Consider the following 144058-nt stretch of genomic DNA (forward strand, 5'->3'; position numbering starts at 1 on the left):
CTCAAAATGTTAATCCCAAAGAAAACCAAAGCTGATGTGGCAAATTGGTTGGTTAGCCACAGTTGCTGTGCAACTTCTGAGATCAATCAGTGGCTACTGCTCCCGAGGTCAGTGAGAGGAGCCTGCAGAATCCACCGAGAGATGCCAGTTGATGGGGTCAAGCTCCCTAGTGCTCCCAGGCTGCTGGACCAATTTTCCAGCCTTGTTCTTCATTTTGTCAACTAGGCCCTGGAGCAGTACTGCCTGTGCCCAGATTTAGTCTCCCGTAACCTCAGGGAAATGACTCATTCATCTTCTGCCAACCGCTGTTGGACAGAAAACACGTATCTTCACATGAAGGAGCAACAATTTGCAAACGTGGTGTGTACCTTAAATTAAATTTCTAGCAAACACATCACTGAAAGGATAAGGTCTACAGAGATGCAATTTTCCTCTATCACAACCTTCTTCATTCTCAGAGAGCAGTTTATCTCATTTTAGCCACAGCAATATCCAACTTTTCTATTGTGGCCTTTGTTTTACATTTGTTTTCTTGTTCCCCTACTCTAGCCCTGCCCCATCCATTTGCTGTCCCTTCCCTAAATCAAGGTAACAGTTTTCATTAATGGTTACCCAAATCTCTGACTTTTACAGGAGGCGAAGTTTCTGTCTGTCTTATACCATTTCCATGAAGGTTAAAAAGATCTTACAGTCGGTTCCCGCTAGATCTCATACACGGTAAGCTGTGCTTTCCTTCCCTAAAAGACTCAGAAGGAAAGTCTCCCTGAGACATGCTCCATCATATTTTTGACCTCTTCCTTCATTTCTGCCACAAAGGTGATGCTCATGGCTCATCTTGTACGCATCCTACCCTAGCTCTGGAACCAGTCATTTCTCCAAGGACTCCACTTCTTTTTAGTAGGGAATAGTATTAAGAGCAAGAGTAGGCTCTAGGTCATGATCATTGCTACTTGGGTGTCTGTGCTTATAGGCCTTTTCTCTGGACAAAACTAGGAAATATATTCATGTACATACTCATCTGCTAAAGTTGAAGCTCAGTACTTTGGCCACCTGAGGCGAAGAGCTGGCTAACTGGAAAAGACCTTGATGCTGGGACAGACTGAAGGCAAAAGGAGAAGAGGGCGGCAGAGATTGAAATGAGTCATGTCACCGACTCAGTGGACATGAATTTGAGCAAACTCCTAGAGATAGCGAAGGATAGAGAAGCCTGGGTCGCTGCAGTCCACAGGGCAGCAAAAAGATGGACATGACTTAGCAACTGAATAACAGCAATCATTTTTTTGGTTTGCTTTCAGTTTTAGCACCGTGTTCCCTTTCTTGTTGATTTTACTTTTTGCTCATGTAACAGAAGTCAACACTAGACAAAAAGGTATTCTCTATTCTGTATTCCTTCGACCTTATCCCCGTTACTCCCAACTCCTTGGAGGCAACTCACTTTATTTTTTCAGCTCTCCAAGTTTCTTTTTGGGTAGGTTGGTAGATGTATGTATGTTTTCTTATTTTTCCCTTTGGCATAATAGGTAGGCTCTACATAGGCTCTTTTGCAGTTTGGCTTTTTCACTTAAGAATGTCTCTTGGAAATCACTCTGTATCAGTTCATAGAAATCTTCCTGTTCCTTCTTTGCAGTTAAGAAGTGCTCATCATGAAGAATTAGCATAGCTTTTTTAACCAATCACTTATGTTCAGATATTCAGCTTCCAATATTTTGCAACTGCAAATAACACTACAATAAATAACCTTGTGCACAAAAATTTCTTTTGGATTATTGGAGTTGTATCTTCAGGGTTAATGCCCAGACGTGAGATTGGCATGTCGAAGTGTAAATGCGAATGAAATTTGTTGGATATTGCCGCGTTCTTCTCCATAGGGGTTATACCATTTTGCATTCCCAGTGAGGATGCAATGTAGGAGAGTGCCTGAGTTCCCCCACATACTTGCCAACAGAGTGTAATCGTCAGCTTTTGATTTTTTGCCAACCTGATGGGTGAGAAATGGTGTCTCAGTGTTGTTTTAGTTTGCATTTCTCTTATTATGAGTAAAGCCAAACTTTTTTTATATGTTTAAGGTCCATAATTTGATCATTCTTTTTGGTGAATAGTCTGTGGATGTTTTTGCCAATTTAGTAACAGGATTTTAAACATTTAAAAGTTGTTTATTTGGCAGAAATAGCTTTTAAAATGATTTATGCTACCCTAGAGAAGAATTCCAAAGTACCTGGCTGTGGATAAACTATGGATTCTGCCCTCCAGGAATTTACAGTCTGTAAGCTGAACACCATTACAGTGGATATGAGCATAAGCTGTGGACCCAGATTGCCTGTCTTTAAACGCCAGTCCTGCCACTTAGGCAAGTTTTTAATCTCTTAGTGCCTCAGTTTCTCCAGTTGTAAGATGAAAGTAACATTAGCATTTATTTCTTAAGATTATTGTTAGGATTAAATGACTTAGCATATGTAAAGTACTTTGAGCAGGAAACATTCCATAAATGTTGGCTCTCTTGAGTCAAGAAAATCCTCTCAGTACGTTGATTTGATCCCATAAGAATCTTGTTATATAGTTAGTTATAAAAAATGAAGACCTGGAAGTGTAGAAACATTAGGTGATTCAGTAGATAGAATCGGAATTGTAACCCATTCATTAATTTATTTATTCATTTATTCTCAGCTATTTTTTGAGACCCTACTGGGCACTGGCTTAGGTACTGGAGATATAGTCTGAACAAGATAGATCTTTGGGATCCTGAATGCTCACTTTTTTGTGATGGAAGAGGCCTGTGTAGGGTGTGGAAAGAAAACCCAAGGAAACCAGTTTTGTGTTTTGGCCACACCGTGTGGCATGTGGAATCTTAGTTCTCCAACCAGGGGTCAAACCCGAAGCCCCTTTATTGGAAACATGGAGTCTTAACCACGGGACTTCTAGGGTAGTCCCCAAGGAAACCAATTTTGTTTGTCTTGTTCGTCAGTAGTCTGTTCAGCACACACAACAGTGTCAAAATTCGTTTGTTTAAATGAAAGAATGAAGGAAGAAATGACAAAGTAGTGAAAAATGAGGCTGGATGCATAGGTAGGGCCCAGATCACGAAAAGCCTTGTCAACTCTTTTGAAGAGTTTGGACTTCATCCTGAGCACAGAAATCACGTGAAATAGATTTGCATCTAAGAAAACTCAAGTCGGTCTGTGTGGAGGATCTACACAGGGGGAGAACAACAGGGAGGTTGTTATAATCAGTCCAGCGCAAGATGATGAGGTCCAAATCAAGAGGGAAGCTGAGGGGATGGAGAGGAGATGAGCTGGAAGTCAGAGCTGGCATCACCCGGACTTGCTGGGTTGTAGAGGGAAGAAGAAGGCTGCAGCATCGCTGAGATTTCACTGTGAGAAACTGAAAACAGGAACTTCCCTGGCGGTCCAGTGGTTAACACTCTGTGTTTCCAGAGCAGAGGGCATGTTTGATCCCTGGTCGGGAAATTAAGATCCTGCATGCTTCTTGGCACAGCCAAAAAAAAGAGAAAGAAATTGAAAGGGGATGACTGATGGGGAAAATGGAGACTGGCTTAAAAAAAATGATTTATTTACTTATTTGTAGCTGCACTGGGTCTTCATTGTTGCCCTCAGGCTTTTCTTAGCTGTGGCGAGCAGGGGCGACTCTGTAGCTGTGGTGCAATGGGCTTCTCACCGTGGGGGCTTTTCTTTTTGTGGAGCATGGGCTCTTGGTGCAGGGGCTTCAGTGGTTGTGGCTAATCGGCTTAGTTGCCCCACTGCATGTGGGATCTTCCCAGACCAGGGATTGAACCGGTGTCCTCTGCACTGCAAGGCGAATTCCCAACCATTGGTCCCCCAGGGAGGCCCAAGGATGGCCTTCTAAACTTATGGATTTGAGGTGACCATGGGACAGTGCTCGATTTCTTGACTATACTTTCTTTTGGCTTCTTTACACTCCTTGGAGTCAGGAGACTGAGATCTGTGAAAAGACCTGGATGAGACAGCGATTTGGACACCTGGACACATGCCTTTACCATAGAGAAGGAATTTCTAATGAAGCTGGTGATAAGGGCAAAGATCCGAAAGAACAGAAACCATGTTTCACAGAAGCCTCCACAGGCAGATATTTATTTTTAAAAGTGACCCGAACTTTCTCTAGGATATCACTGGATCCCCACAAGAAGGTGCATCAGTTAGGAAAGGACCTGCTACCATACATTTTCTGATTACAGCCCTTTCTGGTTGACCCTATAAGGGGCTAGGAACAGAAGGGCAAGGGTATGCACAGTTAAGAAGATAGGAGGTGGGTCTCAAGTAGAAGGAAGCTATGACAAACAAAGCAGAGGATGGTCTCTAGATGGGAAACGGTATGAGAGACTTGTGCGAAGAAAGGTCAAAAGGAAAAGCAGGCCACCAGCAATAGCTCAGGAATGGAGGGAAAGCGAGGGAAGGAGGGGGAGACTAGCACTGGGGGAGGAGGTGGGGGATAAAAAAAGAGAGAAGGAAAGGAGTCTGAAACATTTGCGGTGCACGAAGTCAACGATTATGGAGAAGAAACGTAAAGGGAATTGGGTTACTGAATTGGGAAGGAGGAACCTGGTTCTCTGGAGAGTCCTGCGATTACACAGCGCTCGGGGGGTGTGGTCCTGAGTTTAAGGCGATGGGAGTGCGAGAGGGTTGCGGTAGGGGCGCCGCCCAATTTCTCCCCAAAGTGGAAGCCTAGGAAAACCGAGCGGCAGGCAAGCAGGCTACCAGGGAGGAGGCGGAGCGAGGGCGCCGAGGGGCGGGACGAGGGAGGGCGTCGGGAGGAGGAGGAGCAGGCTAAGGGCGGCGCTAGGACCTGCCGGCTCCCCGCCGGCTCCCGGGAGGTTGATAAAGCGGCGGCGGCGTTTGACGTCAGTGGGGAGTTAATTTTAAATCGGTACAAGATGGCGGAGGGGGACGAGGTAACGCGAAGCCAAGAACCGCACCAAGGGCTGCGGCGCCGGCGGCGGACCAGCGACTCAAACACCGGGGTTAACCACGTCTCGTCCACGACCCTCCTAGGTACGGGCCGGCAGGGTGGAGGCCGCAAGGCCCGCGCAGAGAGAGGGCGCGGGCCGCTCGGGCTCGCGGGCACCGGCCGCAGGCGGCGGGGTCGTCGTCCGCGGCTGGCTCCGCTCTCCTCCCGCCGCCGCGTCTGGCCGCCAGGCCTAGCCCCCGCCGCGCCCCGAGCTCCCGCGGCGCGCGGCCTGAAAAGGGCGGCCCTGGGGCCGCGGCTCCCGCAGCTGTCGGGTGAACGGGCGGCGCGCGCGTCTGCGTCCGACCCGGCCCCCCTGCCCGCCCGCCGCCGCCGCCGCCGCCGCGTGGCTGTCGCGGTGTCCGCCCCAACCTGAGGGGGCGGCCTTGAGCAGGGGCTGCAGACCCGGGGCGAGGGGAGGTCGGCGGCGGCGGCGCGGCTCTGTCCTCGGGAGCTCCGGACCCGCCGGGCGACCTGTCACCCGCCGGCACTCGCTGCCCTGTGTCTCGCGCGCGGAGAGGGAGGAAGGGTTAACCAGGTCGTGATGGGCCCGGCGGTGGAGGAGGACGCGCAGCGCGCGGGAGGAGCAGACACCTCGCTGCCAGGTCGGGAGGTTCTCCAGACACCCTTCCAAGAGGGAACCGCAGTCCGCAGGCCAGGGCTGTGTCCCGGGGCTTGGGTTCCGGGGCCCCGCAGTTCCCGAACCCATTCCTGCGGGTGGTGCGTGGCTAGCATGCAAGTTCCGATTTAATTGTCAAAACTGGGCTTTTGAGCTGTTTACTTAGTACTGAGACCATAGTGAGGCCCAGTCGGGCTGAAAGTGTCGGTGGTGTGAAGTCACCTGATCCTTCGCTCCCCGGTTTTGCTGAATGTGAGCGCCTACTGTACCGGTAAAGGAGCGCCCCTGCCCCTTGGAAGACGCACTGGCTTTAGCAGCGGAGTGTTGTGTGTCTCTCTTACTCCTAACACCCTATTTTTAGGAGTTTAGCATTTGATCTTTCACTGTGGTGTGAATTGAACGCCTGAAATCTTGATTGAGAATTTTGATGGTACTTAAAGGCATGTTTTTCCAAGGCTTAAAATTAGTAAAAGCTTGAGCTTAGGTAAGTGTGGTCGTGACATAGATAAGAGTTTATTAAGTATATTAAGTATGAACTGTGTTTTTCAAATTTCTCTCCACAGTTTGATAAAGGTTTTGTGAGGTAAAATGTAAACCATTTTGATGAAAAACTCCCTTTAATAGAAAAGTTTATGTGAAATATATTTTATCATTCACGTTAGCCCTTGAACGTGTTGAACGTATGTCAGCGGTAAGGACAAACTGGAAGTTTTAAGGGACAGGGAACAGGAAATAAAGTTGATTTTATTATTGCTTGCCAACCAAAGCACTTGACAGAGCTGTTTACACAGAAAAAAATGCCACCAGAGAAGAGAGGTATGCCTTAAGTCTATTCTGGTTGGAATTCTCAAGTCGTTAGTTGTTCTGGAATGCCGATGGATTGGTTAATTTAGCTCTTTTGCACCTGGGAATGTGTGTGCACGTGTTTGTTATACCGTTTTAGATGTAGTTTCAAAGCGTTTTATGTGCTTGCCTTATTAGGAGAAACATTGCTTTATGACTCACAGTTATGAACATCGTTTTTAGGCTATGGCATATTGAGAAGAGATGCTATTCTTAAGACTTGATATATCGGGGTCATCATTTATTAAATGCTCTGTCTGCTGCTCACAGGGTTTTGTCTTTTGTGTGCGTTTGTGTAGTCCTTCACTTGAAAGCCAGTTCTATCAAATGACTGCCCAAAATAGTCCCTCTCCCAGCTAATTTTCTCTGAGTCACCCATTACCACATTAAAAACTAAGTAAGTTGGCTGAGATTTGTGCAAACAGGCTCTGAATGAGTAGGTACTCATCTGGTGATTTCGGCTGTAGAAACTCTGTCTCCCTCTGCTTTCTGGATAAAGTTGAAGAGTTGGGGTGAGTCGTGCTGCTCTTGTAGTTCAGTCTTGGGAAGATGCTTTGTGTCTCTTTAGTGTTTATTCTTTTTAGGATTGTAAGACCTTTATAAAAGACCTAGGAGCTCTTCCATTGACTTTGTAGGATGATAAGAATCTGTGGACGTGATTAAATATATTTAGTAAAGTGTTTTGAAATCCTTCAGATTTTTTATTTGGGGAAGAAGGAGCTGCATTATAGTAAAGAGGCACTTATTAAAGGGCAAATAAACCAGGAGTTAAAATGAGATTCAGGCCTTAAGTGGAATGCACCTGTTTTCAGATTCATTTTTAGTGTGCCTCTCTGTTTTAACTTTAGGGTAGGGTTTTGGAATACTCACAAGTGAAAGTAAGTTTCTTGAAATTTTTAGACCGTTTGCAAAATTGTGCCTTTTCCATTTATCTGCTATTAAGCAGCTACTAAGAGTATACCTGGAGGACTGTCACCTAGTTTGATGCTGGCGTTCAAGACATATTTAAAATTGTGAGACCTAGTAGTAATTCTTATGTTGTTTATGCTTACTTGGAAGACCTTTTTGATACACAATTGTAAGTAAAGCTGTTTGGCAGTCTGTCAAAGGGCCAGAAATGTATGGGGTGGGAATAGAAGTTAGACTTTTTATAATAGTGACTTATAGCTTTACAGAAGTTTTTCTCTATAGACTGGGTGCAGGGAAACAGCTTTAAAAAAAATATTTTTTAAAGTGTGATGGTATTCTGCTGTCTAGCCATTTTAGGGTTGTATTGTTTACTCTTTTGAGCATTATTTAACTTTAGGAAGATAGATGTGAATATAGAATAACCAAACTTGATTCTCCAATTCATTGCTAATAAAAGTTTCTTGCTATCCTTTACTCTTCTTTATCACCCATAATACAGAAGACCTATTGAGGGCTTTCTCCATAGCTTTGAAAGTGGATATCCAGAAAAAAAGACCAACCTGAGGATACAGTGTCAGTAGGATAATACTTGATACTTTATAAAGCACTTAAAACATCATGCTTTGATTTTGTTCTTAAAACTTTCCTCTGGAGGAATTATGTTATTGCCACTGAAGGGAGTGATTGAGACTGGTCTGCAGTCACAGAAGTGACTCAGAGGTGCTCTTTCTGCTCCTCACCAGACTTGGAGGCGGGTAGGGGCCTCTTCTCATTCAGATTGTCACATATCATAGTTCTGACTGGGTAAAATTTTGTTGAATGAAGTCTGAAATCATACTAATGAGAAGATGGGGCAGGTAAAAAGTAAAGGTAGGGCAAATCACTTAAGTGGAGTGGGAAATTTTAAAGTAGGAAGGGAAAAAGTGGATCTTGTAGAAAGAAGAATTAATAAAGTAGACCTTGGGGTTAGTCTTCTGGCCAGTACAAGTAGAATCTAGGGGATTCCCTTGCTAAAGTACCAGTTTAGTAAAGTTATTTGTACAACTTGTATTTCTATGATTGGCATCAAAATAAATAGTAAATAATAACTTGGTGAAATGTGTAACTGATGAAGGATAATCTAGCCTTTCTAGCAGGTTTTACCTTTTTATTGTATAATACTGATTGTGGGGGCAATGCTTCTTTAACCGTGTCGCTCAGTCGTGTCCGACTCTTTGCGACCCCATGGACTGTAGCTTACCAGGCTCCTCCGTCCGTCCTTGGGATTTTCCAGGCAAGAATCCTTCTCCAGGAGATCTTCCCAACCCAGGGATTGAACCCAGGTCTCCCGCACTATAGGCAGATGCTTTACCGTCTGAGCCACCAGGGAAGTCCAGTGGGAAAAAAAAAATGAGGAATCAAAAGCTGAGTGACTTCATTTAAACTCTTGGCTTGAAACCCCTCACATGCGGTACTGATAATCATCCCGAAAGGGCTGCTGTGGGAAACAAATGAGGGGAAGGTACAAGTGTTTCATGAATTAGAAAGCTGTGTGTAAGGTATAGTGATGTGTAGGTGAGAATATGCCAGTTGAAATACTTGTTCTGTTATATTAAGTTTCTTTCAATTTTTTCCCCCTGTAATGTGGACAGTTTAGTGTGGTCAAGAGTGGTGGGTGAATTTTTAACTTTTATCTATAAAATGCTGATAATGTGTTCATGATATGGGTTATTAAACATGATTAAGTGCTTAACTCAGTATCAAACATTCTATTTGGTGGTACTTACTACTATAATGTGTGATTATTTAAGATTAGACTTTGAACTAAACATTTAATTTTTAAAAGAGGTGATTTGAAAAGTCTTCGTTCAGTTTTTATCAGATAAAAATAAACATTCATATTTCTCAGCTACCTTTATTTTAATAAACTTGAATTTTAGAGAATCATTTAATCATGTGGCAAATAATCTTCTGAAGTTGAGGATTCAATATGAATCATGACAGTTTTCAAGTAGAAAACATTGGCTTTTTAAATAGTAAAGATGCAAAATCTAATTTATGTCTGTATGGCACAAGAATGCCTGAAACAGCGATTGACTTGAAGCCACACTAATCATGAATCCCATAAAAAGCTTTTTTTCCCCCTTTCTGTAGTCGTCATTCATGGAAGAGTCTTGGATAGTGATAAGAATGTGCTTATTTTAACTCAAGACTTAATTTTGAATTTTGAGTACTGTAAACTTCCATGGCCTTCTGAATGGATTAACGTTTTTTCCTTCCTGAAGGAAATATCTACCCTAGCAAGCTGGTAGATCTTTTTTTTTTGATTACTAAGTAGATAATCTGTGGAGGCACTTTAGAAACTTTAAAGCCTCCTATAACGAAACTCTGTAAAGGGGTGAAATTGGCACCCCTATGGGAAAGCCCATAGCTTTGACTAGATGGACCTGTGTTGGCAAGGTGATGCTAAGTGATCACTGACTGTCTAGGTTTGTCATAGCTTTTCTTCCAAGGAGCAAGTGCCTTTTAATTTCCTGGCTGCAGTCACGTTCCGCAATGATTCTGGAGCCCAAGAAAATAAAGTCTGTCACTGTTTCCACATCTGTTTAGTCTTCCTTTTGATTATGGAGTTATTTCTTACTGAGTAATGCTGGCCAAACATCTTTCTAGATAAATCTTGACTTACAGGGTAAGGTCTTAAAAGTAGATTTCAGGGTTCAAATGGCCTGCACAGTTTCAAAATTGAAGACCACATCAGCATATCCATTCAGAAAGGTTATACCCATTTCTTGTCTCTATTTGTTCACAAGTGAATGTTGTTAATTAAAAATAAATACCAACACATGGGAAAAATGGGGATCCCACTGTTTGTTTCATTTGCATTTCTTTGATTACAGTTGATATTGAAATTTTAACATGCTAATTGAATGTGAATTTTTTTAGTTGCATTTTTTGTATATAAGAAATTCTTTTTCGTGTTTGCTTTTTGACTTTGTGGATTTTTTTGGGAAATAACTATATTAAAAAAAATACTTAAAATGGTTCCATATGAGTTCTTTCCTTAAATTGGCATCTCTGATGGCATGTCTGAACTTAATAACTTAGTGCTAGTCTCTTGAATATTTAGGTATGCACACCTGGAGGTTTTTCCCTTCTTTTTTGTTTTGAATTCTTTGTGAGATATTGATTGTTTGTTCCTATCTCTTTTTAATACCAAAGTATGAGCATCTGCTTCCCTGATAGCTCAGTTGGTAAAGAATCAGCCTGCAATGCAGGAGACCCGGTTTGATTCCTGGGTTGGGAAGATCCTCTGGAGAAAGGATGGGCTACCCATTCTAGTATTCTTGGGCTTCCCTTGTGGCTCAGCTGGTAAAGAATCCACCTGCAATATGGGAGACCTGGGTTCAGTCTTTGGTTTGGGAAGATCCCCTGGAGAAGGAAAAGGCTACCCACTCCAGTATTCTGGCCTGGAGAATTCCCTGAACTATAGTCCATGGGGTTGCAAAGAGTTGGACATGACGGAGTGACTTTCACTCACATGGGCCTCTGCTTCAGTGCCTAGTAGGGTGGTAGAAGCCTCCAAACTTAGGAGCTGGATTCAGATCACTATTGTTTTCAAGCTTTGGCCTCCTTAACAACAACAACAACAACAACAACAAAAAAAAACCCCTACTTTAGAAATTTAAGGTTCGAGATAATATTTTTCAAAGCTCCTGACATCTATTGAGTGTACAGGGTTACTCTTCAGTATAAAGGAGAGCCTGAAGGGGCTACGGCTAGTTTTTTCTTTTGGGGGTAAAGAGGTAGAGTAGGACAGTCAGGTAGAGGGCCATCCTTGGACAGAGAACTAGCTTTTTTCTCCCCTTGATGTTATGTTACTATATTGACACCTACCTTATAAAAAGGCTTTCTGTTTCTTGTGGTGAATACCTATGTAGAAAAGTGTAGAACAGATCACTCGTCTAAGCTTTCATGTAGTTGGGAGATCAGATAGACCTTATGCATATTTGTGAGTTAAGTTTATCACTAGGTTTCTAATTTCAGAAGTAGAAATTAGTGTGTTAATATTGTTAAGGAAGACTTGGGGGAAGTTGGTTTATCAGTCCTTGAAGTCCTTAGCAGAGTTGTAGGATTTGCCACTTGTTTGAAGACAGATAGGCATATGTTGGGAAGCTTTAGCTAAAGTACTTGCTCCTGCTTTCTGAGAATTCTTCTAAAAAGGATGCTTGAAATATTTAAAAGCAATTAGAAGCAACTGAAAGATCAAATTTGTTAGAGCATGTTTAATAAAAAAGGACATGAGTTTTTCTGTAGCCAAGTACAGCAAACAGTTGATTTAAATAACTGAATAACTGCTAGAAAAACTGTCTGAATAGCCCCCTCAGGTGTACCTAAAAACTGTAAAGATGTGTGCTCCCTGCCTCTATTTTTGATTATGTATGTATTTCCCTGCTGTAAGAAATCTTGATACTTACTCTAAAATTGCCAAAGTTAGAGAAAGAACAAAGGAGAGGATAGTGCGAACCTTTGACACTCTTACCCTGTTTTTTTTTTTTTTTTTTTCAAATTAATCACATTTTATCTAGTTGGAAAGATGGTTATTTGTCCCTTTTTGGCCCTATTTCCTTTTTACCCCTGCTTTTAGTAGGATTTTGCCTGCACTGAGCCAGGGTTGGGATTTGAGTATATTCTTTGCTTTCCTTTCTTTAAACTGCTGCTGTAATAAGTCATCTGAGGTTGAGAGTTGGAGCCAAGTGGAATGTAGTGTCTTGTTTCCAGAGACTTGACAGATACCTGTCTGAGATTTGTCATGAAAAGCCTATTTAAGCTTGAATGTATTTTTTTTAATAACTTCTTTGCTAGGTTGTTACCCCAAATTTCAGTAGCTCTTCTATGAGTTTAATATCTTTTGTCTTAGTGTGGAGTTAGTTTGGAGGCCTTCAAAGTGAATGATTAAACCATTTGCCTAAATTGAGGCAGCATCCTCTGGTTCTGTTGGATTCCTGATTGCTGTATTAAAAAATCTTGGAGTCACTGTACCAACAGTACTTTTGGAAATGGAAATTTAGTGCTTTGTCGCTTTGTAAAGGCTTACAGAGAAGAGAATGTCCCTTAAAAAAATATGGAATAATTTGGTATTATCTGTTGCCTTCTCTAAAGAAGGATGTTGACACTAGCTAGCTCTTGCATGCATCACTTTCTATTTTTACTGTCACCTCTTGACTTTGAGTGTTTCACCTTATACTCAGGCTCCTTCATTTGCCTTATGTCTGATTTCCCTGTTTTTAGACTCTTATTATTATACTTCTTACTCACTCATCACTTTCAATTTATCTGTGCAGCACAGCTTTGATCCTATCACTCTGCTTCAGAATTTTCCCTGGCTCTCCTCAGGCTAATGCGTAGCATTTTTAAACTTTCTTTATTCTTTTTTTAAAAAAAATTTATTTGGTGGCACTGGGTCTTAGTTGTGGAACATGGGATCTTCCATTTTTGTTAGAGCATGCAGTATCTTTAGTTGCTGCATGTGAGACCTAGTTCTGACCAGGGATTGAATCCAGACCCTCTACACTGGAGTGCATCTTAGCCACTGGACCACCAGAGAAGTCTAGCTTAAATTAAGGTTAGCTTAATCTGATTCTCATGACTTAAGAGAAATGCAGCCTTCTCCAGGGTATCTTCATTGATAACCCTGGTTTAAATATTCCCGTATTATCTCTTTCTCATCATACTGTCACTTGATACTTGTTTGTGTCAGAACTTTGAGAGTAAGGACTTTTAGTAGCAAACTCTACTTCTCTAGTGTCTAGCAGTAGTGCCTTGCTCTCTGATGATTAGTCTGAAGTAGTTATGTTGAGAGAATCTTCATGACACATCACTGAGCATTGTTGGAATCAGTGAATATGAAACAGTAAGTTGGATATTTGTTTACATATACCTATATATGAATATCTTACCAAAGATGGGAAGGTATAATTTTATTGCATCTTATGTTTTTAAAGTCTTCAATTAAAACCTGTCCTTCTAGAAGTTTTATGAAGAAAAAATTTTGTCCCTAATGGGGGACTGTATAAATGATTTGTTAACTATAAATGATTAAGTTTTGACAAGGAAATTTTTGAAAAAATAAAGAGAAAGACTGCTGTATGCTAAGATTTGTTATAAAAATGAGAAATAAACTTTTTTGCTTTTAAACTGTATTTTTGGTAACTTTTTTTTATAACTATAAAGATCTTGAGCACATAAGAATTCACTTCTGAGCATGTTCAACAAACATGCTCATTTGGCATAGTTGGAGAATGATGGATCTGACAGTTACAACAACTGGGTGTACATTGTTGTCTGACCACTTCAAAATGTTAGATTTTGTTTACATTAAGCAAACCTCAGTGTCGTCTTTCATACAGATAAGAAAACTCTTAGCTGCTTTTGAGGATTATATAGTTATTAGCATAGAGTAGGCATTCTAAGTGTTTTCCCTCTTCTAAAGTAAAAGGTACCACATCTAAAATCATTTCATACGGTAAATTATTTCAAGGAATGAGAAAATTCTTAATAATATCTCTTTTCCCAGATACCCAGTTCTTTCAGTTCTGTGTTCAAATGTCTCCTCATTAGAGGAGGCTTGCCTGACTGTTCTTTTATAAAATGGCACCCCCTGTTTTCATCTCCCTTACCTGGCTTTATTTTTCTCTATTGCACTGGCTTCCCTGGTGGCTCAGCTGGTAAAGCATCCGCCTGCAATGCGGGAGACCTGGGTTCTGTCCCTGGGTCAGGAAGATCCCCTGGAGAAGGGAATGGCAACCCACTCCAGTATTCTTGCCTGGAGGATTCCATGGACAGAGGAGGCTGGTGGGCTGCAGTCCTTGGGGTCTCAAAGATTCAGACACGACTGAGTGATTAACATTTTTCACCTCACACATTTGGATCTTATGCACTAATTTTAATTCTCTTTCATAGTTTATTTATCAGCAGATATTTAGGTTCCAGATTTTTTTTTTTTTTGCAGTTAGAGACAATCCTCCATTGAAAAGGAACCATGTCTCTTCTGTGCATTTGGATAATAATTCCTCTGGCACGTAAATAACTTATCTAAATTGAAAAAGCTTCAATACTGTTTACTCAAATTCTCTAAAATAGTGTACCACACAACAAAAGTGTGTCTTCCCATTCTTTTTTTTTTTTTTTAAGGTACAAAAGATGCAGGCCCCTTGGGGTGACTTGGGTGAGATTTTCTGTAAGACTTTCCTTTAGGAAAGTTCTTTCCTGCTGAGGACTTTTAAGTTGCAGAACCTAAATAGAATTTTTCTGAATTTCTTTCTGTCTTGTTGCTTAGAGCCTCCCAAGCCATTATTTATTCTAGCATTTCTTAACTAGTCAACAAAATTCACTTCATAAACTGCCACCTTTTTCGAAATAATCTAATTTAATTTCAGTTGAAAATTTGCTAATCTTAAGGTATATGCACGTATATTTAAATGTATGCTTTAAGAGCTGGTTATTATTTGATGATAAACTTTGAGAGAAATATTTTATGATCTATTTTACATTTTTCTTCTATTTAGATAAATGCATAAAAAGCATTTTTATTCTTCAGTGTTTTTTTTTTAATAGATTCAGATTTTATTGTTTGCTCAGTGTGGGGAATAATTTAAATCCTCCATATTGAGGAAAATCAGCTTTGTTTTATATAAACTTAAAAGCCAACCAAAGTCAAATCATGTTTGATAACATGAACAGTTTTAAATTAGAAGTGAGTATATAACGAACAGTTTTAAATCAGAAGCCAATACTTTGGCCACCTGATGTGAAGAGCTGACTCATTGGAAAAGACCCTGATGCTGGGAAAGACTGAAGGCAGGAGGAGAAGGGGACGACAGGATGCAGTGGCTGGACGGCATTGCCGACTTGATGGACGTGAGTTTGAGTGAGCTCTGGGAGTTGGTGATGGACAGGGAAGCCCGGCGTGCTGCAGTCCATGGGGCGGCAGAGTCAGACATGACTGAACAACATTTTTGTCTCCCAGAGAAATAACTTTTAGTTACTTTGTCTTTTATTAACACTGTTTGGGCATACTAAATTTATCTTTTTTAAATGCTATTTTTAAAACAGCAGTGGCAATAAGAAAATATCCTTCATTCTTGAAAATATTTTTAGTATAGTCTTATTGTTTAGTTGCTAGGTTGTGTCCAACTCTTTTGCGACCCCATGGACAGGCTCCTCTGCCCATGGCATTTCCCAGGCAAGAATACTGAAGTGGGTTGTTCAGTATTCTTTAAATGGAAACAGCAAAGATTCTATGTCATAACTGCCGGTTACTGTGGAAACAGTAGATTACAAGTGGGAAATAATGTTTGAGTCTTATAGGAAAACATTTTTTTATCTCATGATTTGAGAGTAATGAAGAAAGGAAATATGAACTACTGTATATGCTCTTTAAAAGTATTTTTAAAGCTTAGTGATTTAGGATGGTCTTGTTGGTCAGATGGGCAAAGCTGATGAGGGAAAGTATCTGATGTATGACGTTACTGGAAGGTCTCTTGGAGTTTTTAAAGTTTTCATTTTTACCATTTGCATCATAGTTCCAGTTTTATGAGAAATTTAACTGTAAGTTATTAATAACAGTATTTTATAGGAGCAAATTGTTAAACTCTTTTTTGTGGTACCTCTTTGTCTAATAGCTACTTCTCTTCTTAAAAAAGTTTGTTTTGAAGTCCAAGTTTATGTCTTTGTCAGTATGCTTATTCTGGGCTGCATCTGTTTGGGCAGGGAAAGGGAAGCCTGCTAATTAAAAGCTCACCAGGTGATTGATGATGGCTCCAGACCAATACTTTTCAACCCTAGCTGTATTTCATATTAACAAATTAGAAAAATTTTTATATTTTGGAAGTATGAGTGTCTATGTACACTGCCTCTTTTCGCTTTATACGGCATCCAGAGTAGCTCAACTAGAGTGGTTAGCAGTCTCCCAGGAAAATGGAGGATTATAGCATAGCTTGAAACCTGTTTTCCTTTACTGAAAACTTTAGCACCATGGGAAACTACATGAAATAAAATAAAATGAATGGTCTTTACTTTCTAAATACCTGTACAATACCATGATCATCAGTACTCTGTTCAGAGGACCATCAGTGTTGGCATCACAACATTATCATGTTGGGAGTTAGAAATGCTGTTTTAGCCTCCCATCCCAGATTGTCTGAATCAGAATGTTCATTTTGAGAAGAGCCAGGTGATTCATATGCATTTAAAAAGTTTGAGAAACACTAATGTAGAGGAAATAACACTAAATAAAACCACAGTCAGGTCTCCCTCCACACGGTGGTCCAATCATGTGTTTTTCTTGTCTTAAAAATGAATGAGTTTGGCTGCATAATCTCTAAAGCCCCTGTGAGTGATATATTAGATTTAATTTTAAATATGGAGGCTAATTTTTAAGCATCTGTACTAGAACTTGAATGCCCTAAAATTTATTGACATTCTGGGGAGTGTGTTCATATATTCCCTTTATGCGTAAACACCTTGTAAGGAGTTTAAAAATGTCCCCCTCTCCAATTTAGAAAGCTGTTTCTTGAGTTCTTTTAAAAAAATATTTATTGTTTAACCACGATATCTTGGTGTGATGAGGACTCACAGGAATTGATTCACAAAGGAGTGAATTTGTCACTATTGGAGATACTCAGGATTACCTTTTTTGTTTTAATCTTTCATGGCACCATCCTGCCCCTCCCAGTCACTAAAATGCTGTGGAAGCAGCAGAAAGATTGAGAAGTACAGTCTGAGAGACCTTTTCTCACTTGTAATAGCTCTGCTCTATATTTCTATCTTTTGTACTTAGGTCTACTTCATTTCCTAATAAAGCCTCTTTAGCCTCACCACATAAAAAACTTACAATTATGGGAAATTTCATATGTACAGAAGAGAACAACGTTGGAAACCTGTGTATATACATCTCCAAGATTAAATGATTATCAATACAATGGCCACTTTCTTTTATCTATTTTCCGTACCCAGCCTCCCTACCAGATTACTTTGAAGCAAATAACAGATTATATGAATGTTCTGTGTCTTTAAAAGAGTAAAGGTTTTTAAAGAAACAGCCTTGGTACTGTTACCGTGATAGAAAAATAATTCTTTAATACCAAATATCCAGAGTTTGGATCTCCCTGATCACTTCAGGTTTGTTGTAGTTGCTTTGCTTCAACAAGGCCCTGCATTTGGTTGATACGGCTCTTGAGTCTCCTCTTTTTCCCGCTTTGTTTTTTCAATTTTTTGTCCAGGTTTGCTTGCAGTGAAATTTCCTATATTCTTGTTTCCTGACTCCATCTCTGTGGTGGTAGTGAATGTGTCTCTGTTCTTTCCCGTAGTTAGATCTAGAGGCTTGATCAGTTTGATGTTTTTATTTTAAAAATTTTCCTCAAACACACTGTCTTTGGTGGTATCTTTTGGTTTCTGATACCTCACAGTTCAGTTCAGTTCAGTTCAGTCTCTTTGTATCCAACTCTTTGCAACCTCAAGGACTGCAGCCAGGCTTCCTTGTCCATCACCAATTCCTGGAGTTGACTCAGACTCATGTTCATTGAGTCAGTGATGCCATCCAACCATCTCATCCTCTGTTGTCCCCTTCTCCTCCCGCCTTCAGCCTTTCCCAGCATCAGGGTCTTTTCCAGTGAGTCAGTTCTTCACATCAAGTGACCAAAGTATTGAAGCTTCAGCTTCAGCATCAGTCCTTCCAATGAGTGTTTAGGACTGATTTTCTTTAGGATTGACTGGTTGGATCTCCTTGCAGTCCAAGGGACTCTCTCAAGAGTCTTCTCCAACACCACAGTTCAAAAGCATCAATTCTTCAGTGCTCAGCTTTCTTTGCAGTCCAGGTCTCACATCCATACATGACCACTGAAAAAACTATAACTTTGACTAGATGGAACTTTGTTGGCAAAGTGATGTCTCCACTTTTTAATATGCAGTCTAGGCTGGTCATAGCTTTTCTTCCAAGGAGCAAGCGTCTTTTAATTTCATGGCTGCAGTCACCATCTGCAGTGATTTTGGAGCCCCCCCAAAATAAAGTCTGTCATTGTTTCCATTGTTTCCCCATCTATTTACCATGAAGTGATGGGACTAGATGCCATGATCTTCGTTTTCTGAATGTTGAGTTTTAAGCCAACTTTTTCACTCTCTTCTTTGACTTTCATCAAGAGACTCTTTAGTTCTTCTCTGCTTTCTGCCATAAGGGTGATGTTATCTGCATATCCTGGCAATCTTGATTCCAGCTTGTGCTTCATCTAACCCGGCATTTCCCATGATGTCCATGAAACTTTTGATTGTCTCTTTGTGATGTTGCTGCTGCTGCTAAGGTACTTCAGTCGTGTCGACTCTCTGCGACCCCATAGACAGTAGCCCACCAGGCTCCACAGTCCCTGGGTTTCTCCAGGCAAGAACACGGGAGTGGGGTGCCATTTCCTTCTCCAATGCACAGAGGAGAAAAGTCAAAGAGAAGCAGCTCAGTCGTGTCTGACTCTTCATGACCCCATGGACTGCAGCCTACCAGGCTCCTCCGTCCATGGGATTTTCCAGACAAGACTACTGGAATGGGGTGCCCTTGCCTTCTCCGCTTTGTGATGTTAAGGGTGGGTTAATCTATCCATTGTAATCTGTCCCCTTTGCTTTTCACTCAGTCGTTTTAGCAGTCTTCCTGCATTGCTGCCTTTTGAAGTCCTCATTTCTAGGGAATGAAGACTACCTGGACTTTCTTTAAGACCTTACTACTAAATTGTTTCCTGGATAAGCAGTCTTAAGTCAGATCATTAGTTCCTATAAGTGTGTTTTATTTCCAATTGAGTTTTGTTTTAGGGAATCTTTCTATATCATGCTTGATCTTGAAAATGAAAAGAAAATTGGACAAAAATTTTTCAGGCATAATGATTAAGAATATAAACTAGACACGTAACATATAAATAAATGAATGTATTATTACTTAGTAATGATCATATGGCTTCCCTGATGACTCAGTGGTAAAGAATCCACCTGCCAGTACTGGAGACTTACGTCCCATTCCTGGGTTGGGAAGATCCCCTGGAGAAGGAAATGACAACCCAAGTCCAGTATTCTGGGCTGGAAAATCCCATGGACAGAGGAGCCTGGTGGGCTGCAGTCCGTGGAGTCGCAAAAGAGTCAGACAGGACTTAGCAACTAAACAATGATTATATATTTACTGCTAATGCAACCTTTTAAGGAGTATTTTTTCTTAAACTAGGTTGGCTGAATTATTAGATGGACCAGGGGTCGAACCCATGCCTTCTGCAGTGGAAGCAAGGAGTCCTAACCACCAAACTGCCAGGGAATTCCCTATAACCAACCTCTTCTTAAGAGCAAGATAAAGTGCAAGTCAGGAGTCCTTCATTCCTTGGTAGAATTTGCTTTAGCAAGTTAAGTCTGCATTATTACAAAGATCTTATAATTATTTCCAAAATTAATATTAAGATAGTTTAATATTTTTCTTGGTGATTCTTTAAAACTTTGAATAGCAAATGTCTCCAGTGATTACTTGCTTTTTCCACTTTGAAAGTGCTTTCTAGCTGAACTATTTTGAGTGAGATTCTGACAATTAGGTCAGATTTGCCTTGAAACTATGCATTGTTGTATCTTTCTTGGCTTTCCTTATGCACTCACTTCCTGAAAATTTTTGGTTGTTGATGTTAGTGATTCAGTTAGTTAATTCTTTCTTAAATTCCAGCTAACATTATGGGAAAATTCTTCAGTCCATCTGTAATGGCACTTAACATTGCCATTGAATTTTCAGTGCCAGTTTTCTTCCTAAACCTCTCAAACCGTTTGGTTCAGAGTTTTGTGGATTTGCTGATACATAATACTCTATCAGGTTTTCCCGCATTGATAATCAGCCTGTCCATTTTAACAGAAAGACTGGTGACTATATTGACCTACAGATCTCTGCGGCTTTCAGTTATATTTTCTTGTCTTTCACAACTGTATTTTGTTGAACATGATAGTTTGAACCTGGAGGATAACTCGTACTCTTTGATATATCACTTCGGTAGATTTAAATGCCATCCTTTATTTCTAGAGTGACAATTTTTTTACTTAAGAATTTTTTTTTGGTGATTTATATATATATATTTTTTGAGATCATAGTTAAAGCAAAAAAGTACCAGAGTTTGAAGAAAATATGCAAAAAGTAGAGAGCAGAGTATGTATTTGTGTTGAGCACCGAATCCAGATTTTTTTCTGGATTATTAACCTCAGCTCATTAGCCAATGATCCTTAATTTTGAGTTGTTCACAGTGTTTATAGTTATAAATTTGAATTTTGACCCCGATTGTGGTAATATTAATTGTAATAAAGGTCATGGAAGCAGAGGAGGGTTATTGAAAATCCATTTCTTTCTGAGGCTTTGTCTATATGTCTGTAAGAGAGGCAGCAATGGGACTTTAACCAGTTCTGTTGTCTGTTGTGTGTTTATAGCCAGTTCCAGCTTTTTAACCCCATTCAGCTGAGAGAACCACAGTTATTCTAATGGAAAAAAACACGGTTTGCTTTATAATGTTAAATTGAAACAAAACATTCTTGACTGAGCATTCTGTAAGAAGTAAATCATTGATATATTATGCGAGCAACTGTATATCAACTAAATCTTTTCAATTAGTTTTCAGCGTTAAATTATGTGTTGTATACAAGGTACCCCTCTGTGCTCTAAAATATGCAAGCAGCACATGATTTTTTTTGAATTTAAAAAACTATCTGCAAAATATACTGTTTAAGCATTTAATAATTTGCTACTGTTGAATTAAGGGACTTCCCTGGTAGCTCAATGGTAAAGAATCCACCTGCCAAGCAGGAGACGTGGGTTCAATCCCTGGGTCTTGAAGATCCCCTGGAGAGGAAATGACAACCCAATCTGTATTCTTGCCTGGGAAATCTCATGGACAGAGGAGCCTGGTGGGCTACAGTTATGTGGTCGCAAAAGTCAGACACGACTTAGCGACTAAACATAGAATTAAAGTAACTTCTGGGTTACAGTTTATGACTATGTGTTTTCTTAAAGCTGCCTAGATTATGAATAGACAGTCATACAAGAGGAAACAAATATGCATAGAAAAATGATCAGCCTCAGTCAAGGATATGCGTATTAAAGCAAAATGGATACTGTGACTAAAGAAATGAGTTTTAAATTTTCATTTTAGTTTATGTTTTAAAAACAATTTTGTCAGTATAGGTTTACATATGAATGGGAAATGATTGTTTGGTATTTGATTCAGTTATTGGAAAACTTATGTTGGGAACACCTTGTGTATGTAGATCTTATCTATTTGTAAATTTTATGAAATCTAAGTGATCATGTATTTTTGATAAGCATCTGTGTCTGAGTTGAAAGGTGCTATAAGTGTAAAATACACAGTGAATTTCAAAGACAGTGAAAGAGAAATGTAAATAACCTTAATTTTAAAACATTGATTTTGAGTCAAAATGAGAATATGTGTGTTGCATAAATTAAAATTATTTGCTGCTTTTTTACTCTTTAATGTGACTAAAGAAAACTAAAAATTACCTATGTGACTCATCTCTCGTGTGGACGGGCCTGTCCTATATTGGTCATTTTTTGTCTCCATCTAGTAGTTACTGAGACAGGGTTGTTATCTCCAAATATGAATATGCATTTGTCTGTTTTTCTCTTTAATCCATGTAGTTTAAGTCTCTTATTTAGGGTTATTATGTTTTTCTGATGGTGATCCATTTTATATCTAGAAACACTTTTAGTCTTGACATCTACTTTGACATTCTTACAGCTGCACTGTTTTTCTTATGGTTATTTGTATATGTATCTTTTTTCCTGCCTTTTACTCTCAACCTTTCTCTTGATTGGAGAAGGAAATGGCAACCCACTCCAGAACTCTTACCTGGAAAATTCCATGGACAGAGGAGCCTGGGAGGCTGCAGTCCATGGGGTCGCAAAGAGTTGGACACGACTGAGCGACTTCACTTTCTCTTGATAAAAGTGAAAGAGGAGAGTGAAAAAGTTGGCTTAAAACTCAACATTCAGAAAACGAAGATCATGGCATCTGGTTCCATCACTTCGTGGGAAATAGATGAGGAAACAGTGGAAACAGTGTCAGACTTTATTTTTTGGGGCTCCAAAATCCCTGCTGATGGTGACTGCAGCCATGAAATTAAAAGACGCTTACTGCTTGGAAGAAAAGTTATGACCAACCTAGATAGCATATTCAAAAGCAGAGACATTACTTTGCCAACTAAGGTCCGTCTAGTCAAGGCTATGGTTTTTGCAGTGGTCATGTATGGATGTGAGAGTTGGACTGTGAAGAAGGCTGAGCGCCGAAGAATCAATGCTTTTGAACTGTGGTGTTGGAGAGTCCCTTGGACTGCAAGGAGATCAACCCTGGGATTTCTTTGGGAGGAATGATGCTAAAGGTGAAACTCCAATACTTTGACCACCTCATGCGAAGAGTTGACTCACTGAAAAAGACTCTGATGCTGGGAGGGATTGGGGGCAGGAGGAGAAGGGGACGACAGAGGATGAGATGGCTGGATGGCATCACCGACTCGATGGACGTGAGTCTGAGTTAACTCCGGGAGTTGGTGATGGACAGGGAGGCCTGGCGTGCTGCGATTCATGGGGTTACAAAGAGTCAACTGAGCGACTGAACTGAACTGATCACTGCTTTTATATTAAAAGAGCTGCTTCTTAACACAGTATACAGCTTTGCTTTTATTACCCAGTGTGACAGTCTCTTGTGTTTTCATTGGAATGTTTATTAACTTTTAATGTAATTATTTCACTGGATTTACGTTTGCCATCTTGCTGTTTGTTTTCCATTTGATCCTTTTGTCATTTGTTCTTATTTTTTCTTTGGGCTAATTGGATATTTTTTAGTGTTTCATTTTGGTTCCTTACTGTCTTTTTTAGCTTATACTTTACTTTTTTAGTCCTTGTGCTAGAGCCAATAGTATGCATCTGTAATGTATCAAAGTCCATTTGGAATCAGTGTTTTTATCGCTTTCCACTTCAGAATCTTAATAACCTTAGAGTGTAATTTATTTGTCCCCACGTATTTGTCGTAATTTTAAAAAATCTTCTACATACTTTATAAACCCCGCATTGCAGTCTATATTTTTGTTCTAAATGATCAATTATCTTTTAAGGACGTTACTTGGGGGAAACAACCAGTTTTTAATTTTTGTATCCATTTATTTGCTACTTTGGATACTATAGGAGGGAGTGAGGAGGCTTTCCATCTGGTATAATTTCTTTTCAGCTTGAAGAATGAAGAACATCATTTAGCATCTCATGTGATGCATATCTTCTGGTGACAAATTTGTGTAGCTTTTTTGCTCATTGTCTGTATATTAGTTTCATTTTTTGATAATAGTTTCTCAATATAGAAGTCTCAATTGGCATTTTTTTTTAAAATTTAAACACTCTAAAGATATTATTTTGTTGTCTTCTGGCTTCCATTGCTTCTGATGAAAAGTAGTCATTTGAATTATTCCCTTTACCGTCTGGTGGCTTAGATGCTAAAGAATCCTGTGGAAGACCTGGGTTCCATCCCTGGGTTGGAAAGATTCCCTGGAGAAGAGAATGGCTGCCCACTCCAGTATTCTGGCCTGGAGATTTCCATGGGTTGTATAGGCCATGGGGTCTCGAAGAGTCGGACACCGTTCAGTGACTTTTCACTTTCTTCACCACATCACTTCTTTAAAAATTTTCCCTTTAATTTATCTTTGGTTTTTAGCACTCTGACTGATGTGGTTTTCTTTTTGTGTTTACCCTATTTGAGGTTTGCTTGTTGGATATATGTCTCTGACACCAAATTTAGTAACATTTGACTCAGTTCAGTTCAGTCACTCAATCATGTATGACTCTTTGCGACCCCATGGACTGCAGCATGCCAGTCTTCCCTGTCCACCAACTCCCCAAGCTTGCTCAAACTCATGTCCATCCAGTCGGTGATGCCATCCAACCATCTCACCCTTTGTCATCCCCTTCTCCTCCTGCCTTCAGTCTTTCCTAGCATCAGGATCTTTTCTAAGGAGTCAGTTCTTTCTCATCAGGTGGCCAGAGTCTGTCCAGTGAATATTTCATTTTAATTATTGTACTTTTCAGCTCTAGAATATTCGTTTCCTATTCATCTGTTTATTGGCTGAAACTCCCTAACTATTCACTTATTAAGAGCTTATTGAACATATTTGTAATGTCTTCTTTAAAGCTTTTGTTGAACATCTGGGCCACTGCAGGATTGTTTTCTGCAACTGCTTTTTTTTTTTTTCCTTTTACTGTGGGCCACATTTTCTTCTCTGCATTTCTGATGATTTCTGATCATGTTCTTTAATTATATGTGTGCATTCTGGAGATTCTGGATTCTGTTGTCTAATTTGTGTTGGTGGCTCAGACGGTAAAGCGTCTGTCTACAATGTGGGAGACTTGGGTTCGATCCCTGGGTCGGGAAGATTCCCTGGAGAAGAAAATGGCAACCCACTCCAGTATTCTTGCCTGGAAAATCCCATGGATGGCGGAGCTTGGTGCAGGCCACTGTTCGTGGGGTCGCAAAGAGCCAGGCACGACTGAGCGACTTCACTCACTTCAAAGTTCAGTTACTAATTGCTCTTGACCTTTTATAGGCTTGACTTTGTATCTTTTTAGTATGACTCTGTAGAAAGCTTAGAGGAAATCCTCCTAACCTGGGGATAGTAAATCTCCAAAGTGTCTCCTCTCTTTTCAGGTCTTAGTGTTAGGCTTTGTTTGGGTGGATCTTAAGTAGACCTTAAAATAGATAAGCATGGGCTTTGAATCTAAGATACGGTCTTCCTGGTGTTTTAGCTTGCTGCCTGAGGTGCTCTGCCCACCACAGTGGCTGGGCCAAAATGTCCCAGTGTCCCGGTTCAGTTTGACTTCTGGTATCTCTGTTCCTCTTACAACGCTGTGGTTGCTGCTTTTTGGTGAGCCTTGTGCAGCGTGTTCTCCTGTGCCTGTGAAGCTTGTCGCCCTTGGCCTGGGACTTCCGGGCTCTGCCTCTGCATTGGTGGTGTTCGGTCCCAGTCATGTTGGGCTCGTTGCGGCCCTGTGGACTGCAGGATCTCTGCCCTTCGCCATCTCCTGTTTGCTCTGACTCATGTCCATTGAGTTGGTGATGCCATCCAACCATCTGTTCTCTGCCATCCCCTTCTCCTGCTTTCTGCCTTTCCCAGCATCAGGGTCTTTTCTAATGGCTCTTCACATCAGGTGGCCCAAGTACTGGAGCTTCAGCTTCAGCATCAGTCCTTCCAATGAATACTTCTGCACGGTTCCTTTTTCTCTGTCCTGTCTCACAGCTTCCCACCCCACTGCCTGTAGTAGTCCTGAGCTCAGATCTTTGCCTGTGCTTTGGTTCGCCACTCTAGGTTTAGGAAATCGTTCCTAGGCAGAGAGTGGCGGGGGTGGGGGGTGGGGGTGTGTGTGTGTGTGTGTCTGTGTGTGTGTGTGTGTGTGTCTGTGTGTGTGTGTGTGTGTGGTGTCACCATGGGTGGGGGGGTGTGTGTGTGATCTTTTCCCAAGGATTCTTCTCTCTGCTCAGCGCTTGAAAAAAGATGCCGTGTATATTTAGTTTAGTTTTATAGTTTGTGACGGAGGGCCAGTCTGGTAGCAATTATTCTAATGACTGAAAGAAGCAGCCTCCAATGTTGTTTCTGTCTCCCACCGCAACTCCCAAGTGAGCCTGTGTTTTTAAAAACAAAGCAAAACAGAATTGGGGGAGATTTGTACTACTTTGTGATCTGCCTTTTTCCTGGTGATTTTATACCAGTCTTAAAGATATCTTTAATTTCTTAAACGTGTATATGTGTTTTAAAGCTGCATAATATGTCAATATGTAGTTAAAATATTGGGGCATTTTCCAGTTTTGAGACATTCAGCATTAATTTTTACTACCATAAATAACACTGATAAACCAACTTGTATATCTTTGTTAGCATCTTTATTTATTTTCTTGTAATAAATATCTAAAATAGGTTTGCCATGATATAACCTCTTTAAAGCTTTTAAAATATGTGCTGAAATAAACTGTTGAGCAGGTACATACCTGAGGCCTGTCCATTGATACATTTCTCCCTTTCCATACCCCTAAATCTAACCAAGGTCTTAAATCTGTCTTCACTCAGAATCTCTACTGATACCATCCTTATTCTCATCACCACCATCTGTCAGGGAAATTAAATAAATAGTCTTGTTTAGGCTTCAGAGACAAAGCAGAGTAGGCCTCTGACCTGGCTTCTAAACTGCCTGGACACTGCCTGGTCTGTGAGTGACCAACCAGGAGTGACTTATATATACTTATATACTATTTTTATTTTGTTACAGAGTGTAGATGTGGAACAAATAAATACCAGACACCAAAATATCACTTTGCTTTTTAACTAATTTTTGTAAATAGACTAAATGCACTGAATCCACACCACTTTCCATAAAAATTTGTTTTAAGTTTTTATTTGGAATGTGAATAATAACTTAAAATATACTTTCATTGCTTCTGAAAAATGAAATACTTTTTACTTGGTTCTCTTTCTACAAGTTTAGTTTTGGGTTGATGAAATCTAATGCTAGTAGCATTTTATTGTAATGTAGATTTACAGCACCTTTTATTGTCATAGCTTCTAATTAAGCTTGAAGTTTTCAAATGTACTTAGGTCAGTCCTGAAGTGTCACTTTTCCTGTTGAAATATGTACTGAATGCATAAATTTGGCAAATATAAGATAAAGTATGATTCAACGGCCAAAAAAAGGCAAAATGATAAGTGTCTTTTTTTTTTTTAATAATTGACTTTTACGTTTTAAAGCAGTTTAAAATGGTGCACAGCAAAATAGAGCACAAAGGAGAGTGTTGAGGCCCCCCCACTTCCTCACACACCTACAGCCCTACCAACATCCCACCCCAGAGTGGTATATTTGTTACAGTCAGCGAACTTTCATTGACAAATTATTATCATCCAAAGTCCAGAGTTTACAGTAGGTTTCACTTTGGGAGTTGTGTATCCTGCGGGTTTTGGCAAACGTGTGATGTGTCTCTAACATTAGTTTTGTCACTCGCGTGTATGTTCCTCGGCTCTTGGTCTCGTCACAACAGAGATTTGGAGTGACGGACACTAAAGCCCCTTTGGCGTGTCACAGCTCTCAGGTCTTGGATAGACCGTGTTATAGCGCTCAGGTCTCGAATGGACCATGTTATAGCTCTTAGACAAATCAGTGTTACAGCCCAGTGTTATAGCTCTATTTTATTTAGAAGATAGCAGGAAAATCCATCTTCGAGGTGTGAGAGTATGTCGATCCAAAGACATGAGGAGAAGAGCATCCCAGCGTTGGGGGGGGGGGGGGGGAGAGAGAGCTGGCTTTGGCTCCTTTTTTTATATGTTTATCTCTCCCTGGGCCTGTCCTGTGTAAATTGGGCCAGCCAGGAGTGTTGTTTATTTTACCTGAGGTCCTCACTCCGGTCCTCGGATCTTCTTTTGTTCTATTTTTGCGGGCTTTTCCCTTCCTTGTCTTTTAGCCACCGCCATTTTGGACTCGTTTTCTCTATTCTACCTACCTAACAGTTTCATCAGAGAAGGCAACGGCACCCCACTCCAGTACTTTGCCTGGAAAATCCCATGGATGGAGGAGCCTGGTAGGCTGCAGTCCATGGGGTCGCCAAGAGTCAGACATGACTGAGCGACTTCACCTTTCACTTTTCACTTTCATGCATGGGAGAAGGAAATGGCAACCCACTCCAGTGTTGTTGCCTGGAGAATCCCAGGGACGGGGGAGCGTGGTGGCTGCCGTCTATGGGGTCGCACAGAGTCGGACACGACTGAAGTGACTTAGTAGCAGCAACAGTTTCAAAGCCCTGAAATTCTTCTGTCCTCCACCTACTCATCTCTGTTTTCCCCAACCCTTGGTAAATACTGACTTTTGTTTTTAAACAAAGGTAGTGTGTTTTTTTTTTTCTTTTGTAGGCTTTGTAGCAAATAGGTTAAGTATATTAGGTAAACTATATTGGCGGGCTGAAACCTACTTTCCCAGCAATCTCTTAGTATTGAAAAGTGGAAATGAAATCAGTATTCTCTGCATAGAATTTAACTTCAGTTTAAAATCTTAAGTAATGCTACATTTAAAAAGACTTCCAGTTGTAGGTGATCACTATTAATATTTACAGGTATTCTAAATAAATTTGCATGTAATTCTTAATTTTTTTCCCCTCAATGTCCTATATCAGTATTTGATGGCTGAAATACTTCGCCTGTCTTTAGTCCAAACTTGGTAGAGCAGGTGTGGTGGGAGTGAAGTCAGCTGAGCCATGTTGCTGTGCTCCAGAGTACCTTTGCAGTATTGGCGACATTTCCGTTTAGACGTCTGTTGACAGAAATAGTGACAAATATGCTGCCTGTGTATCTGTAGTATCTATCTTTATCCATGACATTAAAGGAAAACAGGCTACTGTAGTCAACTAATTTAGGTGAAATTTCAACTTAACAAAGATTTCCTGCCAAATGGTTAGTTTTTGTTTTTATTTTTAGGAAACCAACTAATGTTTTCTTTACGTTAAAGATAAGACTACTTGTTGGTTTTAACAAAATAGCAATCTCCAAATTTGGTCATTGTAATATTTTAGCGCTTACTGGTTTTGAGTTCCTTTCAGTTGTGCACATGAGTATGTGGTCAGTTGTGTTTGGCTCTTTGTGGTCCCATGGGCTGTAGCCCACCAGGCTCCCCTGTCCATGGAATTTTCCAGGCAAGAATACTGGAGTGGGTTGCCATTTCCTACTCCAGGGTCTTTTAAATTAAAATGTATTATTTGTTAGGTCTTCGTCCTTTTATTTGTGATTTTTGTGATGAATATACTACTCTTGAGTTGCTAGAAGTATTTCCCAAACTAATTATATGATTGTTAAATTTGCTTATAAAATGGGTGGGAAGAGGCATGTGTAAAACTCCTGAGTAAAATATGTATGTTTCATTCATTCAAGAAATATTTATTAAACACTTGCTAGGTGCTAGGCGGTTTTCAAACGCTAAGAGCAAGAGTAGTCAACAGGGTGATTAGGATCCTTTTTTTTGGTGGCCTGCACCTTCTATGCAGAAGGAGGAGCTGTGATGGACACATGTCAATGAATGAAAAAAGGTCATTTTTAAATACTGAAAAAGGCTGTGGGGAGAAAAACCCTGTTCTGTTAAAGTGATGGGTAGGATCTGTAATTTAGACAGAGTGAAAGCCACATGGAGGGGATAACATTTGCAGTGACACCTAAACGATGGAGAGGCAAGCCACTTGAATTTCCAAGGACAGAGCTTTCCAGACGGGGAAGGATAAAGACAAAGATTTTAAGGTGGGGAACAGGTTTGGCCTATTCAAGGAACAGCAGGAGGGCTAGATTGCCCAGAACTGTGGAGGCTGTGACCAGGAACTTAGAAGAATTTTTTTTTCCCCCCTCTATTTTCCGGTTACAGTGGGAAGCTAATTGAGAGTGTTAAGCAAGGGTTGGTAATCTAGGGGGGACATATAATAAATAAGCAGTTACATAAATATTCAAATGATGGGTGGATAAAATTTGGGGGAGTGTAGGAGGACTAGGAACCTTGGGAGAAGATACTTATGAGGCAATGACATTTAAACTGAGGCTTAAGGAATTAATTAGGGGAACAGCATGGGAAAGAGTATTCCATACAGAGGAATAGCATGGTGAAATATGAGTCTAGAAAAAGTTTAGTGGCATAAGACTCCGAAAAAGGCTAGCTTGTCTATTTGTAGTTTACAGAGGGGAAAATAGCACCAAATGGGGCAGGAGAGATTTGGCAGTGAGTACAGGGTTTTATGACAAAGGTCCATCTAGTCAAAAGCTATGGTTTTTCCAGTAATCACGTATGGATGTGAGAATTGGACCATAAAGAAAAGTGAAAGTGAAAGTGAAGTCGCTTAGTTGGGTCCGACTCTTTGAGACCCTGTGGACTGTAGCCCACCAAGCTCCTCCATCCATGGGATTCTCCAGGCAAGAATACTGGAGTGGGTTGCCATTTCCTTCTCCAGGGGATCTTCCCAACCCAGGGATGGAACCCAGGTCTCCCACATTGCAGACAGACGCTTTAATCTCTGAGCTACCATAAAGAAAGCTGGCCACCAAAGAATTGATGCTTTGAACTGTGGTGTTGGAAAAGACTTACGAGCTCCTTGGACTGCAAGGAGATCAAACCAGTCCATTCTAAAGGAAATCCTGAATATTCATTGGAAGGACTGATGCTGAAGCTGAAGCTCCAATACTTTGGCCACCTGATGCAGAGAACTGACTCAATAGAAAAGGTCATGATGCTGGGAAAGACTGAAGGCAGGAGAAAGGGTGGGACAGAGGATGAGATGGTTAGATGGCATCACTGACTCATTGGACATGAGTTTGAACAAGCTCCAGGAGTTGGTGGTGGACAGGGAAGCCTGGCATGCTGTAGCCTTTGGGGTGGCAGAGTCATTCATGACTGAGCGACTGAACTGAATTGAACTGAACAGGATTTTGTGAGGCACATGTATGATTTTAGCGGTTAATCCTCTGTAACAGTGATTTTTAAAAAATTTTAATTAAATTTTTGTATTTTATCAGTTTTATTAAATTAACCATTCTGTGTATAAAATTTTGTTTTTATACCCTTCTAAAAAATATAAAACATTTTCTTTTTTTTTTTTTTGGACAGAGGGCCTCTCTCTCTTTCTTTTAATTTTTATTTTTACTTTATTTTACTTTACATGTAACAGTGATTTTAACGAGAGTAACTTAAGCACATGTGCATTTAATATTATTAGTAGTTGCTACTCTGTGAGGATTAGATTGGAGAAGGGGGCAAGAAGGGAGACCAGTTTGGTTCCACTTTAAATGAGCTAGGATGGTGTTTTTGCTTTCACTTTTGTCTCAGGTTTAAAGGATTTGTTAAAATAAGCTACTTATTATATATGAATAAATAATACAAATATTTATTAGAGAATTACCTAGCTAACATTCAGTTCAGTTCAGTCATTCAGTCGTGTCCGACTCTTTGCGACCCCATGAATCACAGCATGCCAGGCCTCCCTGTCCATCACCAACACCCGGAGTTCACTCAGACTCACGTCCATCAAGTCGGTGATGCCATCCGGTGATGCCATCCAGCCATCTCATCCTCTGTCATCCCCTTCTCCTCCTGCCCCCAATCCCTCCCAGCATCAAGGTCTTTTCCAGTGAGTCAGCTCTTCTCATGAGGTGGCCAAAGTATTGGAGTTTCAGCTTCAGTATCAGTCCTTCCAGTGAACACCCAGGACTGATCTTTAGGATGGACTGGTTGGATCTCCTTGCAGTCCAAGGGACTCTTTCAAGAGCCTTCTCCAACACCACAGTTCAAAAGCATCAATTCTTCGGCACTCAGCTTCTTTTACAGTCCAACTCTCACATCCATTCATGGCTATTGGAAAAACCATAGCCTTGACTAGACGGACCTTTGTTGGCGAAGTGATATCTCTGCTTTTCAATATGCTATCTAGGTTGCTAACATTAAAAGAATATACTAACATTAAAAGAAAAGAGAAATAGAGCAGAGAATACATCACCTAATTGGGTTTGACCAACATCCAGATGTAAACAACGCTAGGAAGTCTCGTGACACAGCACATCTGGAGTCCCAGTTGGAAAGGTCCCAGGCATCCACTCCGTGGGTGAGACATCAAAGGTTCAGGGTTCAGTTCAGGGTTCCCATTTGTAATCCCAGGATGCAAACTGATACCGTAATCAATCTGTGACCAAATTGCAAGCCTAGTTCCCTGTTAATGCTCTTTGTTTTGTCTTGTAAAACTGGGAATGTTGTTCAGCCTGAGGCTTGGTTGGCCAGGCCCCCTGCTGGGGCTCAGCCATCTCAAAACTCTTCCCCCCTTTTATCTGCAAGTCTTGCACTCGGAGCAGGCAGTCACTCCCAGTCACTCGCAGACCAGGCAGTGTCCAGGCAGTTTAGAAGCCAGGTCAGAGGCCTACTCTGCTTTGTCTCTGAAGCCTAAACAAGACTATTTAATTTCCCTGACAGATGGTGGTGATGAGAATAAGGATGGTATCAGTAGAGATTTTGAGTGAAGACAGATTTAAGACCTTGGTTAGATTTAGGGGTATGGAAATGTTGAAATGTATCATGGACAGGCCTCAGGTGTGTACCTGCAAATGGGTAGACGGTGATGTTGTTACATAGCGACACTGGTCAATTAAAGGTGACTGTAGAGACTTAGCATCCTAAGGTTGCAAATAAAAGCTTCTCCTATGGGACTGATTATTGTGAAATTACAGTGCAGTGTGTGCTCAGTCATGTCTGACTGTCTGCGTCCCTCTGGGTGTATCCTGTCAGGCTCCTCTGTTCCATGGGAGTTTTCCAGGCAAGAATACTGGAGTGAGTTGCCATTTCCTTTCTCCAGGGGATCTTCCAGACTAAAGGATCCAACTGTCATCTCTTGTGTCTCCTGTACTGGCAGGCAGATTCTTTACCCCTGAGCCATTTACTGTCACCTTCTGACAAGCACATATAATGCTTCCTATGTATCAAGCATATTTCAACTCATTGAATCCTGATGACTTAATAGGTCGGTGATGTGACTATCCCCATGTTACAGATGAGAAGACAGGTGCAGAGAAGTTAAAAGACATATCTAGACAGTTTTGCTTCCTGGTTCATTCTTAACTACTAATTAGGCTTGGAATGTTTTAATCACAGTTTGCATACTGTGTGGTAATTATCTAGACTCACCTAATGATACATTAAATTGGAATTTAACTTCCAAAAGTCTGATCCTGGGAAGTTTACTTTTTCATGCATTTAGATAGCATACCTGGCTATATCTTTATAGCATTGAAACAAGCAGTGGTAATATCCTCTTTAATTAAATATTGCTTTCTTTTATTTTCTAAAATTCTTTGAAATTGCTTGGTCTTGGTGTGTGTGTGTGCGTGTGTGTGTGTGCGTGTGCGTGCGTGTGTGTGTGTGCGCGCACGCGCTAAGTCACTTCAGTCGTGTTTGATTCTTTGCGACCCCATGGACTGTAGCCCGCCAGGCTCCTCTGTCTGTGTGATTCTCCAGGCAGGAATACTGGAGTGGGTTGCCATGCCCTCCTCCAGGGGATCTTCCTGACTTAGGTATTGAACCTGCATCTCTTATGTCTCCTGTATTGGCAGGCAAATTCTTTACCACTAATGCCACCCTAATTCTTTGAAATTGCTTGGTCTTTGTATTGTTACTGTTGGCAGCACCTTTTGAAATAGTGTTGCTTTTACTTTGTACGGTTAAATGTGCCTCGTAAAGTGAAGGTAAAGGCTCTAACGTGCATGCATACTCAGTCGCCCCATCGTGTCCAACTCCTTGTGACCCCATGGACTGTAGCCCGCCAGGCTTCCCTGTCTGTGGAATATTTCAGGCAAGAATACTGGAGTGAGTTGCCATTTCCCCCTCCAGGGGATCTTCCCACCCAGTGATTAAACCTGCATTGGCAGGTGGGTTCTTTGCCACCTGGGAAGCCCAAAGTCTCTAATAGTCTTTGGAAATCACATAAGCTAGATGTTTCTTTTTGTAAAGAGACTAAAAATTCATTAATGTAGGTATGTATCTTTGCTCTGAGAATAGTGTCTTTGTGGACTGATATTGGCACACTAATAGTGTGCCACTCCTCAGTGGACTGGCTGTCGTCTCCTCTGAGAGGGGAGGCTGTCATTGGGTTGAACGTAGTAGATGCTATATATTTCCTTAGATTGGAAACTGGCACTGAGTAGACAAGCTCAAGGGGGAGAGTCCCTTAAAGACACTGAAGTGGGAAAGGATAAGATCCCCCAGGAGTGTGCTAGTGGGATCAAGCAGTTGATAGGGAAGAAAGGCAGACAAGGTATTATTGTACATAGCCTCTGAAACTAGCTGTTTGTTGTTTAGTCACTAAGTTATGTCCAACTCTTTTGTGACCCCATGAACTGTAGCCCACCAGGCTCCACGGTCCATGGGGTTTCCCAGGCAGGAATACTGGAGTGGGTTGCCATTTCCTTTACCAGATGATCTTCCCAACGCAGAGATTTAACCTGCGTCTCCTGCATTGGCAGGCAGGTTCTTTACCACTGAGCCACCAGGGAAGCCGAAACTAGCTATTTGGTGGGTTAAAAAAAAAACAAAATAGAAACCTAAACTTTAGAAAATTCTCTCTTCTGTTACATATTCTGTTGTTACTTTTTCATCTCTATTCTGTAAAGTTCTTCTGCAAAGGTTAACTTCTTGTTGTGTGCTGGGTGAACAGAAGAGTTTATGTAGCTGTTTCTTAGTGAAAGTCGCTCAGTTGTGTGCAACTCTTTGCAACCCCATGGGCTATACAGTACGTGGAATTCTCCAGGCCAGAATACTGGAGTGGGTAGCCTTCCCCTTCTCCAGGGGGTCTTCCCAACGCACGAGTTGAAGTGGGGTCTCCTGCATTGCAGGCAGATTCTTTACCAACTGAGCTAGCTGTTTCTTAGGAGTTATGTAATTTTGAAGGGCTGTCTATGGTGTTTGGTGAGAAAGGGTCCTAGAGGCAAATGAAACTCTGTCCCTCACTAATTGTCCTTCTTGTTTCTTTGTGTCTTCCACTGAAACATTAATCATGTGCTCTGTTTTAATAAGGAAGGCTATTCTTTTAGGTAACTTTTATTAAATTAGGACCCATTAGCTTTATCATGTGCCATTTTGGAAAACTTTTTAGGATCTTAACAATTATATATATATGTATATGTTTATATATATTCACACACATAAATAAATATATATTTTAGTCTTTGTAAATTTGAAATTATCTCTAAGTGAGTCTGGGAGGAAGAATGGAATCCGAATTATCAGGTGAAATTGATAGTTTCTCTGTGCATCCAGTAGCAGAAGTTGTTTATGGATGAATACAGTGTTCAAGAACAGTGCTGCTCACATTTAGCTGTTAAGACTTAATTGAGCCATATTTAGTATTGCTGCTTATCTGTATATGTAGTAGGAAAGTGATTGGTATTCTTGGTCCTATCTGATACTATAGAGGGAGTGAGACGTTCAGTATGTATTTGAGCATCTCTTTTGTAACTATTTCCAAGTGACCTATAATGGGGAAGAAGTTACTTGAAATTTTGCTTTAGTTGTGGTCCTTTAGGAAAAAGTTTAGAATGCAGGAATTAAAGTAACCTGTTTTCTCTCTTTTTTAACTCTAGGTGAGAATTATGAAGATGATGACCTAGTAAACTCTGATGAGGTTATGAAGAAACCATGTCCAGTACAGATTGTTCTTGCACATGAAGATGACCATAACTTTGAGCTTGATGAAGAAGCTTTGGAGCAGATATTACTACAGGAGCACATACGAGATCTAAACATAGTAGTGGTATCCGTGGCAGGAGCTTTTCGTAAAGGGAAATCATTTCTACTGGACTTCATGCTTAGATATATGTATAACAAGGTGAATAGTGTCTTTTAAATTGAACCAAGTTAAAAACAAAAATTACCAACCAGTCTTGTTTAAAAATAATAGATAAAAAGCAGTAAGAGCTGTATCTTTAGTTTCAAAAGATATAGTTCTTGATAAGACTGCTCAGTTAAGACAGTAATGTAAGTTTGTTTGAGCTCTTGATTCTTCTTCATCTCCTATCTCCATAATTCCTCTTTGCAGGTAGTACATATTGAGGCATATGATTGAGCACCTGTGTTCAGTGTGCTCCAAGCATTGTAACTCTAACTCAAAATGTCTGAGTATACTTTAAATTTCCTGAGCATTGTTCAGTCTCTCCTTTTTTGTATTTCCTCACACCTTCCCCTTCTTGATCACTTTTGCAGTAATGGGTGAAGTAGGCTGATAGAGACTTCTGAAAAGGTATACTTATGCTCCTCAAATAAGTCTCCTTTAGAGAATTTTTCTTTTTGAGGTAAGATTCAGTTCCTTAAAGTGACTTCCATGGCCTTCCATGATCTCTAAGCCTCATTCCTTGCCTCTGTAGTTTTTGCAGTTCTTGACTACGTCATATTATCTCTCAGATGTTGCTGTATTGTTGGCTTATCTTTTCATTGGAAGCCTTCCATGATTTCTAAGACTATGTTATGACTGTATGGCTCAGGTCATGTGTTACATTGATACTACTTTAGTTACTTATTTTTCCTGGCTGGTGTAACCTCTGTTAGGAGTGGCCTTATCTTGATTACCATCTCTCTCGTGCCTGGCACTGTAATTGGCCCATCAGATCAGTTCAGTCGCTCAGTCGTGCCCTACTCTTTGTGACCCCATGAATCGCAGCACGCCAGGCCTCCCTGTCCATCACCAACTCCCAGAGTTCACTCAGACTCGCGTCCATAGAGTCAGTGATGCCATCCAGCCATCTCATCCTCTGTCCCATAGTAAGCACTTATTTTCTGTTTTGACTAATGAATCACCCTTTCTATTTTCACTTTTTGAACAGTTGTTATTTTCCAGACAATTGTTAATTTCCTTCCCTTTCCCTGACTTCCACTTTCTCCTCTGGAAAAAGAGGAAAAAAAAAAAAAAATTTTCCCCTGACTTGAGTCAGAATATTTTTCTAATAGTTGAAAGTTGGGCTGAGGGAATGAGAGTTTGATAGGAACCAAGAAGGAGGAATTGAAATTTTGGAGTGGAACACTTAGGGGGGAACGGCTTTATAGTAAGAGGCTTTAAATGTTCAGAAGGCCACATGAAGGTGCTGGAAGTAACACTTAGAATTATGTAATTGTCTAAACATCTGTCGTGGTGTACATCTTTACGAATTCTGTGTAAAATCTGTAACTGGCTGTGTATGTACCTTGAGATTAAGTAATAAGGCAAACATTCCTAGTTGATTTTCCAGGAAGTTTTTCAGTATTCTTTTTGTAGGAATCTCTGCAGGCATACTTAAATACACCTGAGGATCAAGGATATAGTTCATGTTAAAGAACACTATTTTGCAGAAATTGGGAGTTGAGAAAGAAACGGTAAAGTTTTTCCACTTAAACTTGATTATTTTCCAGAATTTTACATCTGAAATAGAGAAATGTATAATGACTTATTCTTTAAAAAAAAGAAAAAAAGACTACATTTAAAGATGATGGATTTCTGTATTTTGAGGCTCTAACTTCTTAAGTTAGCTTGTGTATATTGTATCTGTCTGTGTCTGCGCTGTTCACTGCAAGTGTGTTTGATTCCAAGTAGGTGACAGATAGAATGTTAGAAGGGGAAGGAAACTTAGATCACTTGCCTAGCAAGTTTCACCTTAGGTGCAATTTCTTATTTGATCTCTGATTAGTTAGTAGTGGCTGTTCAGAGGGGGCGTAGCAGCCCACACATGTGTCCTATTTGTTATTTCTGAACTAACAGACAGTGTAGAACCTTACACGTTGTTGTAGCCTTCTCAGCTGATATCTTCAAAGGTAACCACTATTCTGAACTCTCACCCCAGGGTAATTTTGTCTGTTTTTGAACTTCACATGAATGAAATCATAAGATATGGGTTTATGTTTGGTTTATTTCGTTAACATATCTGTGAACTACCCATGTTTTTGCATCTGTGATAGTCCATTGTTTTTGTTACTTTGATATTCCATTATATAATTATACATTTTTTCAATCCATTTAATTGTCAGTGGATAATCCTAATAAGTTTTAATAAGCTGATTTTTGCTTCACGTGTTTCCAAAGAAAAGTAGATTACTCTGTTGTCAGTAGGAATTGCTAGAAAAATGTTGATCAAGTGATCATATGAAAGTGATTCCAATTTCAAGAATCAGTTGAGGAAGGTAGAAATGTAATGTAGAATTAAATTAGTAAAACTTAGTTTGGGGGATATATTGAACACTAAGTAATGGGAGCTGTTTTAGATAAGGATTCTTAATCCTTTATAGAATTGCTTCCCATTTTAAATATTTCTTATTTTTTAAATTTATTTTTAATCATTCCTTATTTTTTAAAAAACTTTTGTGAGCAATTTTTAATGTATAAAAGTAGACAGTGAATGCCCATGTACTTAATAATTTTTAGCAAAAAGTGATTTTAATTCTTTTAAGATTTTCTTCCATTTCTTTTTCTTGGTAAACTTATTTGTTAAAAAATTTGATTGTTGGTCTTACAGAGTTTCCCATTCTGGGTTTGCTGATTTTACCCCATTGGTGCAGTTTTCTTGTTCTTTTGTTTTGTGAATTTCCTGTAAATTGTTAGTTGAACCTAGATCAGACTCAGATTTGACTTTTTGGCAAGAGCATTTCATAGATGATACTTTCTTCTATGAGGAGGCGCATGTTATTTTCTCACATAACAGTTTTTGCATCTTTACTGATTTCTGGGTATTCTGATTCCTAAGCATTTAGCAGGTATTATCTCAGTATTCACAGTAACGCTTTGGAGTTGTGTTAGCATTTCAGCCTGGAGTTGAAGAATGAAACTCAGAGTAAGTGGCACAGCCGGGATTCCAAGGCAGGCCATTGGACGCCAGAGCCTTTATTCTAGAAACTATTATGTAAGATGATGTTTGGTCCATTTATATACTTACACTCAGTTGTTCTTTTTTAAGTGTTTACTTTTCATTGTTTACTTGAGAAATTGAAGTAGACTGACAGGAGTACATGCCTGATAACTTTTCTTGCTCCCCACTGGTATCTGTGCCTAATAAGTAAGAGTTTTGACTCTGTTTATATCATAATTTCTAGTGGCACTTTAAGGGGACTTATCTATAGTTTTTATTCTTTTCCATTTTAAGAGCTGCTCCCAGAACTTCTTCCAGAGATCAAGAGTAGGAACTATCTTTAAGGATTATATGTGCTACTACATATAATTTGCCAAAAGCATGACTATATCAGGATCAGTATATGGGATGTTGAACTTGGTTTCACTTTTTTCTCTAAGGCTAGTAATATCTGAGATTAAGACTTGGAAATGTTAATCTATGAAAAAAAAACTTGGTTTCTTGTGCTTTCTAAAAAAGAAATGTATTTAGAAGAAGAATAATGCTTTTATAAGTTTCTTCCTAGGGTCACTTTATTATTATTTTTATTTTGTGGTGTGAGTTAAATATAGCAAAGTAGGTAAGCCTTAGTACAGCCAGTGAATTTTTGTTGAGTTATACTTTTGTGACCACTGCCTCTCAGATAAAGAAAAGCAGCACTTTTAGCACTCCAGAAGGCTCTCTTGTTCTTTCTCCTAGTTACTACTATTTCCAGCTCTCAGGAGTCACTGCTCTTCTGACTTAAATTGCCATCAATCAGTTTTATCTACTTTTGAATTTCATATAAATGTAATCATAAAGTGTGCACTCGTGTCTGGTTTCTTTCACTTAATATTAAGTCTAAGAGATTCATGTTGTTGCATGTATCAGTAATTGCTTTTTTAATTGCTGAGTGGTATTTCATTGGATGAAGATACCATAGGCCTGGCAAAGGTCAGTTTTCATTCCAATCCCAAAGAAAGGCAATGCCAAAGAATGATCAAACAACTGCACAATTGCACTCATCTCACACGCTAGTAATGTAATGCTCAAAATTCTCCAAGCCAGGCTTCAGCAATATGTGAAGCGTGAACTTCCAGAAATTCAAGCTGGTTTTAAAAAAGGCAGAGGACCCAGAGATCAAATTGCCATCCGCTGGATCATTGAAAAAGCAAGAGAGTTCCAGAAAAACATCTGTTTCTGCTTTATTGACTATGCCAAGGCCTTTGACTGTGTGAATCACAATAAACTGTGGAAAATTCTGAAAGAGGTGGAATACCAGACCACCTGACCTGCCTCTGGAGTAATCTGTATGCAGATCAGGAAGCAGCAGTTAGAATTGGATGTGGAACAACAGACTGGTTCTGAATCAGGAAAGGAGTACTTCAAGGCTGTATTTTGTCACCCTGCTTATTTAACTTACATGCAGAATACATCATGAGAAACGCCGGGCTGGATGAAGCCCAAGCTGGAATCAAGATTGCCGGGAGAAATATCAATAACCTCAGATATGCAGATGACACCACCCTTATGGAAGAAATCGAAGAACTAAAGAGCCTCTTGATGAAAGTGAAAGAGGAGAGTGAAATAGTTGGCTTAAAACTCAACATTCAGAAAACAAAGATCATGGCATCTGGTCCCATCACTTCATGGGAAATAGATGGGGAAACAATGGAAACAGTGGCAGACTTTAATTTTGGGGGGGACTCCAAAATCACTGCAGATGGTGATTGCAGCCATGAAATTGAGAGACACTTACTCCTTGGAAGGAAAGTTATGACCAACCTAGATAGCATATTAAAAAGCAGAGACATTACTTTGCTAACAAAGGTCCATCTAGTCAAGGCTAAGGTTTTCCCAGTAATCACATATGGATGTGCGAGTTGGACTAGAAAGAAAGCTGAGTGCTGAAGAATTGATGCTTTTGAACTCTGGTGTTGGAGAAGACTCTTGAGAGTCCCTTGAACAGCAAGGAGATCCCACCTGTCCATCCTAAAGGAGATCAGTCCTGAGTGTTCATTGGAAGGACTGATGTTGAAGCTGAAGCTGAAACTCCAGTATTTTGGCCACCTCATGCAAAGAGTTGACTCATTTGAAAAGACCCTGATGCTGGGAAGGATTGGGGGCGGGAGGAAAAGGGGATGACAGAGGATGAAACGGTTGGATGGCATCACCGACTCGATGGACATGAGTTTGGGTAAACTCCAGAAGTTGGTGATGGACAGGGGGTCCTGGCATGCTTCAGTCCATGGGGTTGCGAAGAGTCGGACACGACTGAGCAACTGAACTGAATTGACAGACTTATGGGTTGTTTGTAATTTTTGTTTGTTATGGATTAAGCTATAATGAATGTTCTTATAAAAGTCTTGGTGATGTAAGCACTTATTTCTGTTGAGTTTATACCCAGGAGTAGGAATGTTAGGATCAAAATTTTTTCAGTAGTGGTTTTACCAATTTTGTACTCCCATCAGCGATGTGTAAAGACTTACAGTTCCTTTACATTTTATAAAACAATACTGGCATTTAGCCATTCTGATAGATGTGCATTGTAAAAACTTTAAGGCATCACTTTGTTCAGGTTCATATGCTCATAAAATTGCCAGATTTAATGTAAAAGTTTAGCTTATTCATTTAATTATTGCTTTAACTGAATTTGCTTTTGAATATTTCACCTATTCCAAGTGATACACTGAATATAACTTATGTAACAAACTGCTGAAATTGAAAATTTGATATTGTTACTATTTTTGCTTCTGTAAGAAGCAGGCAGAACTTGGTCAGAGTTTTAAGATTCAGTAAGGAAAAATAAAAATTGGTGGGCTTATTTTGTCTGCTGAAAATACACTAAAGAGTTGGGTATAGAGGTTATGTGGACTGTTGACTACTTTCTTTCTGTTAGCATATTAGATTTTCCCTTGATTTCTGAATTGTATATTTCTGTTCTTTCATATGCAGATTTAAAATTACTGTGATTTCACTTAGAAGGCTTCATCAGATGTTGTCAAAGCCAGAGGAATCAGATGACGTGAAGGAGGCTACAATACGTTGTTCAAAGTCCTTATTGCCATGTTTTAGGAGGGCCTTTCTTGGTTGCATTTCTGAATCTATTCCCTGAAAATGTTCAGTCATCTGTCAGCCTTTGAAATACCTTTCTAGTTTTAAGCTCCAAATGTATGTACTGCCTGTTTTGTGATATCAAAAGTGTTATACCTATGTTATCATTTATTTCAGTTTTGTACTTGAGAGAGCATTAATTATTTTTTCCAGTAGACCTTTTTCTATTCCAAAGTATTTGTTCTTGCAAGTGAAAATTTACTTTCTCTAAAATAATTGACTTTATGAGGTCATTTTTTTTGAAGAATATCTCAAGTAATATACTGTTATACATAAAGCACTGATTACTCAACCACCAGCTTTAAAACATTTGGGGAGTTAAAACAGTTTTATAGAATTTATGTTCCTTAATACTAACTTTTTTTGGAGGAGAAAGAAATTTTTAAGTGATTAACTCCCTGCTTCATTCCCCTATTCCCCCTGGGACAGTTTCGATGTTTGACTCAGTGAGTTCTAGTTCAAGATTTCTTTTTTCTCACTCTTTAAAACGTTTTTTTTCTTGCCATGTTTCTTTCTATAGTTAATAGGATGTATTTTCTATAGAAGCTTTAGGGAATGTTCACTGTAATCCTTTTGTCGAGAAGCAAGTTAAAATAATAGGATTTATGCCACGTTGCGGTAGTATATGGACATTTAACAGAACTGCCAGCGGACCATTCTTTTTCCTCTTAGACTTCTGTAGTGTTTGTTATAGGCTGGGTTTTGTATGACTGGGAGTCTCTTGTTAAGTTCGTGTATGAAGTGTATTTGATACTTTGTTTTTCTTTTAACAGCTTTATTGAAGTATGATTCACATATAATATATAATTTCATCTACTTGAAACCGGTAATACACAGTCCCATGATTTTAGTATATTCACAGTTGTATAATCATCATCACAATAAATTTTAGAACATTTTTATCACCTCAGAATGAAAAATATGAAGCCCTGTACTTTTTAAGCTGTTAACCCACCTATCCCCTATAACCTCTTCTCCCAGCCTCTTGCCCTGAGGAGCTATAATCTTATTTTCTGTCTCTCTGATTCTGCCTATTCTGGGCATACATATAAATGAAGTCATATAATATGTTGTCTTTTGTGATTTGTTTCTTTCACTTAGCATAATGTTTTAAATGTTTGTTTACATGCTCTAGTATTACTGGTGCTTCCTTCCTTCTTAAGAATGAATAAGATTCTGTTGTATAAATATACCTCATTTTCTTTATCCATTCATTGTTAGTGGGTTGTCTCCACCTTTGGTTTATGACTGATCCTATAATTATCAATATGTTAATTTAACATATTTTTACTAATTATGTATATAGTACATTAATATGTAATAATGAATGATAATGGTATGGTATAAGGGTTCAGCTTCATTCTTTTGGATGTGCTTATCCAGTTGTCCCAGCACCATTTGTTGGAAAGGCTATCTCCCCATTGAATGCTCTTGGCACCCTTGTTGACAATTAGTTGGTCATAGACATGTGACTATTTCTGCACTCTCAATTCTATTGTGTTGGTCTATTCTAAGCCAGTACTAGAATGTCTTGATTACTGTTGCTTTATAGTAAGTTTTCAAAACAGGAAATGAGTTCTCTTATTTTTTCATTTTTCTTAAGGTTGTTCTAGGTCCCTTGCAATTCAGTATGTATTTTGGACTTAGCCTGTCATTTTCTGTGAGAGGTTAGTTGGGATTCTTTTGGTGATTGTATTGAATCTAAAAGATTAGTTTGGGTAATGTTGTCTGAATGTTAAGCACTTTGATCTTTGAACATGGCATGTTTTTCCATTTATGTGGGTTATCTTTAAATAAATAAATCCAGCTTGGGGGGTAAAATGTTTTGTAGTTTGTATTTTTTATACTTTTGTTAAATTTACTCCTCATTTGGTGATGTTACAAATAGAATTGTTTTCTTAATTTCATTTTCAGGTTGTTCGTTGTAAGTATACAATTGATATTTTTATGTTGATCTTTTATCCTGAAATCTTGTTTAACTCATTTATTCATTCAAATAGCTTTTTAGTGGACTTTTTAAAAGACCATGTCATCTGTAAATATAGTTTTTCTTTTTCCCTTCCAATCTGAGTACCTCTTATCTTTTTTTCTTGGCTGATTGTCCTGGCTAGAATCTCCAGTACAATGATGAATACAGGTGATAAGAGCATGTCTTCTTCTTGCTTTCCTAACCTTTAGGGAGAAACACTTAGGTTTTCACCACTGTGTGTGAATTGTTTTAGAGATATTGTTAGGTTCAGGAAGTTCTCTCTTTCTAGTGTGCTAAGACAGTTTTTGTTTGCTTTTTAAATCATGAATGGATGTTGAATTTTGTCAGATGCCTTTTCTGCATCTATTCATACGATCATATGGTTTTTCTTTAGTCTGTTGATTTGATCAGTTCAGTCTCTCAGTTGTGTCTGACTGTTTGTGACCCCTGGACTGCAGCATGTGAGGCTTCTCTATCCGTCACCAACTCCCGGAGCCTACTCAAACTCATGTCCATCGAGTTGGTGATGCCATTAACCATCTCATCCTCTGTTGGGCCCTTCTCCTGTCTTCAATCATTCCCAACATCAGGGTCTTTTCAAATGAGTCAGTTCTTTGCATCAGGTGGCGAAAGTATTGGAGCTTCAGCTTCAGCATCAGTCCTTCCAGTGAATATTCAGGACTGATTTCCTTTACGACGGACTGGTTGGATCTCCTTGCAGTCCAAGGGACTCTCAAAGAGTCTTCTCCAACACCACAGTTCTAAAGCATCAATTCTTCGGTGCTCAGCTTTCTTTATAGTCCAACTCTCACATCCATACATGACTACTGGAAAAACCATAGCCTTGACTAGATGGACCTTTGTTGGCAAAGTACTGTCTCTGCTTTTTAATATGCTGTCTAGATTGGTCATGACTTTTCTTCCAAGGAGCAAACGTCTTTTAATTTCATGGCTGCAAGTCACCATCTGCAGTGATTTTGGAGCCCCCCAAAATAAAGTCTGACACTGTTTCCATTGTTTCCCCATCTGTTTGCCATGAAGTGGTTGGGACCAGATGCCATGATCTTAGTTTTCTGAATGTTGAGTATTAAGGCAACTTTTTCACTCTCCTTTTTCACTTTAATCAAGAGGCTCTTTAGTTCTTTTTCACTTTCTGCCATAAGGGTGATATCATCTGTGTATCTGAAGTTACTGATATTTCTCCCGGCAATCTTGATTCCAGCTGTGCTTCATCCAGTCCAGCATTTCTCATGATGTTCTCTGCACATAAGTTAAATAAACAGAGTGACAATATATAGCCTTGATATACTTATTTCCCAATTTGGAACCTGTCTGTTGTTCCATGTCTAGTTCTAACTGTTGCTTCTTGACCTGCATACAGATTTCTCAGGTGGCAGGTCAGGTGGTCTGGTATTCCTATCTCTTTTATGAATTTTCCACAGTTTGTTGTAATCCACACAGTCAGAGGCTTTGGCATAGTCAGTACAGCAGAAATAGATGTTTTTCTGGAACTTTCTCACGTTTTCAATGAAATGGATCATATTAATTTTTTGAATGTTGAATTAGCCTTGCATCCCTAGAGTAGTCCACTAAGTTGTGGTATATAATTCTTTTTATACATTGTTGGATTCAATTTTCTAGTATTTTGTTGAGTATTGTTACATCTATATTCCTGAAATATATTGGTCTTTAGTTTTCTTTTTTTTAAATGTCTTCATTTGGTTTTGATATTAAGATAGCACTGGCCTCATAGAATGAATTAGGAAGTATTCCCTCTGCTTCTATGTCTTGGAAAAGCTTAGAGAGAACTAGTATCATTTCTTCCTTAAATGTTTGGAAGAACTTAGCAGTGAAACTGTCTGAACTTAGTTCATTCTTCTTTGAAGATTATTAATTGTTGATTAAATTTCATTAGTAGATACAGACCTATTCAGATGATGTATTTTTTTCCTCATGTGAGTTTGGTAGTTTATTTCTTACAAATAATCAGTCCACTTCAAGTCAGTTATCAAAATTGTGGGCATAGAATTGTCCTTAATATTCTTTTATTATCTTTCTAAAGTCCATGAAATTAGTAGTTTTGACTCCTCTAATTTCTGATATTTTTATCTTTTCTCTCTCAAAACAATTTTATTGATCTTTTAAAGGAGCAGCTTTGGTTTGATTTTTTTTTTCCTGTTGTCTTGATATCCTTTTTTCTTGTGTTCAGTGTTATTAAGGTTTCTGCTGTAATTTTATTCTGCTTCTTTAGGTTAAAAATTATTATTCTAGTTTTGGTTTTGGATCTCTTTCCTAATATGTGCACCCGGTTCTATAAATTCTTTTCTAATCATTGCTGTCACTGCATTTCACCTGTTTTCATAAGTTGTTTTTCTCATTTTCATTTAGTTCAAAATACTTAAAATTTTCTGTTGGGATTTTTTGACCCATGTGTTATTTAGAAGTGTGTTGTGTACACTTCTACTATTGTGGGGTTTTCCAGCTATGTTTACATTATTGGTCTCTAGTTTAATTCATTTGTGGTCTGATAGCATGCTTTGTATGATCTGTTCAGGGTTCTGTTTTGGGAAATGTTCTGTATGAGACTGAGAGGAATGTGTAGTCCATTGTTGGATGAAGGATTCTATAAGGTCAGTTAGATCTGCTTGAATGTTGGTGCTGTTTAGTTCAGCTGTATCCTTGAAAGTGAAAGTCGCTCGGCCATGTCCGACTCTTTGCCGCCATGGACTGTATAGTCCATGGAATTCTCCAGGCCAGAATACTGGAGTGGGTAGGCTTTCCTTTCTCCAGGGGATCTTCCCAATCAAGTCATCGAACCCAGGTCTCCCACATGGCAGGTGGATTCTTCACCAGCTGAGCCACAAAGGAAGCCCAAGAATACTGGAGTGGGTAGCCTGTTCCTTCTCCAGTGGGTCTTCCCCACCCAGGAATCAAACCAGGGTCTCTTGCATTGCAGGCAGATTCTTTACCAACTGTACTATCAGGGAACTGATAGTTTGTCTTCTGAATCTGTCAATTACTGATTGAGGGGTGTTGAGGTCTCCAAGTGTAATAGCGGATTTTCTTGTTTGTCCTTGGAATTCAGTTTTCGCCTCATATATTTTGATGCTTTCATATTAAGCACATTGAAAATTGTCAAGTTTTTCTGGAGAAATGACTCCTTTTATCATTATGTATTACTGCTCTTTATAATGATAATTTCCTTGTCTTAAAGTCAGCTCTGTCTGAAATTAGTATAGCTACTCTAGCTTTTATTTGAGTAGTGTTAGCGTGCATTGGAGAAGGAAATGGCAAGCCACTCCAGTGTTCTTGTCTGGAGAATCCCAGGGACGGGGGAGCCTGGTGGGCTGCTGTCTATGGGGTCGCACAGAGTTGGACACGACTGAAGCGACTTAGCAGTAGCAGCATTGTGTATCTTTCTCCATTCCTTTTCTTTGTGTCTAAACTGGTTTTTTTTGTGGAGAGCAAATAGTTGGATTTATTTTTAATCCAATGACAGTTTCTTTCATTTAACTGGTTTATTTCAGTCATGCATGTCTGAAGTGATTATTGATACTTGTTGGTTCTTTTTTATTCTCTTTTCTGCCTTCTTTAGCTTTAATTCACTATTTTATGTGATTCCACATTCTGTTCTTTCTTAGTGTATCTATTTATTTAAACATTAAAATAATCTAATTGCCTGGAGTTTGCAATATACATTTACAACTGATCTAAGTTTGCTTTTAGAATATTACTATACTGCTTTATGGGTAGTACAGGTACCTTATGACAGAGTATTCCCAGTGCCTCCCCGCTATACCTTATGTTGTTAATTTCCTCTCTGTATGTACCATAATCACCTAATACATTGTTGCAATTAGAACTTTGGACATGCTGTTGTCTATTAGATGAATTAAGGGAAGAATAAAAGATTTTCTTGTCTTTCTCTGATATTCTTTTATATATGTGTCTGAGTTTCCAGCGTTATTATTTTCTTTCTTTGTGAAGAACTTTTAACATTTCTTACAAGGTAGGTGTACTGGTGACAACATCCTTCATTTTTTATCTGAAGAAGAATTTATTTCTCCTTCACTTTTATAGGATAACTTTATTGGATACAGAATTTTAGGTTGGTGGCTTTTTCCTTTTAACACTTCACATGTTTCATTCCATTTTCTTCCTGTTGGTATGGTTTCAGACTAGAAGTCCAAAGTGATTCTTATCGTTCTTTGATCCTCCATAGATACAAGTGTTTTTGTCTTTGTTTTCTTTTGGGATTTCCTTTTAGTCTTTGTCATTTTGCAGTTAGGCTGTGATATGCCTTGGTGTTATCTGATTGTCTTAGATTTGTTCTTTAGTATTTGTCATTAATTTTAGAAGATTCTCAGCCATTATTACCATGAAATTAAAGACATTTGCTCCTTGGAAGAAAAGTTATGACCAACCTAGACAGCTTACTAAAAGGCAGAGATACTACTTTGCTGACAAAGGTCTATCTAGTCAAGCTATGGTTTTTCCAGTAGTCATGTGTGGATATGAGAGTTGGACTATAAAGAAAGCTGAGCACCGAAGAATTGATGCGTTGGAACTGTGGTGTTGGAGAAGATTCTTGAGAGTCCCTTGGACTGCAAGAAGATTCAACCAGTCCATCCTAAAGGAAATCAGTTCTGAATATTCATTGGAAGGTCTGATGTTGAAGCTGAAACTTCAGTACTTTGGCCACCTGATGTGAAGAACTGACTCATTTGAAAAGACCCTGATGCTGGGAAAGATTGAAGGCAGGAGGAGAAGGGGCTGACAAGAGGGTGAGATGGTTGGATGGCATCACCGACTCGATGGACATGAGTTTGAGCAAGCTCCAGAAGTTGGTAATAGGCAGGGAAGCCTGGTGTGCTGCAGTCCATGGTGGCAGAGTCAGATATGACTGAGCAACTGAACTGAATTGATTACTTCTGATGTTTCTTTTATGCTTTTTCCCCTTCTCCTTCTGGTATTCCCATTATACCTATTTACTGGTTTAGTCACTCAGTCATGTCCGACTCTTTATGACCCCATGGACTATAACTATAGCCCACCAGGCTCCCCTGTCCATAGGCTTTTCCAGGCAAGAATACTGGAGTGGGTTGCCATCTCCTCCTCCAGTATACCTTCCTATATATTGATTGAACCCATGTCTCCTGCTTGCAAGCAGATTCTTTACCACTGCGCCACCAGGGAAGCCATAACTATTTATACCTTTTTATAATTGTCCCACAGTTCTTGAATAGTCTCTTCTGTTATTCTTATCCTTTTTTGTCTATGCATTTCAGTTTGGGAAGTTTTTGTTGATACAAGTTTGTGTTCACTGATTCTTTTGTTGATGTGTCCAGTCTGTGGATAAGTATATTAAAAGTGAAAGTCGTTCAGTGGTGTGCAGCTCTTTATGACCCCAGGGACTATACAGTCCATGGAATTCTCCAGGCCAGAATACTGGAGTGGGTAGCTTTTCCCTTCTCCAGCGGGTCTTCCCAACCCAGAGATTGAACCCAGGTCTCTGCATTGCAAGTGGATTCTTTACCAGCTGAGCTACAAGGAAAGCCCAGGTATATTAAAGGTATTCTTTATTTCTATAATAGTATTTTTTCTATCTAACATTTTCTTTTGATTCTTTCTTAGAGTTTCCATCTCTCTGCTTATATTACTTGTTTTTGCATGATTTCCACTTTTTAAAATTAGAAATTTTATGATATTTACCTTATTACTTTAAATTTCCTGTCTAATATTTCAAAATCTACATCATACCTGAGTTTGATTCTTTTGATTGCTTTGTCTCATCAGTCTGTTTTTCCTCACCTTTTGATGAGGAAGCCAGGCTTCAGCAATATGTGAACCATGAACTTCCTGATGTTCAAGCTGGTTTTAGAAAAGGCAAAGGAACCAGAGATCAAATTGCCAATATCTGCTAGATCATCAAAAAAGCAAGAGAGTTCCAGAAAAACATCTATTTCTGCTTTATTGACTATGCCAAAGCCTTTGACTGTGTGGATCACAATAAACTGTGGAAAATTCTGAAAGAGATGGGAATACCAGACCACCTAACCTGCCTCTTGAGGAATCTGTATGCAGGTCAGGAAGCAACAGTTAGAACTCGACATGGAACAACAGAATGGTTCCAGATATGAAAAGGAGTACGTCAAGGCTGTACATTGTCACCCTGCTTCTTTAACTTCTATGCAGAGTACATCATGAGAAACGCTGGACTGGAAGAAACACAAGCTGGAATCAAGATTGCCGGGAGAAATATCAATAACCTCAGATATGCAGATGACACCACCCTTATGGCAGAAAGTGAAGAGGAACTAAAAAGCCTCTTGAAAGTGAAAGAGGAGAGTGAAAAAGTTGCCTTAAAGCTCAACATTCAGAAAACGAAGATCACGGCATCTGGTCCCATCACTTCATGGGAAATAGGAAACAGTGTCAGACTTTATTTTGGGGGGCTCCAAAATCAGTGCAGATGGTGGCTGCAGCCATGAAATTAAAAGACGCTTACTCCTTGGAAGAAAAGTTATGACCAACCTAGATAGCATATTGAAAAGCAGAGACATTACTTTGCCGACTAAGGTCTGTCTAGTCAAGGCCATGGTTTTTCCAGTGGTCATGTATGGATGTGAGAGTTGGACTGTGAAGAAGGCTGAGCGCCAAAGAATTGATGCTTTTGAACTGTGGTGTTGGAGAAGACTCTTGAGAGTCTCTTGGACTGCAAGGAGATCCAACCAGTCCATTCTGAAGGAGATCAGCCCTGGGATTTCTTTGGAAGGAATGATGCTAAAGCTGAAACTCCAGTATTTTGGCCACCTCATGCGAAGAGTTGACTCACTGGAAAAGACTCTGATGCTGGGAGGGATTGGGGGCAGGAGGAGAAGGAGACGACAGAGGATGAGATGGCAAGATGGCATCACGGACTCGATGGACATGAGTCTGAGTGAACTCCGGGAGTTGGTGATGGACAGGGAGGCCTGGTGTGCTGCGATTCATGGGGTCGCAGAGTCGGACATGACTGAGCGACTGAACTGAACTGTACTTATCAGACATGAACTATCAGAAAATCGGAACTGAGAGTTAAGCTTTTACTATGAAATTTTATGTTAATCTAGTTCTAGCTCGGAGATGTTTTTAAAGTTTGCTGCTTTAGATCCCATAGACTTCAATATTCTCTCCCCCCTTCCATTGTCCTTGGGTTTCCCTAAGAACTCCTTAAATAGAATCTCTGTCTTGCCGCTGTGTCAGTTGTAATCCATTGATTGATGTGGTGGTAATGTGTGTGTGAGGAGAGCTTTATCATTTTATTATTAAATCTCAGTTTTGTAAGTGGACCTGAGTCCCTGGGCTATGACCTTCAGAAATTTTTTTTCTCCCTTTGCTGAAACAGGAAGGCTAGAGGGAACTGGAGTTGATGAATTGGACTTTCCCAGAGTTAGATAAAGCTCTGATCAGGTAGTTTGCCTTGAAGGGCTGGCCTTTGTTAGTGGGGACTGCTCTCAGGGCTTACTTGCCCCGTGTGTGTTTGAAAATGGTTGCAGGGAATTCCCTGGTGGTCCAGTTCTTTGGGGCTCAGTGCTTTCACTGCCATGGCTTGGGTTCATATTAATTTAAGTTTGTCCATATTAATTTAAGTGTTTCTTCAGTTTGCTCTAGGAGTTTCTGCTTCTGGTAAACTGACTTTCGGCTTGCAATTCTTTGTATTGGCCTCTCTCCAGAGTTCAGTGTGCAATTTTCCCTGTGACCCTGACTCTCTGATCAAAGAAAGGTCATTGGTTTTCATGTTGAGCTTTTTTCTTGTTGTGAGGCTGATCTGCTTTTTTACATTAGCTTTATACATGGGAGCACTGAGACCAGAAGTCCAGTGGAAGGCTATAAAATCAGGTCTCAACACCAAACTAGAAGTGTTTTCCCTTTCCTGTTCTAGTAGCACTTAAGTACACTTGAAAAATTGTGGTTAAAAAATGCATAACAATTTCCCTTTTTAGTCACTTTTAAGTGTACAATTTAATGGCATTAAGACTGTTCATATTATTGTGCAGTCATCACTAGAACTTTTTCATTTTCCCAGACTGAAGATCTGTACACAATAAACTCTTTCCTCCAGCCCCTGATAACTACTTTTCCACTTTCTGTCTCTATGAGTTTAACTACTCTAGATATTTCATGTAAGTATAATCATACAATTTTGTTATTTTGTATCTGGCTGATTTTACTAAGCGTGTCTTCCAGGTCAAGGTCATCGTTTAACCAGAATCATAAGAAAAAAAGATTATTTAAACTTATTCTTCTTTGGCATGTAGCTAAGTTGATATAGTTGTCCTTTGTCTGAGCTTGTGACTTAGGTCAGTCATTATGCTATCTGTCTGTCCAGCCCCAAAAGGGAAGAGTTGGATGAAGAGATGGGTAAGATGTTAGACAGTTTTAAAGTTGTTTTCAAAGTCTAATGTTTCTTAATTTGCTCTAGGACTTGCAGAGTAGTCTTACGCATTCAAATGAAAACTCTTTAAGTTATGCTTGGTGGTCAGAATGTTAATATTAGCTTATTCTATCGTTTGGGTGTTTGCTGTTAATAACCTACCTCCTAAGTTAGGTACTAGTTTATACAGATTAAGATTTTTATGTTATGTTTTTATGAGGAATGCTGCATAGCTTGGAAGGATCTGCCATTTTGTTGTACAGCTACTTGGATCTTTAATTTCATCCTTCTGTCCATTTTCCTTATAGCTGTGTTGAGTTGTTAGGCTTCTCAGTGCACCTTTGTCTTTTGGCCTGCCCGTTGTTGAAGTTAGGAGACCTGGCTGGACCACCAACTCAGTGTGCAGATTAACCTAGATTTTGTTTCACTTTGTTGCTAGAGAATGTTATCTTTCCTATGGTGAAATAAGAATTTGTTTCTTATTGTTTAGAGCAGGTAGGGGTTCTTAATTGTTGATAATTATATTATATTGGTGAGTCTTTTTGGCAAGGATTTGTGTTTATTCACTATAATATTTGACTACATTCAAAGTTCAAGTCTTTCCAGCTGAGATGCCTTTTGCAACTGGAACTTATTCAGTAAGCTTTTTTTTTTTTTTAACTGGAGGATTAAGATAATTTTTGAAATTTTTAGTTTTTATACCTGTATTAGTAAATGGAATCAGGTTACTGTTTTTCAAGGTCTTAAGTTTGCTTCTGCTAACTTATGACAGCAGACAGTATCTGTTATGAGCGAGGCTCCTTCTCAAATTCATTAGCATGCTCCTGAGGGCAGAGATATTTGTTCTTTTTCACTGCTCTGTCCCTTGAATCTAGAACAGTGGCTGGCACACAGTAGGGGTTCAATAAATATTTGTTGAATGACTTATTAAATATACCAGTGTTCAGTATGTTAGAGAAATAACAAGACTTCTTAATTTCATGTTTTGAAATGTCAAAACTTAACTGGTTTTAATTAGCTAGGTTCTCTGATTTACCTTTTTTCTCATTCTTTTATTGACTGATCAATTTAGTACTTCTGCTTCATTGACTACGCTAACGCCTTTGACTGTGGATCACAACAAGCTGTGGAAAATTCTTAACGAGATGGGACTACCAGACCACTTTACCTGCCTCCTGAGAAACCTGTGTACAGGTCAAGAAACAACAGTTAGAACTGGATGTGGAATAATGGGCCAGTTCAGAATTAGGGAAGGAATATGTCAAGGCTGTATATTGTCACCTTGCTTATTTCTATTCAGAGTGCATCATGAGAAATGCGGGCTGAAGGAAGCACACAAGCTGGAATCTAGATTGCCAGGAGAAATATCCACAACTTCAGATATGCAGATGATATCACTCTAATGGCAGAAAGCTAAGAGGACCTAAAGAGCCTCTTGATGAGGGTGAAAGAGAAGAGTAAAAAAGCTGGCTTAAAACTCAGCATTCAAAAAAGTAAATCATGGCATCCAGTCCCATCACTTCATGGCAAATAGATGGGGAAAAAGTGGAAATATTGACAGACTTTATTTTCTTAGGCTCCAAAATCACTGCAGATGGTAATTGCAGCCATGAAATTAAAAGATGCTTGCTCCTTGGAAGGAAAGCTATGACAAACCTAGATAGTGTATTAAAAAACAGAGACATCACTTTGCCGACAAAGGTCCGTATAGTCAAAGCTGTGGTGGCTCAAACAGTAAAGGACCTGCCGGCAGTGTGGGAGACCCAGGTTTGATCCCTGGGTTGGGAAGATACCCTAGAGGGGAAATGGTAATCTTGCCTGGAGAATTACATGGACAGAGGAGCCTGGCAGGCTGCAGTTGAGCGCTGAAGAATTGATGCTTTCGAACTGTGGTGATGGAGAAGATCCCTTGAAGAGCAAGGAGTCAAACCAGTCAGTCCTAAAGGAAATCAACCCTGAACGTTCATTGAAGGACTAATGGTGAAGCTGGAGCTCCAGTACTTGCATCGATCTGATGTGAAGAGCTGACTCATTGGAAGAGACTCTGATGCTGGGAAAGACTGAGGGCAGGAGAAGAAGTGGGCAACAGAGGATGAGACGGTTGAATGGCATCACCAACCCAATGACATCAGTTTGAGCAAAGTCCAGGAGATAGTGAGGGACAGGGAAACCTGATGTGCTGTAGTGGGTGGAGTCACAAAGAGTTGGGCGACTTAGTGGCTGAACACTAGCAATGCAGTAAACATCTCCATTACAGGGTAAACCAAGAAGAGTAATACATAGTTAGTACATCTTTTGTTAATGAGACACCAGTTCTTTTTAAAGTTCTTTTGGAGATAGTAAGGTTAACAAGCATCTTACTTAGCCTATGATTTCAGTCATCTATACTTTTTAAAATTTAGCTTTACTCTCTTATTCATGTATTGTTTCTAGCAGTGATTGAAAGGATTTTATTTCTTCCATCTCTCTTACCCATGTGCAAAAAGGAACATGTTGAAGCTTAATAATTAAAAAAATTTAATGTATTTATTGAGCAAATATTTTGAGCACCTACTGCGAGCCAGGCACTATTCTGTGTTCTGGGGATACTATCCTGTGTTTTGAGAGGAAAAAAATGACAGAAACTTTTTTCTTCATGGAACTTAAATTCTCATAGAAGAGATAGGGGAAAAAAAATAAGTAAAATTAAGTAATATGTAGAATAAAAGCAGATTTCTCTAATAGGATAAATTCTTTTAAGTTACTTGTGTAGGTTGAATCAGTTCATTAAATATCAGTTTGCCATTGTTGGGGAATGAGGTACTACGTGTGAGAACGTAGAATAAGGAAGGCACTTTGGTAGAAACAGTTTTGTAAATCAGATGGAGTTTATAACCTGTGCTCGCAATACTTACCCTTACACTGCAGTGCAAAGCCATTTAAAGGGAGCCACCTGAAGTGTCAGTAATAGGCTTTAAGAGTTCAGAAAAGTTGGAGTTTCTTTTCCTGACCACCCGCTCAGTCTAGGCTGAGACCAGATGGAGCAAAGGCATAGCGATGCTAAGCAACCTATGTATTTGGGAATATTGACCTTTTTTGTTGTGGGACAAACTGGAAGATGTGTGTATGTGCTGGGGGTACTTTAGGAGCAGAGATAGGGAATGTAAAGGTGGATTGTATACAACAGGTCTCCAGATGGTCCTGTAAAGAAATGGGGAGCCACAGATGGCTTTTTAGTGGGACCATGGCATGATTTTAGGTTTCTTGTTGAGAACATTAAGTGACAGTTGGGAAGGATGGGTTGGAGGGTACAGCAGGGAGGTTCAAGGTGATTTGGAGCATCTAAAAACTATAGTTAGTGCAAGACTATAATTGGGCTTATTTAGGGTGTACTGTTAATCTTCTGATCCCTGTGAAGGGTGCTTCTGGAAGCACAAGTCTGTAGTATATAGTATAAATAGAGTTGTACCATGTGTCAGCCTTGTGGCCAACAGAGGATGAGGGTCTTAAGTTGAAGATACTGAAAGTGAAGAAGAGAGTCCAAGAGAATTTTGTAAGTGATAGGATTGGTAACTACTGGGGATGGAGTTTTGTGGAATAATAATTATAGATGGTTTGTGTTTTACCATCTGAGCCACCAGGGAAGCCTACTGATGTTTAAGACTGATCTTCATATTAAGTAGTGATAATTTGGGCAACACTTTTTTCTCCCGCCTTTTCCTCATTAAGTCCACCTTACACATCTTTCTCCACCCCTAATTGGAGCTTTGTTATCTATTTTGGACTATATAGTAAAGCTTATTAGAAGTATTTCTGAAACAAAGGAATTTTTCCTATGAGGGGTGGTACTTTGAGAAAAGGGTATATGGGCTTTAAATATACTTAAAGTAGAGGGCTCTTAATATATGTCAAAGTTAACTCATTTATCATTCCAGATTTAATTTTCTAGATAAATTAGCTTATGGTATATTAAATTTCATATAATTTTATAATATTACAACAGTTTAGTCCCGTAATGTATGTGCTGAAACATTTTATTATAGAAAAATTTAAATATACCCCAAAATAGTAGCGTATAATGAACTCCAGTGTACCCACCCACATTTTCCTGGTCTTATTTCATCTGTTTTCCTCTCTGCCCTTTTACTTATTTATTTGCTGTAACTAGATAAGGCTTTATTATTATTATTATTATTATTATTATTACAACCTCAGAGCCATTATTATGTCACACAGTCATCTTTACCCCAGCTTAGCACCATCTAATACAATACCCAGTGTGGATTCAGATTTCCCTTTTGGTTTTGAAAAAGACTTATAGTTGGATTGTTTGAATCAGATTTTATACAAGTCTTGTGGTTATTTTTAAAGTTGATGTTTTTTGAAGAGAAAATTAAGGCAGTGTGAAAACATTTTAGTATAAGCTATTCTAAGAGAGCAGTGCTGTTTTGACAGTCATTCTGTCTGGAACTTGGTTTTGTAGAAGGAGGTGTCAAAATAGCTGGTATCCTATTTTTATGATTTTGAACATAGGAAGTCTTTCCAAAGTGGGAAAAGTGGGTGTGACCCCACTTATCTAGAAGCCTAGAGTGTGAAAATGTGAGCAGATTTGAGAAGGTTCAGGTCCCTCTGTGAAGGATGTGGGATTTGGGACCGTTTTTGTAACTGCTTGTTTAATGTTACAGTATATTTTATCTCCCTGGATGTACCGGCCTTATCTATAAAATAAGGAGTGGATGATTTCTTTCTTTTTTTCCTAAAATTTTTATTGAAGTGTAGTTGATTTACAATGTTGTAAAGATTGGGTGATTTCCTACATTCCTTTTGAGTTCTTATTTTTGTGTGTTTTATTTTATATTTATGCTTGATTTCAACAGGATTCTCAGAGTTGGATTGGTGGAAACAATGAACCATTGACTGGCTTTACATGGCGAGGTGGTTGCGAAAGAGAAACAACAGGCATACAAGTCTGGAATGAAGTATTTGTGATTGAGAGACCTAATGGAACAAAAGTAAAATTCTTTTTATAGTTTTGTTTTTTTTTTACTGTTTTTTCTTCCTTATTTCTTGAGCAAAACAACACAGAACTCTTATTATCTGATAACTTAAACATGTGGACTATTATGTCAAAATGTGTGAGATATGTACTTTTCTTGACTTAATTACTGATATTTATGGTAACCGTTTTATATTTGACTCTCATAAATCACTGTTGGTGAGTTTTTACTTAGTATTTCAAACTTTTAAATTCCTAGGTGGCTGTGCTGCTAATGGATACCCAGGGTGCCTTTGACAGCCAGTCAACTATCAAGGATTGTGCCACAGTGTTTGCTCTGAGCACCATGACTAGTTCTGTTCAGGTGAGACACAGGGATGCTCTAGCATGATCAGTTCACATAACTCTAATACCTTTGCTTTTCCTCAGAATGCTATTTGATGGAAGAAAAGAAGGACTAAAATTAGAGAAACTATTTACATTTCTTATTGCTCACTTACGTTTCTGTGCTTGCTGTCTGGGCTTACAATGTGAAATTTCGTACTTTTAAGTGCTTAGCGGGGAAGCAGTGAACCAGTAGCCAGTGTCTTTGGTATTTTGTTGTAGCATCAATGCTCTTTTTTTTTTAAGGAGTATATATTATTGTATATTATCCTTAATTGAACTCAAGGATATTCAGTTGATACTGTGGCTGCCAGATACAGTAAAATGTAGAGTGTATTTTTATTTTTTGGCTAAATTGACCAAACAGCAAAACCAAGTAATTAAATTTAGTTTTCTACTTGATGTGCATGGCAACTAGTACTTGATTATTTGAATGAATGGAGGTATGTTTATATAATAAACTAGGGTCATATTTAACTTAGGAAACCTAAGTGATGTTTATATAATCTAGGATAGCACCTGTTTCCACTTAGAAAGGAGTAAAATTCTTTTCTTTTTTCACTTATGCTATACCCTAGTTATGTTTGGTGTTGTGTCAAGTTCTAGTCTCTTTGAGCTAGGCCATCTTTTTTCTGTATAATGTAGACTGATTGGACTGAATTAAACCACCACAGGTCATTTTGTATTTTTTTACTTTCCCTTTTATGGGCTCATCTGTGGTCGATACTTCTCTGGCTGAAAAAAGAATTATTGAAGTATGGTGGTTAGGTCCAGCTGGTGGTGATGTTTCAAGATACATATTTGCAAATATTTTAAAGAGTATGTGCCTCTCCTGAGGCAAGAAATATTTCCTACTGATGAGAGACTATAGGTGATGCCGTCACAGTGCCTTGGCTTCTGTGCTTTCCCTTGGTGTCTGGAGTGTACGACTAGCCTCGATTAAAGTTCCCTTCTCCTTCCTCAATTCGAAGTATCTAGCTGTCAGTGGAAACAACTTGTGGATATTATTACGAGATAAAAGAGAAGGGGCTTCTTTTTATTATAGCGATGGAGATACCTGTCTCTATAAACTAAATGATGTTATTGGGGACCCTTAGAATCTCTCTTTTCCTATTTGTTCTACTTTTTTTTTCCGATTTTACAGGGTGGCACAACTGCCATTTTCCTGAGGCAACCAGAAGCCACATTTTTGTGTTTGTATTATCACATTATAGCCCTTCAGATTAGCTGACTCTCTGACTTGCTTTAATTATAAGCTCTCTGTCCTAAAACTTATACTGTGGCGTTCTGTTGTTTATTTAACTTTATGATAGTGAGAGGCCTAATTTTGGAAACGTAAAGCCATTTTCTTATTGTAAAATGAAAATTCTAGCTTTGCTTGACTGTCTCATAATGTGATTTTGTGTGCAGTCAGAAATGAAATCCGAATGCGATAATGCATAAAAAAGCGCTTTGTAAACTAAATAATCAAAAAGATTAATTTTTTGTTGTTTTTTAAGGCCGCACTGACCGGCACGTGGGATCTTAGTTCCCTAATCAGGGATCGAACCCATTCCCTCTGCCTTGGGAGCACAGAGTCTTAATCACTGAATTTGCAGGGAAGTCCCTGAAATTATTTTTTATTATTACTTCTTTCCTGATTCTTGAGGCCGGATTTCTGTCCTTTCTTATTACATAAGTTATATGATTGATAGGCTAATGACAGACTGATCCCTTTGTCATTTATTTTTTCAAAAAATAATTGTTGAGCATCTTGTTAAGTACAGTGTGGTATACGAGTACAACATAGTATACTAAGTACTAATGATCTACAGTAAACAAATCTTTTCTCTGCTGTTTATAATCTGGCCCTGACAATGAAAGGATCTGGGCCTATTTTTTAAATGCTAAGGTCCATATCAGTGAGAATAGGTTGGTCATGCTCTCAGTTTTTAAGTTTAAATAGAGTTTAATCACCTCAATCATTAATTCCTTTTTAAGTACCTGTTTGGAATTAGCTGAGAAAATCATTTTAAGTTTGCTGGCTTATAGTGGCTGTTTATTTTCTTGACCTCCAAGTGGTTAAGTTGGATCAGCACTTTTTTGCGGTTAGAATAGATTGTTCTCTATTTGGAGTAACCCTATTTTCTTAGATATGTTATTTCTTAGCAGAGGCTGCAACTATGGACACCTACTACTTTTCTCCTTTGGTGGCCTAGGTGATCTGGTAAAAGATCTGATTCAGAAGGACTGGACCTAGTGTATCTTCTCTCCAGTTTCTCTCTTGCGAGTGCTTGAGTGAGTGATAGTCACTCGGTTGTGTCTGACTCTTTGTGACCCCATGGACTGTAGCCTGCCCTGGTCCTCTGTCCATGGAATTCTCCAGGCAAGAATGCTGGAGAGGGTTGCCATTTCCTTCTCCAAATGCCTTTCATGCCCCTCTCACAAAAAGGAGCAATCCCTAATGGTGGGATTTTGGGGCACTGGGGTGCTGCCTGCATCCACTCAGAAGCCTGCATGGTGGGTAGGCAGTCAAGTCTGACTGTTCATTCTCCTCCCTAAGCACAGCTCCAGTCCCAAGACACATCCCTTTAATTCCCATTGGCCACTGGCACTTTACAGAATTTTTGCAAAGTCTCTAAAATTCTGCATGGATGAGGTACTTGCAGCTCCATTCTAGGGTATAATGGTTTCAGAAGGTACCCTGAATGATGCTCCATAGATATTAGGTCTCAAACCCAGTTCTTCTTACCTTTCCCCTGCCCCAACCCAAACCATTCCACTTCCAGAATGCCAGGTCACATTGGTCCATCTCCCAATGGACTGCTGAATGCTTCTTCCTCAGACTTGGGGACTGAGGAGAGAAAAGGGGTCAAGAGCCATGAGTTCTCCATGTTTCTCAGCAAACAGGATTCTGGACCCAAACTGGACCCAAAGGGTCTCAGTTTTACTCATGGACAATACAAAGTTAGGGTCAGATGCTCCTCAATGCTCCTCCTGGTTCTAAAATTCTGTTTTTGATAACTGCATTTTTCACATTCCTTCAAAAATATGTGCAGAAACATTAGTAATTTTCAAATAAAGAAGCTATAAAATGTACAATATAATTCTTTTGAAAAGCTACTTTTCAAATATAATCAGTATTTAAATTAGCAATTTTTTAGCTTTTTTTTTTTCATATAATGGCAGTTCTTTCAAACAGGCAAAAAAAATCCAACCAAAGGCACTTAAGAAATTACTTAAGAAATTATAAGACCTTCTCTGGTGGCTCATATGGTAAAGAGTCTGCCTGCAGTGCAGGAGACCGGATTCAATCCCTGGGTTAGGAAGATCCCGTGGAGAGGACAACTGGAGTGGCAACCCACTCCAGTATTCTTGCCTGGAGAATCCCATGGACAGAGGAGCCTGGCGGGCTATAGTTGATAGGATCACACAGAATCGGACATGACTGAAGTGGCTTACCATACAAGAAATTATATGTCATTGTATTCAGTTTGAAAACTTAGCCGATTTGATATTTATTCTTACTTAATTTACCATCATCAGCTCTGGCCTGTGTGGCTTGCAAAGCCTCCTAAAAATTTGTGAAAAGGGCAAGAGTGCCACCTACTGTTGTGTATGTTGTGTTTTTTGTTTTTTGTTTTTTTAAACAGCTACTACAGTCTGGTAAAATATTCCTGTTATTTAGACTGAGTTTGCTTAAGTAAAAAGATAATCATATTAGAGTCAATGGTAGTTGAGGCACCCATGAGTAACTATAAACTATATATTGTGAATGCTCCAAGGAGGAATTTGATCTTTGTAGAACTATGCCCTTCACATTCATTCACTTAGAAAAATAGTTCAGGAAATCCTATACTTAAGAAAAAAAGACAAATCATGGCGTAACATTAAAGAAACTTACTACATAAGTGTAAGTATGTAAACGTACAATATAAGTATACTGCATATACTTAAAAAAAAAGTCTGCTGCTTTCTTGGCCCCATATGCATGTATTCCTGATTTTTACATAGTTTACCACCACTGCTCCCCACTTAGTGTTTTACAGTTAGGAAAGAAGAAATCCTTTTCATCACTAGTTAAGATAATGATCGAGTCATTCATATGTGTTCAGGTATAAAATAGCCTTCATTTCCAGAAGCAAAGTTATACACAGCTGGGTATTCAAAGTAAAGCACTAATGAAAACCAAATTCTGTTTTAACAGGTATATAATTTGTCTCAAAATATTCAGGAAGATGATCTTCAACACTTGCAAGTATGTATGTCTCAAAGAGTGTATGCCAAAGTATTGAAAATTTAATTCCTACATTATTGTTACTTTACACCAGTAATCTATAATATTGTATGAAGATTGACTGTTACATGATTTTAAACAGATACATGACTTCTTAACTAAAAGAAATTTTAATGTATACTTGGTCTTAAAAATTAAATGCTTGGCTTTCAAATGATTTTAAAGGCCCTGACATCTAGTGGTCTGATATAGAACAGCTTTACAGATGTCTTCTTTCAACGTCTTTGGGGGCATTATTTTAAATAATTTGATTTAATAGTTATTTACAGAATACGGCAGACTTGCAATGGAAGAAATCTACCAGAAACCATTTCAGGTAAATTAAGTATTTTATCATTAAAATAAATTTATCTATGAAAAGCTGTTATCTTGTATTTCTGAAGATATAAGAACATTATGCCAAACTTATTTTTAGCAACAGATCCAGCGGAATTGAAACTAATTTATGGTAGAGTCATCACCAACTTAACAGTAGCAATTTACAAGAAAGGAAATAGAACAAATGATTATAGATTGATTCTTAGAATTTTTACTTAAAGAAGTTAATAACATTTCTCTTAATTAAGTGTTAATTCCCAGAGTTGAGATAGTCATGTAAACTTCTTGTATACATCATAAACTACTGCCATATTATTGGTTGTGTGTGTGTGGGGGGAGTATATTACTAGTTGAAATTAGACCTGTTATTGTTCATTTTTGATTCATAGAAAAGTTTCAGAGTTTATTATATCTCTCCTCCATGTTTTTTCATTACCTTTAAATGCTAAATGCAGAATATTAAGTCAGAAATTAATCTGGGGGGAGTTATTTGAGAAGCATATGTTCTGCTTGCTTCTTTGGAGTCTTAACATTACAGAGATTTAAAAGAAGAAAACAAAGCTAATTTCAGATAGTTTCTTCTTTGAAATAAGTGGTTTATAAGTTGACATCGTATTACTTGATTAGTTGTGTTATAGTAGGTGAGAATGACTCAACCCTGTTTGCTCATCTGTGTGTGAAGTCTTCCCTGATATGAAAGCGTCACTGGTGGTTCTTACTGTTAGTGGATTTACACTAATTCAGCCTCAGTCTTGTCTGGCTCAAGTGATCACTTTTATGAAATATTTGGACAGATTATGGTGTCATTTTTTGTATATGATAAAATTTACTCTATTTGGCCTATATCTGTTTTTCTGAACTGGGGTAATTTTGCCACCCAGAGGGCATTTGCTGATATTTGGAGACATTTGGAGACATTTTAGGTTGTCACAGTTTTGGGGAGGAAGTTAATACCATTGGTATTTAGTTTTTAGAGACCAGACATACTGTTCAACATCCTGTAATACATAGGACAAGTGTGTACAGCTAAGAATTATCTGACCCAAAGCATCAATAATGCTGAATTGAGAAATGTAAGCATGTAAAAATAAAAAATTCTGTGAATTATTTGGTCTTTAAATTATACAATCTTGGCTTAAAATTATGATCTGTATACCCTGATACGTCTTTTGTTTCTTCTTAAAAATCCCTGTGTTATTGCTTGTGGTGATAATATATACAGTAAGTTTCTCAAGTGGATGTAGATTCTTGGTATAGGAGTTGGGAGTGTTACTGGTTTATGTAGTAGGCTCTTGATATAACTATGAGTAGTAGTAAACCATTTTGGTTGCTATAACTTTTGATAAGGATTGTTTCTGGGGAGTAAGGGATGCTTCAGTTGTTAAGGTAGTAATTTTTGGTAAAATTTTATAAGAAATAGTCTATGTTTTTCCTTTTTTCTGTAGACATTAATGTTTTTGATTCGAGACTGGAGTTATCCTTATGAACATTCATATGGTTTGGAAGGTGGCAAACAATTCCTTGAAAAGAGATTGCAGGTAAGTCCCTATTTCTGAGATAGGCGAGCATAAGCACCAAGTCAGGTGAAGGAGTGGGCTGCCTGGACTGCTGCCTAGATCAATGTCTAAGTGTGATCAGGACAAATTGAGTATCCCTGGTTAACCTAGGTAACCCCATACGCAATTGATGAGGTGTAAATTGGTAGCACTCCTGTGAAAGAGGACAGTAGAAATGCCCTTGAATAGAAATTAAGGAACAGATATTTCTCTCCAGAGACATACTGAAGGGACATTTCAATAAATCAGTATTCACAGGATAAGAGTTTGAAGTAGACCAACCTTTTGGTCTGTTCAGATTGCATGCATGTCTCTTTCTGGCCCAGCTGAGCTTCTGAACATTTGAGACAGGCTGGGTAATCTAGTGTGCATGCATTGAACGCAAATGATGTGAGACTTTCTTTCCAAGGAATATTGTCTCATAGAGTGGCAGCATACAGAGAGCTAGAAAAGGGATCTGAAACATTTATAGCATAGCATTTATACACAGTTCAATTCAGTCGCTCAGTCGTGTCCGACTGTGACCCCCATGAACCGCAGCACGTCAGGCCTCCTTGTCTATCACCAACTCCTGGAGTCCACCCAAACCCATGTCCATTGAGTCAGTGGTGCCATCCAACCATCTCATCCTCCACTGTCCCCTTCTCCTGCCCTCAATCTTTCCCAGCATCAGGGTCTTTTCAAATGAGTAAGCTCTTCACATCAGGTGGCCAAAGTATTAGAGTTTCAGCTTCAACATCAGTCCTTCCAATGAACACCCAGGACTGATCTTTAGGATGGACTGGTTTGATCTCCTTGCAGTCCAAGGGACTCTCAAGAGTCTTCCCCAACACTACAGTTCCACACATACCTCAAAACTGGAACCCAGAAAAGTAACTTGCCTTTGGTCATTTAACAAATTATTGGTAACTGTAATAGGACCCAAATATCGAGATTCTTGTTCTGACCCATGCAAAATGCCTCACCAAGGCAGTACTGGAAAATAAACTCACCACCATGATCCTTTATTCCTAGAAGTATCCTCCCATGGAAACCCTAAGGTCAAATACTACCCACCTACTGACATCCGCAAAAGATACATAAAAATCCCTTTATTCATAAATAGGAGTTTTCTTTCTTTGGGGTAATAAACTTTTGTCTGTTCCCTGTGGAAAGGATGCATTTAGTTTTGCAACCTTATTCAAAGATTGAGGGTATAATATAATTTTTCTTAATCCTAAACTGAGATTAAAACCAAATCCTTATTCTTAGATTATATGAAAGGCATTTCTAGACTGTCAAAGATTTTCATTCATCAGCATTTTCTTTGGTTTGTTAGAAGAAATTGACATGAAGTACATTAGGCATACTAACTAAATTCAGAATTATGACTTCAAAGACAAATGGGTTTTTAAATACATTATTAAATTGATACAGAAAAGTACACAGACCATAAGTATGCACCTTGATGAATTTGTGCAAATTGAGCATAGCCATATAACAACCCAGAAGCACCCACCTCTGTGTACTAACTCCCTCTAGTCCCCAAACCCTTCATTGCTGTTCAGACCTTCAGGAGGCTTTGTTTTTGGACTTTTTATGAAAGAATTCACACATGGTATGTATTCTTTTGTGTCCAGTTTCTTTTGCCCAGTATTACGTTTCTGAGATTAGTTCATATTGTTGCATGTAGTTTAGTTCACTTATTCTCATTGATATTCAGTATTCCATTGTAAGAATAACAATAGTTTTTCCATTCTACTCTCAGTGGAGATTCGGGTAGTTTCCAGGTTTTGTTGATTACTAATAGTACATGTATTTTAGAATGGTTTTTGAGATGAGTTTAGGAGGGAATATGTGAATTATATTGGGATAAGTAGTTATTAAAAATGTAACTTTGGTATATTTTTCCAGAAAATACATAGCGGTTTCTCTTCTGCAAAAAACTGATGACTAGCATATGTCATAAATAATCATTTGGAATGAGTGCTGAAATCTTAAGGTTCTTTGGAATTTTTAAAGTTCTTTAGACTACACTGGTGTTTTTCACCTTATCTGTTTTGCTCATTGGCTGACCTTTTTATTTATAGGTGGATTAGTACTTTGCTTTCTCTTTGCCATTATAAGTACTTTAAAGACGGGTTTAGAAATCACAGTCACACCTGTTGTTCTGGTGTTAGATATTATGATTAATTATTATTTGTATTTATTCATATCCTTGGTAGCTAATGGGCTTCCCTTGTGACTCAGCTGGTGAAGAATCCGCCTGCAGTGTGGGAGACATGGGTGATTCCTGCCTGGGTTGGGAAGATCCCCTGGAGAAGGGAAAGGCTACTTACTTCAATATTCTGTCTAGAGAATTCCATGGACTGTATAATGCATGGGGTCTCAATGAGCCAGTCAGACTTTCACTTTCACTTTGGGTAGCTAACAGGGGAAAAAAATCTCTTGGTTTAGGAGAGGAGGTGGGTCTTACCAAATGGTTAGAAATGGGTCTTTAATAAAATTTTATATTGTCAAAAAACACCCATCTGGAGTAGCATTTGAATTACTGTGCATGCCTATGAGTATGTGTGTGTACTTAAAAAAAAATTTGTTTTTCTCGTTTGCTCCTTTACCCTGTCACCTTCTACCTCCAGGTAAAACAGAATCAACATGAAGAGCTGCAGAATGTAAGGAAGCACATTCACAATTGTTTCTCAAATCTTGGTTGCTTCCTTTTGCCACATCCTGGTCTTAAAGTTGCAACTAATCCTAGTTTTGATGGGAGATTGAAAGGTGGGAATTCCCATTCTTGTTAAAATCAGAACTCAAGTTGTAGAGACTGAAAGTTTAAAAAAAACATATATATATGTATATATATATATATGGTTCCTTAAAATTTCTCTTATACTGGAGGATATTTCGATGCATTGTTAATGAAGTGATTGTAGTGCTCTCTGCGGTCTTTCTAGCTTTCCATTGGTATGTTGCAAACACCTAGCATATTGATTAACAGATTTTTAAATGTCTATTGCTCAGCACTGATGTCCTAAAAATACTGAAGGAACATTTCAGTATTTCATCTGATTGCAGTCTGCTAAAAAGCATTACCAATATATTGTATTGATATAATTAGATTTAAGTCTGTTTCGGGGTGATGGTATAATTTTCTGTGTATGTTTTAGGGTTATTTTGAGCATGATAGCAGAAGACTTGAGGATTAACAAAACTTTAACAGTATGGCTAGAAAAACAAAATTTAGTTTTAATATTTAATACAGTTTCATGAATAGCCTGTCATTTGGAAAGGATAGTTTACTTAAAATACTTGATGTGGAATTTGTTTTGATAGTTCACAGTTTTTTTTATTATTTGAGCTGACAGAATTATTGGAAGATGAAGAAAATGGGGTACTAGAGTTGGGGGGGGCATTATATTTTTTCCTAGGAGATGTGTCAATATGACAGGTTTGGATGAGTTTTTTGAAATGAATCTATACTTAAGTGTCATACTCTTGTTTTATAAAATAGAATCTCATTAGCTCTTACCAATGGTGACTTTTTTTTTTTTCACTAATATGTTGACTAATTTCATGCCCATCAGATATTGATGAAGAGTTTAAACGAGAGCTTCGAAATCTGGTTCCCTTGCTCCTTGCCCCAGAAAATTTGGTAGAAAAAGAGATAAGTGGATCTAAAGTCACTTGTAGAGATCTTGTAGAATACTTTAAGGTAGGAAAATGCTTACATTAAATGACTTTGTGTAAGTTAGAAATATAGTTGACTTAAAACTCATTTGTATGTTATAAAAATTTATCATCTGTATTTTAAAGCAATTAGGTAAAATTTATAATTTTTTTGTCTTGAATTGGATGTATCAATATTTTAGAATATTTAAGATTGTAGCAGACAACATGTATCTTCTACACAGTGATTTTATTTGTTTATACAGTTACCCTACTTTTTATCCAGCCCTGATATGCACAGAAGAACCATTCATAATATTATACTACCACTCTATCATTTGAAAATTATAATAGATATTGGGAGCATAATTCTGCATCTTGAGTTCTCATAAAAAACCTCTCAGAGTCTGAGTACTTGATGAGAGCCTTTGAAAGTTATCAAAAGTGGGTTCTGAGCTCAAGTAAATTATTCACAGATTTTTTTTTTTTCACCCCTCTGCTCTCTAGTCTTTATAACTTGCTTGCCAGAGCAAGGCCACTGTTGAGGGTTGTGATTATTTGTAGTAGTTGTAGATGGATGGGAAAATAGAGTTAATGAAAGAGGGCATTTTTGTGTTATTTAATGGACACTTGATCGCTTTCATACTATCTTTGTTTAGTTATGAAATAATTTAAGAGTCAGATGAAAGTTGAGATGGAAGATTCCTATATGGAACTTACTTAAAAATTTTCATCTTTCTTACTCTTAAACCACAAAGTAAAATACTGAGTTAAAATGTTTTGTTACATATTTATTTGAAACATTGGCAGTTTGGCAGTAGGAGAGAATTGTGGATTTCTTTTCATAGAGTAGATGGCATTTTATATGTAACTTTCAATATGAAACAACTTTTCTGCCAAGTTGAAGTTATATTTAGAGATATTTCTCTAGGATATTATTTTGCAACACACATTTTTAATAATGTTGAGAATAGGGTTAACTTTGTTGGAATGAAAGTATATGATTTTTAAAGCTTCGACTTTTCCTTTTAATAATGTGAATCATTTTTCTATCTAATGATGTTTCTTTGGGGATATGGAGCCAAAGTGCATAACCTATCAATATAATGAGTCTTCTGTATTTTTAGGCTTACATTAAAATTTATCAAGGAGAGGAACTTCCACATCCAAAGTCCATGCTTCAGGTAGTGTGTATGTTGTACATACATTTATGTATGAGAGAGAAAAAAAAATCTGCTTTAGAGAGAAATGCTGGAAATGGGGTGGTGCTTCTTTGCATGCAAATGCATTTTAGATACTTAAGGCATGGGTCCTGAAGTTTTTGAGTTTTTGTAACTACAGATTGCAGACCTTGTACCCACACAGTACCTTCATAGAAATGAAGGTCCTTGGTGCTTTCTCTTCAGTTGCTCAAGAAATGTAGGAAAATTTCTGTTTCAGAAGATAGCTTGATGTGGGCCTTGCTGAACCAAGCTGCTTCTGTTCTCTGGGTCTTTGACAGTGAATGTTGTTTGAAATAGGCTTATTTTCCTCTTTATTTTAATGAGTGACAGCTACTTCTAGTGATTATAGTTTTTTTTTTTTCTTTCTTTCTTTTTTTTAAAAAAGGTGTTCTTTAGGGGCAATGTTATTTTAACCTGTTTCATTTTTTAAAAAATTGCTACTTTGGGCAACTTCCTAATTTTATAGTGGATTAAACTGTTGTTTCATAAAATCCATGTAGTAAACAGTTTTGTGGACTTAAAAATGTATCCTGTGTCATACTGATTATGAGAGAAAGGACCATATGAGTATTCTTAATTCTTTGCACCTGGAGACGGGACATATATTAGGGCTGTATTTATTTAATTCTCTTGTAATTTCCTGGGCATATGTGTTCTATTCTACAAACTCACTTTAACAAATCTAAACAAAACAAAATTAGTCAGGTAGTCCTATTAGAAGCAGTTACTATATCCTTTATAATAGTGTTTCCTCCATTAGAAGGGAAAACTGGAAGTTGATAATATTTTTCTCGGACTTGGTCACTGTACATAATTTATTGTCTTAATCAGCATTTACAGTCATCAGATATTTCACATAAAGTTGGCACATTTTACTTTATTTTTTAGGCAACAGCTGAAGCCAATAATCTTGCTGCAGTAGCAGGAGCAAGAGAGATCTATTGCAAAAGTATGGAGCAGGTTGGTGACTGACATTTATATTAGCACTAGAGTGAGAAGATTTTTATATTTAAAATCATTGAACCAATTCGTACTGCTTATACATTGTCACGTTACATCATTCCCAAATTTTCTTTTATCATCTCTACTGGAAATAAATAAGATTATAATTTCCATCGTTAGAGTGCAGGATGAGAGTAGTAAGTTATTACATAGACCGCACTAAAATATTTTTTGACACATGATTCAGAGTGCTATTATCAGTAGCTTCTGATGTTAGTAACATTGTCCTAAGACCAATAGCAATTTCTGTGCTAAGCTTGCTAATTCAAATATTCAAGTACCTTTTTTATGTGTTACACCTCTTAACCCACTTTCTTGCCAGCAGTCTTTTTTGGTGTATTGCTGGGTCAGCTGACATCAATACAGATTGTAGTGTAATTCTTTTTGTCTTTATTGGTATATAGTTAATTGGGAAAATTTATTTTGCCTGAGTCAGTTAAATATATAGGAAATGTGTGGGTTATGATGACGTGTGTAGTATTACAAACAAATTTAAAACTAAACCAATTAGATGGTTTAACTTCACTGATGGAATTTCTTTCAAGTGTGACTTATTTCCAACATGTAATCTGTCCTACTGTCTGCACAGGTATGTGGTGGGGACAAGCCTTACATTGCACCTTCAGATCTGGAGCGAAAACACCTGGATCTTAAGGAAGTGGCGATTAAACAGTTTCGTTCAGTGAAAAAAATGGGTGGAGATGAATTCTGCCGTCGTTATCAGGACCAGCTTGAGGCTGAAATTGAAGAAACCTATGCAAATTTTATAAAGCACAATGATGGCAAAAATATCTTCTATGCTGCTCGTACCCCTGCCACACTGTTTGCGGTCATGTTTGCTATGTATATAATCTCAGGACTGACTGGCTTCGTTGGCCTAAACTCTATAGCCGTCTTGTGTAACCTTGTCATGGGGTTAGCACTGACGTCTCTTTGTACTTGGGCATATGTTAAATACTCTGGGGAGTTCAGAGAAATTGGAACAGTGATTGATCAGATTGCTGAAACACTATGGGAACAGGTTGGTATCTATCTTTTGGTTTTTCAGTGACTAATCTTATCCTTGTGGCTCCCCACCCCTCCTCCAGTCCCCCATTCCCCACCCTCACCCCCAATATTTCCACACCTACTTTTTCTTTATATGGAGAATGGCAAAAGGATATTTTCTGTTTTGTTTAGATGCATAATCTGAATATATATAAACTGAAGTTTTTTTTCCTTTAAAGTTATAGTGTGCTTTGGTTGACTTATATCTGTGATACTCTGGATAGTTTCTTAGTTATAGGCCTGATTATACCAGACAAGTGGGCAGGACCAGAGTCTTTAAGGATTTCCTCCCCCTCCCCCCCTTTTTTTTTGAGAAAAGAAAATATCAGTGCAAGAGTTATGAAGGTAAGGAAATAAGTTTGGAAGTAGAGTTCTTCTGAAGTTTCTTACTAGGATTGATAAGAAGCAATGCATGCCTATATTCCAGGAAAAATGGGTGATATTCAGGTCTTCATTGCCTTCCATGAAGATAGTAGTGGTTTACTGATGTACTTACTACAAAGAACAATCTTATAGGGAATTCTTACAGTGAATAATCTTTGACTTCTGTACTACGGAAATGCTAATGAGCAAAGCAGAGTACCACAGTGAGCCAGCTTTTCTTAATCTGTTGCCTCAACCAGAATTCAAATCATGATTTTTTACCTCAAACCAGAATTCAAAGTTGGGCCTGACAAGTATCTACTAAGGAAAGCCTTGTTGTGTATCAGCCAACTGTTGTCTGGAATTGCCTGTGTTCAGAAAATTCCACTTAAGGATATTGTCATTAAAATGATCATCATGAAATACCTGAGCATCATATCAAGAATGAAAGCTACAGTTATTACTGATGGACAATATAAAAAGCGTTTTCAGATACCATTTCTGGGCCGATGAAGTATTGGGCTTATTTGAAGATTTAAGATAATGTGGGTCCATGCTGGTTTTGGTTTTAAAGTCAAAGACTGAAGAAGTTGATTGATGCTGATTTTTCTACTAATAATGTCATTATTATTTTATATAGTGACCCATTATATTAATTTGCATTTTATATTTCTTTAGAGAAATGCTCTATTCAGATCTGATTTGGAAGCTTATGTCTGGATATTTATTAAATTTTTATATCTTTAAAAAGTTCATTCTTTATATTCCTCTGATATGTTCTGACAGAAGATGGATTAAAAGTTATCACAATCTAAAAAAAAAAGAAAGCTATCACAGCATCACTTAAAGTACTATCTACTTTAAAAGTGTTGAATCATTATTAATTTTCTGCCACATGGAATTTCAGTAATAGTACAGTGTCTTTTGAAAATCAGTCATCTCCAGTACATCACTGATTCTAGGATTTTAGAGGTGCCACTATCACAAAACAGGTCAACGGGAATCTAAAGTGTGTACAATTATTTTTAGTATAGTCGAGGTAAGATGATCAGTAGGCGGAAGGTCTGTGCAGTGTCAACAAACCTTGTCTAAATTTTTTTGCATTTCTCTTTTCTTTTGCTTCAGAGGAGTCCCAGGAAGGTGAGAAACTATGAAGTCTCAAGTTTTTATAGTCTTAATTAAACTCTTTAAATTCAAGGCCCTCTGAGTCATCCTGCTAACGAATCACTCCATGTTTTAGGTGTTTTCCAAACTGTTCGAAGTTACTAGACGTCGAATGGTTCATCGTGTTCTTTCGTCAGCACAGCGACAGAGACTGTCATCCACCAATAACAAGAAGAAAAATTAGACAGTATTTTTAACTTTTTTCCCTATCTGAAGTGTTCACACTTATACATGTAGGACAATAAGCAGGACCGTCTGGGCCGGTCTGCATAAATGCTGTATACATACCAGATTTGATGCTGCATATAGGGTATGGAATTGCACATCCATCTCATAGGAATTGTAATGGTTTGAATAGGAAGAAAGTAATTTTTGTTACATTATAAAATGTCTAACTGCATTATTTGTAGCATCATAACTTTTTTTTGGGAGAAGCATCTTTTTATTTCCCACATTCCTGGTTATTTTCTTCATTGCTTTGAATTGAATTTTTATATCTATTTTTATATGTAACTCTTTTTTTACCTCATGTTTTTATTTGTTTTGCACATTTCTCATACCACAGGTATTGAAGCCCCTGGGTGATAATTTGATGGAGGAAAACATAAGGCAGTCTGTAACAAACTCTATCAAAGCAGGCCTGACTGACCAGGTGTCTCATCATGCCAGATTAAAGACAGACTGACACTTCATCTCCTCATGGACTCCACTCTCCCTTTTTTTCATGCTTGCTGTACAATGAGAACTCAAATAAAAATAAACCAAAGTTTACAATCAACTGTAGAAGTAGTTTAGCATAACTGGCTTCACAGATGGCTGCCACAGAGTGTGAAATTGTTTGTTGGTTTTAAGCATTCTGTTCATGGCTCCTGAGACATGATGATTGGCTGAGGAGCATTAGTTTATCATGCACACTGGTGCCATGTTTAATTCTTTTTTTTTTTTTTCTTCTTCTTTGATGTTAGTGAAATTTGTCTTATGTAAAAGGATATTTCAGGGAAATATTTTAAGAAATCTATTTAGAGTCTTTTTAACACAGTGTCCCATTGAAATTTTAATTTTTAGAGAAGTTATGAATCACTGTAGCAAGATTCAGATTGGAATGACAATGAAGCCTTTATTGAGCCACGACATTAAAAGTATATATTGCTTTACTGCCTTCAATACCAGTATTACATAAATGCATGTATCAGAAATTTCACAGAAATTACACGACAACTCTTGTAGCTAAGAAAGTGATTCTGAAGTGTACATTTGTCTTGCCTTTTTAAATTTATAAACCTGCCCTAAAACGAGATGCATATCTCGGAAACTAAACTGTCTTTATGCGGTTTAGTCTTCATGTACATAAAATATGCCATTAATTTTATTGGGGGAGAAATTCCATCCAAAAATGTTGCCTACAGCTATGAGTTAAGAGTGTCTGTACAGTGTGTAGCTTTTATTTTCTAAAATCACAGATAGGGCATGTATATGAATTATAAATATATAAATACAATTTTGTATTAAAAGTTTTGTAGTTTATGGCAAAATCTGGTTCTGTGGTAGGCTAATGAGTACAGTCCCTGTGAAGGAATGTTTGTGGCTCATGTCAGTGTATGAATGCATAGACAATTTGAAGTTTTTGATACATTTGTGATATTTATCTTCTTGAGCACTGCAATCTCACTCCCCACCCCACCCCCCACCCTCGAGGGAATTCAATGGGAATGTTTATCGTGACTTTGTCCTCTGTTGCATTTTAAAGTTATTTTCTGTAATTTATTTTCAGTACATAATTAAAAATTTGTTGCATATATAAAATAGAACTTGTGATTTTTTTAAAGGAATTCTTCAAATATGTATTCCATTACATAAACCTGTTTGTTTATACTGAAAAGAGCATGAGTGAGGAACACCCATGTGAGAGCTGTAAGCTATTGTACCTCGAAGCTAAGCTTGTAAACAGTTATTTTTCTGTGTCTGTCTCTGTCAGGGAAAACTTGTGATTAGCTAGGGGATTTATTAATTTTTGTTTCTCTTTTTTCTGGTATATGTAAGGCTAACATTTTGCAGTACTTTTGTAGCCTTTTCTGTGAACACCTGTTTAAAGCACCTAGTTTGGTTTTTAAGTGAGGAGAACTCAGATGTTGAGTTGCATGGCCGAAAGCTCAAAATTTACTTTGGTATATATCTGCCCTCTCCCGCTTCAAATCCTGTTTTTATATGGATTGTGTTTGTTTCCATCTATAACTACACTGCTACCAACTCATCTGTTCTTTAAGAGAATCCACCTGAAAAGTGTCTTATTTCTTTTACTATGTTTTATGAATGTTGTGGACTGTTTTTATGAATGGAAAAAAATAAAAAGTTTGTTGTATAATAGCAATTCTTCTGAAATTAAAGAGACACAGGTAACTGTTCTGTTTTTTTTTTTTTTTTTTAACAAAAGAATTGTGAAATCTAGACCATTGGATTTCTTAATATTTCTTGTTGGAAAGAGTATTTTCCCCAGAGATATAATTCTATTAAGGATTCCAAGAAAGTACTTTGGTTTCAGCTGGAAGACTGAATATTGTTAAGCAAGAATCAGTAAAAGGGATTAAAGACAATTTCAAACTGTTTACTGAAATAATTTTGGTGTTAGTATATTTTCTGTGGTATAATTTTTTAGTAATTTATATTACAAAGTTTTTTTTTTTTTAAAGCAAACTGTCTTCCTCATTAATACATAAATAACTTCTTTGGAAGAGATAGTAATTTGTGACCCTACTATTGAGTATGCCTTATATGAAGGATGAAAATAGTCATCCTTGCTTCATTAAGTATATTCTGCTTGTGAAATGGAGTAGCTGTAATTTTTGAGAATTTATATTATTTGTTGAACGTTCATTAGTCATTTTACTTCCAGAAATGGGTGGCTTGAGCAGTTACTCTTGCTGTAGGTGTGACTGCTGCTGGAATTTGTTACATTGTTGCATTATTGCGGGGTTAAACCGTTTTTTTGGGTGGACTTAACTGGGTTAAGAACCTATTGAGGATATATCGTAAAATTCCAGAAAGCACTATAACGTTACTGTTAATGGTTCCCTAAGGTCAAAATGGGCTCATGGAAAGTTTTTAAGCAATTGCTTAGTCTTTTGGCCTTCCAGTTAGCTGTTTCTTTGCCACTGTGGGTTGCCTGGGTCTGTTGCACACATTTTTAGGTTTCAGCAGTTTCATTCTTGGCGTGAGGTTTTTTTCCCTACTTTGACCAGGATTGCTCTGTGCACCTAAATGTTTTTCCATTTGTGTCCTAGTTGTGAGGTGATGGCGAACGTCGGCTTGGAGAGCTGGCAGCTGTTCCTGGCAGCCATCTTCTTGGCCAGAATTTCCTCATCAAATGACTGTCTTGGATTCAGTCTGGAGCCTTTGTCAGAAAGGGAACTTAACTTTGGGGAGTTCTTGGCTTTTGGCAAAGCAAGCTACATGAGGGCTTTCTCATGCAGGACAGAGAAATGCCACCTTCTCTACCTACGTCTTTTATCAGATTTTAGGAATTTCTCCTCTCCAGATTTGCAGTTTGCTGAAATTTAGGATGAGGAATTGATCTACCCTTGAAATACTTGAGGACCATACAGCTCCTGGTAACATTCTTCAGTGAAAGCTAGGAGCTGACCAGGTCAAAAGTGCCTGAAGAGGAGTGTAAAAAAAGCTTAGGAGAAAGGGGGGAATCACAGCCTTCATATAGTCAATCAAGCACTTGCACGTACATTAGTACTTTCTGTTCAACCATCGTGTGATAGGAAACCACTTAAAAAAAAAACAGCTGTCTCGGATGTCTCAGGATTGCAAACCAGGATTCTGCCACTCCACACCAGGGGTTTGAGTCAGTGGAAAGTTTCAGACAGACGAGTGATATTCATAACTCAGAACTGTCTTAGCTGCATTTTAAAATTACTAAAGGTGGACAAGAAAGATTTTGTTAATACTGAAGCAAGGTGAAAATGACCCATAATACTAGGTTTAAAAAGTGGTATTAAGCAAGTAGTGGAAATCTCTCTGTCCTTTTGATTGTATGTGCCAGAGGTAACCATATATTTGGTGTGTGTGCTATGGAAAACTTCCCCTGTGCTTACTGACACATCTTTATGTATGCGTAAATCATGGTTTTTATTTTACACAAAAATAGAATTAGCCTGTACATTATACATTTTTCCTATACAACACTGACCTTTTCTTGGGCTATTAAGTAATCCTTCAGTGCTCATGCAGTTGCCTTGACCCTTCTGAGGGTCGATGGGGTTTTGAGGAGAGAGCCTAGACCTTGGACCTTACTTTTTGTGCCGTTCTGCCCCCTGCCACAGGACTGGGGAGAGAAGAAGCAGGTACTGTAGAAAGTTTGTACTCCGTTTTGTTTGTCCATCTGCTGGCTCTGTTTGGCCAGTTGACTAATAACTACTTCCTGAAGCTTGTCCATACTTTGATGGTGTGTGGGGGTCATCTGAACTGTGATTTGTGTGTGTACTCTGTCATGTCTGACTCTATGCAACCCCATGGACTGTAGGCCACCAGGCTCGTTTGTCCATGGGGTTTTCTGGCAAGAATACTGGAGTGGGGTTGCCATTTACTTCTCCAGGGGATCTTCCTGACCCAGGGATTGAACCCAAATTTTCCTGCATTGGCAGGCAGATTTTTTACACTGTACCACCTGTGCTGTTATTTAACAATTTTAAACTTTCTGAAAGTGTATATGGCGAACAGTGTGGTCATTGTGGAGTAAAATGGTTCTGTAGCTACTGACAGCAGGAAAGGTCATCTAAAATGTCATAGTTTAGACTTTGCAATTGCAAAACATGAGGACTAAATGCTTGGGTGACCTGGAGCTGGAAGAATACTTGAATTTAAACTCGGGAGGATGATGAACCTTGGGGTTATAACAGCTTTGTTCCTTGCACCACCACCACCTCCAAGCTTTGTGAACTTGGGCCAATGCTTAGGTAACAGTTGAGCCTCACTTTCATCTATTAAACGGAGATAATACCTACCACTCAGGGTTGTTAGGAAAATAGAATGAGAACATAAAATCCTCATAGGCATTCTTTTGAATCCCTTTTATGGGGGATGATATTTGTGAAATGTACATCTGTCTTACAAATCATACCTACTCTTTAATTTTATACCCTCTGCTTTCTGAAGAGAATAACCATGATGACTCTTGGAGGGTGATAGTCTTTGTGGAGAAAAACATTATCAGGAGTTCCTTTCCTCAACAGGACTAAGTTCCTTGGAAAGTAGAAACATCTTTTAGCCTTTTCATGCATCTTTTAGCCTTTCACATTGTCTAGTATTTTTTTTTTTATACATGGTAAATGCTCAGAATATTTGAACATGGGCTGGGCTGGTCAACTGCATCCCTTCACCCACTTTCTGTACTTAAACATCCACTGTATGAGCTATACCATCTGCTGTAGATGGCAAGGTGGTTATGTGGCAAATATGGCTTAACGCTCAACATTCAGAAAACGAAGATCGTGGCATCTGGTCCCATCACTTCATGGGAAATAGATGGGGAAACTGGAAACAGAAGCAGAGACAATACTTTGCCAACAAAGGTCCATCTAGTCAAGGCTATGGTTTTTCCAGTGGTCATGTATAGATGTGAGAGTTGGACTGTGAAGAAAGCTGAGTGCCAAAGAATTGATGCTTTTGAACTGTGGTGTTGGAGAAGACTTTTGAGAGTCCCTTGGACTGCAAGGAGATCCAACCAGTCCATTCTGAAGGAGATCAGCCCTGGGATTTCTTTGGAGGGAATGATGCTAAAGCTGAAACTCCAATACTTTGGCCACCTCATGCGAAGAGTTGACTCATTGGAAAGACTCTGATGCTGGGAGAGATTGGGGGCAGGAGGAGAAGGGGACGACAGAGGATGAGATGGTTGGATGGCATCACTGACTCGATGGATGGTAGTCTGAGTGGACTCCGGGAGTTGGTGATGGACAGGGAGGCTTGGCATGCTGTGATTCATGAGGCCGCAAAGAGTCGGACACGACTGAGCGACTGAACTGAACTGATGGACCCCTAAGTATCAGTGGTTGTATTATTCCACCTTGGCCTCAAAATAAGGAACCATGATTATTAACTAAATCTCATAACTGAGGAAGTGAGGGTAGGCTACCCTTAGGGATTTGGATTAACTTTAGAATTTATACTGATCGAATGCAGCTTCTTCAGAGAAGGCAATGGCACCCCACACCAGTACTCTTGCCTGGAAAATCCCATGGATGGAGGAGCCTGGTGGGCTGCAGTCCATGGGGTCGCTAAGAGTTGGACACAACTGAACGACTTCACTTTCACTTTTCACTTTGATGCATTGGAGAAGGAAATGGCCACCCATTCCAGTGTTCTTGCCTGGAGAATCCTAGGGACGGGGGAACCTGGTGGGCTGCCGTCTATGGGGTCGCATAGAGTTGGACACGACTGAAGTGACTTAGCAGCAGCAATGCAGCTTCTTAAGTATCTGCTCTTTGTGTGTGTGTGTGAATGTATAAATTTATAAAGTGTTTCTGGAAAAACAAGTGCGTGATTACTTAAACTGACACAAATTTTATTTCTGAAACTATAGCTGTAAAAAATTTCAAATTAAGTGTCTACTCTTAAATTCTTAGAGAACTGGATTTATAGACCTGCACAGTAAGGAGATAAGAGTGTCTCTAGGAATGCTAACTGCTTAAAGCACGAGAGCTGTTCTGTTAGTGTTGAAGGTTTTACAGGAGATAAGAAAACCAAATTAATACGTTTAGCCTCTAAATAAAATACCGCTGGTGCTGATGTACTAGTAATCTTGGGGTGGCTATTTTAACCTCAGTCTTTGATAGAGGAGTTATCTGAGACTCACAGAGGTTGGCCACTTTTACCAAACGGTTTATAAAACGGTTCTGGGATTGGAAGCCAGGTGTACTGGCTTTAGAGTCTAGATAGCCAGAAACTACCCTCCCTATTGCACTGTTGTGAAGAATAAACAGTCCTGCACAGGCAGGGCAAGGGAGAAGGAAAGAGGTCAACAGTAAGGAGGAGCACAGCAGTGGGCTGGTTGGGTTCCAGTGTAGGAGGTGGTTGTAGGGTGGAGAAGGATGGAGTGGTGGGAGAGAAATAGAGGCAGTCAGTTAAGCAACGGCTTTAATTGTCTTAGTTTCTCAAAGTACAGTTTTAGTTTTAAATCAGTCACCTGGAAGTGCTTGTTTTAAATGCACATTGTTGCCCCACTCCACACTGTAATGAACTCGAATCTGTATTTCTATAGGCCTCTCAGATCATTCTGATGTATACTGGAGCTTAATATCCAGTATTTTGAGAAGTAGGGTAATCAACTTCTGATTTTTTTTTCCCTTTGGCAATTAAAAAAAATTTGTTTTCCTTTGAAATAGAATGTACAACCAAAAGAGCACAGGGCTTGAGGCAGTAGGGAGGATGGGGGGACACCAGAGCCCATTCTGGGATAGGAATTTGTGCCTCTGATCCCTCTACCTGACTCCTTTGCCACGGAGGAAGGGTCTGTAAGCCAGAGATTATAGAAGGAGCAGGTCCTGCTTTAGGTACAGAACACCACCTCCACAGCAAGAAGCACAGACTGGCAGAGCCTTTGGAAATCAGACAGCTCCCCCACTCCCCTTCATCCATGCAGACATACAGAAGCTCAGATAGGGAAGTGTGTGCTAAGTCCCTTTAGTTGTGCCTGACTCTTTGCAACCCTGTTGACTGTACCCACCAGGCTCCTCTGTCTGTGGGATTCTCCAGGCAAGAATACTGGAGTTTTTTGCCATTTTCTTCTCCACTGGATCTTCCTGACCCGTCCAGGGATTGAACTCATGTCTCGTATGTCTCCTGCATTGGTAGGAGGCTTCTTTGCCACTAGTGCCACCTGGGAAACCCCCAGATAGGGAAGGGCACACAACAAATCAGAGGTGAAGTCAGGACTAGGACACCTGGGCAACCTTAGCAGAGAACTGTGGTCACAGGCCTGCATGTCCGGAGCAGATCATCAGACACGCAAGTCAAGTGAATGACCCTGTGGCGAGAAATGGCTGTGGTTTCCTGGTAGCAGTGTGGTCCCTGACCTCAGCGAGAGGTTGCTATATAAAGGCCAAGAACGGGATCATGGTTATGAACCTCAGGACTTTTTTTAGCACCAGAGGGTGGAGCTCTCTGGCCAGCTCAGCTTCTGAATGTTTCTCAGGAACTGGTGGTGCTACCTGAAGGCCCCTGTGCCTTCACCTGGGGTGGGGGAAAGGAGAAGCCCTCAGGGCTGGGTGAAGCCTTGTCCTGGTCCCAGCGAGGACATAGATGGTGAGAGCAGGTCAGAGTGGTATTTGTTATTAGTTTCTGGGCAGTGGGCCTCGTCTCCAACAGGAGAGAGGGCTTAGAACCGTTTTTCCTCAGGCTGGCTGAGAGGTAACCAGCAGCTCTTTGTTCTGGAAGTCCCACCAGGCTGCCATGTTGGTTAGGACAGCGGTGTACCCTAGGATGGCAAACATGGTGGGTACTCCAGGCTCACGATACATGTACCGGAAGTAGACCGCTGGCGGCCTGCAGAAGACGGAGTCGATGAAGAGCTGCTGTTTCCGGCTGTCGGACTTGCGAGCCTCTTGGCTTACTGTGCGCTTCCTGGTCCGCCGTCAGAGTGCAGGTGAGGAGCCTGTGACAGGGAGAAGGCCCTGAACACAATGGAAGCGTTTTCGGGCACGCTGAAGTCCTCCGGAGAGGAGACGTAGGTGAACACTAGGAGCGTGAGGTTCTCCACGAGGCTGAGGCTGGAGCGGAGCTGGTAAAGCGGGCACTAGCCCGGACACGGGAGGCGTAGCTGAAGGAGTGGTTCCGGTAGGCGAAGGCCACCGAGACGTGGGGCGCCGAGTGCAGGCCGGGGCAGGGCCCGGGCACCTCTCGGCCGATGGCTGAGCTCACTGACGGAAGAGAGCTGGGCACCCCACAGGGTGGGGCCCTAATCTCCTTTAAGTGGAAGAGCAGAGACCAGGACCCAGAAGAGGAAGGCGACAGTGGCCTGCCGACCGTGACCGGGCCAGCAGGGTGAAGTGGAGCCGGACCAGGGTCCCATGCCGGTCCAGCGACAGCGGGACCTGGTACCTCTTGTCACACTCAGGCTGTGGTGGCGGGGAGGCAGGCTGGGAGCCAGGAGCACCCCGGGGACTCAGACCCGGCCCAACTCCACTGTTTTTATACTAACTAGGAAAGCGTCCTGCAGAGAGCTGGAATTGTGTTCTTTGGAAAGGATAGCAATTGACAGTAGATTAAAAGTACATTCTTCCATATGAAAGTGAATAATGTCTCTCCCAAATTACAGACCTATTTTTAACCTTAGACCTTCTTTTTTGTTTTTGTGTTTTCGTTTTTTTTTTTTTTTTTTTTTTTGTTCAAGACATGAAAGGGATTAAGTCATGACTGTACGGTAAATCCTCAAGTAATGTCAACAGTTGAGGAAAGTAGATTGGTTTAACTACCTCACCTCCATTTAGTTTTCATGCCAAAGGGAGTAATTTTCCCTTCTCTTTTTAAGTTATGAAAGTATGATAACACATTTACAGGAGACTTGGAAAATACAGAACAAGGTTACATATAGTTCCACTATATTGTTATGCTCCGAGCCCGAATCTCCGAACCGACCGAGAGAGCAAGTCCACCACAGTAATGCAAAAACAAAAACAAGAAGGGAGTTTATCTCTAGCGTGCTAGGGCTCAAGTCTCATCCCACACAAGGGAATCCGACAAGAGCCGTGAACAAAGAAGTATGGCGGCTTATATACAGGCAGTTCTTTGTCTCAGTTACAGGAGTAGCTGGCGTTACATGATTGGCCAGGCAGGATGAGTGCATATCCTGTCTCTTTCTGGTAAACATGACTCAGGTCCTAGAGACCGTCGTTTGGTCCCTAACATTCCCCCCTGTCCTTAGATCATATAGAGGAATCTTCCTCTCGGTCCTGAGACACAGTTTGATATTGTTGTCGAAGCACAAACAGCTGTACGGTATTTATGTGTTCCTTTACAAAGGCTACAAGTCTATTGACAATGCATGGGCCAAAGGTAAGCATTAGTAAAAGTACTAGCAGGGGTCCCAGCAAGGTGGAGATTAAGGTAGTCAGCCAAGGGGATTGTTGAAACCAAGATTCAAACCATCCCTGTTGAGCCTCACGTTCTCGTTTACGTTGGGCTAGTCCTCTCACTTTGGCCATAGATTCTCTAACTATTCCTGTATGATCAGCATAGAAACAGCACTCTTCTCTTAGGGCAGCACAGAGTCCCCCTTGTTTCAGAAAGAGCAGATCTAATCCCCTCCTGTTTTGCAGAACTACTTCAGATAGAGAAGTTAGAGACGATTCTAAATGACTAATAGATTGCTCTATACGGGTAATGTCTTCATCTATGGCCACTCTCAGGGAGTTAAATCTTTGGCCTTGCAGGGACAGAGCTGTTATTCTGGTCCCAGCCCTGGCTATTCCAAGACCAAACATAGTTGCTATGGTTATGACGGTAAGAGGTTCTCTCTTAACTTTATAAGTTCTTTTTGGAGGATTTAGAGTTAATTTCTGGGCCCAATAATCATATATTGCTTTCTCTGGTCGGTACAGAATCTTTGGCATGACAGCCACCATAACACAGAATTCTTTTCTGGGGTCAAAGATTGAGCTATGCAGGCATGGAGTTAGCCCCGTGTGTGAACAGACCCACCATCCCCCCATTTGAAGTATTAACCATTTAGCTACAGGCAAATCATCAGGCTCAACGACATGCACAAAAAGTGGAGACTTTGCTGGTAACACCGTGCCCATGCATAAGCCCTTTCCCCATACCTCTTTCATCGTCAGACCCACCTTTCGGTCCCCCCAATGACATTGAGGAGGATCGGTGCTGTTGGCCAAGTCATAAGAGGCATTGAGGCTTACTGCTTCATAATAAGGGGGAATTAAGTTGTAACATAACCAACAAGATTTAGTTGCCTCAGGATGGATCTGATTCAGGGTGGCATAAGCTGCCCTAATCAGCTTCCATAGGGGATCTATTTCGGTGAGCGCTTCTGCTTCGGGACTCATTGCCAAAGATGTTGGCATGGAAGTCATTAGACGGGGGGTTACAGCCAGCTCTTCTACTTTGTTGGGCCTGATACTGTGTACAAGAATTGGCTCTAAGACCTGGCTCACTACTATAATCTCTTTTCCATCAACCCCAAACCCTCCTGATTCCCTCGTCTGTAGTCCCCAAGATAGGCCAGAGATCCAGGTCCCCTCTTTTTTGCTTTTTTTTGGATTGAACCTTATTCTGACTTGTGCATAATTGCAACTTTCACAGCTAAAAGTTGGATCTCCGAGGACCCTAGGGAGGGGCTTGGCGAATGAAAAATTAAGTAAATCTCAATTTTCTACTTTTCAGCGCCGAGGTCCATCATTAGAAGTAACACAATCCCAAGTTTTACAATAAGAGTCTTGTGCCCCCCCCCCCCCCACAGGTCTTCCAGTCATGCCTGGGTGCACCTGGGCATGCCCAGAACCCTTGTTTTCGGAGATAACCCCTAGCCCAAGGCACATTTACCATCGGCTTGAGGTCAAAGTACAAGTCTGGCCACCATGTGTTTGGTGGATGTATTGCGGTAGTGGAGTTTAGCACCTCTCGTGTTAGTCCATTTTGCAGCTTCCAGGTGATTTTGACGGGTTGATGCGGGTTCACGCTGGCAACTCCGGAGCAGAGTAACTGGGTCATCCACAAGAGGGCCCAGCCGAGTTGTCCTGGTCCTGTTGGCGCCTTCGAAGCTTTAGCCTCAAGGGGTTGGACGGGTGCAGAGATGCTTTCCATTCTTTTTTAGCGTCTTTTTGCTCTGCTGAAGCAGCTGGGCGTACGTGGTTGCAATGCACCCAAGGCCCGATACCGTCAACCTTTAGGGCAGTTGGGGTGGTAAGAAGAACAACATAAGGACCCTTCCATTTAGGTTCTAGTGCCTTGGTTTGGTGCCTTTTGACCCACACCCAGTCTCCTGGGCCAATGTCATGTGAGGGAATAGTTTCCTTATTTTGACCCACATGTATTTCCCGGAGCAGTTTCCAGACACGAAAGTGCACCTTGCTTAAGGCCATCAAGGCCTCTTGGAGTTGCCCCAACGTGGGAGGCGGTAGTTTTTTTCCTTCAAATATTGGACATACAGGGGGAGGTCTCCCATATAGAATCTCAAATGGGGTCAGATTAAGTTGATAAGGAGTATTACGCGCACGGAAGAGGGCGAAGGGAAGGAGGGTCACCCAGTCCCCGCCAGTCTCTATAGCCAATTTAGTTAAAGTTTTTTTTAGGGTCCGATTGATTTTTTTTACTTGCCCTGAGCTCTGTGGACTGTATTTACAATGTAACTTCCATTTAGTCCCCAGGGCTAGGGCAAGGCTCTGAACTATTTGACTCACAAACGCAGGTCCATTATCAGAGCCGATGGTCACTGGCAGGCCAAACCTGGGAACTATTTTTTTTTTAATCATTTTTGCCACTATCATCGCGGTTTTTCCCTTTGTAGAAAAAGCTTCTACCCACCCTGAGAAGGTATCCACCAACACTAACAAGTACCGGTAACCATACTTGCCTGGCCTTACCTCGGTGAAATCTATTTCCCAGTGTTGCCCTGATCCTTCTCCCCGATACCTCAGTCCTGCATGTTGTCCTTTTCCTGGCCTCATCTGTTGACACGCCTTACAAGCATGCACTATGTTCTTTACAGTTGTCTGGTGCCGGGGAAATCGCAGGCGTGCAGTTTGAAAGAGCATCAGAGTCTTCTTTTCTCCCAGATGAGTAGACAAGTGCAAATGCTCACATAGTTGCCGTCCCAACTGAGCAGGGAGTATCAAGTAGCCGTCTGAGTCTCAGTACCATCTATCTTTATCTTTTTGAAGGTTGGTGTGTTTTTGGATCCAAGCAAAGTCTGTGGATGAATACTCAGGGGTTGGGGGCAGAGTTCCCATACCTGGAGGTGGAAGTCCGATCGCCAACATAGGGGTGATGAAATCTTCATCAGCTACTTTTCGAGCTGCCAGGTCTGCGGCACGATTCCCTCGTGCCGTGGGGCTGTCACCCTTCTGATGTCCAGGTACGTGTACTATTGACACAGCCCGAGGCATCTGTACAGCCTCTAAAAGTCTACGGATTTCAGGCAAGTTTTTAATTTTTTTTCCTTCAGCTGTCAAAAACCCCCGTTCCCGATATATCGGGCCCCGGATGTGTACCGTGCCAAAAGCATAGCGACTGTCAGTGAAAATAGTTATTCTTTTTTCTTTGGCTCTCTCTAATGCTTGAATCAGGGCAATTAACTCTGCCTTTTGTGCTGAGGTATCCGGGGGAAGGGCCTCTGCCCATATCGTCCGTCCAGAGTCATCTACTACTGCGGCTCCCGCCCGTCTCTGTCCATCTTTTACATAACTGCTGCCGTCTGTGAACCATCTTAGCTCACTGTTATCCAGTGGAGTATCGGTTAAGTCCTTTCGCATTGCTGTTACCCCGGCCAGTATCTGATCACAATCATGGAGGGGGCTCTTTTCCCCCGGATTGGGCAAAAGAGTGGCCGGATTTAGAGTGCAGGGCGTTTGGAAATGAATCCGTGGGGTGTCAAGTAGCAAGGCCTGGTAGTGCGTCAAGCGGGCAATAGAAATCTATTTACCTGGGGGTTGCTTTAAAACTCTCTCTATGGCATGAGGAGTGTAGACCAAGAGTCTCTGTCCATAAGTCAGTTTATCAGCATCGTGGACTAAGAGCGTGGTGGCCGCGATGATACGGAGGCAAGGTGGCCATCCGGCTGCCACTGGGTCCAGTCTCTTGGAAAGGTAAGCTACAGGTCGCTTCCATGGTCCCCATCTCTGTGTTAGTACCCCTTTTATATCCCCCGCTTTTTATCCACAAATAATTGGAAAGGCTTAGATGGATCAGGGAGGGCAAGGGCAGGAGCTTCTAGCAAGGCTCGCCTGAGCTCTTGGAAGCCTGTTTCATTGGCTCAGTCCATTTCCAGTCCTTGTTTTCTTTGGTCCCCTCATATAGGGGCCTGGCCTTTTCTGCAAACCCCAAGATCCATAACCGGCAATATCCCACCGTTTCCAGAAATTCTCTCACTTGTCTAGGGTTAGCCGGCTCAGGGATCTGGAGGATGGTTTTTTTCATAGCCTGTGTTAGCCACCTCTGGCCCTGTTTTATCTTATAACCGAGGTATGTAACCTCTTGCTTGGCAATCTGGGCCTTTTTGGCACTAGCCCGGTAACCTAAAGTCCCCAAGGTTTGGAGAAGGTCACCTGTTGCCTCTTGGCACTCTTTTTCTGTAGCCGCCGCCAGCATAAGGTCATCAACATATTGTAATAAAACAATGGTAGGGTGGTCAACCCGATACTCATGGAGGTCTTCGTCCAGGGCCTCATTAAATAACGTGGGCGAGTTTTTGAAACCCTGTGGTAAGCGAGTCCATGTCAGCTGCACAGGGGTCTGACCACCGTCTTCCTGCCATTCGAAGGCAAAGATCTCTTGGCTTGCGGGGGCAAGAGGCAAACTAAAAAAGGCATCTTTTAAATCTACAACAGTGTACCAAATGTAGCTTGGAGGCAAGTTGCTTAGCAATGTATAAGGGTTAGGAACCATAGGATGAATATCATTTACCCGTTTGTTGATTTCTCGTAGATCTTGAACCGGTCTAAAATCAGTTCCCCCAGGCTTTTTTACAGGCAGCAGAGGAATGTTCCATGGGGACTGGCACCTTTTCAGGACCCCAGCATCTGTGAGGTGTTGTATATGAGGAGTAATTCTTTGTCGAGCCTCTTGACTCATGGGATACTGTCGTACCCTCACCGGGGAAGCACTGGCTTTCAGTTCCACAATGATAGGGGGCCTCTGTTTGGCCAGTCCCATTCCTGCTGTTTCAGCCCAGGCCTGAGGGTATCTTTGAACCCATGGTTGTACTTCGGGGCTTATTGTCGCTGGGGCCTCTGGCAAGTAGAGTCTGTATTCATCTTTTAATGCCAGAGACAAGACCTGAAGAGGATGCCCGGTCCCATCTAAAACCGACACTTGCCCGTGGTCGAAATGAATTTGGGCATTTACTTTAGACAGTAAATCCCTTCCCAACAAGGGCGCTGGACACTCAGGTATCACCAGAAAAGAATGGGTCACCTGGTGGGCCCCCAAGTTCACATGCCGTTTTGTAGTCCATCCATATCGTTTAGTCCCGGTTGCTCCCTGCACCCAGCTACTTTTCTTAGACATGGGTCCATCTTTTTGGTTTAAGACTGAGTATTGGGCTCCTGTGTCCACCATGAAGCCAACCGGTTTCCTCTCCACATTTATAGTTACCCAGGACTCGGGGAGGGGCTTCGAGCCCTGACCCCCCTAGTCGCTATCCTCACCCCCGTAGAGGATATAACTGTCTGGAGAGGGAGTCTTGTTCTTGGGGTTCTTAGGCTCCTCTTTTAGATTTTTCTTGGGGCATTTATCTTTCTAATGTCCAAACTCCTTACAAAACACACATTGGTTTTTCTCAAGCTTACGCCTTGTCGTTTTGTTTTCAGTTTTTGAGTCCAATTTTTTTCCTTTCTGGAACCTGTTTTTGTTTTCAACCCCAGCAAAAAATATCTGGGCCAGCTCTTTTTGATTTTTATGGTTTTTTCAGCTCTAAATTCTCTTTTTTCTCTTCTAATGCGGTCCTCTCTCTCTTCTGGGGTCTCTCTATGATTAAAAACTTTCTCAGCTGCCCTCACTAGATCTTGCAAGGATTGTTCATTTAACCTTTCTATCTTTTGTAATTTTTTTTAAATATCGGGGGCTGCTTGATTTACAAATGCTAATATAACTGCCGCTCGTGACTCATCTGCCTGTGGGTCCATAGGGGTATACTGTCTAAAAGCTTTCATTATCCTTTCAAGGAAGGCTGCTGGGCTCTCATTTGGTTCCTGCCTCACTGAATTTATTTTGGCCAAATTAGTCGGCTTTCTGGCGGCCTCTCTAAGGCCGGCCATAAGAGTCTGACGGTATACCCGGAGACGCTCCCTACCTTCAACGCGTTTGAAGTCCCAGTTGGGTCGCACCAAGGGGAACCCCTCCTCAATGAGGTTAGGCTGTATTGTGGGCCTCCCATCCACCCCTGGCACATTTTTTTGAGCTTCTGACAGGATCCGCTCGCGCTCTTCTGTAGTGAAAAGCACCTGTAACAGTTGCTGACAATCATCCCAAGTGGGATTATGAGTAAAAAGGATAGACTCTAACAGATCAATAAGACCCTGCGGTTTTTCAGAGAAGGAGGGAGTCTAGGTTTTCCAATTGTACAAATCACTAGTGGAAAAGGGCCAATACTGATATGTCCACTCTCCACCCTCTCTGGCTGGTCCCGCCCGGACCGGAAACGCATGAACAGTGGAGGAGGGGACTTCCGGGTCTTTTTCTGCTACATTGGCCATTTCTCTTGTTTTTTCCCAAGTTCCCTGGGCGGGGCCCCCTTCTCTGGGATGAGCTGAAGGCTCGGTTCTCTTCCTGGCTTTTCCCGATGAAACCTGTGAGAGCAAGGGCGGATGTGGATCCGCATACGGGGGTGGGAACAATTTGGTCTCCAGATCTATTAGATTAGGATACAGAGAAGATTCCTGGAATACCGGCTTTGGTTGATTTTCGTCCTTTTTTTCCTTTTTTTTTTTTTTTTTTCCGGAAGCCTTCATTATTAACACCTGTGGGCTTGGTGAGGTTGGAGTTGGGGAAGAGGGATGGGGAGGTTTAGGAGGAGTGAGAACAAAGGGTTTAAGCCATTCTGGCGGGTTCCTCACTAGATCCTGCCAGACCAGAGTGTAGGGAGTCTGATCTGGGTGCCCGGCAGGACTAGGAGTAAGCACCCTCTCTTTAACTGCCTGGATAATTTGGGGATTGAAGGTTCCCTCTTGTGGCCATCCGACGTCAAAGGTGGGCCACTCGACAGAACAGAAAGTCACCAGTTTGCTCTTCTTTACCAGTAATGAAAGATTTTGAGCTCTAGACTTGAAATCAGAGAAGTGGTTAATCATAAGAGATAAAGGAGTAGAAGTTGTTTGTCCCATGATCACAGAAAAGTACACTGGGAGCCAACAGAGCACACAAAGAGCAGCGCAGACACCGCAAATAGACAAACAGATAACAAACGCAAGGTGGCCACCGACAATGCACTCAATCTTACCTGCAGGATGTTTACAGAGCCAGCTGCCTCCCCAGCACGAAGCTAGGCCCCGGCCTTACGCTGACTTAATCCAGTATCAGAGCCAGCTGCCTCTCCAGCACGAAGCTAGGCCCCGGCCTTACGCTGACTTAATCCAGTATCAGAGCCAGCTGCCTCCCCAGCACAAAGCTAGGCCCTGGCCTTACGCTGACTTACCTCTGCACTTTACAGCCAGATGTCTCTCCAGTAAGATACTAGGCCTCGGACTTAATCTGGGCTTTTGCAATGTTAGCACCGGTGCTCAGAGCTCTTATCTCCTAACGAGGTTACTCCCTTCTACCAGGAGAGTTGTCCTCCCCGGCGGGACAGAGATCCCGGACGAGCCCCCAGATGTTATGCTCCGAGCCCGTATCTCCGAACCAACCGAGAGAGCAAGTCCACCACAGTAATGCAAAAACAAGAAAGGAGTTTATCTTTAGCGTGCTTGGGCTCAAGTCTCATCCCACACAAGGGAATCTGACAAGAGCCACGAACAAAGAAGTATGGCGGCTTATATACAGGCAGTTCTTTGTCTCAGTTACAGGAGTAGCTGGCGTTACATGATTGGCCAGGCAGGATGAGCGCATATCCTGTCTCTTTCTGGTAAACATGACTCAGGTCCTAGAGACCGTCGTTTGGTCCCTAACATATATATTATTTTTTAAGATGAATTAAGACTTTTAGATGGAATTTCAATATCAACCTTAGGCATTCTTTTAAACTGTCAGTCTGTTTCCCTAGCTTTGGACTGATTCTCCCTTAACATACTTCCCTTGAAGAACAAAGTAGTTTTAGCCACAGCTGATCATCACAATTATCTTATTTCATTTCATTAGGGAAATATTTAAGAATGATAAGAGACTTTTCAAAGAGTTCCTTGTTTCAACTTTGAAGGCAAAGAAAAGAACCCCAGGGTTAAATCATAAAATTGTCTCAATGAATCAGCAGAGATTATACCTCTTATCAAAGTATAATCTTCAAAAAAATCAAACTTGACTGTGAATGTTTGTCAAATTTATTCACCTCCTTAATGAGGAAACTGATAAGGTGGCAAAGCTGGTTGGAAGCAGAATTGGAGAAACAGGAGTTATGTAGTCTACCAGAAAAGGTGTTTTTAAATGAGTGTGCTGAGTGATCTAAGCCTTCCAAAGTGAATAGCAAAGTCAAACCTCTAGGTTAGCAAGTCTCAAGGACTTTTATTCTTAGGGCCCCTTATATTCTTAAAAACTGAGGCTCCCAAGTGATCTATCAATATTAACCTTATTAGACACTAAAACAAAAATGTTTAAATATTAGTTATAGTAGGCTCTTGAACAAGGTAGGGGTTAGGGTTACCCACCCTCCCCACAGTCAAAACTCCAGGAATCACTTTACAGTCCACCCTTCATCCTGGGTTCTGCTTCTCTGAATTCTACCAGCCACAGATTATGTAGCACAGCAGCTGGTATCTATGGAAAAATTTGTTGTTGTTGTTAGCCATTTCCTTCTCCAAGGGATCTTCCCAACCCAGGGATTGAACCCACTGCTCCTGCTTGGCAGATGGATTCTTTACCATTCAGACACCAGGGAAGACCCTACAGAAAAATATCTGTGTATAACAGACTTGCGAAGTCCAAATCTATATTTTTCAAGGGTCAACTGTATTTTCTTAAAAGATTTTTTTCTTTTATCTGGACCATTATTTTAAAAAGTCTTTATTGAATTTGTTGCAATATTTTTTCTGTTTTCTGTGTTTTTTTTTTTTTTTTGCCATGAGGCACGTAGGATCTCAAGGAAGAAAGTCACTCAGTTGTGTCTGATTCTTTGGGACCCCATGGACTGTAGCCTACCAGGCTCCTCCCTCCATGGGATTCTCCAGGCAAGAGTACTGGAGTGGGTTGCCATTACAAAGGATCCCATTGCATTGGAAGGCGAAGTCAAGTAACTGCTAGACTGCCAGAGAAGTCCCAAAGGCCAACCATATTTTAAAAATAAAAAAACAAGCCTTTAACATTTTTAAATGAAAAATAACTTTAGATATGTTTTCAGAAAAAAGGCATTTTTACACTTTTGCAAAAAGAACACTAAAGTGGCTTATCAGAAGACAGCTGAATTCTCATATCAATTTCTTCATTCACATGTTGCAATAGTTGTTTTGGTTGAAGTATATGAGGAAAATCTGACCTCACACTTATGTAGTTGGAAAGGGAGGACCTTACAGAGTCCCAAAATGTCTTGGGAAATCTCAGGAGTCCTTAGATTACACTTTGAGAACCACTACCCTTTATTAAAAAATACCCTTGGCAGGCATGTTAAACAGTGCCCCAGCAGAACTTTGAAAGTACATGTTGTACTGTCTTTTGCTTATTTCCAAGTTTTGGATGATTTTTCTTAATATTTCAAAGCTTATGTTATACTCCTCTCACCAGAAACAGATTGGGTCAGACAGACCAAATTCCATTTGTGAACAGTGAGAATTGGGACTACATTGTAAACACATTTCTTTAAACAATCCCCCTAAGCAAAAATGTCTTTTTTTCCTCTCAATGTAAAATGCACAAAATTTAGAAAATATAAAAGACAATTATCTTTAGTACTTTGAACTTGTTGGAGGTAAACACTGATACCTTCTTTTTAAAATTTCCTTCAGTGAAGCGCTCCATATTTTTCTGCACAACAAAGGAAACTATAAGCAAGGTGAAAAGACAGCCTTCTGAATGGGAGAAAATAATAGCAAATGAAGCAACTGACAAACAACTCATCTCAAAAATATACAAGCAACTTATGCAGCTCAATTCCAGAAAAATAAACGACCCAATCAAAAAATGGGCCAAAGAACTAAATAGACATTTCTCCAAAGAAGACATACGGATGGCTAACAAACACATGAAAAGATGCTCAACATCACTCATTATTAGAGAAATGCAAATCAAAACCACAATGAGGTACCACTACACCAGTCAGAATGGCTGCGATCCAAAATCTGCAAGCAATAAATGCTGGAGAGGGTGTGGAGAAAAAGGGAACCTCCTACACTGTTGGTGGGAATGCAAACTAGTACAGCCACTATGGAGAACGGTGTGGAGATTCCTTAAAAATTGCAAATAGAACTACCTTATGACCCAGCAATCCCACTTCTGGGCATACACACCGAGAAACCAGAATTGAAAGACACATGTACCCCAATGTTCATCGCAGCACTGTTTATAATAGCCAGGACATGGAAACAACCTAGATGTCCATCAGCAGATGAATGGATAAGAAAGCTGTATACACAATGGAGTATTACTCAGCCGTTAAAAAGAATTCATTTGAATCAGTTCTGATGAGATGGATGAAACTGGAGCCGATTATACAGAGTGAAGTAAGCCAGGAAGAAAAACACCAATACAGTATACTAACACATATATATGGAATTTAGGAAGATGGCAATGACGACCCTGTATGCAAGACAGGGAAAGAGACACAGATGTGTATAGCGGACTTTTGGACTCAGAGGGAGAGGGAGAGGGTGGGATGATTTGGGAGAATGACATTCTAACATGTATACTATCATGTGAATTGAATCGCCAGTCTATGTCTGACGCAGGATGCAGCATGCTTGGGGCTGGTGGGGGGGGGGTTCATGTTTGGGAATGCATGTAAGAATTAAAGATTTTAAAATTTAAAAGATAAAAAACTAAAATTAAAAAAAAAAATTCCTTCAGTCTGTCATCCGTGTTGGTATATAGAATGAAAGTGAAAGTTGCTCAGCCATGTCCGACTCTTTGCAACTCCATGGTGGAATTCTCCAGGCCAGAATACTGGATTAGGTAGCCTTTCCCTCCTTCAGGGAATCTTCCCAATCCATGGATCAAACCCAGGTCTCCTGCATTGCAGGAGGATTCTTTACCAGCTGAATCACCAGGGAAGCCCAAGAATACTGAAGTGGGTAGTCTATCCCTTCTCCAGGGGATCTTCCCGACCCAGGAATCAAACGAGGGTCTCCTGCATTGCAGGCAGTGTTGGTGTATAAAAGTAAGCATATGTTTGAATTTGAGAGCATGTTTTTTTTTTTTTAATTTAGTATATTTTTAAAATTTAACATATCAGAAGCCTTTTTCATGACAGTAAATCATGTCCTAAGTTTTTTAACAGCTATTTTATTTTGTTATAATTTATTTACTTAGTTTCATAATGTATACTTAACATCTTCATTCTTGGTATGTTCATAACACAGCAGTGAATCTGTGTACCTACGTCTTTGTGGATATCTCCGCTAATAACTTGGAGACTGGGACAAATCCTAGAAATAGAATTACTGACCTGTAGAAGTCTTGTACCAGTTTACACCTCCTTTAATGGTGTTTGAGAATACTGTCCCATCACCAGTGCTTTTAGGACCAACCCCATCATGTTCCTGTCATCCATCTACCATCAGAAAATGAAGCCATTTATCTTCTTACTGCTTCAATTACCATTGAATCCAGTAGTTCTCATTCTTGTCTGTATATCAGGATCACTGCACCCAGCCCACCCTGGAGATTGTGTTTCAGGTGGTCTGCGGCACAGGCTTCATTTTCTCAAAGTTCCCCAGGTGATTCTGTTGTGCACGTAGGACTGAAGACCCTCCGCTGCCCTCCTGCCCCTTCCTCTGTGCTGTCTACAGCCCAGTCCCTCTGTGTTCTCTCTTTATGTCTTGCCTTAATTGAAACGGGGTTACTCTTGCACTCCCTCAGTAGGAAGTCTCCCTACAGCCTTTTCAAGGCTGTTTTTCTCCACACCTATGTTCTTCAGGTCCTGAAGGAGGGTTAGATTAATTGTACTGCTGATTGAGAGTCCCTTGGACTGCAAGGAGATCCAACCAGTCCATCCTAAAGGAGATCAGTCCTGGGTGTTCTTTGGAAGGAATGATGCTAAAGCTGAAACTCCAGTACTTTGGCCACTTCATGCGAAGAGTTGACTCATTGGAAAAGACTCTGATTCTGGGAGGGATTGGGGGCAGGAGGAAAGGGGGACAGCAGAGGATGAGATGGCTGGATGGCATCATCAACTCAGTGGACATGACTTTGACTGAACTCCGGGAAATGGTGATGGACAGGGAAGCCTGGCGTGCTGTGATTCATGGGGTCGCAAAGAGTCAGACATGACTGAGCGACTGAACTGAACTGAACTGAACTGATTGCTGATTCAAATATTTTTTTTTTCCATTAACTGACCACAAACAAACCAGCTTCTTCAGAGCTGTCAGACTTTTGCACTCCTCACCCCAACTTGCTGCTGGCATTTGCCACACCTCTCTCCTCCACCGATAACTACAGCACTTGGCTTGCAGTGCTTCTTTTCTGCTCCTTCTGTGGTCATTCTTGGCAACTATAACACCACAGAAATGACCCATCGCATAGCTTAACTTTTTTCACCTCCCAAGATATCTGTTTTCCACTCCATTTCCGCCTGGTCCTAAGTAGGACTATTCCCCAGTCACACTGTCCTACTATATCCATACTGCCTCCCAAATCTAAATTTTTGACAGTTATCACTCCTAACCTTTCAACTCATTTACTCCTATATTTCCTTTCAAGCAATCCTCTGATCTCATCAAAACCTTATTCTCTGGCCTTATCACTTATTCATACATATCACACTCATCTCACTTCTTTCTTACTCAGCTTAGATGTAGTGGTCCAGCATGACAGCCGTTCTTCTCTTTTTTAAAAAATTTGGCCGTGCCATGTGGGATCTTAGTTTCCCCACCAGGGATGGAACCTGTGGCCCTGGCATTGGAAGTGCAGAGTCTTAACCACTGGACCTCCAGGGAAGTCCCAGTTATTCTTGTATGTATATTCTTAGTCTCTTTGTGGTGTGTATACGTGTTAGTTGTTCATTCGTGTCTGACTCTTTGCAACCCCACAGACTGTAGCCCACCAGGCTCCTCTGTCCATGGGATTTTCCAGGCAAGAATACTGGAGTGGGTTCCCATTTCCTTCTCCAGGAGATCTTCCTGACCCAGGGGTCAAACCTGTGTCTCTTGTGTCTCCTGCATTTGCCACTTAAGTCACCTGAGAAGCCACAAGAATGTGGGAAGTGTTACAGAAAAAAAAAAAAAAAAAAAAGATCAGGATGAGGAGTGCTAGGGGTGGGGAGGTTTAATTCATTAATTAAAAAATTGTGGCATAATTTACATAAGATGCACATATCTTGTACAGCTCAGTTTTCACAAATGTGCACACCTACATAACTACCACCTAGGTAAAAATATAGAAGCTTCCCATTGTTCCAGAAAGTTCCCATGTGCCCCCTTTCCATAGGTAGTTCCATGTCAATCCTCCTGTTATTGGGGGGTGGGGAACTGACCTATTTTCTGTTACTCTGTTTTGCCTGATTTTGAACTTTATCTGCATGAATTCACACATATGTATGCTTGGGTCTGGTTTCCTTCAGCTTCAGCCAACACTGAACATTTGTAGTGCTGAGTTGTTGCCAGGATTCATGCTTTAGTAGCCACTCTGTTGCATCCCACTGGTAGATATGCATGTATATGTCCATGGATGACGTCTGAACTGATTCCAGTTTGGGTAGCTGTGACATTCCCGTGCATGTCTCTTGGCTGGGTTATAGGAGAAGAACTGCCTAGCTGAAGGGTTGAAAAGGAAGGTCCTGTTCACCTCTTTGCCCAGGGGCCTGAGGCATAACCTAAAGCACTTTCTTTCTCTCTCTCTCTCTCTTTTTTTTAAAAAACATTTGCTTTAAATTATGAAAGTAAAATAACACATTTACAGGAGACTTGGAAAATACAGAACAAGGTTACATATAGTTCCACTGTATACTAAGATTTTTCGTTGGAGGACTTTCCTGGTGGCTCAGCAGTAAGGGGTCTGCTTGCCAATGTACGTGGGCTCTTCACTGAGCCTGTGCCACAGCTGTTGAACCTGTGCTCTAGAGCCCCTGCCCTGCGACAAGAGAAGCCACTGTAGTGAGCAGCCTGAGCGCCGCAACTAGAGCGAAAGCCCACACGGCAACAAAGACCCAGCCCGGCCAACAAATAAGTAAATAATTACAGAAGGATCTTTAGTTGGAGAGTTCAATGTCAAACTCTCAAAAATTAATAGAATGAATATACAGAGAAGTAGAAGGATATAGTAGACCTGAAAAGCACTGTGAACCAATTCAACATAATTAATATTTATAAAATTTTCGCACAACAGTAGGATACAAATTCTATTGAAGTTCTCATAGACTGTAAACTAGGAGATGCTGGAACATATCCAGGGACACAAAGTGCAAAATTTTCATAGTCTAAAGGTATTAAAATCATATAAAGTCTGTTCTCTTATCACTGTGCAGTTATACTAGAAATCAGTATCTAAAGATATTCGAAAATACCCCACATGGTTTCAAGTATGGTGTGACATTTACCAAGAAAGATCTTCAACTTAGCCATCGAAAGCCTCAAAGTTAGACTGAAAAAAACACATTGGGTGACTGCACAAAAGAAAGCATTTAAACGAGAAATTAGTATCAAGATGATAAATTAATATTAATGATACTTTAAACAAAATCCCATGTATTTGGAAATTAAATGTCCACTTTTAAATGATGGTTGCATCTAAGAAGCCATAACAAGGAAAATGAGAAAATGTTTGTAATAGAATAAAAATGGAAAGAATATTTACCAGAATTTGCTGCACGCAGCTGAAGTTGCTCAATGCAATTAAACACAATGGGGATCTTGAATAAGGTATGAAAACAAATAATGGACACAAGCATAAAATTTTGTGAAATTTGAACAAAATCTGTACTTTAATGATGCTGTAGAGGTTTTTTGTTTTAAGTGGGATGATGGAGGTGCGATTCATTGTGAAGGTGACATTTGAACCAAGACTTGGAGGAGGTGAGGCAATGAACCATACCGATATTTCAGGGAAGAGTATGCCAGAAAAAAGGAAGTACTGGGGCCTGAGGAATGAGGGTGCATATCCTGTGAAAGGGATCAGTCAAGCTCTTCATGTAGGGCTTCTACACAGTTAAAGTTTTAGTAGAAGGCAAACTGGAAACTGTTAGGGCATTTTGAGCAGAAGAGTGATATGAACTGATTTTGACTGGGTCATTTTGTTTGTTGGAATGAGACTAGATTGTAGGGGGGTGGGCAGGGCAGAAAAAGAAAAAGAAAGATCAATTAGGAAGTGATGGAAATAGTCCAGATGAGAGATGATGATGACTGTGGGTCAGATGGTAAGAAATACATTAGGGATATACTTTGAAAAACGTCAAAGGACTGACAAAGGTCTGTCTAGTCAAAGCTAATGGTTTTTCCTGTAATCACGTATGGATGTGAGAGTTGGATCATAAAGAAAGCTGAGCGAAGAATCGATGCTTTTGAACTGTGGTGTTGGAGAAGACTTTTGAGAGTTCCTTGGACTGCAAGGAGATCCAACCAGTCTATCCTAAAGGAAATCAGTCCCGAATATTCATTGGAAGGACTGATGCTGAAGCTGAAATTCCAATACTTCGGCCATGTGATGCGAAGAACTGACCCATTGGAAAAGACCCTGATGCTGGGAAAGATTGAAGGCAGGAAGAGAAGGGGATGACAGAGGATAAGATGGTTGGATGGCATCACTGACTCTATGGACTTGGGTTCATCCCAGAGCAAGCTCTGGGAGTTGGTGATGGACAGGGAAGCCTGGCATGCTGCAGTCCATGGGGTCACAAAGAGTTAGACATGACTGAACAGCTAACTGAATTGATAATTTGATGAAATAATAAGCCATAATATAATGTTTTTTAAAATATAAGACGTTTTGTATTATTTCTAGTCTTTACAACAGTGCTTGAAATTTTTCAAGGATGATAAAACTGAGTTTGAGAGAGGCAAAGCAAATTGCCTTAGGCACATAGCTACTAAATTTTTCTATACTAATGGGATGTCTTAGTTTTCACAACAGAATCCTCTCTAGCTAGTTTACATGGGAAGGGATTCACAAAGGCTCTTCAAAGTTTGCAGAATTTTTGGAGAAGCTAGGCGGAGCTGCTGGGAACAACAGATCACAGAACCACAGATCAGGTTCGACCATGTAATGGAGCCGCAGGCAAAACACGTGGAATCTGCTGTGGACAGAGGAGACAGTTCCATCACCACTGGCTTCAGAACCAGCTACCTTTGCTTCCCTGGACGTTCTTTTTTTTCTTTTTTTTCAGAAAACTTGCCTTCAAAACAAAGTCTTGCACGTGTATTTCTGATTGGTAGACTTTAATACACTTACATTAATTTCAAAATTTCAAATGTATCTTTGAAATGAATTAAAAATGCATTTTGAAATGGATTCAACATTTCAATACATTTAAAAAACCTATTTCCAATGAGGGAGGTAAGATTTATATTGGGGGAATTATGCAAGTGTGGAGAAACTGTTTGAGAGATCCAGGAAGGGATAAATGTTCACCGCAGTCACTCTGTGGATGCCCTACATCAGTGCACACCCTTCCTCCATCCTTAAACCTCCAGGCTGCAGAACACAGTCTCGCTCCTCAAAAGGGGAAGCCCCTAGTTTCAGTGGATTGCATTCAGATCTATATTCAGGATTTTGGTTTGCTGTTCATTCTTCTCATTTAAACACACTCTTAATGCCTTGGAATGTGAAAGTGAAGTCTCTCAGTTGTGTCCAACTCTTGGCGACCCCATGACTATAGCCTGCCAGGCTCCTCCATCCATGGGATTTTGCAGGTAAGAATACTGGAGTGGGGTGCCATTTCCTTCTCCAGGAGGTCTTCCCGACCCAGTGAACGAACCCGGGTCTCCCACATTGCAGGCAGACTCTACATCTGAGCCACCAGGGAATCCCTACCCTGGATAAGTTATAAAATATATCAACAGAGACTACATACAATATATATTGGGGAATGGAGAGGAGAAAGATTTAGATTTACTTAGATTTATATAACATAACTCACCAGCAAGGGGAAATATAAGAGTACAGTTAATGTTTATTTACTCCATGTTGCCTTGCCCTCAGCCATAACTTGGTTTGCCTTTACCTGGTTCAGTTCAGTCGCTTAGTTATATCCAACTCTTTGCAACCCCATGGACTGCAGCATGCCAGGCTTCCCTGTCCGTCACCAACTCCCAGAGCTTGCTCGAACTCATGTCCTTTGAGTTGCTGATGCCATCCAACCATCTCATCCTCTGTCAGCCCCTTTTCCTCTTGCCTTCAATCTTTCCAAGCATCAGTGTCTTTTCCAAAGAGTCAGTTCTTTGCACCACATGGCCAGAGTATTGGAGTTTCAGCTTCAGCATCAGTCCTTCCAATGAATATTCAGAACTGATCTCCTTTAGGATTGACTGGTTGGATCTCCTTGCATTCCAAGGAACTCTCAAGAGTCTTCTCCAACACCACAGTTCAAAAGCATCAATTCTTCACTCAGCTTTCTTTATGATCCAACTCTCACATCCATACATGACTACTGGAAAAACCATAGCTTTGACTAGATGGACCTTTGTCGGTAAAGTAATGTCTCTGCTTTCAATATGCTGTCTAGGTTGGTCATAACTTTTCTTCCAAGGAGCAAGCGTCTTTTAATTTCATGGCTGCAATCACCATTTGCACTGATTTTGGAGCCCAAGAAAATAAAGTCTCTCAACTGTTTCCATTGTTTCTCCATCTATTTCCCATGAAGTGATGGGACAGGATGCCATGATCTTAGTTTTTTGAATGTTGAGTTTTAAGCCAACTTTTTCACTCTCCTCTTTCACTTTCATCAGGAGGCTCTTTAGTTCCTCTTCACTTTCTGCCATAAGGGTGGTGTCATCTGCATATCTAAGGTTATTGATATTTCTCCCGACAATTTTGATTCCCGCTTGTGCTTCATTCAGTTCGGCATTTTGCATGATGTACTCTGCATATAAGTTAAAAAAGCAAGGTGACAATATACAGCCTTGATGTACTCCTTTCCCAATTTGGAACCAGTCTGTTGTTCCAGTTCTAACTGTTGCTTCTTGACCTGCACACCTTCTCAGGAGGCAGGTAAGGTAGTTTGGTATTCCCATCTCTTTAAGAATTTTCCAGTTTGTTGTGATCCACACAGTAAAAGGCTTTAGTGTAGTCAATGACGCAGAAGTAGATGTTTTTCTGGGATTCTTTTGCCTTTTCTGTGATACAATGGATGTTGGCAAGTTGGTCTCTGGTTCCTCTGCCTTTTCTAAGTCCAGCTTGAACATCTGAAAGTTCTTGGTTCGCATACTGTTGAAGCCTAGCTTCGAGAATTTTGAGCATTTCTTTGCTAGCGTCCTTTACCTGGTGGAGGATTTTTATTCCTGAGGATCTGAGTCCTGGGTGACCTTCTGTTTCTCTGGGGTTGCTTCAGTCATGTTAACTTTCACCATTTGATGGGGAAGTACAAGGAGGACACTTTAGTTTTGAACATTCCTCCAGCCTGTCTCAGGAAGCAGAGCTATTTCCCTAACACCCAGGATCAGTGACCCCAGCTGAAATGGTCAACCCTCCCCCTTTCACCCCAATTTATTTGCTTGTTTAGTGGTGTGGTGCAAGGAACCTGAAATGACCAAGTGCCAGTTTCCACTGGTAGATACCCCTGGTGGAAACATTTCTCTATTGGACATTTTCTATATCACATGCACTGGCATGCACTGGCACATATTTATATTCCTTCCAGAATTGTTCTGCATACACTGATTGTTTTGACTCATCAGAGAAACCTAAGCTTCCAGGTAGGTACAGTTCAGTCAGTTCAGTTCAGTCGCTCAGTCATGTCCGACTCTTTGCGACCCCATGAATTGCAGCACGCTAGGCCTCCCTGTCTATCACCAACTCTCGGAGTTCACTCAGACTCACATCCATCAAGTTGGTGATGCCATCCAGCCATCTCATCCTCTGTCGTCCCCTTCCCCTGCCCCCAATACCTCCCAGCATCAGGGTCTTTTCCAATGAGTCAACTCTTTGCATGAGGTGGCCAAAGTACTGGAGTTTCAGCTTTAGCATCATTCCTTCCAAAGAACACCCAGGGCTGATCTCCTTTAGAATGGACTGGTTGGATCTCTTTGCAGTCCAAGGGATTCTGAAGAGTGTTCTCCAACACCACAGTTCAAAAGCATCAATTCTTTGGCACTCAGCTTTCTTCACAGTCCAACTCTCACATCCATACATGACCACTGGAAAAACCATAACCTTGACTAGACGGACCTTTGTTGGCAAAGTAATGTCTCTGCTTTTGAATATGCTATCTAGGTTGGTCATAACTTTCCTTCCAAGGAGTAAGTGTCTGTTAATTTCATGGCTGCAGTCACCATCTGCAGTGATTTTGGAGCCCAAACAAATAAAGTCTGATACTGTTTCCACTTTTTGCCATCTATTTCCCATGAAGTGATGGGACCAGGTGGGTATAGAGATATAATAAATGTCAAAATCTTTTTCCTAATGTGACTCTCTTCATATTCAATAAATCCACCCCCAACTAAAGATGATGCCAGTAAGAAAAAGAAGGAAGAAGGGAGAAGAGCTGTTTAGTAATGGAAGAGCTGCCTCAAGATTTGATGTTCTGGAAGAATGTGGTGACTTCCCTTTGGGAACATTATAGAATTCTTTTAAATTTTAAAAAATTTTTATTGTTTTATTTGTTTATTTTTTGGTTGTATGAGTCTCAGTTGCAACATTTGGGATCTAGTTTTCTGATCAGGGATTGAACCTGCCCCCGTGCATTGGGATGAAAGTCACTGGACCACTAGGGAATCCCAGGACACTGTAGAATTCTTGAGTTGGATGGATGGGTCAGGGTAAAGCCCTTCTATTTCAAAAGATCTATTTCTGTCCTTACCTTCATTGATGCTTGGGAGATACACGGATTGTGACTGATTGTGACCTTAGGACTAGCAGCAGGGATCTCTGAGAACAGATGAAAGGTAACACTGAGAACTTTATATCTTAATCGGCTCTGCCATCTTGGAAACCATCATATATATATATATTTTTTAACCTTGCAGCTTTTAGGTCCTAAGCTCTCAAAGTTTTATTTTTTGGCAGTAAGAAACATTCAGAAAATCTATCTTTATTGTTAAGTCTGAATATTCCGATTTATTAATTTGTTTAACCCAGTGGAATTATTAGAGGACATCAGGCATGTCTAATTGCCACCAATTTATTTCAAAGTTATGAACAGAGAATTGCAAAACATTTCTTTCCTTGGGCCTATATACTCTCTGTATTATGCCTCTGCAAACAGAGTATGTAAGCCTATATTATTTTCTGTTTGTGTATGCATTCGGCACATTAATCGAGTGCCTGCTACATTCCAGCTAATTTCATGCTGGGGACACACTGGTGACCCGCAGGCACAGTCTTTTTGCCATAGCCTTTCCATTCTAGCAAGGGATGCTGCTGCTGCTACTGCTGCTAATTCACTTCAGTTGTGTCCGACTCTGTGTGACCCCATAGATGGCCCCCCATAGAGCCCACTAGGCTCCCCCGTCCCTGGGATTCTCCAAGCAAGAACACTGGAGTGGGTTGCCATTTCCTTCTCCAATGCATGAAAGTGAAAAGTGAAGGGAAGTCGCTCAGTCGTGTCCGACTCTTCGCGACCCCATGGGTGCTAGTACACACCAAAATCAGCTCTATCTCCTGCTGCAGTTAGGATATCCTGTCATTTACCTAGATTACAGCAGGGGGCAGATAAAGTCCATCTTTCAAAGTCATTTGTGGCAACCCAGCATTTTAAATGATAGCAGATTAGAATTTTTACTTCAGTTTTTGAAAGAAACTGGAATCTAGTTTTGCATTTTGCTCAGGCCTTACCTGACTTTAGGTATCTCTGGTATCAAATCTGGGAAAAAGTCAAACTACAGGAACATTTTCTCTTCATATTCAATGAACATCTGAATTCAGACTTCAGAGTAAGTATTTTTGGGGAATAGTTGTGAGGGATGCTTCCTAAGTAAATGGATTTTATTCTCAATGCTTTAAAAAATAACAACTATTAAGTAGATTTAATATTAACATATAATATTGTCTACAAATCTGATTTTTTAATTTAGATGTTTGCTTAAACTGAGTTGCAGTCGCGCTTTGATTTTTTGATGAGAGGATGAGTAGAGAGACCATAGTTTTCTTTAGCTAACCTTATTCCCATTTCAGAAACAGTAGCAACTCCCACATCCCTTCAGAGTGAATAAGAGGAAATGTTAGAAATGTAGAGAAAGGAACTGCACATGCGTGTGTGTGTGTGTGTGTGTGTGTGTGTGTGTGTGTGTGACATATTGTTATGGCCATGAGAATGCATCAGGGGAGCAGAAGAGAGGAAAGGACCAGGGATGTGGGGAGTTGCATTTGGCCAAAGACCTTGAGAGAATATTCTGCTTTTGGACTTTTTAATGGTACATTAGGTTTGCTGGGTACTCTAAAGCCGTAAGTATTCAATTGAGCTATGAAGCTAGGCAATGGGCTTTTCTACACAAAGGAAAATCTGAGTTAGACAGGAGAATTACCTGAGCGGATGCCTTTTATCGACCAGCACCTTGCTGGGTTCATTCTTTAATCTATGGCTTCCTTGGCCCTCCTGTTCTGTTACTCTCCATGGGTCAAATACGGGAAAATTGCACCAAATATCTTTGGCAATGACTTCCTAGGCAGCAAGTGGGTGAGTAGAAAGGGAGGAAGTTAAATCAGTCTCTAGTGAGTCTGAGAGTCAATCACATCTTCTTATTCTGTTGAATAATTTCTCTTCCCCAACAGATAGTAAGTTCTGTGGACCAGGGTCATGTTTATCTTGTTCACCACTGACTTGCCTGTGCCTCTACATTTTTCACACACCAGTGTTTAGGAGCATAAATAACAGCCCTCCCACTGACCTCATTAAGAAAAGCCTAAAGAGATTTAAAAATGTGGATAATCCCAGCCATGAGTTATTTGGAATTGTATGTATGCATGTATGTGACTGATTTCCAATCACCTGTCACTGGTTCATCTATGAGTATGATGAAATAGAGAGGTAATGAGCAGGAATAGCTAAGGAATTCTGAATAGGCTCAATGGTAAAGGATCCATCTGTAAGGAAGGAGACAAGGGAGACCTGGGTCAGGAAGATCCCTTGAAGAAGGAAATGGCAACTCAGCCCCATATTCTTGCCTGGAGAATCCCATGGACAGAGGGGCCTTGTGGGCTACAGTCCATGGGGTCACAAAGAGTCAGACATGACTTAGCAACTAAACACACACACACACACACACACACACACACACACACACACACACACACAATACAAGGAGTCCTGAAATGTCTTCAAAGTTGACCATCTAGGAGACTTCCCTGGAGGTCTAGTGGTTAAGAATCCACTTTGCAATGTAAGTTTGACCCTCTGGTCAGGGAACTAAGATCCCACATGTCACAGAGCAACTAAGCCCACGTGCCACAACTAGAGAATCCATGCACTGTAAGGAAAGATCCTGCATGAGGCAATGAAGATCCAGCAAGCTGCAACTAAGGCCTGACACAGCCAAATAAATTTTTGTTGACCATCCAATATTGTGAAATGAAGTGAAGTGAGAGTCACTCAGTCGTGTCCGACTCTTTGTGACCTCATGGACTATACAGTCCATGGAATTCTCCAGGCTAGAATACTGGAGTGGGTAGCCTTTCCCTTTTCCAGGGGAATCTTTCCAACCCAGGGATTGAACCCAGGTCTCCGTATTGCAGGTGGATACTTTACCAACTGAACTATCAGGGAAGCCCTATCCAATATTGTAGACTCTTTGAATTAGAAGGGCCTTATCCTGCCACCCATCCAAGTCAAGAATTCTATAGTGTCTCCAAAGGAAGTCACCACAATCTGCTGAAACACTCACCAAATCTTGAGGCAGTTATTCCAGTACTACAAAGTTTTCCTTCCTTCTTTCTTTCTTTCTTTTTGGCAGGAGGATGTTTAAGAAATATAGAAAAAGACATTCATATGCCCACTGCCTAGAATGAACAAGTACTAATGTTTAGTTGTTTGACCTCGGTCATCCATCATTGGGAAATAATTCTCCATGGATCTCTCACCTTTTTGCACATATAGGAGTGAACTACTGGACCATCTTTTTAAGGATGTTTGGATGGTAAACAAGTGTGGAAGGTAGAGATAGTGGTTGCCTTCAGAATAAAGGGAAGATTTCTTAAAATCTTGGAAGACAGAGTGTGTCTTGCACTGGAGCAACAAAATGCTGATTTCTCACTACTGTTATTGCTGTGAGTAACAATCTGCCTTTTGTTTCTGGCCTAAGACTGGGAAACTGTGGCATATTACTATTTAAACTGTCCTAGGCCAGAGAACGGAGAAGGCAATGGCACCCCACTCCAGTACTCTTGCCTGGAAAATCCCATGGACGGAGGAGCCTGGTAGGCTGCAGTCCATGGGGTCACTAAGAGTCGGACACGACTGAGCGACTTCACTTTCACTTTTCACTTTCATGCATTGAAGAAGGAAATGGCAACCCACTCCAGTGCTCTTGCCTGGAGAATCCCAGAGATGGGGGAGCCTGGTGGGCTGCCGTCTATGGGGTCGCACAGAGTTGCACATGACTGAAGTGACTCAGCAGCAGCAGGCCAGAGAAAACAGGTAGAAATAGCTCCCAAGTAATATTAATATTAAAACTTGATAAGGATAGAGAAAGAAGAAAACTAGACAATTTCACTTATGAATATAGAAGCTAAACTACTAAACAAAAATTAGTAAACACAATCCAGTAGAAAGTTATACAAAGAACGAAAGGAAATTAAGCCCACATTTATTTCAGATTTGTAAAGGTAGTCTAAAAGTTGAAAATTCATCAAAAAAATGACTGTGTTCAGATGAAAAGAGAAAAAACCTGTATTATTACAGCAGTAGAAAGTAAAGGCATTCATAAAATCTAGCGACAATTACTAATAGAAATTCCATGTAAATTAAAAAAAATAAGGCTTTTAAAACATGCTGATGACTGTATTGAATTATGAAATAGAGAAGCCATTTTAAAATCAAGAACAAATAGCATTGACCACTTTTATTGTTACTAATTATTGTTTTGGAATTTTCAAATAATTCAATAGGATGGTAAACTATGTAAAATATTAGAGAAAAACCAGTCACAGAGAGTCAGGATGAGCCATGGAAAGATTCGGAACTTGAAATGCACAGACATGGATCGAAATCTCACTTTGTCTCTATTTCATCTGTGGAACTTTGGGCAAGCTATTTAATTTTTTACAGTTCAGTTTTCTCTTCAGTGAAATGGATATAATAATCATTTTTGGAGATTCTGCACATATTAAATTCCCTCCACTCTTGTCAAAGGGCCCAGCTCAGTGGCCTGACACACGCTCGGTTCAACTGCTCATTCCTTCCAACACTTTAAACCTCTGAGAATTTGAAAAACAGTAAGATTCTGGATGTTTGTGAAGCCTATATATCACTATATGTGAAGCCTGTAATGTCACTATAACATTTTCTGTGATTAAGAATGACACCAATATAGAGATGCCTAATTTTTTTGCATTCAAGCTTCTTCCAGAAACCTGAGAACTTTCAATACTTGCAACCCAAATCGATGATTCTGCCTCTTCCAGAAGAAAATCAATAAACATTAGTGCCTCCTTGGCAGACAAATTATAGGAACCACAAGTTCCACAATGTTTCATAATCTTAGGAAATGTCATAATCTTATGACAAACCCCATCTGAGTTCCTGGAGGAGGAATCTTTCCTCACCAGGATCCCACTGGTCAGGCCCAGAGTTGGCTGTGCCTCTCTCCCTTGGTTTTGCCACTTGGCTCATATGATTTGTCTGCACTTCCACCTTCTGTGAGCTTGGCCATTTCCTGGCTTGGTGGGTTCTCAGCCCTGAAGAGCCAGCCCTTCTCCATGGAGAGGCCTGGGAGGGCTCCTGCTTTGGCCGCGGACTATTGGGCCTCAGCTCCAGCAATAACATGTCAGGCTGAAGGTTTACTCCTCTGGAACTTTTTAAAATAAGATATATTTATTTATTTTTGGCTGTTCTGAGTCTTTGTTGCTGTGTGGGCTCTCTTTACTCGTGGTGAGTGGGGGCTGCTCTCGTTGCGGAGCACACGCTCTAAAGCGTGTGAGCTTCAGTAGCTGCAGCTCAAGGGCTTAGTTGCTCCAGGGCCTGTGGGAATCTTCCTGGACCAAGGATCGAAACCATGTCCCCTGCATTGGCAGGTGGGTTCTTATCTACTGGACCACCAGGGAAGTTGTCTTTGGAACATTTTTTAGAGCTTATGGCTCAGCCTTCTCTGCTCATCTGTGTGAAATAATCTTTGAGTTACTTCACTTCTGGATCTTCTTTCTCAAAACCCATAATTTTAGTCATTTCGAAGAAAACATCAGACAACTCGGAGGGAGGGACAGTGTTTGACCAGGAATCTGCACAATGGTCAAAGTCATGATAAACAAGGAAAGACAGAAAAATGGTCACAGATTGGAGGAGACAGAGGAGACACGATGACTTAACACAACGTAGGATCCCTAGAATGTTAATGGAGAAATGGGTGAAATCCGAATCGTATCTGGAGTGTAGCTTATGGCGTGATACCGATGTTAATTTCTTCTTAATAATTTTGACAAAAGCAGCATGGTCAGAAAAGATGTTACCATTAGCAGACACTGGGCACAGGATATATGGGAACCCTCAGAACTCTATTTGTAACTTTTCTGTAAATATAAATTTATTTCAAAATCAAAAGTTTACTAAAAAGAAAAAGTCCCTTCTAAGCCTGAGATAACCTCTGGCTGTTATGGTTCAGAAAATGAAGCCAGGTTTCCACTGTCACAACAAATGCTGTCCCCTGGTGGTGTTCTGTCTTCCACTCAGTGATGTGTGCATAGTACAGTATCAGGTTCAACTGTCGTTTTCTTTTAGCTCAGACGGGACCAAGGACCCCTAAGATGTGCCTGTGAGTGAGCCCAGAAATATGCAGGGGGTCAGGCAATGTTACAAAATGGTGCTTCTCTTTCTACTAGAAAGAGAAGCTCTGTTTAATGACCACACACACAGCCCTGTCCCTACTCCAACTGCCCTACAGTGAATGGAGTCACTCATCAGTAGAGATTCAGATGCACTCCCAGGATTGACATTTGCCTACGGATACTTGGACCTATCAGCCAGGTTATGTGGCTGGGTCATTTTCTAAATGGCTTCTGGCATTGTGTAGCAGGATCCAAGAAGGACCCCCCTTCTCTCTAAAGAAAACAAAACCGGCATCAGGAACATTGGGGAGGCAGAGGAGGCTGAAGTGAGCTGTCAGAGTGAGGAAGGGGCCAGCAGGAGAGTTAGAAACCTTGACAAGTATTTTCATCTCTCCAGGGGAGTCAAGCTTCTCCAAATTTGTGGTTCCTCGGACTCCACGGGAATTGTATCACTCTGCAGTGTTCCCAGGCAATTATTTCTCCTTGCAAAGCTGAGCCTCCCCTTTCAGGATCCAATCAAGCGACCACAAATCAAAGATAGCTTGGACTCATTCCACTAATAGCATGGAAAGCCATTAGCTGAAGTTGTTTGAAAAGGGAAGTGGCTCAGATATCTCTGGTCTCACCAGAAAAGCTTCTGTAATGTCAGATTATGGTTACCAAATGGCTTAGGGGCTGAGGCATCATGTTTCTCATAAGGAGAGGTTATTTATTGCACCACTGAACCAACACACTCTCCATTACTCACTTGCACAAGATAAGATGAAGAGTCCTTTCAAGTTGAATTAAGTTTAAAAGGAAAAGCAACACATGCTCCCAGCTAACGCTTGGGTTTAGCTCTGGTTGTGTAGGAAGAAAGAGTAGATGGCGCCCTCTGTGGGTGGTCTGCCAGGCTCTGCAAGGCCCTCTTTGCCCCAGTGAACTTGTGGGGATCATTCCTTTTGGTTAGGGCACTCTTTCCAAGAGTGTCTGTCAAAATGTTAAAAGTCGGGGCTGTTCATCACCATTAACTTATCAGGGACCCATGTTTGTTTGGGGAATTATTTCTCCCAGTCTCCCTTCCCTGCGGTTCTGAGGGCCCGCCAAGCCCAGAGCTCCATGCCCTTGTCCAGGGCTTAGATGGGTATCCTTCCCTCAGACCACAGTGATTGGTTCAGGGATGGGCACATGACAGATTCTGGGGTGATCAGAGGTCTTTCCTCAGACTGATAGAAGAGCTAGTGGGAAGTCATCTTAACTTGGGGAGGTTGGAGGGATGGATGGGAATCTAGATTCCAAAGGCTATGTTTTCAGTCACACAGAATGAAGGGAATAAAGCCAAGTGGGGTAAGGAAAAAGGAGGTTTCATCGAGACCCAGTTCTAGGCACTGAGAGCACAGACGTGTTTGGATGCTCCAGGTTCTTTACAGTGAAGCCGCATTTTAACTGAGCATGTTTGTACTGGCTTCCATCAGTCTCAAGAAAGAATATTCTGACTAACGCTCTCATCAAAGTACCTAGCTTCTAGGGCTTTCCATAAATACCAATCCTGCATGGACAAGAAAAGGCTGCTTGCTGGCCTGACTTTGTTGGGGTTAGAGTCCCTGAGTGCACACCCTAGGTGGGCTCCCAACTATCAAGGGCCTCTTCTGGGCAGGATGGAAGGGTGAGAAAAATAAAAACATTTTGACTGGACAGCCGTGAAAGTGGAGGGCCCAAGTGCGGCCTGTTCTTCCTGGGGTTTTCTCCCTTTTGCTCACTGGATTTTCTGGAAGTTTCTTTTGAAGAAAGGGCTCTGTAGCTAGAATTGTTTTATGTTTACCAGCTGAGAAGATCTTTACTAGCCTCTCCAAGGCTAATGTTCTTTATGGTTTCCCTTTCTTAATCACCTGGCCTGGGCATGATCCGAGACCTAAAAGACTGCTGTGTTCACAGGCCGGGCAGCCTAGGGGCTGCGGCGGGAGGTGGTCACCTGGGTGGAGACAGGCCTGAGCTCCCATCCAGGCCTTCCCCGCGGGGCCTCCGTTTCTGCCAGCCTCTGTAGGCCCCCGCTGAGATAAGCCTGGAGTATGTCAGTCTGGTGGAGTTTTCCGCCTCAGCTGGCCATTCCCATCCTTGGATGCTCCGTCCCAGTCAGGAGGGTACGTGTGGGTGTGCAGGGTGGTCTGCGATTCCCGACTCCTGGGAAGGCGGCCGCCCGCCCAGCCCAGGTGCTCGGAGGCCTGCGCTTGCCAGAGAGCCTGCTGTGAGTGAGGCCGGATGGGAGGCGGAGGGGGAGGCGGAGCACGTGGGGTGGAGAATAATAAACTCCTTCATGGCTCTGAAGGCTCGCCGAGGCTGATTTTCAATTATAAATAATCCCTGGATTTGTTCAAAGCTCAACAACAGCCCCGACTGCCCTACAGCTGGCCAGAGAAGGCCACGTGACTTTTCAGGTCTCAGGGGTGTCCCGCCTCTGGCCTTTGCAGCGACGGGGCCGGGGGTCTGAGAACACAGCTGAGACACATTTATCGAACTGAAATCGAAGTTTTCACCGCGTATGTTAACCGAGTTTCTGTGCAACAGAACTCAGTAAACAAAGAACCTCGTGCTTGCAGTGGGGAACTGTTCATCTGTACAGCTCATCTTTACTGAATACCTACTGTGTGCCTATACCCCCATCCTGCGCTAGGGACTGGGGTGGATGGGGTTGGGGGGCAGAGAAAAATACGTCCTTGTTCATGAGTGGAGGAAGCAAAGACGAGGGGGAGATAACATGCTGGGATCCTGGTCTTGTTCGGATGGGCTAGGACGGGCCTCGGAGCCATGAGGAAGGCCTGGAGGGGCTGTTATCTTTGACCCGGTTCTGGCCGGAGCAGGAGGGAAACTGGTCAGGAGGACTGAGCTCTGAGTCCTGTCGAGGAAGCTCTAGGAAGTACCTGAGAATCCCGAAGTCCAGTGCACAGAAGCTGGTGCGCAGAAGGAACCCGACCAAAGGGAAGAGGCTGATGGGAAGGCTGCGGGTGAGGGGTGCGTGGAGCCTGAAGCTGCCGGCTCAACACAGAGGCTGTGGGCTTGTTTGTAAACCCTGTGGCTGGTGGTGGCTGGACAAGATGTTATCCATCTCGTTTTTCCTGCAAAAAAGCTGTGAGCAGCCTGAAAGCTGGGGGAGGGTGTGGTGGTCCCTGGGTACCTGGCGTCGGGGGAGTGGAGTGGGGTGGGAGATAGGTCCTTCTTCCTCCTTTTCTGCAATCCCAGCTCCAATCTGCTTTGTCCCTGAAGGGAGCCATGGCCTAGGCCAAAATGTTTTGATTCAATATATACTTTTCAGAGAAAACCAAGAAATCCCAGAAAACATCACTTGAAGAAAATGTCCTTCTAGGGTTTTAATGAAGGTGGAGGGAAGGGAGGGTGGAGTTCAAAATCACATTTTCACCCAAAGGAATGAAATGGTGCATGGTGTCCTTTCAAGTGGTGCTGTGTTTCAGGAATGGCTTGGGCTCTAGGGATGTAGGGGAGAGTAAAATTATCTCACTGTAACTTGAGGAAAAGGGTCCATTTTTTTTTCTTATTCCCTGTAGAAGTGAAAGCAGAATGTGTGTTTGTGTGTGTGTGTGTGGTGCTGGCTGGAATATCAGATGACATGACATCTGATAAACAACTCATGTTATATATGTTTTTGAATCAGTTGCCTCCCAAAGAAATTGTTAGATTTTTCAGAATCAGCATTATCAAGCCTCCCAGCAAGGATTTTATGAGAACAACAGGGAAAGACGTCAGGTCTTTCCTAATTCAGCCCTCCTAGTGCTCTCTTCTTTTCCCTACTGCTTTTTCTTCAAAGAACACATTTTTCCAAGGGAGGAAGATTCAGGACACCACATTAGGACTCCCCGTTGTCCCCTAAACTGCACCTTGAACAATTCATTTCCTGAACTTCTTTTAAAGTATCTATTTTATTTATCAAACGTTTTTATAGTATGTAGAGCAATTATCCTTCAATAAATAAATTAATTTAAAAGTAGCATTAGCATTATAGCTCCTTAGTAAGTATATGAAAATCTGAACAGTATCAAAAATAATGTTTGTAATGTACATGTTTGATTCTATTTATGATTACATAATTTTTATTCATACCAATATAATTGTATTTTAAATAAAATGTGTTTAAAGCTTTAAAAGTTTTTATTGTAGTATAATTGATTTATAATGTTGTTTTAGTTTCTGTTGTACAGCAAAGTGAATCAGTTATACATGTACATATATCCACTCTTTTTAAAGACTCTTTTCCTATATAGGTCACTACAGAGTTTTGAGAAGAGTTCCCTGAGATATACAGCATTTCCCAAACTTTTGAAGGCCTTATGGCCTTACTAGAAACTGAGTATTCCCAAGAACAGAACACGTGTCTGTTGAAAGTCCCCAGGTGCCCAGAGCTGGCGGGACTTGTTGTTGGTTAAGATCTTGTCTGGCTGTTGAATGTGTGGGAGTGATCCCTAGCGGGAGTGGGGGTGGGAATCCAGGATGGTGGGAATGTGGCCAAGATATGCAGAGCTGCAAAGAAACTAATGGCTTAGTTCCACTGCCCTTAAACCGTGGGGATGAGCCTGGCTCTAGGAACCCTGGGATCATTATGGGAAGGGGTGGGTGTGAGAGAACCTGGACAAAGGCAAATCTGAAAGTTGTGGGTCCCTCTGGATTTAGCGTGTTTCAGTAAACCCCTAGCTCACTCCTTAAGGTCTGAAGACGGATGAAGGTCCTCCCCTCCCACACTTCTCTTTTCATTTCCTGAGCAAGACGTCACTTCACCTCTCTGGACCTCATCTTCCCTGTCTGATGAAGGAACTGAGCTAGATAATCTCCAGGATCTTTTCAGCACTAACCTCTTGTGCAGGGCTGAATCAAAGTGGAAATGCAAGACCCCTGTTCAAAAATCAGGGGAAAATTGCCCTTAAAGTTCCTAAAATATAAAGCTCTTTTCTTTCTCCTGTGTTATCTCACTTTCGACTTAACGATTTAAAAAAAAATCTAGATAGACAGTCTTAAAATTTTTTTAAAATTTATTTTCTGTTGTGCTGAGTCTTCATTGCTGCCCTGGGTTTTTGCTACTTGCAGTGAGTGGTGACTACGCTCTAGTTGTGGTGTGCGGGCTGCTTATTGCAGTGGCTTCTCTTGTGGAGCACAGGCTCGAGGGTGCGTGGGCTTCAGTAGTTGCAGCAGGTGGTCAGTAGTTGAGCTCACAGGCTCCAGAGCACAGGCTCAGTAGTTGTGGTGTCCAGGCCTAGCCGCTCTGCTGCGTGTGGGATCTTCCTGGACCAGGAATCGAACCCATATCCCTTGCATCGGCACACGCATCTTCACCACTGAGCCACTAGGGAAGTCCCAAGTTAGGATGTTTTTAATTTACTCGTTAATGTTTTTCTAAGGAAAGAAAAATTAAAATTTAGTGTTAGCATGAATGTTACCATTCATCCTTAAATCATGCCCTGAAATTACACAGTTCACATTTTGTAGCTTGCACATGCAGATGTATCTTGTCTTTAAATATAAAGAACAGCAGAAACACTGCTCACAATGAGCTTAGTTCTTTTCACTGTTGATCTGTACACATTCTGCCTACATTCTCAGCTTCCTGACGGGTAAGGAAGGACTGAAAGGAAAAGAATTATGAAAGTGCCTTATCTCTCTCCTTCCTTCCATGTCATAATTTTCAGCATAAGCGGTGGACTCATACAGGCAAATAACATGAGTAAGAAAGCAAAAAGCTGCTACAGGAAAATAGCACCTGCTTCTATAAAAAGAAATAAAAAATGAACCACCATAGGGTCTTGTACAAAGATATTAGAAGAAGAAAGAAGGAAAGTAACAGGAAAAACAAATGTTAAATCAAGTACACGCTCCAGGAAAACACCGTAGTCCCACTGATAAAATTATGACATTAAAACAACATTGCACTAGCGTGGCCAAAATTCAGAACACAGACAGCACAGGATGCTGACCAGGATATGGAGCCGCAGAAACTGTCATTCACTGGTGGTGAGAATGCAAAATGGTACAGCCACTTTTTCTTTCTGAATTGAAGTATAGTTGATTTATAACGTTGTGCTAATTTCTGCTGTATGGCAGTGACTCAAGTCCAGTCACTTTGGAAGACAGCTGGACAGTTTCACACAATTCAGCAATTGTGCTCCTTAGCATTCGCCCAAATGCACTGAAAATCTACATTCACACAAAAACCTGCATACTGTTGTTTATAGAAGAGTTTTCGCAATTGCCAAAACTATTGAGCAACCAGGACATCCTTTGATAAGTGAATGGACGAATAAACTGTGGTACATTCTGACAATGGAATGTTATTCAGTGCTACAGGACTTAAGCTATCAAAAGATTCGGAGCAACCTTAAATGCATATTATTACTAATGAAAGAAGCCAATCTGAAAAGGCTACGTAGCATTTGACTCCAACTCTGTGATGAATTGTGGTGCTGGAGGACTCTCGAGAATCCCTTGGACTGCAAGGACATCCAACCAGTCAATCCTAAAGGAAATCAACCCTGAATATTCACTGGAAGGGCTGATGCTGAAGATGAAGCTCCAATATTTTGGCCAACTGATGCGAAGAGCTGACTCATTGGAAAAGACCCTGATGCTGGGAAAGATTGAGGGCCGGAGGAGAAGGGGGTAATAGAGGAGGAGATGGTTGGGTAGCATCGCTGACTGAATGGACATGAATCTGAGCAAACTCTGGGAGATAGTGAAGGACAGGGAAGCCTGGTGTTCTGCAGTCCATGGGGTCACAAAGAGTTGGACACAACTTAGGACTGAACAAGAACAAGTATGACATTCTGGAAAAGGCAGAACTGTGATGACAGTAAAAAAAAAAAGATCTGTGGTTGCCAGAGGCTTGTGCGGATGCAGGGATGGACAGATGGAGCACAGAGGATTTCAACAGTCGTGGAACTATTCTGTATGATGCTATTATGGTGGCTACAAGCCATCATTCATTTGTCAAAACACATAGAATGTACACCACCATCAGGGAACCTTAATGTAAACCAAGGACTCTGAGTGATAATGGTATGTCAGTGTAGATTCATGAACTGTAACCAATGTGCCACACTGCGGGGGATATTGATAGTGGAGGAGGCTAAGCATGTGTTGAGGCAAGGGGTGTATGGGCACTCTGTTCTTTTCACTCAATTTTGCTATGGACCTAAAAATTCTCTAAGAAGTAAGTCTATCGGAAAAAACCATGGCAAAATGTTTTGAAATTAATTTCAAAAGTAATCAAATCAAGAGCCCAAGGTAGAGATACGAAGATCAGGTGAGATATGTTGCAATGACCAAAGCTGCTGAAATGTAAGCAGGTATAATGTGAATAACCAAGTAAGATTCACGGGAAGTTAGAGGGGGAGGCTGGCTGTGCAGGTCGTCACAGACGAGGTCCCTGCCTCAGCCGTCTCGTGATAGGGAAGCTCTGGCAAAACTAGGGAAGGAAGAATAAAGATACTTGAATCGGGCTGATTTGCTTTTCGAGTCACAGTGAGAACAAGGCCAAGTCGGTCTACAGAAGATGGGAGACTTCATGGAGGAGACCTGAGGGGCTCCAGTCACCAGCCAGTCAGTCATTTGACTTCTTGCCTAATCAACCCAGAGCTGACCACCATGTATGACATAACTTAGCCAAGACTGCGAAACAATCCTCAATTGTTTCTTTTTCATTTTATTGAAATATAATTGCTTTGCCATGTCCTGGTAGTTTCTGCTGTTCAGTGAAGTGAATCAGCTACATGTATCCTCTCCCTCTTGGACCGCCCTTCCGCCCCACCCTTACCCCGCCCCTCTGCGTCATCACACAGCACTGGGCTGAGCTCCCTGGGTTATACAGCAGCTTCCCACTAGCTATCTGTCTTACACATGGTAGTGTATATGTGTGAACCCTAATCTCCCAGTTCGTCCCACACTTCCCTTTCCCTGCTGTGTCCACTGGTCTGTTCTTTGTGTCTGTGTCTCTGTTGTTGCTCTGCAGATAGATTCTAAATTGTTGCTGCTCAGAATCTTAAGCTTAATGTGTTATTATAGACTATGTTTTGGGGTGGTTTATTCCATAGCCATAATAACTGATTCAACTCTGCCACCGTGGATTTATCAAAACTCACATGGCTTAGCTCTTTTCATCTGTAATTTGAGGATAAGATCAACTTGAAGTTGTCATCATATTAACAAATGAATGTTTAAAACATATAGAACATAATAGGGTTCTAGCAAAATGTTTTAATTGAAAGAATAAATGGTTAGTATTCAATAAATATCCCCCATAGAACAACTACTGTAATGATGATAACTAAGAGGCCTTTCACCACACAGACTTTGGGGACTGGGGAAACCCGAGGTTCAGGGAAGCCATCAGTGAAGTAAGATGGAAACTGCTTGCCTTGCCAGGAACTTACTCACACGACTGGGATCAGCCAGGCTGTTATTGCACATGTAATGGAAGAGAAAGTGCTTCCACTGCTCATTCCACAGCCAAACCACAGATCCTGGCAACTCCTCGCCTCGGAGGCAACAAAGACACATTCACAGGGCTTGGCTCCTTTCTTCTGAATCCTACACCTCAAGCTAAAGCAGTCTGTCACGCAAGGCTGGCCTGCTGGGAGCAACTGGGCAGTGTGTCCGGGCTGTGCCGGGCCACCCTTCCCTCAGTTGCCTTCTCTTGTATGCCCTCACATGTGAGTTCTGGGAATGCCCGGGGGTGGCAGGACTGGTAGCTTCTTCTGTTTTGCTTCCAGTAATCTTGTGTGTGTGTGTGTGTGTTTGAAGCTCTTGAACCAGGAGAGAGGGTTCCCTTTTATCACTTAAGAGACACCTCGTGGACAGACCATCGAGAATTTCTTAATATCCAGTTAACAGATATTTTGAGAGCCAGCATATTGTCAGGCTTTGTGCCAGGTCTTGGAGAGGCAGAGATAGAGAAGATTAGACTTGCCTTTTCTTTTTATTATCCATCAGAGAAGAGGGCATGGCCTGGAGACAGGGCAGAGGGCAGGAAGTGTCAGGAGACTGGGCTTTGGCTCCTGGTTCAGCCAGGTGATCACAGAACAGTCACTTGGGCTTTCTGAGCCTCAGGTTCCTCATCTATAACATTAGCGATGGGCCTCAATGACCTCACTGTTCCATCCACCTCTAATGTTAGGTGCTGGCGAGCCTGTGGGCACCGGCAAAATCATGGAAGAATCTTGTTTCCATGTGCTCAGAAAAGCCTGGCCACCTAGTTGTTCCTTTTATTATTATGATGTCATATTTGATACTGGCAACAGAATGTGGCTATCACAGAGGTAATGATGAAGCAGAGGGGCAGCAGGAAGATATGTGTGCCTTAGAGGTCATGGTCAATACCATTGCATCAGCTGGTATACCAGCTGGTATTCCTATACCACACCCTGTCTACCTTAAGAAGTAGCCACCATTCTGAATTTTATTGCTGTAAACACTTGGTTTTGAAAAATAAACACATATGTATATAACATCAAGCAATATATTTACTTTTGCTTTATAAAAATGTTACTGTACTATACGATACCCAGTCTTTTCACTTGCTTTTTTCACTCAGTATTATGTTTCTAAGATTTATCCATGTGGCAAGAAGTTCATTATTTTTGCTATGATATGTAACATTTTATTGCAGGAGTATGAATATGTAGTTGTTCTCATTCTCCAGCTACTTTGGGACAAGAGTTGTCCAGTTATTTTTACAGTGTTACTGTGAACATTTCTCTATATAAATACTGTGCAAAACTCTATAAACTTCTAGAGTTTATACTGAGAAAGAAGTAGAATCACTTGAATCTTAGGCATGTGTGCAAGAGTTTCTTCAAGGTAGAGTAACTAGGCTATAAAATACTTGAACATTCAACTAATTTTTTTCCAAAGGAGTTGTACTAATTTAGACTTCTACCAGCAGAATATAAAACTTCCTGTTGACTCACACCCTCTCTAAGACTATGACAGTGTCTGACTTCTTAATTTTTGCCAATCCAGTGGGCGAAAAATGGTATCTCGCTGCTGTCTTAATTAGTCTCAGAGGATGAGTGTTCTTTGATGGGTTTATAGATGACTCAAGTTTACTACTCTGTCAACTGACTGTTTCTGTCCTTTGCATATTTTTCTACTGGGCTGTTGGCTTTGTATTTATTCATCTAATCACTGGACTTTGAAGATGAAAAGAAATCCTCTTTATGTATGTTTTATTGGTTATATATATCGCATATATCTTCTCCTGGTTTGTGGCTTTCCAATCACTTTCATCATGGGATCTATTGTGAAACAGAAGCTCTTAATTTGAAAGTAGTCAAATTTACTATTTTTTTCTTTCATAATTTGTACTTTCATGTTTTGTTTTAAGAAGTCTTTACCACCCTGAGGTCCTAAACATATTCTCCAACATTCTCTTCAAAAATTTGATTTTTGCCTTTTATATTTTCAACTCTCCAGGATTTGATTTTTCTGTATAGTGTGATCTGATTATAGTTTTTTTTCTCCATATAGGTAACCAGTTGACCTCTACTATTTATTGAAGAATTTTGTTGTTTCCTTAGTGATCTACAGTGTCTTCTCCATCATATCTCAGGGACCTACCCCTTTCTCCTTCTCTTTCTGTTTCTACAGAGTTCTCTAGTCTGTTCCATCAGGCAGTTTATCTATATCTGTGCCAGTAAATACTGTGTTCATTACATCAGCTTTATAATAAGTCTTGATATTCCTCTTCAGGAGTGCCTTGTTTATTGAGATCTTGGCTTCTCCACATAAATTTCAGAATTATTGGTTAAGTTCCTCAGCAATTCTGTTTGACTTTTCGTTGGAGTTGTAGCCAATCTTTAGATCAGTTTGGAGAGAAGCACCTATGTGTGATTTTCCAAAAGATTATATTATGATCTTTGAGTAGCTGATGTAAAATTCTGTCTATCGCGTTTTTGTCAGACCCCTCCTCCCTCAGGAGATAACCACCAAGGTTACCCTCATTGAAGCCCTAGAATGATTGTGATGGTCACACAGTGGGATCAGTTTGTCCAGGACCTAAACATAAACCAGTGTGCCTGTGCACTCTTTTCTCTGCATCCAAACGTGATATCTCTTTCATATAGTGTTCTGCCCACACCCTACACATTTTGGGTACCTTTGTAGGTCTGATTCATCTTTCCCAGAGAGACCTACTTAGGGCCTCTGCTGTCTTTTTATGAAGCCAATTCATTTGACGACTCAGTTTTACAAGTTCAACTTTCGATAGCTTTGCCTCCACGTTTTATTCAATTCTAGACCAAGTTTTCCTAGTTGTACTTCAACAATCAATTAGTACAGGACACTGAATATCTATTCTGGGGCTTAGGCACTTTCAGAGGATGCAGAGTCCAGGGATATAGAGTCAGGTAGACCTGGGTTCGAATCTTGGCTTTTTCCTTTTTAGCTGGGCAGTATTGAGCCAAATACTTAAAATTTTCTAATCAGATGGTTCTTCATGAATAGTTCTTTGCTTAGTCACTCAGTCATGTCCGACTCTTTGTGACTCCGTGGACTGTAGCCCTCCAGGCTTCTCTGTGCATGGGGATTCTCCAGGCAAGAATACTGAAGTGGGTTGCCATGCCCTTCTCCAGGGGATCTTTCTAACCCAGGAACTGAACCCAGGTCTCCCACATTGCAGGCAGATTCTTTACCATCTGACTGACCAGAGAAGCTATGAATAACAAGCCATGATAACTCTGGGTTCAGATAATATATATAAAGATATCTTGTACATATAATATTTTAATCAAAAGAAGAACAAAAAATATTAATTTCAAAAACTAGAACAGAAGATGGTAACTTGCTTCTTTTTTTTTTTTAAGATATGTTCCTGACATTTATTTTTTATTTTTTTTAACAGCTTACTGTGTCCTTTATTTATTTTTATTTTTATTTTTTCAGTTTTTTATTTTTTAAATTTTAAAATCTTCAATTCTTACATGCGTTCCCAAACATGAACCCCCCTCCCACCTCCCTCCCCATAACATCTCTCTGGGTCATCCCCATGCACCAGCCCCAAGCATGCTGCATCCTGCGTCAGACACAGACTGGCGATTCAATTCTTACATGAGAGTATACATGTTAGAATGTCATTGCTTCTGAAATATTCTTTCCTTTGAGGAGTATTGAGGTAGTGGGAGGTAAGACCCTCAGAGAGGATGTGTACTAAAGGAAAAACACAGTCCATAAAGGTTCATAAACCTGTATGCAGGTCAAGAAGCAACAGTTAGAACTGGACATGGAACAACAGACGGTTCCAAATCAGAAAAGGAGTACATCAAGGCTGCATACTGTCACCCTGCTTATTTAACTTATATGCAAAGTACATCATGTGAAATGCTGGGCTGAATGAAGCACAAGCTGGAATCAAGATTGCTGGGAGAAATATCAATAACCTCAGATATGCAGATGACACCACCCTTATGGCAGAAAGCGAAGAAATGAAGAGCCTCTTGATGAAAGTGAAAGAGGAAAGTGAAAAGTTAGCTTAAAGCTCAACCTTCAGAAAACCAAGATCATGGCATCCAGTCTCATCACTTCATGGCAAACAGATGGGGAAACAATGGAAATGGAAAGAGACTTATTTTTGAGGGGCTCCAAAATCACTGCAGATGGTGACTGCAGCCATGAAATTAAAAGACACTTGCTCCTTGGAAGGAAAACTATGATCAACCTAGACAGCATATTAAAAAGCAGAGACATTACTTTGCCAACAAAGGTCCATCTAGTCGAAGATATGGTTTTTCCATTAGTCATGTATGGATGTGAGAGTTGGACTATAAAGAAACCTGAGCACTGCAGAATTGATGCTTTTGAACTGTGGTGTTGGAGAAGACTCTTGCGAGTCCCTTGGACTGCAAAGAGATTCAACTAGTCAATCCTAAAGGAAATCAGTCCTGAATATTAATTGGAAGGACCGATATTGAAGCTGAAACTCCAATACCTGGGCCACCTGATCCGAAGAACTGACTCACTGGAAAAGACCCTGATGCTGGGAAAGATTGAAGGCAGGAGGAGAAGGGGCTGACAGAAGATGAGATGGTTGGATGGCATCACTGACTCGATGGACATGAATTTGAGTAAACTCCGGGAGTTAGTGATGGGACACAGAAGCCTGGCATGCTGCAGTCCACGAGGTCACCAAGAGTCGGACACGGCTGAGTGACTGAACTGAACTGAACTGAATAAAGTCCAAAAAATCATGTTGACACTCTGCTTTGATCCACAAAAGACTTAAGATAGCATGTAAAATAGTTAAATTAGAGCAAGGCAACAACTTAGAAGTGACGGAAAGAAAAGCAAAAATCAAGGGTGACCCTCACAGTGAAGGTAGGAAGAAGGAAGTGCAGAAAATGCACACCAAGGAGCCTTTTCCACACACTTGTGTTACGGGGTACTCATATTCAATGCTAAGCTTTCCAGTGGCCCCACCAATAGAAACAGTGACAACTTACAGACAACTACAGGGAATGCCAAATAAAGGAGAAGGATCAGCACGGAGGGGGCGGGGCTGGATAGGGAAGGTGACTTGACAATAATGAGGTTTAAGCCAGATTTTGATGGACGCTGGAGCTATGGGTTCCAGAGGGTGTCACTCAAGCAAAGTATAGAGGAGGAGAATAAAGAGGTTGTCCTGGGGTTTAGGGATCCTTTTGGCTTGTCTCAAGGTAGGACAGGCAGATGACTGAGGTCCTTAACACTGGATTTTAGATTTCACACAACAGAGCCCTCCCTAGTTTTCCCTGACAGAAAATAATATGATGGAAGGGGTATTTGGAGGAAATTACCCTGGCACCACACAGTTGCAATTTTCTCCTCTGCAGGTTATAATTCATCATAGGCATTTAGGAAGACGCTGTCACGCATGTCTCTCCTGATATAGTTCACATCTGGTTCTGCCATTGGCAGTCCAGAGTATTTAGAAAATCTGCACAGCATTGGTGTCTAATAACCTTTGCTTTAAACACAATGAAGCCAACCACAAATTTAGAAATGGCACACATCCCTCTGGACTAATTTAGTCCAGGTTCTCTATGCGACTGAGGAAATCCCTTGAGTAGTCTGGACACTGGCACGAGTGTTGAAAACCAGGGAGGTTGCAACTAATCTTAGAAATAAGAGGAAAAGGAGCGACTTTCGCTTTCAGTGTGTTTGCCTTGCATGTATAAAGTTTTGAGAGTTTGAAATAGCTCTAGACCAAACAGCCTGCTGCACAAAATTGTACAATCACCAGAAATTTTTTGTTTTTAAAGACAGTTATATTTTTGTAACATGTGGACATTATGACCCATTTGGGCTTAAATTCTGGCTGAGCGGTTTTTTTTTTCCCTTGGTTGTACTTCGAGGAGCTCATGAACTCCTTCAGCCCTTAGAAGAAATGAAATCAATAACTTCTTAGTTGCTCAGTGACACAGGTCCATAGAGGGTAGGGACAAGTTCCATAGGGGACAGGAAAACATCTGCAGGAACACATACTTTCTCAGCCCAAGAAGAGCTCTTGGCAAAACTATAGGCGATCTCTTCTTGACCCCAATTAGTTGTAATCCGTGTGCAATCTGTCTTCTGGGACAGCTGTTATCAGACTATGTGGGGAAAGCATGTCCTTGCTAAACTTTTGATGGAGTAGGGCAAAGGGCAAGGCTTTATTGCTCTGACAGTCACGCATTCACTTCCTATCATCCAACTGGTTGTTTTCTTTGGAGGCCATTCTCAACTGACTCTTGGGAAGCAAGTTGAATTTGTTGGAGGGGAAGTGGTAAGAGTAACCACCAGCACATCTTCCTGGATTTGTTCCTGACTCTCAGCGGGTGAGAGAATTTCATTTGCAAGTGTCAGAAACCCTTGGGAGAGAGAGTCTTGTGGAAAGGATCTAGATTTTTAATTCTTCCACACCTACATGGATTGATCAAGTTGGGATGGTTTCTGTAAGGAAGTGTAAATAAAATCTGGAAGAGATACACAAGATGTAGAGCTTTGCTAAATCAGTTTTTCTTAATGAAGTGCATTCACTCAATTAGCAAAGATTTGAGAGCCTTTTTTATGCTAGCGGTTGTGCGTGGTGCTGGAGATACTAGGGGATAAATAAAAAAGATCAGTCATGGCCAATGAATCACTGACGTGGCATATGGCAGAGTAAAAACTTCTCAAACTGTGTATCAAATGATGACACCAATTCCATACAACTCTTTTGCTCTCACCCAAACAAAGTGGAGATGGCGATTTTTTTTTTTCTTAAATAAATTTGGGAAATATGGTATACTCTGTTTTGGGGTCATGTATCATATCATAGAATAAAAAAGTTTTTGATAGGTTCTGCTATCAATAATCATGGTATTCTTTGTTTGTTCAATATAGCATTTATCAAAAGCATCAGTAGGAAATCCACCTACCAATACTTAGTTTTCTGTGAAACACATTTGGAACACGTTGGTGGCAGAAACTCAGTGGACATGAACAAGTATTAAAAACTCTCAGGGTCACAAAGCTGGCTGTGGTTAGCTATGGTCAAGAATTGCTGCTGTTGAGTGAAATCCACCATGGAAGCCCCATTCCTGCCCTCTGCAGCCACAAAATATACTCCTGGGCCGTCTCCAGGGCCCTCACTGTATACTTTCCCTGCCAAAAATGACCTTACCCCACTCACTCTCTCACTCCTGTCCAGTTCCTGTGCTTTCACAATCCTGGCTCTGAATTCACCTTTGCCTTGGTGTATTCTGTAAAGTAGCATCTTTAGAATAAAAGAAAAAGTACTTTTATTATTTTATTTTCTTATTACAACAAAGCACGTATATCACAGAAACACTGTGAAATGATATGAAACAGTAAAGGGAAACAAAGCCCAAGCAGAAATAACTACTGTTAATGTTTTAGTGACCATCCTCTCAAAGTTTTTCTTCATCCCCAAAACATATATGCACACATGTATCAAAAGTGGGAACTTTTGACTCTGTTCACTCAGTACTGTATTGTGAGGGCACCATCTTGTTTTCATTGTACTTCCCATGTCTCACACAGAGAGTGACACTCTGTAAGCACCCAATAATTATGGAATGAATGAATGGCCAATCCTGAGGTCTTTTCTAGCTCTAAACCCATTTGATCTTTATCATGTTTTTATTCCACGAATCTTCCATGTGTCTCCACTTTACACTAATTGTTTTTTTCTTAATTAGGAGACTTCATTTTTTTAGAGCAGTTTTATATTTACGCAAAAATTGAGCAGATCATACAGGCAATCTCCATATGTAGTCCCTCTCCACCAGCACAGGTTCCCTATTATTAACATCTTGCATTATTGTGGAACGTTTGGTAGTCTGAGGTTTGTTTTTTTTTAAACCATTTTAGTAGGTGTGTAGTAGTACTCAGTTTGTTTTAAGGATTTGCGATTCCCTAGTGATATATGATGTCATCTTTTCACATACGTATTTGAAGTCTGTATTTTTTATTTAAGGAGAAGTGTGTTCAGATAGTTTACCTATTTTTTAATTGGGTTGTTTTTTTGTTATTGTTGAGTTTTAAGCATTCTTTGTGTCCAGTGATAATTTCACCAGATACACAAGTCTAGGTTGATGGCTTTTCTTTTAGTACTTTAAACATTTCACTCCATTCTCTTCTGGCTTGTGTGGATTCTGAAGAGAAGTCCAGTGGTAATTTTTATCTTTGATCTTCTACAAATCAGATTTCTTATTTTCTTAACTTTTTAAATCTTTATCTTTGGCTTTCTATAGTTTAGTATGTTTGGGTATAGATTTTTTTGAGTATTTATCCTACTTGGTGTTCTCTGAATTTCTCTGGATCTGCGGTTTGGTGTCTGTCATTAATTTTGAGAATTTCTCAGCCATTATTAGCTCAAATATATCTTCTTTTCCTTTCTCTCTTTCTTTCCCTTCTTCTTTGCCTCCTCTTCTAGTGTTTCCGCTTCACATTTGTTTTGCCTTTTGCAGTTGTTTCACAGTTCCTTGATATTCTGTTTCATTAAAAAAAATCATTCTTTCTCTTTGCATTTCTGTTTGAGGATGGCCCATCTTCAAACTCGCTGATTCTTTTTAGAGCTTCCATTGCTCTGTTTATATTACCCATCTGTTCTTGCATGTTTTCTCATTTTCCTTGAGAGCCCTTAACATATTAATCACAGCTATTTTAAACTCTCTGTCTGATAATTCTGAAAGCTATGCTATGCCTGAGTCTATTTCTTATGCTTTCTTTGTCTCTTCAGAATGTGTTTTTCCTTGCTTTCTAGCATATCATTTACCTTTTTGTTGAAATCCAGACATGATATATTGGGTAAAGTAACTGAGATAATTAGGCTCTTAGTGTGAGCTGTGCTATGTCTAATGTCTTTTGCAGCTGTAGTGCCAGAGGCTTCATTTTCTTCTAGTTTCCTTACTTGTTTTTTTCCTCATGTTGTCTTTATGTCTCCCTAAACTCTTCTCTGGAGAAGGAAATGGCAACCCCCTCCTGGTAGGCTACAGTCCATGGGGTTGCAAAGAGTAGGACACGACTGAGCGACTTCACTTCAAAGCCTTCTTAAGTAGAATCTGTGTCTTAGAGCTCTCGGTTGTATGCCACTGTAATTGTGGTGGAACTCTGCTGATGTAGTGGTGGCTATGGGTGGGGGGAGGTGATTTATAATCTTATGATTAGAACTTAGTTTTTTAGTGAGCCTGAGTCCCTGGGCTGTGACCTTCAGAAAGGTCCCTCAGTCTTTTCCCTTACTTTATATAATACAAGAAGACTAGAGGGGATTCAGTCAGTTCAGTTGCTCAGTCGTGTCCGACTCTTTGCGACCCCATGAATCGCAGCATGCCAGGCCTCCCTGTCCATCACCAACTCCTGGAGTTCACTCAGATTCACGTCCATCGAGTCAGTGATGCCATCCAGCCATCTCATCCTCTGTCGTCCCCTTCTCCTCCTGCCCCCAATCCCTCCCAACATCAAAGTCTTTTCCAATAAGTCGATTAGAGTTGACTAATTACCAAGGGAACATTTCATGCAAAGATGGGCTCGATAAAGGACAGAAATGGTATGGACCTAACAGAAGCAGAAGATATTAAGACAAGGTGGCAAGAATACACAGAAGAACTGTACAAAAAAGATCTTCATGACTCAGATAATCATGGTGATGTGATCACTCACATAGAGTCAGACCTCCTGGAATGTGACGTCAAGTGGGCCTTAGGAAGCATCACTACCAACAAAGCTAGTGGAAGTGATGGAATTACAGTTGAGCTAGTTCAAATCCTAAAAGATGATGCTGTGAAAGTGCTGCACTCAATATGCCAGCAAATCTGGAAAACTCAGCAGTGGCCGCAGGACTGGAAAAGGTAAGTTTTCATTCCAATCCCAAAGAAAAGCAATGTCAAAGAATGCTCAAACTACCGCACAATTGCACTCATCTCACATGCTAGTGAAGTAATGCTCACAATTCTCCAAGCCAGGCTTCAGCAATACGTGAACCATGAACTTCCTGATGTTCAAGCTGGTTTTAGAAAAGGCAGAGGAACCAGAGATCAAATTGCCAACATCCCCTGGATCATCAAAAAAGCAAGAGAGTTCCAGAAAAACATCTATTTCTGCTTTCTTGACTATGCCAAAGCCTTTGACTGTGTGGATCACAATAAACTGTGGACAATTCTGAAAGAGATGGGAATACCAGACCACCTGACCTGCCTCTTGAGAAACCTGTATGCAGGTCAGGAAGCAACAGTTAGAACTGGACATGGAACACACAGACCAGGAATGGGGAACCTTGGCTCAGTGTGAGAGACAAAGTATGCACCATGAAAATGACCTCATGACAACATGGTTCCAAATAGGAAAAGGAGTACATTAAGGCTGTATATTGTCACCCTGCTTATTTAACTTCTATGCAGAGTACATCATGAGAAACGCTGGGCTGGAGGAAGCACAAGTTGGAATCAAGATTGCCGGGAGAAATATCAATAACCTCAGATATGCAAATGACACCACCCTTATGGCAGAAAGGGAAGAGGAACTAAAAAGCCTCTTGATGAAAGTGAAAGAGGAGAGTGAAAAAGTTGGCTTAAAGCTCAACATTCAGAAAACTAAGATCATGGCATCCAGTCCCATCACTTCATGGGAAATAGATGGGAAACAGTGGAAACAGTGTCAGACTTTATTTTTGGGGGCTCCAAAATCAGTGCAGATGGTGATTGCAGCCATGAAATTAAAAGACACTTACTCCTTGGAAGGAAAGTTATGACCAACTTAGATAGCATATTCAAAAGCAGAGATATTACTTTGCCAACAAAGGTCTGTCTAGTCAAGGCTATGGTTTTTCCAGTGGTCATGTATAGATGTGAGAGTTGGACTGTGAAGAGAGCTGAGCATTGAAGAATTGATGCTTTTTGAACTGTGGTGTTGGAGAAGGTGCTTGTGAGTCCTTTGGACTGCAAGAAGATCCAACCAGTCCATTCTAAAGGAGATCAGTCCTGAATATTCATTGGAAGGAGTGATGCTGAAGCTGAAACTCCAGTACTTTGGCCACCTGATGAGAAGAGTTGACTCGTTGGAAAAGACTCTGATGCTGGGAGGGATTGGAGGCAGGAGGAGAAGGGGACAACTTATTGAGCATGATCTGTTGCTAGGACCTTATACTTAATCTAGTTGGGACATAGGCATAGCCAGTCCAAGCCCCTATCCTTAGGGACCATCTGAGGTCATTTTCATGGTGCATACTTTGTCTCTCAAACTGAGCCAAGGTTCCCCATTCCTGGTCTGTGTGTTTATATTCTGACTTCCTCAGACAACTTTTTCTCAAACAAGTCCATCGATCCACATTCTGAAGGGTTCAAGAGTTCCCCAAGAACAGTTTAAAATTTTATGTTTGCATTTTAATTATAACATAAAATTTAGGATAGCTTAAGGATACTATAGAACAGAGGTTGGCAAATTATGGCCCATGGTCTAAATCCAGCCCACCACCTGTTTATTTGTATAACAAGTTTTATTGAAACACAGCTACGATCATGTGTTTATGTAGTGTTTATGACTGTTTTCATGCTACAGTGGTGGAGCTGAAAATGGTGGAGAAAGTGTATGGCCCACGATGCCTAAAATACTTACCATCTGGCACATCCCCAAAAGAGTTCACTATCTTTGCTCGAGAAGATCTTTAGATGATTATGATCACATGATTTCAGCATCAGTGTTTGTGTTTATGATCATGAGGCCAAATGAAGATTACAAATTAGGTTTCTTGGGAATTTAAAATTAAGAACATGGAGAGTGAATTGAGTAAGTACATGAGAAATTTGCGAACGAATCACGCGATGTGCAGAAGAGCTTGCCCTGAAGTAGACAGAACCAGATTCATGCTGGGGCCCACACCATGTGGGGGTACCTTAACTGTATATGTGCTGACTTGCTGCAACTCAGTAACAACCGTTATGACCATGGCAATGACCACATTCCAAACCCTTTTAAATTTCATTTCTAATTTCTGTCCCAGAAATAATAAAGGTAGATACCCATTTCATGCTGCTTCCAGTAAATATCACAATGCTAATCTGTCTTCAGTGGAAGATAATCATCTTTACTTAATTAGCAGGTAACACCTTACTAAAATTGGCATTGGAGAATTTGCCTGCTGGCAGAATTTTCCTTAAGGAAGAAATCTCAGTATCCAAAACCAGCAAACAAAGCTCTGCCTTAGTTGTACCATTCTGTATGATATACTTATGTGTATTCTGGGCAGAAATTCCAGACTTTCCCTCTCAAGAAAGAGTCCCTCTACCTATAGGCCCATGACCCTGGATGTTCTTTTTTTTTTTTTTTTGACTTTTTATTTTATACTGAATAAAAAATAACCAGCTACTGTATAGCTGGTTAACAATGTTGTCATAGTTTCAGTGCGCAGCAAAGTGACTCAGCCACACATATACACATATCCATTCTTCCCCAAACTCCCCTCCCAGACTGGATGTTCACTATTCTTTAACATTCTGCCTGTTCCTGTCTTGGGGCATGAGGGACACCTGGATGGGCTCTGCTCCACCCCTACCCCCACCCCAACCAAGAGCCTGCTCTTGAGGCAATCTCTCTTCTAGACCAGTCTCTGTTTTAGTCTCTTTCCTTCCTGTTTAGATTCTTTTAGGTGTCCTTTCTTGCCTGAGAACCTCTGTAAGAACTTACTATATTACACAGAATCTAATAACATTGATCTTGAGGGAAAAGGTATAAGTCTTGGTCAATTTCCTCCTCAGAAGTATTTTGAGCCCCATTAACATTTCCCATCTCCTTCCCGGCACAGTTCTGCACCAAGTCGTGGAGAATAGGGTTGGGAATAGCAGGCTTTGTTATGCCACAAAAATACATTGTTAAAATTTTCACCCAGACCAACAGGGACTCCCAGGAATCCACTGCATATGATGGATAAACCCTGAGTAGAAGTCTGGGTATTGAAGTCAGAGATAGTGCAACATTCTGCTCTCCCCTTTTATGGGTACAGGAACCTAGAGAAGTCAGTTGTGCACTTCCATCCTGTGGAATGAAGGGTATCTAATGTACAATTTAGCTAAATGCAATTTGAGGCCATATTTTAAAAAGAACATAAAGTGCTCTAAGGCAACGTTCATTTCTCGATTTTTGGTTACAACTCTACTGACATATAATTCACAGACTCAGAGTATACAATTCAGTGGTTTTAATATATTCAGACTTGTGCAACTGGCACCATAATCAATTTTAGAACTTTTCATCAGCTCAAAAGGAAATTCTATACTCTCTAGCTGTCATCCTTCACTGTAGCCATTCCTCCTGACACTAAGCTCATCTACTTTTGTTTCTCTATGGGCGTGCATGCTCAGTTGCTTCAGGCGTGTCCTGCTCTTTTGTGACCCTATGGACTGTAGCCCACCAGGCTCCTCTGTCCATGGGATTCACCAGGCAAGAATGCTGGAGTGGGTTGACATTTCCTTCTCCATTTGTCTCTCTGTATATACTTATTCTGGACAATTCATATAAATGGAATCGTATAATATGTATATTGTTGTATGTGGCTATTCTCTTTTACTTAACATACTGCTTTCAAGGTTCATCTATGTTACAGTATGTATCAGTACTCCATTCTTCTGTGTGGCCACATAAACTTCCATTCTATGGATATAACACATTTTGCTTATCCATTCATCAACTGGTGGACATTTGGACTGCTTCCATCTTTTAGCTATTATAAATAATGCCACTGTAAACATTCAAATACAAGTTTTTGTATAGATACATGGGTTTAGATGTGGATTCTTGATTTTATTTCATTGTTCCATTTAGCTATCCTTCTGCCAATAACACATTGTATTGATTACTGTTGATCATGAATTTTAAAATCAAGATGTGCAAGTCCTCCAAATTTGTTTTTCACTTTTAAGGTTTTTTTGGCTATCCTGGTTTTCTTGAGTTTCCATGTGAATTCAGTATTCAGCTGGGATTCCGATAGAGATTGCACTGAATCTGTAGATCATTTGGGGAGTTTTGCTGTCTTAACCATATTAAATCTTCCAGCCCATCAACACAGATATTTTCTCATTGATTTAGATTTTATAAATTCTTTCAACAATGTTTTGTCATTTTCAGAATATAAGTTCCCCTGCTGAGTACTTAACATGCATGAGACACATCAGTGGTGTAATTTGTCAACCACATCACCTCCCCCCGCCACATGCTGTCTAGAGAACACAGACCATAACTTAATTTCAGTTTTCTTCTCTATTTCTGCTTTCCTGTGCTCTGGAAATCAGAGCGGCAGGATCCTTTTCAGTTCATTAACAATCATGTGAGACGAGCAGACGCTGGCTCACAGCAGCTGTGCTGCCAATGCGTGTGTTGCTTCTGGAGTCCTTCATTTTGCCAAAAAAATTTAAGAGAGTCCTTATTCACAGCTTCACAGCAATAGACTTTCCCTAGGAAGAGCCACCTCTACGAGAGTCTCCAGATAAGGAAGGGAGTTTGTCCCCTGAGCCCCAGGCTTGTACAATTCCATGCAATTTTGCATACACAGTCCTGGTCGCTGAGCAGGGCTGGGACAGCACAGAGAAGGTCCTAGGATGCTGTGGCATGCAGACCCACAGGTATGCAGTTGTCTCAGACCACAGAGCCTCTCAGCAAATGAGTGTGGGGTTTGCAGGGTCAGTTTCCTGCCAAATCTTCACCTTCCTCCAGCCAGTCTACCCTGTCTTTCTCCCCCAGGCACCCATCCCTGACCCCAGCCCCTTTCTAACTCTACCTGAACTGTCTTACTTGAGAAAGGGCCCCAGAGAGGATTTGCTCCATCTCCTTCTAAACATTCAAAATCAGTTAAACGAATGGAACAGGTTTTAGTAAGTAACTGAGTGTTTTTGTAATAAAGGGTAAGGGGGAAAATGTGTTCTTTGAGCCCAAAACATGGTTCCTGTTTCCAGCAGTAACTGAAGTGAACTCTGTGGATCACTGGGAATTAGATCTTAAAGAAGACAGGGAGAATCTTTGTGGGGATAGTGCAGGGAGCACTATCCTGGATGCCAATCCCAGCCTGGTACCTGTGGGACCTTAGGCAAGTTAAGGGGAGTTAATTAAGTTAATTAACCTCCCATGCCAACAGTTCCTCATCCTTAGAGCAAGGAATACCTGCCTCACCTAGTATTCTGTTGGGCATTATATGAACTAACATATGGACAGTACTGGCCCAGGATGAACTCAATATTGGCTTCTTTTCCTTTCGTGGAGATATTGAGGATGGCAAAGAGACCATAACTCAGATTCAGATGCAGGCAGAAATTGAACAAATATTTATGAAGTTCCCACTGAGTGCAGGAGCCCAGGGTCTGGTGGAGGATGCAGACAAGCACACGGCCAATTAGAGGCAGGGTAATAGTGACCATAATAAGGGTAAGACTGGGTGCTTGTGAGGTCCTGGCACCCACTCTTGGGGGTACAGCAAAGGGAATGTTCCTAGAGGCAACTTCCTATAAACATAGATCAGAGAATTAATAAGAATTACTTGGACAAAGCATATGGGGCAGTATATTGGACAGAGGAAATAGTAAATACCTGGAAGTAAAATTCCTTATGCATTAATGGACTGCTGGTAATAAAAATGACAACAGTAGCAACATTGTTGTAGACCTACTATGTCCTAAGCATGCTGTAAATACATTGTTTTATTGATTCTCACAGCTCTTTGAGCAATGTATTATTAGTTGTACAGATAAGGAAACTGAGACTTGGAGTGATGAAGGAATCTGTAAGATCACAGAGCTGGTGGGTGGTGGGAGATACTTTCATTATGACTTGGGTACCAGAGCCAGCACTGGCTCCTAACCTTGTACAGGGCTGCCTTTAGTAACAGACAGTGACTGAGTAGGACTTCTCAGGTGGTGCTAGTGGTAAAGAAAGTGGGTCCTGTCAATGCAGCAGACCCAAGAGATGTGGGTTTGATCCCTCAGACAGGAAGATCCCCTGGAGGAGGGCATGGCAACCCACTCCAGTATTCCTGACTGCAGAATCCCATAGACAGAGGAGCCTAGTAGGTTACAGTCCATGGGGTCGCAAAGAGTTGGACACGACTGAAGTGACTTAGCACACACACATGTGGCTGAGAAAGAGCTTTCTGAGGATGCTGGGGGTGTAGGGCATTGCTTCAGGCAAGGCTGTTAAATCAACAGTTAGATGAACAGAAGAGATCCTCACAGTGACGCTCACTCTGCCCTTCCCCCGACTTGGCCATCTTGCAGATGCAGAGCTTTGAGGTCAGTGCGGATCACTCCGGGCTGACTAAACAGCAACTCTCTGGGATGCTTCCTGTCAGAAGAGTGCCGGGAAAGACTGCCTCACAAAGTGAGCACTGCCCAGCTTCCAGGGGCTCCAGACACATAGCTGACATTGTGAAGAGCACCTCTAGGGCTCTGCAGAGCAGCAGCCTTGTCAAATTCAGATGCTCTGGCATGCTAGGGTTTATTGAGAAAGTGAATTATTGGCAGGGTTTTGGAGCTCATCTGTTTTTCAGAGTTTTGTAGAAATAATCTGTCTCACAGTAGAGTTTGGCTCAATTCAGGGTACAGTAATGGAGTTAGGTGAATTTGGCAGAGGAGGAGGTCCTGGGGGAGACAGAGAATTCCCATAACTTAAGTAAGAATATGTCAGGTCTTGAAATGAGAAGCAGACTTAGACATAGAAAACAATGAATGCTTAGAGTTTCGTCTATTTTGACGTTTCACTATTAAGTTTCCTGCCAGTATCTTACAAATAAAGACCTGTTGAGAGCGTGTGAAAAGTTACTCAGCAGCACTAGCCATCAGGAAAATGCAAATCACAACCACAGTGAGGTAGTACTTCGTATCCACTAGGACTGCTGTGATCAGAAAGACAAACAATAGCAAGTGTCGGCAAAGGTGTGCAGAGGTTGGCATCTTCACACACTGCTGGTGGGAATGTGAAATGGTGTCGCTGTTTTGGAAGGCTGGCAGCTCCTCAAAAGGTTAAACATATAGAGTTACCATAGGTTAAACATAGAACTAATCCCAGGTTATATCCAGGAGAAATGGAAATATATGTCCATTAAAAAAATTGTATGTTTTTAATGTTTTTTTTAACTAAACTGCCAGCCTTCCAAGACAGCGACACCATTTCACATTCCCACCAGTAGTGTGTGAGGATGCCAACCTCTCCACACCTTTGCCGACACTTGCTATTGTTTGTCATTCTGATCACAGCAGTCCTAGTGGATACAAAGTACTACCTCACTGTGGTGTTGGAGAAGACTCTTGAGAGTTCCTTGGACTGCAAGGAGATCCCACCAGTCCATCCTAAAGGAGACCAGTCCTGGGTGTTCATCGGAAGGACTGATGCTGAGGCTGAAACTCCAATACTTTGGCCACCTGATGCGAAGAGTTGACTCATTGGAACAGACCCTGATGCTGGGTGGGATTGGGGGCAGGAGGAGAAGGGGACGACAGAGGATGAGATGGCTGAATGGCATCACCGACTCGATGGATGTGAGTTTGGGTAAACTCTGGGAATTGGTGATGGACAGGGAGGCCTGGTGTGCTGCTATTCATGGGGCTGCAAAGAGTCAGACACGACTGAGCCACTGAACTGAACTGCCTGAATGTTCAGTTATGTTCATAGCAGCATTATTCAAAACAGCTGAAACATGAAAACAGTCCAAGTGTCCTTCAACTGATAAATGGATGAACAAAACAGATACATCTATCTATGCAGTAGAATATTATTCTGAAGTGTGATGAGCCTTGAAAACATGCTGAGTGGAAAACTAGTCGCAAAGAATTGTATATTATATGATTCCGTTTTTATGAAATGTCCAGAATAGGTAAATCTATACAGGCAGAAAGTAGATTTGTGGTTGCCTAAGGCTGCATGTGGGGTGGGGAGAGATGGGGATTGACTGCTAATGAGAACAGGGTTTCTTTTCGGGGTGATGAAAATGTTCTAATATTGACTCTATGAACATATTAAAGTCATTGGGTTGTATTCTTTCAGTGGGTGACGTCTATGGTATGTAAATTACATCTCAATAAAGTTATTTTTAAGAAATAACTATTAGGGGGAATTCTCGTTTGGTCTGGTAGTTAGAATGCTACGCTTTCATTGCAGGTGGCACATGTCTGATCCCTGTGGTGAAAAAAAAAGAAACAACCATTATGGGCAGTGGTGGGGTGCCATGGGCTTATGGGCAGATTTTCCTCTCTGTTCCAAATTGATTCCAGGCCCATTGGGCCCATGGAATAAGGGGTTCATATTTACCTGATGAGAAAGCCAGACTCAGTGAGACCATGGGGCTTCCCTGGGCTCACTGTGGTTTACAAGTCTATTTGGCAGTGAGTTCTCCTCGCAACCAGTCCAGGCACATTTGACAGAACTGTGGTTTTCAAGCTCTGCTCTACTGAGTCTCTTTGGGGACACTCATGGGTCTGGGTGGTGGGTCGGGATACGCATGAGAAGTAGGGTTGCTGATCAGGCGAGCTCTAGTCTCCTACTTCAGTTCAGTCGCTCAGTTGTGTCTGACTCTTTGTGACCCCAAGGACTGCAGCATGCCAGGCCTCCCTGTCCATCACCAACTCCCGGAGTTTACTCAAAATCACGTCCATTGAGTCAGTGATGCCACCCAACCATCTCATCCTCCATCAGCCCCTTCTCCTGCCTTCAATCTTGCCCAGCATTAGGGTCTTTTCCAATGAGTTGGTTCTTTGCATCAGGTGACCAAAGTATTGGGAGTTTTAGCATCAGTCCTTCCAATGAATATTCAGGACTGATTTCCTTTAGGATTGACTGGTTGGATCTCCTTGCAGTCCAAGGGACTCTCAAGAGTCTTTTCCAACACCACAGTTCAAAAGCATCAATTCTTTGGCACTCAGCTTTCTTTATAGTCCAATTCTCACATCCATATATGACTACTGGAAAAACCATTGTTTTGACAAGATGGACTTTTGTTGGTAAAGTAATGCCTCTGCTTTTTAATATGCTGTCTAGGTTGGTCATAGCTTTCCTTCCAAGGAGCAAGTATCTTTTAATTACATGGCTGCAATCACCATCTGTGGTGATTTTGGAGCCCCCCCCAATAAAGTCTCTCACCATTTTCATTATTTCTCCATCTATTTGCCATGAAGTGATGGGACCAGAGGCCATGATTTTAGTTTTCTCAAGGTTGAGTTTTAAACCAACTTTTTCATTCTTCACTTTCACTTTCATCAAGAGGCTCTGTAGTTCCTCTTCACTTTCTGCCATAAGGGTGGTGTCATCTGCATATCTGAGGTTATTGATATTTCTCCTGGCAGTCTTGATTCCAGTTTGTGCTTCATCCAGCCTGACATTTCGGATGATGTACTCTGCATATAAGTTAAATAAGCAGGGTGACAATATACAGCCTTGATGTACTCCTTTTCCTATTTGGAAACTGTCTGTTGTTCCACGTCCAGTTCTAACTGTTGCTTCCTTACCTGCATAAAGATTTCTCAAGAGGCAGGTCAGATGGTCTGGTATTCCCATCTCTTTCAGAATTTTCCACAGTTTATTGTGGTCCACACAGTCAAAGGCTTTGGCATAGTCAATAAAGCAGAAATAGATGTTTTTCTGGAACTCTCTTGCTTTTTTGATGATCCAGGGGATGTTGGCAATTTGATCTCTGGTTCCTCTGCCTTTTCTAAAACCAGCTTGAACATCTGGAAGTTCAGAGTTCACACGTATTGTTGAAGCCTGGCTTAGAGAATTTTGAGCATTACTTTGCTAGCATGTGAGATGAGTGCAACTGTGCGATAGTTTGAATATTCTTTGGCATTGCCTTTCTTTGGGATTGGAATGAAAACTGATCTTTTCCAGTCCTGTGGCCTCTGTTGAGTTTTCCAGATTTCTGGCATATTGAGTGCAGCACTTTCACAGCATCATCTTTTAGGATTTGAACTAGCTCAACTGGAATTCCATCACTTCCACTAGCTTTGTTCATAGTGCTGCTTACTAAGGCCCACTTGACTTCACATTCCGGAGGTCTGGCTCTAGGTGGATGATCACACCATCATGGTTTTCTGGGTCATTAAGATCTTTCTTGTACAGTTCTTCTGTGCATTCTTGCCACCTTTTCTTAATATCTTCTGCTTCTGTTAGGTCCATACCATTTCTGTCCTTTATTGAGCTCATCTTTGTATGAAATGTTCCCTTGATATCTCTAATTTTCTTGAAGAGATTTGTAGTCTTTCCCATTCTATTGTTTTCCTCTATTTCTTTGCATTGATCACTGAGGAAGGCGTTCTTATCTCTCCTTGCTATTCTTTGGAACTTTGCATTCAAATGCGTATATCTTTCCTTTTCTCCTTTGCCTTTAGCCTCTCTTCTTTTCTTAGCTATTTGTAAGGCCTCCTCAGACCTTTTTGCTTTTTTCAACCATTTTGCCATTTTCCATTTCTTTTTCTTGGGGATGGTCTTGATCACTGCCTCCTGTACAATGTCATGAACCTCCGTCCATAGTTCTTCAGGCACTCTGTCTATCAAATCTCCTACTTAGTTTGAATTAAACCACTTAAATTGATATATTGGGCTCACAATAATGCCTTCTTTGAAAAAAAATTTTTTTTTCTCTGCTAAAATCCATTGCCCTTAACCCCAGGTTTCTCTGATTGCAAAGACAGTGAACCAAGCACTTCCCTCAATCTCAGCACCCAACGTGCTGATGTACCTGTGGAAAGATGCTCAGAATTCAAACAAAAAGCTGTAACTCAGGCTGCTAAGCTCTTGCTGCTTTGGCGTTGGCCCTCTGCTGAGGAATGCACCCGCAAGGTATCTGTTTATAATATGAATTGCCGATGAACGAGGGAGAAATATTGCCCTTGGCCAAGAATATAGCCTGTTGCTAGAAAACAATACAGCTAAACCGTTTATGAAATTATCAGAAAACACTGTCACTTAATAATAATATTGCACAAGATGTCCTTGTCGCCAGAAATCCTCCGATCCTCATCCAAGACTGTCTTTAGAGGCAAAAACTGCTTCCCAACAAAATCTAGGTTTGTTCTCAATTTGTCTTAACAAGGAATGACATAAGTTTACCGGACAAAAGAGTCCCATTTTTTGTTGCCTGTGTTTAATCTGCACGGACAGAAAGCTGTAAATATCGTAAGTGGTTGTTGCCGGCTGGCCTTGGAGGAGCCGTTCGTTAAAGACCATGGTTCGCTGGTTTCTTGTGTGGCTTCCAAGGACCCAGGGGTTCCTTGCTCATCACCACCATGAGGTCTGGCAAACAAAAGCCGGAGGCCCAGGAGCCTGTGTGGAAGGATAATGTGACCTTTGACCTCCACTAGCAAGGCCCGGAGGGAAAGAGGCAAAGTCAGGCTCCAGTAACGTTTAATGACAGATCTTGTTAAGGTTAAAAAAACAGCTCTGGCGTCCAGCTGGGACTTCATCTGGGAGGCGCTCAGAGGGCCTTTAGCAACAGCCGCGAGGCCCTTTGCGCAGCTGCCCCGGGGCCGCCAAGCCGTCTTTCTGAGCCCGCCACTGCCCAGGACCCCCACCCTTGAGGAGGACCCCCGCCGCTGTCGAGGACCTTCGACCTGAGTCAGTCTGAGTCAGGAGGGAGAGTCATTCATTTTTTCCCTATTGCCACCAGCAGGCCTCACCCCTCTGAGGCTATGATGAGCTTCTGACAGCAGCTCCGCATGGATTCTGGTTTTTCTCTTAGAAAAAAATAATCGTCAAGAAAAGAATTGAGATTAGTGCCCAGATGAAAGAGATCCCACGTAGTGTCTAGCCCCTTCTACACGTGCCGGTATGGTGAGGAGACAGCTGTTTATAACTCAGAACTCTAACCGGAACCAAACCATGCTCACACAGGGATCTCCGAATTCCAGTCTCTAGGACTGTAGAAGGAAATTTCTCTTGTGGCTAAGCTGCCCAGTCTATGTATTTTTGTTCTAGCAGCCAGAGGTGACTAAGGCAACATCTTTCCCAAATGAAAGGCTTTCAGCCAGGTGTGATTGGTGTTTAACTTGCAGGTTGAATGGAGTGAGATGAAGGTCTAGGATATAGCTTTGTTCTGAAATAGTTAAACTTCAGATGGAAAGAGTCAGGCCACAAGCAGAAGACCTCCATCATCTTCAATTCTGAATAATTCCTTTATTTATTAAAAATTTTTTTTTCTTCTTTTAAAAAATTTAGTTTCATTTTTAAAATTTTAAATTGGAATATAATTGTTTTACATTGTGTAAAACAATGTTTTACATAGTTTCTGCTGTACAACGTGAATCAATTCTAAGTATACATAGATCCTCTCCCTCCTCAGCCTCCCTTCCCCTCCCCTATCCCATCCCTCTGGGTCATCAAAGAGTATGGAGCTGAACTCCCTGTATTATATAGCAGATTCCCACTGGCTATCTATTACATATGGTAATGTAAATAATAATTCCTATCTGGCAACATATGTATTTGTGGCACATCTGAATGGATATTTAATGCCTGTCCCTTAAAATTTTTTTTTTAAACTGTGAAGTGAAGTGAAGTCGCTCAGTTGTGTCCGACTCTTTGCGACCCCATGAACTGTAGCCCACCAGGCTCCTCCGCCCATGGGATTCTCCAGGCAAGAATACTGGAATGGGTTGCCATTTCCTTCTTCAGGGAATCTTCCTGACCCAGGGATTGAACCCAGGTCTCCCGAATTACAGGCAGACACTTTAACCTCTGAGCCACTCTTTTTTTAATTGTAGTTGATTTGGAATGTTGTGTTAGTTTCAGGTATATAACAAAGTGAATCAGTTATACATAAATCCACTCTTTTTTTTTTTTTTAAATTCTTTTCCCATGTAGGCCACTGTAGAGTATTCAGTAGAGTTCCCTGTGCCATACAATATGTTCTTTAGTTATCTATATCTATATATCTATCTATAGTAGTGTGATTATGAATGACCCCTTTTTTTCATGCTTAAAGAAAGAAAGAAAAAAGTGAAGTGGCATGCCCTAGACATCTCCAGATTTGACACTATGGTTCTTCCTAGTGCTTGCAGCCATTTGGCATTTTATTGCCAATATCTGAGCAGTCCAGGACTGGGCATCTGCTGCCCTGTGAAGCAGCTCCATAGCTCCTGATTCATCTGTGCATGCAGCGATTCTGGGGAAATAAAGATGGCTCTGTGGAAATGAACATAAAGGGAAAGATAGAACTCCATCAAAAGCTGAAAATGTGGTGAGGTGAACTGAGGATTGTTGCAGGGGACCTGTGATTCCAGAGGAAGTGTGATGTGGGAGCAAGCCTGTTGGAGTAAGCCTTTTGGAACACATCAATTTTCTGAAATTGGGGGGTTCCTGAAGGTTTGGGTGGGCTTCCTAGGTGGCACTAGTGGTAAAGAAGCCACCTGCCAATGCAGGAGATGTAAGAGACGTGGGTTCGATCTCTGGGTCAGGAAGATCCCCAGGAGGAGAGCATGGCAACTCACTCCAGTATTCTTGCCTGGAGAATTCCATGGACAGGCCAGACTATAGCCTGGCCAGCTACAGTCCTTGGGGTGGCAAAGAGTAGGCACGACTGAAGCAACTTAGCACAAAGCACAAAGGTTTGGACACATTATTCTCAATATCAAAGGGTTTGTTACAAAAAAAGAGTGTGACACAGGAGACATTATTTTATTTGAAGACAATTATTGATTCATATTGGAGAAGGCAATGGCAACCCACTCCAGTACTCTTGCCTGGAAAATCCCATGGGCGGAGGGGCCTGGTAGGCTGCGGTCCATGGTGTCGTGAAAAGTCGGACACAACTGAGCGACTTCCCTTTCACTTTTCAATTTCATGTATCGGAGAAGGGAATGGTAACCCACTCCAGTGTTCTTGCCTGGAGAATCCCAGGGACAGAGGAGCCTGGTGGGCTGCCGTCTATGAGGCCACACAGAGTCGGGCACGACTGAAGCGACTTAGCAGCAGCAGCAGCAGCATTGATTCATATGCACTTGTAAGAAATAATAATACTGGAACTTTGCTGGTGGTTCAGTGGTTAACAATCCCCCTTCTAATGCAGGGGACACAGGGTTGATCCCCAGGTGGGGAACTAAGATCCCATAGGCTGCAGGGGCAACTAAGCCCCCACACTGCAACCACTGAGCCTGTGTGCCACAACCAGAGAGGAGCCCATGCTCCACAACAAAGGTACTGAGTACCGAAGCTAAGACCCAACACAGCCAAATAAATAAATATTAAAAAGGAAAGAAAAGAAACTCGAGATGGAACTGTTGAGTTAGCCTTTTGTGCAGATAGTTGTCTAGGATTCCTTTTCCTGGATGGGTTTTGTTCGAGAGGCTTCTTGATTTTAGTTATGGCTGCTTTCAGACTTCTCAGACAATTGAGAAAACCAGTGGTTCTTTCAGAGCCGCGTGCCTGGAGGTCTCTGCCTAATGGAGACTCTGGCCAACCTGTGGCCTCCACCCTCCTGGCTGGAGTGTGAGTGAATAAATACTTGGAAACTGAAGAAGTTGACAGTGGTGTCACGCTAGAAAGCTGGAGGACCCACTGGTAGCGTTTTGGACACTGTTTGCTGAACTTTGATCCACTCTTTTTAAAATCTATTTTCTCACCATACATGCAGTCTGGTTTTTGCCTCTCTTCCGATTACTCTCTTAACTACTGAATCCAGCAGTCTTTCCTCACACTTTTCTCACCCTCCTGGAGCTGTTTAGATCACCAGCTGTTAGCCACTGTTCAGATAAACTAACATAATAACATGATGTCCATTTGTCACCCCAATTTACAAGACAAGGAAACGGAGGATGTGAACCCAGAAACTCTGACTCCAAAGCCCATGCTTTTGTCCACAGCGCTGCGTTTGGAGTTGCTGATCATCTGCTCTTCTTTCTGTGAAGCAGTCTTCCGGGTTGGCTTACGTGCATGCATTTTTTGATCATCTTCTCCTCTATTTTTCTTCTTCTAATACCTATGGGTAAATGTCTCCCAAGATTCTTTCTTTAGCTTTCTCTCTTCTTTCTCTTTATCACTATCTTTGATTGTTGTAGTGAATGACAAATATATTTATCTCCAGTAACATCCTGTCATCTCCTAACATAGACTCACATTTCTTGCTTGTTAACATCTGTATTTCTATAAAAATCATCATTTCTAATTCTGACTGCATCATCTAACCCCCAAACTTGCTTTTTTAAGAAAAACAATTTTTTATTAATGAATAACATAAATTTATAATGTATAACACCTGATGTGAAGAATTGACTCCTTGGAAAAGACCCTGATGCTGGGAAAGATTGAAGGCAGGAGGAGAAGGGGATGACAGAGGATGAGATGGTTGGATGGCATCACCGACTCGATGGACATGAGTTTGAGCAAGCTCCAGGAGTTGGTGATGGACAGGGAGGCCTGGCGTGCTGCAGTCCATGGGTTGCAAGCAGTCAGACACAACTGAGTGACTGAACTGAACTGAACAGAAATGTATTCATGTTCAAGGGATTTTCACAAAAGGAACACACCCTTATAACCAGAACCAAAATCAAGAAACAGAATATTACAAGCTTTATCCCCTTTATCCCACCCCTGCTCCCTTCTAGTCATTACTGCCAAGTAACCACCCCAAAATAACCAATATTCTGATTTTAATGCAATAGTTTAGTTTTTCTGTTTTGAACTTAAATGGAATCATATTTATGTTTTGTGACTGCCTTTTTTCATTCAGCATCATGTTTATAGTATCATTCCAAGTTGTTACATGTAGATTTAGTTTATTCATTCTCATTAATAAATAATAGTCCATTATGCAAATATACCATATTTCTTAAAATTCTTTCTGCTTTTCATAGACATCTGGGTGGTTTCCAGTTTTAGGCTGTTATGAATAATGCTGCTTTAAACATTCTCATCAGTTTTTCTTGGGGGACATATGCTTTTCTCTCGTGTTCATGCTTAAGAATGGAATTGCTAGGTCTCTAGATGCAAGTTCGTTTTTAGGAGATACTGCTGAATGATTTTCCAAAGTGGCTCTTCCAATATCAACTAACTTTTCTACCAGAAATGTATGAAAAATCCATTTGGTTCATACTTTTGCCAACGTTTAGTATTGGCTATTTAAAAAAATTTTTTTTTAACTTATTTCTGGTATATATGCAATCATATCTCATTATGATTTATAATTTGTATCTCCCCAGTGGCTATGAAGTTAGGCAACTTTTCATGTGTACTGTGCATTTGCAAAGCATCCTGTTAAGTACCTGTTGGTATCTTTCCATCCATTTTTCTATTGAGTTATTTTCTTCATATTGATTTATACCAGTACTTTGTATATTCCAGAGGTGATTCTTTTGTTAGGTATTTCAGCTACTCTGTGGTTTGCTTTCCATTCTCTTAATGATGTTTTTTGGATGAAAAAGAGCTGTTAATTTTCATGTAATCCAAATATTCATTTTCTACCCTTTCTTGTTAGCGCTCCTTTAATCCTGTTCAAATAAATATCCTTTTATTCTTGACTTCTGTACTTCTAATAATGGTCTTCCCATCTTTCCAGTCAAGCAAGTTTGCCATTTTGGAGTCCCTTTGATTTGTTTCTCTGCTTTGGTCCAATTTAATTAGTCACTATATCAATTTGATGCTACTTTAGAATCAGTTCTTACATACCTATCATTCTTTCAGCCACCATCCCTGTTCAGGCTCCACTTAGCTCGTCACAAACACCTCTAAGTCGCTCTTCCCGCCTCTCATCTCTCCTTTAGCCATATCCCTGCTGTAGCCATCCTGCTAAAACACAACATGTTATCACTTCTTGACTCCGAACACCCCAAAGTGTTGGGGTGAATTCAGAGTGAAACCCACTCCTTGCCCGCTCTCCCAGACTGTCCAGGATCCGGCCCTCCTTGCTCACACACGCTTTCATGCAACCTGCGCTCCGCTAATGCTGCATCGCTTGCTGCTGTTCTCAGTGTTCCTGCTTGCTTTCTCCATGCTACGGTATCCGAAGTTTCCCCATCCCCAGCAGCTTTTCCTAGGGAGATGCCGCCTTCCCCCCGGGCCCAGTTTAAGCGCTGTATCTCTCTGTGAGATTTTCCCATGGCCCTCTCTCATAATACCATGTTTGTCTCTACTTAATGCTATCTTGTGCTTTAGTCATGTCTCTATGTTTTGTTTCCAAGTCCAGGTTGTAAGATTCTGGAGGACAGGATTGTAAGATTCTGTCTCATTCATCTTTCTGTCTCTCTACAGGACATTCCACTGGGTCTTTCTCATAACTAAGTCTCAGCAT

At 40.7% G+C, this 144058-nt stretch overlaps 1 protein-coding gene and 1 pseudogene across 5 annotated transcripts; one reads left to right on the forward strand and one right to left on the reverse strand.

The window, feature by feature from the left end:
* The first annotated feature begins 4893 nt into the window (after positions 1-4893).
* Positions 4894-74643, forward strand: ATL2 (atlastin GTPase 2). 5 transcript variants are annotated; one of them, XM_015094430.3, is made up of 14 exons: positions 4894-5024; positions 35552-35796; positions 57150-57284; positions 57528-57632; positions 61839-61889; positions 62188-62244; positions 63692-63784; positions 66421-66559; positions 67366-67493; positions 68575-68631; positions 69559-69630; positions 70262-70693; positions 72208-72222; positions 72323-74643. In XM_015094430.3, the coding sequence occupies exons 1-14, from the start codon at positions 4907-4909 to the stop codon at positions 72428-72430; spliced, it is 1755 nt and encodes a 584-aa protein (XP_014949916.2). In that variant the 5' UTR covers positions 4894-4906; the 3' UTR covers positions 72431-74643. The 5 variants fall into 5 exon arrangements, with proteins under 5 accessions (XP_014949916.2, XP_027822721.1, XP_012028897.1 ...); XM_012173507.4 differs by lacking the exon at positions 4894-5024 and adding an exon at positions 5370-5582; XM_027966920.2 differs by lacking the exon at positions 72208-72222 and having other exon boundaries at positions 72812-74643.
* Positions 74644-80455: 5812 nt separating this feature from the next.
* On the reverse strand, positions 80456-83075 carry LOC114113724 (post-GPI attachment to proteins factor 2-like; annotated as a pseudogene).
* Positions 83076-144058: the final 60983 nt, after the last annotated feature.

The sequence above is a fragment of the Ovis aries genome, chromosome 3 (genome assembly GCF_016772045.2).
Source record: "Ovis aries strain OAR_USU_Benz2616 breed Rambouillet chromosome 3, ARS-UI_Ramb_v3.0, whole genome shotgun sequence".
Taxonomy (NCBI): Eukaryota; Metazoa; Chordata; class Mammalia; order Artiodactyla; family Bovidae; genus Ovis; species Ovis aries.

Bases quoted from the DNA above. Each gene is read 5' to 3' on its own strand.
- ATL2 (XM_015094430.3), top strand. From the start codon at position 4,907: ATGGCGGAGGGGGACGAGGTAACGCGAAGCCAAGAACCGCACCAAGGG. The intron at 57,633-61,838 runs GTGAGACACAGG...CTGTTTTAACAG, and splicing joins CCATGACTAGTTCTGTTCAG to GTATATAATTTGTCTCAAAA. The intron at 68,632-69,558 runs GTAGTGTGTATG...TTTATTTTTTAG, and splicing joins ATCCAAAGTCCATGCTTCAG to GCAACAGCTGAAGCCAATAA.